This window comes from Sturnira hondurensis, unplaced genomic scaffold, assembly GCF_014824575.4.
Source record: "Sturnira hondurensis isolate 20B ecotype Veracruz unplaced genomic scaffold, ASM1482457v3 Scaffold0003693, whole genome shotgun sequence".
In the NCBI taxonomy this organism is placed as follows: Eukaryota; Metazoa; Chordata; class Mammalia; order Chiroptera; family Phyllostomidae; genus Sturnira; species Sturnira hondurensis.
The window spans coordinates 10,447,447-10,569,849 of NW_028076324.1; the positions used below are offsets into that span (position 1 = coordinate 10,447,447).

The 122,403-nt window shown below is 48.8% G+C and overlaps 6 protein-coding genes, 1 long non-coding RNA gene and 1 other non-coding gene across 17 annotated transcripts; 4 read left to right on the forward strand and 4 right to left on the reverse strand.

Annotated features, from left to right (window-relative positions):
• Positions 1 to 7,762: 7,762 nt before the first annotated feature.
• On the reverse strand, positions 7,763 to 14,902 carry LOC118984537 (uncharacterized). Its single transcript, XR_005065938.1, has 3 exons — positions 11,093 to 14,902; positions 9,132 to 9,221; positions 7,763 to 8,576 (listed from the first exon to the last, which is right to left on the reverse strand). It is a non-coding gene; the product is annotated as an uncharacterized LOC118984537 (long non-coding RNA).
• An 11,142-nt stretch (positions 14,903 to 26,044) lies between these two features.
• On the reverse strand, positions 26,045 to 57,886 carry SAFB2 (scaffold attachment factor B2). Of its 2 annotated transcripts, XM_037042645.1 has the most exons (21): positions 57,595 to 57,886; positions 56,426 to 56,513; positions 52,234 to 52,298; positions 51,945 to 52,148; positions 50,312 to 50,374; positions 49,410 to 49,437; positions 47,984 to 48,494; positions 47,518 to 47,567; positions 46,891 to 46,991; positions 42,398 to 42,547; positions 42,197 to 42,309; positions 38,785 to 38,915; positions 37,407 to 37,498; positions 34,158 to 34,294; positions 32,393 to 32,674; positions 31,219 to 31,359; positions 29,891 to 29,933; positions 28,692 to 28,822; positions 26,883 to 26,995; positions 26,665 to 26,731; positions 26,045 to 26,369 (listed from the first exon to the last, which is right to left on the reverse strand). In XM_037042645.1, exons 1-21 carry the CDS (start codon positions 57,778 to 57,780, stop codon positions 26,366 to 26,368), a joined length of 2,700 nt encoding a protein of 899 aa, XP_036898540.1. In that variant the 5' UTR covers positions 57,781 to 57,886; the 3' UTR covers positions 26,045 to 26,365. The 2 variants fall into 2 exon arrangements, 1 of the variants encoding a protein (XP_036898540.1); XR_005065939.1 differs by lacking the exon at positions 26,883 to 26,995.
• On the forward strand, positions 57,099 to 86,046 carry SAFB (scaffold attachment factor B). Of its 4 annotated transcripts, none has more exons than XM_037042643.1 (21): positions 57,099 to 57,190; positions 61,406 to 61,490; positions 68,195 to 68,259; positions 68,345 to 68,548; positions 69,702 to 69,764; positions 72,628 to 72,655; positions 73,597 to 74,107; positions 74,538 to 74,587; positions 75,333 to 75,427; positions 77,387 to 77,536; positions 77,617 to 77,699; positions 78,036 to 78,175; positions 78,366 to 78,454; positions 78,689 to 78,795; positions 79,585 to 79,875; positions 81,465 to 81,602; positions 81,852 to 81,894; positions 84,487 to 84,605; positions 84,927 to 85,033; positions 85,442 to 85,508; positions 85,735 to 86,046. In XM_037042643.1, exons 1-21 carry the CDS (start codon positions 57,188 to 57,190, stop codon positions 85,862 to 85,864), a joined length of 2,568 nt encoding a protein of 855 aa, XP_036898538.1. In that variant the 5' UTR covers positions 57,099 to 57,187; the 3' UTR covers positions 85,865 to 86,046. The 4 variants fall into 4 exon arrangements, with proteins under 4 accessions (XP_036898538.1, XP_036898536.1, XP_036898537.1 ...); XM_037042641.1 differs by lacking the exon at positions 57,099 to 57,190 and adding an exon at positions 58,041 to 58,417; XM_037042642.1 differs by lacking the exon at positions 57,099 to 57,190 and adding an exon at positions 58,042 to 58,417 and having other exon boundaries at positions 84,933 to 85,033.
• Positions 86,047 to 89,953: 3,907 nt separating this feature from the next.
• On the reverse strand, positions 89,954 to 91,758 carry MICOS13 (mitochondrial contact site and cristae organizing system subunit 13). The gene is made up of 4 exons (XM_037042654.1): positions 91,679 to 91,758; positions 90,843 to 91,020; positions 90,592 to 90,643; positions 89,954 to 90,183 (listed from the first exon to the last, which is right to left on the reverse strand). Exons 1-4 carry the CDS (start codon positions 91,705 to 91,707, stop codon positions 90,086 to 90,088), a joined length of 357 nt encoding a protein of 118 aa, XP_036898549.1. The 5' UTR covers positions 91,708 to 91,758; the 3' UTR covers positions 89,954 to 90,085.
• Positions 91,759 to 92,071: 313 nt separating this feature from the next.
• Positions 92,072 to 97,175, forward strand: HSD11B1L (hydroxysteroid 11-beta dehydrogenase 1 like). Of its 6 annotated transcripts, none has more exons than XM_037042651.1 (10): positions 92,072 to 92,146; positions 92,593 to 92,747; positions 94,189 to 94,373; positions 94,552 to 94,670; positions 94,754 to 94,884; positions 95,448 to 95,559; positions 95,927 to 96,018; positions 96,380 to 96,473; positions 96,606 to 96,771; positions 96,851 to 97,175. In XM_037042651.1, the coding sequence occupies exons 4-10, from the start codon at positions 94,598 to 94,600 to the stop codon at positions 97,044 to 97,046; spliced, it is 864 nt and encodes a 287-aa protein (XP_036898546.1). In that variant the 5' UTR covers positions 92,072 to 92,146; positions 92,593 to 92,747; positions 94,189 to 94,373; positions 94,552 to 94,597; the 3' UTR covers positions 97,047 to 97,175. The 6 variants fall into 6 exon arrangements, with proteins under 6 accessions (XP_036898546.1, XP_036898545.1, XP_036898543.1 ...); XM_037042650.1 differs by lacking the exon at positions 92,072 to 92,146 and adding an exon at positions 92,291 to 92,380; XM_037042648.1 differs by lacking the exon at positions 92,072 to 92,146 and adding an exon at positions 92,308 to 92,466.
• A 1,091-nt stretch (positions 97,176 to 98,266) lies between these two features.
• LOC118984649 (U2 spliceosomal RNA) lies at positions 98,267 to 98,457 on the forward strand. The gene has a single exon (XR_005065949.1). It is a non-coding gene; the product is annotated as a U2 spliceosomal RNA (small nuclear RNA).
• A 367-nt stretch (positions 98,458 to 98,824) lies between these two features.
• On the forward strand, positions 98,825 to 100,540 carry RPL36 (ribosomal protein L36). The gene is made up of 4 exons (XM_037042656.1): positions 98,825 to 98,907; positions 99,102 to 99,196; positions 100,165 to 100,299; positions 100,414 to 100,540. Exons 2-4 carry the CDS (start codon positions 99,104 to 99,106, stop codon positions 100,501 to 100,503), a joined length of 318 nt encoding a protein of 105 aa, XP_036898551.1. The 5' UTR covers positions 98,825 to 98,907; positions 99,102 to 99,103; the 3' UTR covers positions 100,504 to 100,540.
• Positions 100,541 to 100,639: 99 nt separating this feature from the next.
• On the reverse strand, positions 100,640 to 121,297 carry LONP1 (lon peptidase 1, mitochondrial). The gene is made up of 18 exons (XM_037042647.1): positions 120,823 to 121,297; positions 117,756 to 117,844; positions 117,009 to 117,128; positions 115,082 to 115,310; positions 113,391 to 113,452; positions 112,844 to 112,973; positions 111,888 to 111,971; positions 110,686 to 110,906; positions 109,313 to 109,451; positions 108,356 to 108,534; positions 105,946 to 106,033; positions 105,512 to 105,634; positions 105,315 to 105,431; positions 103,724 to 103,864; positions 103,188 to 103,353; positions 102,135 to 102,349; positions 101,883 to 102,047; positions 100,640 to 101,006 (listed from the first exon to the last, which is right to left on the reverse strand). The coding sequence occupies exons 1-18, from the start codon at positions 121,264 to 121,266 to the stop codon at positions 100,830 to 100,832; spliced, it is 2,889 nt and encodes a 962-aa protein (XP_036898542.1). The 5' UTR covers positions 121,267 to 121,297; the 3' UTR covers positions 100,640 to 100,829.
• Between the last annotated feature and the right edge of the window lie 1,106 nt (positions 121,298 to 122,403).

Here is a 122,403-nt window from a genome sequence, read left to right on the forward strand (position 1 = left end):
ACACGGTGGGGCCCGGGAGTCAGGCGAGCTCTGGGAAAACGAGTGTAACAATAGCTTGTCAATCCCCAGAGCTATTGTGAGGAGATGAGCTAAGAAGTGTGTGTAAACACTTGGCACATACTCAGCGCTCCCAGAGCAGCTGCTGCTACCACGGTTCCAGATAAGATCATGTGGATCATTTTTCAACAGTGACCCATTCAATCAATACATATCTCCTCAAATTTATACACACCGTGTATCCTTCATACATACGGGTTTTCGTGGTAGCATATAAAAGTGCATTTTAAATAAATATATTTTGTTGGAAAAGAACGGGGTAGGTTTAGAGAAAAAGACTTCTCTGCCTGTTCCTGAGCCAGTAAATTAATCATGAGGGGCTAATTAAGATTGGGTTTCCACTCCGGCCACTCACTGGCCTCCCTCCCGGCCTTCCTTCTCCCCCAGGATGGCCCAGCCTGGCCCACCCCTGCCAGGGCCTTTCTCCTTTGAGCCCACCAGATCCCTGGACTTATTACTCTGGAATTAAGGTTTAATCAGAGATCTTCAGGGATGGGGGGGGGGGGGAGGCTGGGTTGCAGGACGGGCCTCCCAGGCGCTGTAAGAGCCTAGAAGAGGGTGAGGCGAGTGGGCCGGGCGGAGCCAGCACAGGGCCAGGTCCTGCCAATATTTAACACTTCAACAGTTTGTCCATTGTAGATGTTTTTGCATTCAGTGTTTTTGTATTGGTGCATTAAAATAGTATTTATCCAGATGGCTGGATTTGGTGGAGCCTTAAATGTTGTTCCGGGCTCACTGTTGCTCTTCTCACCAGACCCCAGTCCCGACTGCGCCTGGAATCAGGAGCTCGAGCCTCTGAGATGGAAGCAACGTCCAAACCTGCAGAGAACTTTTATGAGTTTATTCGAGCCAAACTAATTACAATTGCCAGGAAGCAAAATCTCAAAGAACTGAGAAAAATGCTTCAGCGAATGACATTTTTGCAGCTTATTTTATACATTAGAATCAAAGGAGACATAAGGAGGGTTAACACACATCCACTGGAGGTAGATTAGGGAGGCAGGAGAAAGCAAAATGGGCAAACCTCTGTGACTGGATAAGAAGTAAAACGTGGAGACACGTACGTCCTGTACTTTGGTGGGCACGGGAGTCACTGACGAGCGCGTGCAGCACACGGAGGTGGTGTTCGGGAGGCAAGACGGCAGGGGGCTGTCCCGCAGTCTCCCGCTCTGGGCTGGCGGCTGTGCCCGGAGGGGTCTGGGAAAGATCGCTCTGACCTTCCAAAGGTTTGCTTTCTTAGAAGCGAAAGGACAAGAGACAGGCTCACTTAGGTAAAGACTGACCTTTGTCAAGGCAGCTACAGGCCTAAGACGTCACTACCAGCCATGACCTTCTTTTAGTTAGAAATGTTTGCTCCGAACCTCCCCTGTGGTTATTTTTGGTCTCTGAGATTGTAAGTTCTGCCATGGGGGCCTCCCCTGGGTTTGTTGGGGTTTGTATGTGGTCCCCTTTTCATCCACAGCCTCAATCCTCTCCAAGGATGGTCTACTATTGGACCCATTTTATGGATGGAAAACCGAGGCCCAGAAGGGCAGGTCACTGGCCTCAAGTCAGTGGGCTGAGGGGAGGCAGAGGCAGGTTTAGAACCCTGGCTTGTCCTGAATTCAGAGACAATGCAACCAGCCTCCCCCAGCCCCTCAGAACCTTTGTTCTGGCTAAACCCACCTCTTACCACCCATCTAGGAAGAAAAGCCCAAGTCCTCCTCCACACAGCCCTGCAGGACCTGCTGCCTGCCCCTCCCTGCCCTCCCTACCTTTGTCTCTCCCCCTCCCTCACTCTGCTCAGCCACATGAGGGGCCTCCTTGCTGTTCCTCTAACAGGTCAGACAGGGTCCCGCCTCAGGGTCTTTGCACTGGCTGTTCCCTCTACCTGGAACACTCTTTCCCATCATCTCTCACCTGAGCTCCCACCTCACTCAGGGTAGAAGCCCTAGTCCTCCTCACTGCCCTCAAAAGTGATCCACAGAGGGCTACGGACAGAAGAGGGATGGGACCTGACTCAGGTGCTCACGGATACCCTCTAGTGGTCTGATGGGAGGACCGACTGTGCGGGATGAGGGTGGGAGCTGGGGCTGGAGGCCAGGTCACTACTCTGGTCCAGGCAAGTGATAATCATACACCCTAATTCCACACTGTCCAACATGGGAGCCATTGGCATTTAAAATGTTACTAAATTAAGATGTTCTGTAAGTAAAAAATACCAGTTTCTAAAGACTTGGTATAAAAATGTAAAATAGCTCATTAACAATTTGTATATTGATTGCATGTTAAAATATTTTGAATGTATTGAATCAAATAAAACATTATTAAAATTAATTTTACCTGCTTACTCTTACCTTTTCTCCTAGTGGCTAGCAGAAAGTTTTAAATTACACACCAGACAGTGATAGGCTGGCTGACGGCGTTCGAGGTCTAAGATTCTGCCACCTTGGCACAGCCCACTGGGGAGTCCTGTGCCCCTGCGGAGGGGAGGGGTCAGGCAACCTGAAATCTGAAGGAAAAGGAAGTAGTTCGGACAAAGTGCCAGTTAGTCCTTTGTGGCCATTGTCTCAGATGAATCCTCACAAACAGACCTCTGTTTGCCAATGCCATCTCATCCCATCTAATGGAGAGAGACCTGCCCCTGGGTTTGGGTTCTGCCCCCAACCTCACTTTATTCTGCTGGTGGCGGTAGGAGAGGAGGAATGAAGCCTCCGAAGTCACCTCACCGTTTCTGCCACGCTCTGCTGGTGCGAGGTGGTTCCCCCAAGAAACGCATCCCTACAGATGAGGGGGTTCTCTCCTCCCACTTTCCAAAGGAGAAAACTGAGGCTCAGAGAGGGAAAGTGAGTTGCCCAAAGTGGCCCCACAGAGCTAGGCTTTGCACCCAGCCAGCTCCACGTGGTGCCAGTGCCTTCTGGGCCCCTCCCCGGAGCCAGCCGCCTCCCACCTTTAATTAACTCTGGAGAGCTGTCTGGGCAACACAGCAGCAAGGACGCTCTGCCTGCCCAGACCGGGCCAGTGGAGCAGTCAGTGATCAGTTCTGAGTTCTTCCCATTTATCACTGTGGCAGGAGCCAGTGTGCCTGGAATCTCAACCCTGAGCCTCTGGGCCCCTCGGCCACCTGGAGCTGGGCACAATGGTGACAGAAACTGGGACGGGAGGCCCTCATCCAGTCTGAGGAGGGAGGGTGTTCCTGGCACCCCTCTCCCCTGGGTTATTAAATGCTGTGTGATCCAGGGGTGACCACATGAGACCCCTGTCCAGCCTTCCCTGTGCCCATAGGCCAGCAGAGGGAAATACACACTGAATGAATACTCATCTAAAGGGAAAGAACAGGATGGCATGAGAATGGAAAACTGCAGACTTGTTTAGGGCCTCCCCAAGGAAGTGACCATGAACCTGCAAAGGGAAGAACGAAAGATGAGGGGTGAGAAGAGGTGCCCCACACTTAGAAACAGCACGCGCAAATCCTCTGTAGCTGGAAAGAGTACCCCATGAGGTCAGTGCCAAGTCAGGAACCCTCAGGGCTAGGCCTAGAGCCCTCACCGGCCAGGGGCAGACTTCGGTGGTCAGGGGCCACGAGTGGAAGAGGCAAGCACAGTTTCCCTGATGACCTAGGGGATGTCGGTGACGCCACTTCCTTGCCCAGTGAGTCAGAGGGCAGGCTGGGTGGTCAGCCCCATGATTCTTTTGTTTTGTTTTTTCTTACAACTACTTTCCCCTTGGAGGTTTTTTTCAAACCCACTTGGGCACGGGGATGAGTCAGGATTTCTCTGTCGACAAACAGCTGAGCGTGGGTGCTGGCCCATTCACCCTGAACACCTCCACTCCCTCCACTGGCAGGTGGGAAAACTGAGGCCCCTGAGCAACAGAGACCACCTGAGGTCCTTCAAAGGGGGACTGTGAACCTGGCCCAGAAGGCGGGTGGGTGTCCAGGATCCCAAAAGAGACAGAAGTCCTGCAGCAGCTGACTCTTCTGCTGGGCCTCAAGCCCCAGGAGGACCCACAGCTGGATGTCCTGGTCACCATGCTGTCCCCAAAGCCCTGTAAATTTGTGGTGCTTAATCATTGATTTCAAAATGGACGGCCCCAGCAGCTTTTGCGGACTCCCAGAAGTCATGCTCAGGGCATCAGGGAAACAGGGGTCCTTTCTGATGGGGGATACGAGAGACAGGTACAGGGCTGTAGGGAGACAGAGAGGCAGAGATAAATGACCAGAGGCATGGAGAAAAACGGAGACAGCGATGGAGGCAGGGACCTGGGTACAGGGCCTGGAGAGGCGGAGAGAGTGATAAGCCCGGAGAGGATTAGGGAAAAGAGACGGAGAGGAGGAGACAGGTGGGGGGGGGGGGCGGGCAGGGTGTGGGCCACCACCAACCAGCAGGGGAGCCTTCGAGTGAATTACGGAAAGGCGCCCCTTCCCCGGTCCTCTCGCAGCCGCAGGTGGGTGCTTTGTACAGTGAACAACCCGACCCACCGTCTGGGGCAGCCGGAGCCAGTGAGGGCCAGGCCCGTAGAAGACTCCCCACAGGTGCCCGCTGAACAGGCGGACAGAGAATGCCAGACCTAGCCTGCAGTCACGGAGCTGGAGGGAGGGAGGGGGAGAGGGAGAGGGAGAGAGCACAGGAGGAGGGAGGGAGGGACAGACAGACAGAGTGGGGCTGAGGGGGGATGTCTGTGTGCCTGCAGCTTCTGGTGGAGTCACAGGTTCCCCCTCAGGGCACTGCCTGGATTTACTTGCCACCCAGGAAAATGCTCCTTGACATTCTGGGTGCATAAACCCAGTGGGCAGCCAAGGCAGGAGGCGGCTCCTCCCAGGACGCCCTGGGCCCCAGTGAGAGACTTGGCTGCCAAGTCTCACCCGAAACTCCTCACAGCCCAGACTTGCTGCCGGGGTGGAGCCTGGAGCCTGAGAGGCCCTGGGGTGGGGGGTGGGATTCCCCCAGTTTCACAGCCAGGAGAGGGGAGGCAGCTGGCTTGAGGTCCCCCAGAACAGGATTCAAAGGAAAAGGCACTCCTGGCAGAGAGAACAGCTTACGCAAAGCTCTGGAGGCCAGCAAGAGGCAAGGGTGAGGGGAAGGGCTTAGTTATGGAGTTTGAGCTTCATTTTGCTTTCAGACACTTCAGCCTTGATTAAATACACATTCAAAGATGGCCCCTCCATACCTAGTCCCAACCCAGGTGATCCGGGGGCCCTAGAGGCAACTCCTCAGTCTGGGAGGACATACAGATCTCTCAGTTCTGAGGGTCAGGGGTGGGCAAGAAGGAAGGATGGAGGCTGTAGGACCTGGATGCCATCTGGGAGAGAGTGGCAGAGGCCACAGGGAGGTGGGGTATTAGCGGTGGGCTGTGAAGATGGAGGGGTGCCCTGGCTGGTGTAGCTCAGTGGATTGAGCACAGGCCTGCGAACCAAAGGATCAAGGTTCGATTCCCAGTCAGTGCACATGCCTGGGTTGCAGGCCAGTTCCCGACAGGGGACATACGAGAGGCAACTAAACATTGATGTTTCTCTCCCTCTCTCCTTTCCTTCTCCTCTAAAGATAAATAAATAAAATATTTTAAAAAAAGAAAATGTAAGGGTGTGACAGGCGGCAAAGACTGACAAGGGCATTCTGTGTAGAGGATGTGCACATGCAAAGGTCTGGAAGTTTCTGAGAACAAGACAAGTGTCGGGTGGGAGCCAGGGTGTGTAGTGGCACTGCCCACCCCGAGTGGGCATGGCCACACCAGAAAGAGGGACAGGGGCAACAGAAGCCCAGAGTGAAATGGAGGCTCTTCTTAGAGGATCAGGTATGTCTTCATGAAGGGGCATTGGAGCTGGGGTTTTGAAGGATGAATAGAAGCTCGCCAACTAGAGCTGGCAGGGCCTGCAAATGGAGCAGAAGGGCTATAGCCAGAATTCAACAAATATGCTGATGGAGTAGCAGGAAAAAGATGGTTCAGAGAAGTAGGGCAAGTCAAAGTGAGATTTCTCCAGATCCAAGCTTGGCAGCCTGCCATTCAAGGCCAAGAAACCCCAGAAAACCCCCTCGGTCTCATCCAGCCCCCTTAGGCCTGCTCCAGCTGCTGTCATCTCTCCTTCTTGGGTCCCGGCTACCATCCAGTTTGGCCCAGGACACTTTCTACAATGTGACTCAGGGATCTCAGGTCAGGCCTGTGACTCAGCCTTCCCATCTGAAAAATGGAGACTTTGCTGTTTATGTTCATCTCAGGACTGGGAGGACTTCAACAAATAAATGTGAAGGAAGAGAAAACAGGAACAAAGGAAGAAAGGGAGGAAAGGAAGGATGAAGAGGGAGGGGAAGAAGGGAAGGAAAGAAGAAAGGGAGGGGAGAAAAGAAAAGAAGGGAAGGAAAGGGGAAAGAAGGAAAATAGAAGGGAAAGACTTTGTATCCTGCTTCTAGGCCAAGGCCAAGGGTCAGGTCCAACATTATTACTTCAGAAGAAGCCAGCGCTGTCAAGGCTTAAGAAATGAGTGGTGGTTTGCATGTAATTTGCATTACATTTGCATAATGTTTGTTAAATGTGGAAACTCCCTGAAAATGCTTTCTCTCACACCCATCCCCAATTGAGAAGCAAGACACCCTCACTCATCCTCCACCAGGGACCCCCTGCTTGGGCTGGGGACCTCTCAAGTTCCAGGGCTGCTGGAGCAGCAGCCTAGAGGGAGGTGACCTTGGACACTCCATCTGTAAAGTGGGCCATGATTAGGCCACCACTGCTGCTAGGTAGCATGGTTGGCAGTCTAGAGTAAACTGAGGCCCCACAGGAATGTGGCATAGGCCCTGGCAGGTGGTAGGGACTGAGGAACAAACCTGAGGTGCTTATGAAGAGCCCCACTTTCCAACCCTGGCTGGTGTAGCTCAATGGATTGAGTGTGTGCTGTGAACCAGAGGGTCATCAGTTCAATTCCCAGTCAGGGCACATGCCTGGGTTGCAGACTAGGTCCCCAGTGGGGGGCACATAAGAGGCAACCACATGTTTATATTTCTCTCCCTCTCTTTCTCCTTCCCTAAAAATAAATAAATTTTTTTTAAAAAGAGCCCCACTTTTCTGCTGGACCCTGGGAGGATGGGCCCCCAGGTGCACATATGTGGGTGACCCAGTGCCGGGAGCCCAAACCTGGCAGGAGTAGGGGGTATAGGCTGCCTCCCTCACTGTGTGCCCCCAGGGTGTTTGGGAACCACCTCCAGCCCCAGTGTGCACCCCCTCTCCCTGTCTCCTCTCCCCACCCGCTCTTGACTGTCTGAGCTCACTATCCCCACAGCCATGAATTTTTATCTACCTGTCTCTTCTCTGGGCCTTACAGCCAATCGAACTCTTAATTGAAACATTATTTCTTCCGAGGCTCCAGTGCCTCTTCCCCACACCACACCAGCACCTGGAGAGTGAATACGTTCCTCCAGGCCTTGTGAAGGGTGCTGCATCCCCTTCCCTCCAGCCTCCCTGGGTCTGCGAAAAGGCCCCAAGGGCCCCAAGGCCATGAGGTAATGAGGCCACGTGACCGCAGGGGAGAGAGCCAACAGAGGCTCAGCTTGGGGGCGGTGAGGAGTGTTGCATTCCCAGAATTCCCACAATACACTGCCTGGCACGCCCCCAAGATTACCACCCATGATGCACGAGGCTCAGGGGCTGAAAGGCAGGGTGAGCGGCTGCAGCCATGATGGACTGACCCGAGTCACCAGTGGTATGGGGTCTGGGGGCTGCAGGCTTGTCTGTGGCATTTGGGACCAGACAAAAATACGCTTTATTGTCACAATAAAAACAAGAGTGGGGTGGGAAAGAAAACATTACCACCCACGCCTCAGCACTCTGTCAGGCACAGGGGGCCCCCAGATACCTGCTTACTGGACCAGAACACTTCAGACCCAACTGGGAGACCCCGTGCAGGGGACAGGGTGGCAAGGCATTACGAGGAGGCCACCTCCAAGGGTGTGGGCACAGACTGCAATGTGGGGAGGTATTTGGGGGTGAGGGTGGGGGACACAGGGTGATGCTGGAAGTTGGGGGAGGGTGGGGGTCCCCCAGTCTCCACCTTAGTCATTAAGATTTCCTGAGTGACTGGTTGTACCCCACAGTCAAAGCTGTTCACAGTAGAGGGATTTGTGGGGGTCCAAAAAAGGACAAGGTGCTCGCTGGCTGGGCAGGAGGGCATCCGAGAAGACTTCCTGGAGGAGGCTGGAATCCCAGGTGGGTTGGAGCCACAGAGAGGAGTGGGAAAGGTGCTTCAGGCAGGGGGCACGGCTTGGGCAAAGGTGTGGCCGGAGAGTGGACAAGGCGGGAGAGGCACTGCCTGAGCCCCTCTGCCCTCTCTGGGCTCCTCTCGGGCTGAGCGGAGGAGCCTCCAAGGTGGCACGGTGGTTCCCGTTGCAGACTGGGCACTTGAGGTCCCCAGGGGGAGCCTGGCCTCAGGTCACACGGCACAGCCTGACCGGCTGGGGTGGCAATGTCCTAGGTCAATGTCAGGGAGCGGGGCTCTGTCAGGAATGTCTGAGGCATCAGCTGGTCAGGCCAGTGTTTCACTGTCCACCCAGAGCCTGGAACAGCAGGAAGGGATAAGACAATCTCAATTCAGGCCCCTAGGAGGGTGAGACATCAGCTCTCTGGCTGGGTTTCCTTCTTCCCTCTTCCCTAATGTCCCCTCCCGATATGGACAGGAAACCCTCAGTCACCTCCTCCTTCCCCAGGAGCCTGGCGCTCACCCACAGAGATAAGGATGGCCCTGTAGCTACAGGTAGCCAGCCATTCTTAGAGGGAGCTTGGCTGTTTGAAGCCAGCTGGTAGAAGTCACAGGATTTCAGTCAAAGAGCACAATTGTAAGGAGTGGGTAACGGAGCCCAGAGGGGCAAAGAAATCCATCTAAGGTCACACAGCAAGCCAGGGAGCATCATTCATGTTACTTAGGAGCAACACATGTTAGTCTAAAGATAAGTGAGAAAGCAAGGGTGGTGTCCTTGCCCTAGGGATGAAAGGCACAGGGGGTTGGAGTGTGGGGGGTGACACTTAACAACCGTGAGTCCCTTCCCCTCCCTGGGCCTCATTTCCCCCTATCTGTGGTGCCCACAATATGGAAGGTCCCCGGAAAGACTTACCTCCCAAAGGTCTCCCCGCCCCAGCCTGCTCCTTTAGCCAGCACCTTCCGTCCCCTCAGTCATGGCTCCACCTCCTCCAACCCAGACTACCTGCAGGAGGGGGACAGAAGGACACCAATTGCAGGCCAACACAGCCCTCGCCTCAGCACTCAAAGCCTCTCCTATCTGCTCAGTGTCCAGGCGATGCATCTTCCCACATCCGCCAGATCTTGCCTCCAGGTTCCAGATCTTTCCCTGCACTTCCGGGCACCGCCAGGGCTCCAGGAAAATGTTCTGGGCAGCCCCTTTCTCACGGCCACACAGTACATTCCATGAATATTTACTGAACACCTACAATGTTCTGGGGACTGAACTGGGAACATAGCGGTGTATATAGAATGAGCAACAATGCCCTCCCAAAGTCTGCAGTCAGGTGGGGAAGATGGGGTGAAAGTTAGAAAGATATAGAGAAGTCAGGGGCTGCCGAGTATCAGGGAGAAAGATAACAACAGGGATAGGGTGGGGAGTGATCATTTCCGGGTCACCGGGGAAGACTGCACTGAGTTGGCGCCTGAACAAAGGCCTGACGGAGCTGAAGGGGACAGGGAGGAATGTGGACATTCCAACCTGACAGTAATCACGTGTTTGCTTTCATGTCTCTCTCCCCCACTGAACTGGCAGTGGACTCCATGAGGTCAGGCCTGGTCTGAGCCTCCACTGGGCCCCACTACGCGGCACACAGTAGACACGAAATAAATACTGATTGCATACTGAACGACAATTACAGTATTTGGACATCTGTGGGTTGTCCAGCTGCCAGACGTTGTAGGAGAGGATGCACTGCCAACAGCACCTGCTCCCAGCCCCAAGCCCCTATGGGTCACCACCCCCCACCATCTCCCCCTGCCCCCAAGATCTTCCCTCTGAGAGCCCGGGAAGGCAGGCTCTCCCCCCACCCCCACCTCACCTCTTCAGGAACAGCATCTGAGGCTCCTCCTCTCAAAATATCACAGCAGGTGTGGCAGACCAAGCCTCTGTGGCCTGGCAAGCATGGCCCCTCATAAACACCAGGGCTACACGTGTGGTTCTGGTACGTCCCTGCCCAACACCTCTGGGGAGGCAGCTGGTGCTCTGGGATCAGCCCTGGCCCAGCTCCCCCACCTCACGACCTGAGTCACCAAGCACCAGCCTCTGCCACCTCCTAGTGCTGCCCCGGGCCTTGGTGTGTGGTCTTTCCACGGTCCTTTGTGGGTCACCTTGGCCCAGACTCCAGATGGCCAGGTCAGAGTGTAGGCAGCCAGTGTCAGGATGGGACTGTGGCATGGGCAGACATGCAGGGAGAGATGGATGAAGAGAGAAGGACCAGAGACTCAGAAAGACAGAGACACAGAGCAAAATAGAGAAAGAAATGTACACAGAGAGACGCAGAGAGAGACACAGAGAGAAAACAGCAGAGACGGAAATGGACAGAGCCATAGAGAGACAGAAAGAGCGATAGAATGCGAAATAGGACAGCACCACTGAGAGGGAGAGCGGAGACAAAGAGGTCTAGAGAAAGGCAGGGGCGGCCAGAGAGAAGCTCAGGGGAGAGAAGGAAGCAGGCAGGAGACAGCCAGCCACTGTCCCAGTCTCTCTCAGTGCCAGCCCCTTCCATCCCTCTCCTTCCCGGGGCACACACAACAGTAGTGCTCAGGCCCTGGGAGGAGGCCTTCCAGGGAGCCAGAAGGACCCCTACCCTAGTCCAGTCTGCCGCCCACATCCCGCCCCCCGGACCCCAGTCAACCCCTCTTTGTGTCCGGCCATCCGCCCCCTCCCCCACCCCCAACTCACTCCCACCCACCACCCCAGCAGGCCCTCTCGTTCCCTGCCGTCCTCTCCTAGTCCTTACCCACTCTCCACCCAGGACGGCAGGCAGCCAGATCCTCCTACGCCCTGCCAGCCCGTCCTCCCAGGACCCTGTCCCAATCCCCGTCCCTGACCACCTGGAGTCACTGACGAGCAGCAGCACGGAGCCGTCCTGTAGGCACACGTCGCGCACCGTCTGGTGGTCGTCCAGTCTCCGCGCGTTGTAGTAGAAGGTACGCTTCCAGGAGCTCACACCCTGGCCCACCAGCTGGGCGCGCAAGTCGCTGAGCGTGTCGCGCGGCCGCACCGTGAGCGGCAGCAGTAGCGCCTCATCCGCCAGATGCACCTTGATGTGGTAGCGCTTCCAGCGCGACAGGCCCCGCCGCAGCCCCTCCATGGCGCCGGCCGGGAGCTCCACACCCGGCCCCGGCCACTAGTGCCCTGAGCACCCGCCCGACAGGCCGAGCCGCCCGCCCCCGCCGCGCCCCGCCCTGCCACGCCCAGTGTACTTGAGAGAGGCCCAGTGAGGGCGGGGCGCGGGGAGGGCAGACCGAGGGCCCCTTGCCCCCACCCGCAGACAGCCCTCCGTTTAAGCACAAATGTTAAAAGTGCCTACTGGAAGCGCCATAGCTGCAAACAAAACCTGCGAAAAGGAGACACATCGTAAAGATACTTGAATACCAACGCATCCTATCATGGGAAGTGCTAGGGAGAGAAAAAGGAGGAAAGAGATTGGTGGTTCTCTTGGACAGAGATCAAGGTCGAGAGAGATCTCTCTGAGGAGGTGACGTTTGAATTGAGTTCTGAGGTGAGAAGCAGTGAGCCAACCACAGAAAGGGTTGTGGATCACTAGTACTGCACATGAGGCAGGAACAGCCAGTGCAAAGGTCCTGGGGCAGGAGGATGCTCGGTGGCTGGGGGAACAGGGAGGAGGCCCTGGTGATAGGAGCAGAGTGAGCAAGGGAGAGAGAGGAAGGAAGTGAGGTCAGAAAGGTGAGGAGGGGCAGGTCCTACAGGGCTGTGTGGGCCTCATGGAGCACCTGGGCCTTTTAACCAGAGGAAGGTGGGAGCACTAGAGGGCTGTGGGCAGAAGGAGGTAAGTGACTGAGGTTTATATTCGTCACTTACTCATTTACTACCTTATTTCCTTCAAGACCCATTCAACAAGCATCTACTCTGTGTTGCCTGGGCCGGGCTGGGCAATGCTGGGCACCAGAGAAATCACAACCTAAGACCCTGCCATCAAGGGTTTCCTGGTTGAGGGTGGGGCACACAGAGCTGGGCACAGACACTCCCAGCCTGTGAGATCAGGGCCCGAGTAGGAGTGGAGATCCCAGGCTGGAAAAGGCCAGCATGTGGGGATGGCTTCCCAGATGGGTAGGCATTGGAGATAGGGCTTTGGCAGATGAATAGGAGTTCAACATTCTCACCAAGAAGACACCTGCCTATAGCCACCAACTGTATAGTTCAGTGGGTGCCTAGTGGGGAAAAGCAGGACTTAGAGCTCGTGGTCAGTGGCAGGTTTGTGAGCAGGGACTCAGCCACTCCCAGTTCCATGCCTCCCCCATGCTTGCAAACCCTTTCTCAGTCCCCTCTCGCCTTTCCAGTCACACTTACTAAAGTGCCCTATTCCCAAAAGCCTCCCCTGATTGCCACATGCCCCTGCCCACTGTCATAGCCGCCAGGACAGGACTGACCAGTTCTGGGTATCCAAGATGCGGGCTTGACCTTGATGATTCAGCCTATACTTAGAAGCCAGTTAAGATGGAGCCCACATCAGGGCAGTGGACAGCGTGTGGGCTCTAACCCTGACCTTGACCCTTGGAAGTCTCTCAGGAAGAAACTCCACGACCCTGGGCCTCCATGTGTCACACATCCAGTGGGGTGGTTGTGAGGTGAAATGACTGAGGGTAGAGCACCGTGAAATGCTCCTGAAGCACAGCTGCCTGCTAATTGGCTGGGCTCAGACGGTCTTCAGAAAGAAGTACAATTTGACCCTCAAAGAAAGCAAATAAAAAATAATAATTAGTAAGTATGAAAAGCACCCGCTAAGTGACAGATGGTCTTCTAGGTACTTGATTGAAAAAACAGAACATGTCCTTTAACTATCACATGATACTATTAACTCCCATTTTACAGATGAGCAAACTGAGGCAGAGAGGGGATAAATGACTTCCCTGCCAATCCACAGAGAAAAGTGGCAGGGCCAGGATTTGAACCCTAGGCACCCGGCTTCAGCACTCCTGCTATTATTGTCTGCTGACTATGCAGCTTCTTGTACAATCAGATTTCAGGTGGAGATTTTGAAGGTGGCTAAAAGCAAGTTACAGATGGATTTGCCCTCCCAGAATAAGAGGGAGAGAGAGAGAAACTATAAGAGTACTATAAGAAAACACGGGAGTCAAAAATAATAACCCTAGTTTCTTAAAGCCTGACATGAAACCCTGAAGCCTTTAATTAAAAGATTAATGACTGACTACATGCAAATAGAAAGTCCTCACACACACACATACAAACACTAAAAGGTCAACAGACAAAGTCAGGGAAACTCTTGCAAGACTGATAGACAAGAGGCCGATTCCTTTATATCTAAAAACCTTCCAAAAGTCAATAAGGACCAACAGGCCAATAAAAAGAGGCAAAAGACAAAATACAGGTGTCTTCTAAACACACGAAGCTCCTTTCCACTCATGGTCAGCTAGATAGAAAACAAAACTACCACGAAATGCCTCTTTAAAACTAAATCTGTCAGGTAGCTGAAGATGAAAAAGTTTGGTAATTTGCTGTGTGCCCGGGGTGTTGGGAAAACAGCCACCTCACACCTTGGGGTTTGGAGTGTGAAACGGCGTAATCTGAAAATAGCTATTGGCAGAGTAAACTAGCTCTGTCCCTTGGGAACCTACCTGTGGGCCCAAGGACAGATTATAGCACAATGCATGTACTGAGCAATTTACTTGTAACCCGCAGCGAACCAGGAGGCTAGCTCATTGAACAAAGGAGGAAAACTGAGGCCCACAGGCGGAAGCAGTAGAATGAGGGTGTGCACTCTCTCCAAAGAAGGTTGAGCGGGCTGGCTCCACCTGCACAACCAGGTCAGCACAGCCCCAGCTAGCGACCTCCCTCGTCAGGCTAAGCTCCAGGCCTCACGTGTCACACCTGTTGGTGTCTAGAACAGATCAGAGCAAGGCCCAGGGACACTTGGCTTTGACATATGGAGGCCAAGCCGGCCACACTGAGCCCTGTGAGTGTTGGGTGCCAGTTCCAATTAATTCTGACTTTCTCATTAAGCTGTTAGGAAGAGCCAGGTGGCTGTGGGCAGCAGGCCCTCTGCCTAGGTTGCTGGATTGAAGAAATCATGATTTCTGCCCAGAGACACTATTATCTGTCATGGGCAATTATGGAAGAGCCAGGCGGACAAAGACAAGCTAGAGAGTCCCTGAGTTCTGGAACCTGGGAGGTTCAGAACTGTGGGATCACTGAAATTGCTGACTCCCAGCACCTTGGAAGGCCTGGTGCTCTAGACCCTCAGAATATTTACCCCTTCTCATGAATATTCTAGAATCAAGGGCTCGCTATATGAGGGTCAGAGTAGTTCTGAGTGGCAATCAAAATGCATCACTTCTGGCTGTCTTAGGGGCAAAGGGATGTTGGGGAAGGCTCTGAGGGAGTTCATAGAACCCGTGGGAAGTGAGGAGAACAGGTTTTAAAAAGGGGCTAGAGAGCGTGGGTCCCCCGAGGCAGAAGGTATACTACAGGCAGATAGGAAGGGAGGGCAAGTGCTCTGCCAGTTTGCCTCTACATGTGACATAGCCATTGAACTTGGCCAAATTCTGGAATCATAGGTGTTTGGCTTCTTGTGATGCAAAGAAGATTTCCTATTGGACTTGTTCCCTTGGGCCAGAGGTCTCTCCAACTGCAAGCCAAGAGGCCCACATAATGGTTGGGGTTTTTAAAAATCTTTTAAAAAAGATTTTATTTATTTATCTTTAGAGGGGAAGGGAAGGGAGAGAGAGAGAAACATCAATGTGTGGTTGCCTCTCGTGCGTCCCCTGCTGGGAACTGGCCTGCAACCCAGGCATGTGCCCTGACTGGGAATAGAACTGCAGTTGTTTGGCTCGCAGGCCTGTGCTCAATCCACTGAGCCACACCAGCCAGGGTTGTTTTTTAAAGAGTTGGTAAATTCTTTGTGTCTCTAGCTTCTTATACGTTTACATATGTTTACTTATGTTTACATATAAGAAGCTAGAGCTCCAATGGGCTCCCAGTCCACGTGGTAACTGCTGTGGATGGCACATTAGTCCCCCACTGTCCCTACCAGGCCCAATGCTCTCCCTGGGCACCAAAGGGTTTGCCCTCTCTAGACTAGTAATAGCATATACTTTGTATTCTGATTTTTATGCAGAAAGTGAGTCCCTAGGCAGTGGTTTGCTGAGATCTACCCAGGGAAAGGCTGAAAAGTTTTTAGAAAAAGCACATGAGGACTTCCGCCAAGAAGGAGGCATAGGTGGAAATACTGTGCCTTCTCCCACAACCAAGTTTGAATACAACAAAGGTTTGGAGAACAAAGACACAGCCAAAGAACAGAAAATTGAATTATACGGAAGTCTGACAACAACTAACCGCTCAACCGGACGGTAAGAGGGGCCGAGCCAGCAGCGGAGCTGGGTTGAGCAGGAAGGATCCCCAGACCTAGGCGCGCAGGTAACCCGGACCCAGTCAGGGTGTGGGGCAGACTGACCGCAGTTGCACATTCACGCACAGTGAGACGGACCACGCAGGCCCCAGAGGGCAAACCCAGTGGTGGAGGGCTGACAGCGGTGGCACACTCGCGTGCAGTGGGATGAAACGCGTAGGCCTGGTGACAGTGGTGGCTGCGGCACCTGTGGCGGTGGCAGCGTGAGGCGGCAGACAAGACGCCATTGCTCCTCTTTGACCCCGCCCACACATACAGCATCACAACCCAGCGACTGAGTTGCCCTGCTCTGGTGAACACCTAGGGCTCCGATCCTGCTATGTAACAGGCACGAATAGCCCAAAAGATGGAGCAAGAAGAACTCAAAGTCCCAGAGCCGATAACTCTAAGCAACCAAGAAATAGCCAACCTATCAGATACACAGTTCAAGACACTGTTTATCAGGATGCTCTCAGAACTGGTTGATTATAGTCACAAATTAGAGGAACATATGAAGGCTAAACTAATTGAAATGAAGGGAGATGCACAGGCAACCAATAGTGATGGAAAGGAAACTGGGACTCAAATCAATGGAATGGACCAGAAGGAAGAACGAAGCAGCCAACCAGAAAGGAATGAAGAAATGAGAACTCAGAAAAATGAGGAGAGGCTTAGGAACCTCCAGGACATCTTTAAAAGTTCCAACATCCAAATTATAGGGGTACCAGAAGGGGGAATGAAACAGCCACGAGTGGAAAACTTATTTGAACAAATAATAAGGAGAACTTCCCCAGTCTGGCAAAGGAAATAGACTTCCAGAAAATCCAGGAAGCTCAGAGAGTGCCAAAGAAGTTGGACCCAAGAAGGAACACACCAAGGCACATCAGAATTACATTAGCCAAGACTAAAATGAAGGAGAGAATCCTAGAAGCAGCAAGGGATAAGGGGACAGTCACCTACAAAGGAGTACCCATCAGATTTCTCAAAAGAGACCTTACAGGCAAGGTCTGTAAGGATTTCTCAAAGGTCAGCAGATTTCTCAAAAGAGACCTTACAGGCAAGAAGGGGCTGGAAAGAAGTATTCCAAGTCATGAAATCCAAAGACCTGCAGCCAAGATTGCTTTATCCAGCAAAGCTTCCATTTAGAATGGAAGGACAGATAAAGTGCTTCTCAGATAAGGTCAAGTTCAAGGAATTCCTCATCACCAAGCCCTTATTATATGAAATGCTAAAGGGACTTATCTAAGAAAAAGAAGATGAAAAATATGAACAGTGAAAGGACAGCAAACTCACAGTTATTAACAACCACACCTAAAACAAAAGCAAACCAAGAGGACAGCTAGATCAGGAGTGGAACCATAGAAATGAAGAACACATGGAGGGTTAGCAACAGGGGAGTGGGAGGAAGAGAAGTGGGGAGAAGGTACAGAAAATAGCATAGACAGTAGGTAGAAAATAGATGGGGGGAGGGCAAGAATAGTAGGAGAAATATAGAATCTAAAGAACTTGAGACATGTGGTTATAAACTAAGGGGGAGAATGGTGGGGGAGGGGTGTGTAGGGTGGAGGGGAATGAAGGGGGGGAATAGAACAACTGTAATGGTATAATCAATAAAATATATTTTTTAAAAAGTGTAAGGCACTTTGCTAGCTCAACAAAAAAAAAAAACAAAAAACAAAGAAAGAAAAAGCACATGATATTCCTCCATGCTTTCCACCAACCCTATGAGGTCTGTACTTTTGTTCTCCCACTTCTCAGAAGAGAAAACAGGAGTGTCCCCAAAACCACACAGGAAGATGGAACACAGCCTCTCGAACATGGCAGGAATGAGTCAGCAGGAGTGCTGGGGTACCTCTACCTGGTTTGGTACCAAAAGGAGAATGTGGTGTGGAGAGGGTGGCTTTGAAAGGAACATGGGGAAGTTTAGATTTTCTCCTAAGGGGAGAATTTGAAACAAGGGAGCAGCGTGGTCTAAGTTATATGGTAGAAAGGTCCCTGGCAGCGTGCAGTCTATTTTAGAAGATGAATATAGTAATCCTTAGCTAAGAAAGGCCTTGTCTTGGGTCACAGCACTTTCTTCATAGCTACTACTTTTTGGGTCTATGTGTCCCACCCCAGGGAAACTTCCTAAGGAATTTATTGCTAGGACACCTGGCCAACGAGGAGTCATGGTGGTCCCTTTTGATAAATTATGTTATTGCATTCTAGCTCTATTAGAAACAGGCTATTTGCTAGCAACATGTTCAAAAGTGGCATCTTCATATATAAAGAGTTGTGAGAAATAAATAAGAACAGAGAGAAACATGCAAAGAAAATAAATGCCACTTTGAACACATAGAAGACATAGGTGGGCAATCAAAAAATATAGACTCACCTACACAGTGTTTAGCCCCTTAGGATTCTCCCCACTCTGATATTCAAGAGATCTGGTAATATTGATATTAAATTCTGTGAGGGTGCAAGGCAATGGCACTCACCTCTGTTGCTGGAATAGGTACCATCTCTCTGGAGGGTAGAACGGCAAATTGTTTTGGAAGCCTTTGATGGATAATAACTATAACAACTCACCTTTGTCGAATGACAAATCATCTTCATTTATTATGTTTTTTCCCACTAGAGCACAAGCTCCCTGAGGCAGGGTTTTGTCTGCTTTGTTCGCTGCTGAGTCCCTGATGCCTGGAACAGCATGTAGCTCTAATGTGTAGAGCCAGCATGATCCCATCTACTCATTCTGCCTCTGGAACCACGGAGCTAGACCAAGAGGGTAGTTTTGTGCAGACATCTGAGCAGCCGCCTCATTAGGTCTTTAAAGCAACCCTCATAATCTGAGCAGTGAGTGGAGAATTCTCAGGGGCTCCCACTGACCCATGGGTTAATAGATGTGCTTGTAGCTAGAAGGGTTAAATGAGATGATTTCTGACATGTACTGAGCCTTAGGCTGTGCTGGGCATGGTTCAAAGAGCTTTTCAAAACTCAGCTCAATCAACTTAACAGCAAAACTATGAGGTAGATACTAATATCAGGTCCATTTTACAGATAAGAAAACTGAGTTGACAGCATGAAAGTTAGCCCCCACCCCACCCCCGCAAGCTAGGGCCTGGCTCACAGCAAGTACTTAGGTTTAGTAGAACCTAAATCTTGCTCAGTCAGCTCCGTGAAACTCTGGTTCCTGTCTCCCTAGGGAATATTTTCTTGGGGACCCCATGACAAACTGGGCACCTCTAGGTGTTCCTTAAATGCTTCAGTTCTTGGATTCCTGGGGCAACTCAACGCATAGCTTCCAGGGAAGGTGAATAGAGAGGGTAGTGGCAGGTTCCTGTGGGTATGAAGACACATGCAAAGTCATCCCTCCTCCCCCCACACACACAAGGACACATGTAAACATACACTCTAAGGCACACACACTTCAAAACAGGCACACACAGACCAATGCAAACTCAGCCCAAAACAAGCACAGATATTTACACAAGACATGCACACACAGCCCGGGGCTTTGGCCTGGGATGTAAGGTTAGAGGCGCCCCCTGCTCCAGACTTCACCTCTGTCCTTCATCCCCGGGCCCAGGGCCTCCTGTTAAGGCTGTGTTGGACTTGGGCTCCAAAAGGGGCCGAACAGGGCTGGTTGTGACATGGTGTGTGGCTCTTTGGCGCCACCTGGAGGACACAGGGGCCAAGGGTATGGCAATTCAGGGGCTCAACATCTATGGGGGTGTCTGGGTCCTTCTGTCTGTTAACTGCTTTTGTCTCTAATTGCATCTGTCTCTGTCCCCCAGTGTTTGTCTCCTCTCTTCCATTTCTTTCTTTCTTTTTTTTTTCCTGTTTCTGTCTTTTTCTCCACCGCTCTGCCTCTTCTTGGGACCTCCATCTCTTTTTCTTTCTCCCCCTGAAGCCTCTCCCCACCTCTAGAGCCCAAGACCTCTTCCAAAACTGCCAGGAGCCCTCAATCACGCCTCCCTGTAGACCCCTCTTATTAGCTGCATCCTCTGTGCCCTGCCTCCAATGGCATCATCCTGGCACTTCCTGCCACCCATGGGCTGTGGCTATGATGCGCTATGACTCAGTCCAGGTAGGGAGGGCCTGATGACCAACCTCATCAGCTCTGCCTGCCAGTCACACTCCCCTCCTATGTTCTGGTCCTTGGGGAGGGGACCTCATGCCTGGAGGAACACGTGGTCTCCCTGCTCTGCCTTTGTCCAAATAGAAGCTGGCCCATGAGCCTAGCTCGGCTTACCCCTTTCCCAGGGCTGGCTGCTGCCAGTTCCCTGGGGGTGGCAAATGCTGGCTGCGTGCAGGAAGGGGGTGCCAGGACTGCAAGGATTTGGACCCATAAGCAAGAATGCCTCAGAGAGAGAGAGACAGACAGACAGACAGACAGAGATGGTCACCCTTGAACCTTACTAGGAGGGCAGAGATCTCTCAAATAAAAATGGACCATGCCTGGCTGGATAACTCAAGTTGGTTAGAGTATCTTGATCTACCAAGGTTGTGAGTTTGATCCCTAGTCAGGATACATACAAGAATCAACCAAATTGATGTTTCTCTTTCTCCCCCTTGCTATTAACACAAACAAACAAAAAAACCACTCCCATTGCCTACTAGCTGGTGGCCTGATCCCTGACCACCCAGACCTTGGAGGCCACTCTGCCTGACCCTGTAACTCCCCTGCCTCTGCTTGCTCTGTTCCTCTGGGGTGCCACACCATTTCCTTCCTGGGGGCTCCTGCGCATTCTGCCCCCTCTCCCAGAGCTCCCTTCCTCCGGAAGCCAGTTTTACTCCACCCCTCCTTGAAATCATCCGTTGAACTGTAGAGAGCAGGTCTGTCTCACTTATGGTCATGGCCGTGTCCCTGGCACAGAGCCTGGCACACAGAAAGTGCCCAAGGAAGTGTTTGCTAAATGAATGAGCCAGAGAAGTCTCAGAGGCATGCTCTTGAGCCCAGATCTTTGATCCTGCCTTGATGGGGTTGGAAGGGTGCTTGGCCTAATGGGCTTCTTCCCACTTTGTGCCCTGTTTTTCCAGAGACGGGGTAAAAAGACTTTTTCTGGGCTGCTTGTGAAATCTACCCTGCTGGGTCTCATTTCAGCCGAGTCTGTAAATATCTGGTCTGCCGAGGCCGGCAGCATCTACACAGGAGAAGCTTCAGTGCCTTTTATGAGCCTCCCTGTGGGGCCTAACGCAATGTTTCTGTGGCTGGGTAAGTGGGGCGCCCCAGCAATTTAACAGCGGGTTGGCATGGGGTGGCTAAGACTGTAAGACTGGAAGAAGTAGCGAGACACCATCAGCGGCTCCCAGCACTTAACCCCACAGCGTGAATCATCCAAGAGTCCGAACCTGGGCCTCTGGCTTTAAAAATTGCTAATGCAACATCATAGATTACAGTCATGATACACGTGGATGCCAAGCAGACTTCTTCCCCAGATCTGAAGGCCACAATGAATTCTTAGAGGGAGAGCTTTCTGGCCATGAGGCAGAAGGCCTAATTTAGACCTGGCTCGTCTAGAAGACCAACAGCAACTACAACCATCTGCTCAGCACCTACTACCTGCAGATACACTTTAAAGGCATCATCATTTCACATCTTTGGAATCACCCTACTCATTTTACAAAAAGATTCAGAGGGGTTCAGGGTCATCAGGTGGTGAAGGGCAGGGCTCAGATGGGAACTCTCCTGCCTAGCTTGGTCTCAAGTCACCCAACCATCACAGAGGCCTCCCCAACCGGGCTACCATCCCAATGCTTCTCAATCATCAGGATCCCAGGAGTGTTTGGAGGTAGGGCCTCAATCAAATCGGCAGGTCTGAGTCGGGGCTTGGGCACCCGTATGTTAAAGCAGCACCCCCTTCCCTCCACCCTCAGGTACCTCTTGCTAGCTGTATTCCTCCCCTTTCTCAGTAACGGGCCACTGCACGCATCCAAATGTGTTTGCAGTGCTCCTCCTGAGTCTCAGCAGCGATCGCCTGCCACCTGGTGTTTACTGAAGACACTGGAAGGTGCAGGTGGTTCCACCTCATTAAACTAGAGAAATTTTCCAACAGGCCTCAAAAGACCCAATAGGTCATACAAAGGGATGAAGCAATTGGAAAACTTTAAAATACAGTATTATGTATTTTCTTTCTCCTTGTCGTAAATTAGGCATGCATTTACTGTGTCTACTACATTCCACGTGTATTGGCCATGTCTTTATTTTCTGGGTTTTGATGCTTTGACATCTGGGCCTTATCCTGGTTCACCATCCTGGACAGTGTGACCAAGGTTGGGATGATCTTATTTACAGTGGAGACCCTGCCCCTCAACCTGCAAACCAGTTAAAAGGCACCCAACCCCACTAACCCAGACTTTGTGATTGTGTTTTTTTAAAAAATCAAAAGCCCTTTTAGTAATGTTGCATCTGAAATTTTTTGACTAAAAGTAACACATGTAATGTAAGCCTGGCAATCACCATGCAGGTGAGGGAATTCCTACAAAGTAAGAAAATTTAACCCAGGAGATGTTTTGAAATGTAAGGAAATCTTTATGAATACAAAAGTTAACAGATCATGAAGTTGACACATTTGATAAAGTATTAATTCTGATTTTACAGTGGTTTATTTGTGGAGCCAATAAATTCTCCCCTCCTCCTTGCTAAGCCTCACATTTTACTAATCTCCTGTAAAACATGAGCATCCTATAGGTCCTATTCTTACAAAGCCTCCCAGTGCCTGTCAACATTTATTAAGCACTTACTATTTGCCAGGATCAATTCTGAGCTTTATATTAGCTAATTTAATCACAGTAAAGGACCTCTATGGTAAATACTATTATTCTCTTCTTCCAATTAAGGAAGCCAAAGCAGAGAAAAACTAATAACCCTCAGTGGGCAAGCAGGTGGGCAAATTCTAGGCTACATCTGGTTCCTGAGCCTGCCCTCCCCACTTATACCCCAGTGGTTCTCATTCTTGATACTTAACAGACCCCCACATTTTTGTTGTTTGTTTTTTTAGACCTTCTACCTTTAAAATTATTATTTTTTTTAAGATTTTATTTATTTATCTTTAGAGGGGAAGGGAAGAAGAGAGGGAGAGAAACATCAATGTATGGTTGCCTCTGGTGTGTCCCCTGCCAGGAACTGGCCTTGCAACCCACGCATGTGCCATGACTGGGAATCGAACTGCGATCGTGTGGTTCACAGGCCAGCGCTCAATCCACTGAGCTACACCAGCCAGGGCTAAAATTATTTTTAAAAAAGATTTATTTATTTTACTTCTCTCCCACTCTTTCTCCTACCTGTCCCCTCTCTCTGAAAATAAATAAAATTAAAAAAGAGCCATTTAGAGAGGGGAAAGGAAGAAGAGAGAGAAACATCAAAGTGTGGTTGCCTCTTGCACGCTCCCCGCTGGAGACCCAGCCCACCACCCAGGCATGTGCCCCAGACCGGGAATCAAACCAGCTACCCTTTGGTTTGCAGGCTGGCACTCAATCCACTGAGCCACATCAGCCAGGGCTAAAATTATTTTAACACTGTGATCAAACACACATGAAACGTAACCACTTGTTAGTGCACACAGCTCAGCAGCATGAAGCACATTCACAGAAGGGCAGCCATCCCTACCATCCGTCACCAGAACTTTCTCACCTTCCCAAACTAAAACTCTGTCCCCACTGAACACTAACTCCCATCCTCCAGCTCCTTGGCTCGAACACCTACTTCCTGTCTCTATGGATCTGACTTCTCCAGGGACCTCATCTGAGTGGGATCATGCAGTGTTTGTCCCTTTGTAACTGGCTTATTTCACTGAGCATAATGTACTCAAGATTCATGTACGTTGTAGCAGAGATAAGAATGTCTTTTTTTTAAAGGTTGAATAATATTCCATTGGCTCGATGAATATATGTCCACTAGGATGGCTTTTATGAAATAACAAACAAAAACACATAATAACAAGTGTTGGCAAGGATGTAAAGGAACTAGAATGCTTGTGCATGGCTGGTGGGAATGGAAAATGGTGCAGCCGCTGTGGGAAACTGTCCAGTGCTTCCTCAAAAATTAAACTGATTCACCACCTGACCCAGTGGAGCAATTCCACTCCTAGGTATCCACCCAGGACAAAGACAAACGCATACACCTGTCCTCATGGCAGCATTACTCACAGGAGCCAGAAGGTGGAAAAAACTGGACTGTCCATTTACAGCCCCTTTTTATAACAAATATTGTTCCGCCTCTCTTTCCTCTCCTAAAATAATCAGAGCAGATATAACCTAACTACATGCAACTTAAAAAAAGAATGACTCAACCTACCAGGTACAGAAATGGAAAGAATGTCCGATACTGTCTAACCCACCCTGAGAGTGAACATGGTGGTGAGCACCTACCTACTGAGATGGAGCCAATCAGATGGGAGTCAGCAGGGAGGTGATGAGACCCCAGCAGCGCTGCTCATAGAAATGGTGACCAATTCTTGGTTAAGGTTCTGGACTGAATGATGAGTAACCCTCTAAATTTACCCAGAAATTGCATCCCTAGAAAAATCTGTATGTATGAAAACTGTAGAGTAGTATTGGGGGGGAAACTGTGCCCCCCCCAATTCATATGTTGAAGGACCTCAGAATGTGACTTGATTTGGAGATAAGGCCATTACATAGGTAACATATGCTCATTAAGGTGACCCTAATCCAGTATGACTATGTCGTTACGAAAGGGGTAAATTTGGACGCAAACAGGGAGGCTGGGGGAAGGAGGCAGAGAACAAGCCAAGACCATCAAAGTCGGCCAGCTACCCCCAGAAGCTAGGAGAGGACTATGACAGATTTTCCCTCATGGCCTCAGGAGGAACCAGCCCTTCCAACTCCTTGAACTTCTGGACTCCACAACTGGGAGAGAATAAATTTGTTTCAAATCACTTAGTTTGCAGAACTGTGTTATGGCAGCCCTAGCAAATGAAGGCATTTTGTGTCTCCATATTAAGACAAGAGCTGGGTTTTAGGCCCAGCTAACCAGGAACGGGCTGTTGTCACCCCTAGGGGTTGTCCAGGGGCCTACCCTACACGGTTTCCCAAGGGTGCCACTCCTGCCCACCAGACTGTAGTTGCTCCATTACAGCTATGTGACATGAAAACTGGTCTCATCCACTAACCCAGCAGAGCCTGGCCTTTCTCCCCCAAATGGGAAACCTAGACCCCAATTTCTAGACTCTATAGCTTGCAGAGAGGAGACATACCTCCATGAAGAAGGCAATATGCCACGCTGGCCCCCATGTGCAACATGGAGTCAATGTCCTGACAACCTGTCATTGGAAAACAACTCTACAAGCCCCTGTGGTGAAGGAAGCGCTCGAGGTGTTTATTTGCAGCAATTCAAACAGGCAGGACACAGAGGGCCAGAACTGACCTGCCTTTAATGCTGGGAAGGATTTTCAGATTGCTCTTTTAAAACTAAACAGCCCAGCAGGAACACAGGGTACTCAGGGAGAATTGGCAATTGTTTGGGGCCTGTGGGGTGGCTGTCCTAGTTACCAAGGGGAAGGAATTGAGGTTCCCAGCAAGCAGCATGGTGGATTAACTCTTACCACACCAGACCAGGGCCAGGAGTGGTGAGAAGTGAGCCCTCCCTCCTGCTGCCAGTCCCCTGCACAAACCCATCACCCAGCCTGTGGCCATCAGACGCCCCACTCAAGAGGTGAAAGACTTGGCCTCTTGCTGCCCCACTCCCTGCCAACAGCTCTGCTTGTGTAGCTGCTCTTCTCCCAGAGGAAGAGAAGCACCTCCCTGTGGTGTCACATTGGAGGGACCTGATTGGGGCCAGGGGCCTGGTTCGGCAGTGTTTAATGTAGAAAACTAGTCACTGCTGTCACAAACGAGACTCCACACAAGAACCTGCACTTCCAGAAAAATGGCTGGATCAGGCAAACTGAGCCCGTGCCAAGCAGGGACTGCCCTTTTAGTGGGGCCAGTGTGCTCTGGCGGGCCGAGGGCAGTTACTAAGTGGTGCAGGGCCTGCCACATGTGCCCACCCCTCAGCTAGGCCCCTAAAGCACACTCCATCGCTGGGCACTGCCCCAGGCACTGCAACACGAAGGGTGAAGTGACTGGTCAGGGGCTCCAGAACACAAACACACCCCTCCCTCAATGAAGAATTCCAAACCAGATCTGCCACCTGTAAGCTCCAAGACCTTGGGCACGTGATTTAACCCCAGCACCAGGCTCCTTATCTCTCAGATGGGGAGATAACACCCCACTCCAACAATGGCTGAGAGAATTCAATATGTGACAAGCCAGCAGCTGCACCCGAGTGCACAACAGTGTTGCTGCAGGTCAGTACTATTCTCTACTCTGTGGTCACGACCACACACACATACACAGACACACACACACGAGAGTGCGAACCATAAACTTTTATTAATGGAAAATGGAATGCCTTGTTACAGAAACCTTGTCTCAAAAATGGCAGAACAAGAACACGTTTATATTTTTTTAAAAAAGTGAGTTCACATGTTACCGAGCTACGACATGGTGGCAGGATTTGTTTTTGTTTCTTAAAAGATTCCGTAAGTTCAAGGTAACTGGCTAAGAGATTCAACAGTGCGTCTGCCTACCTGAACATGCGGAGGAAGAGGGGTTTAGTAGCGACGAGTGAAGTGGGATATGGGTGGGGGTGGGGGTGCGGGACTCTGCTGCCCCGGTCCTGGCCGGCCCGTCCTCCACCTGCCAGTCCTCCACCGGGCACCACGTAGTCCTGGGAATGCCCACCTTGTGCAAAGTCGCCTCACCTAGGAACAAAGGCACACGTTTGTCCCCTTGAAGTGCTTTACATTTCCACCATAACGTGGCACAGTACGAAGCTCTGCAGCCTTCTGAGCCCGTGTGGTTTTTTCTGGATGAGAAGCACCCTATGCACAGACCACCTTTCGGGTCACTGGAGGGTGTTACTTGCACAAATTGCCAAGAGTTGCTTTTGGGGTTTGTTTTCAAAACATTCAACCCAGCAAATTCATCAAACATGCAAAAAAGGGAAAGGAAGTGAGGAGCAGGAACAAATCAATTTTATCCGGGGACAAAACCTACCCTGACATTCCACCCCGATTGGCCATGTGCCCAGGCCCTGAAGGTCCAGACAGGCCCCTTTCACCACCTGGAAGAGAAGAAAGAGATTGCAAACACTGCTTTCTTGGGAAGCCTCTGGAAATGCCGGGGGAGGCTGACCTGTGAAGAGTTCTGGGAGGACTGGACACCCCTCCCAGAGGGCCCCCCACCCTCTCTCATGGGCAGGCATTAGCTCATACCTAGCCACCTGGCATGCTCCCGGCCTGCTGTGCCTGCGTCTACCATGCCCGGCCAGGCACGCTCCTGGTGCTCTTCTAGCCTCTGACTGTGCTCCGTCCAGTCACGTCCACCCCTTCACCAGGGGGAAAAAAAGAAAGAAAAAAAAAAGCACCTATACCACAGTCCCAGTATGTCTCTAGGGGAGACTGTGGCACAGCTCATCATGCCCAGTACCGACTGTTTCTGGGGGAAGTTGGTGAGGATCTACCTTTCTGCAAAGGTACACACATGGCCATTAAGCACATGAGGTATTTAGCACCAGTAACATCACAACCACTAAGTGAGACATTGTGAGATCCCTCCTGCCTCACAAGCATGGCTCTCATCTAAAAGAGAGGAGCAAGCTAGTAAGGATGCGGAGAAACTGGAATCCTCATCCACAACTAGTGTGAACTGAAAATGGAGCAGCCTCAGGAGGGAAAACAGAGCAGCGGTTCCTCAAAAGGTTATTAACTTATACAGTGACCACGGATGGAACCAGCAATGCCACTTCTGGGTGTCTAAAGAAGGGAGCACGTGTTCACACAAAAACCTGCACATAAATGCCCTAAGCAGCATGATTCATAAGGAACAATCCAAGTGTTTGTCCATCAACTCATGAATGGATACACAAGACGTGGTCCACCCGTACAGGGAACGTTACATGACCGTGAAAAGGAGAGGAGCACCATCATTTGCTACACAAATAAAACTTGAAATCGTGATGCTCAGCTGAGTGTAGCCAAACACAAAGACCACACTGTACGTGAGAGGTCCAGAAAGGCACCAGAGACCTAGGAATAGTTTAGTGGTTGCCAGGGACTGGAAGAGGAGGATGGGGATGGGGAATGACTGCTCACGGAGACAGGACTTCTTTTTGGAATGATGGAGGTGATCTAAAACTGACTGTGGTGAGGGCTGCACACCTGTTATAAACATACTGAAAGCCATTGAACTGTACACTTCAAAAATGGGTGAACTGTATGGCATGTGAACTATGTCTCAAAAAAGCTGTTTAAAAAGGAAAAATGTTTCAGACAAACTCTGGGAGATTAAAATCCAACAGTCCCAGCATGTGGGTACCAGTATCACCAGAGCTGTCTAGGAAAGCTCCCTGACCCAGGCTCAGCCTGGACTGAGTGCACTGGCCATGGGGATGACTGGTGCTCAAGAGGCAAAAACTAGGGACCTACCAGAGCCCTGACACCTGTCTGCAAGGGCAAATGCAATACTGCTCCCCAAAAGTGAAACTCAAAAGCTACTAACGTTTACCAGCAGGTGCCAGCCACCCAATCAAGCAATGAGGCTGCTCAGGGCCATCTCCTGTTTGAGGATGAGTTCTCCCATTTACATTTCCCACAGGTACTTAAGGAAAATGGTTTAAATGTTAAAGGACCAAGTGCGAAGTAGGTCGCTCGGGAAAGCACACTTTTCATTAATCTATCATACTGGAACTATAGTCTTTGCCAAACACCTAAAACCCCAGGAGCGATAACGTAGAACCTTCTGGTATCCACAATGCTGGCCTTCAAAATGCCTAAAGACAACTTTGTGCACGCACACACACGTGTGTAGTGGTGGGGTGGTAAGCTTCCCTACTGTCCCGGGAGACAAATCTAAAAAGGCTTCAGGGGTGCCTCCTTCATCAGACAAGGGCCCTGTGATGGAGATGCTCATACCTGGGGTGATGCAGGTGACCTGGCAAGGGGCACACAACCAGTTCCACTTTCAGAGGGGCAGGCCTCTGACCAGGGGAAGATACCCTCTCCTGTCATGGCCCACCCACTAACCTGGGTGGGGGTGGTGGCCCCCGGCCCTCGCTCATCCTCTTGTCTGAGCTGTAGCCCCCCCAGCCATCTCGAGAGTCCCGGCTGTGGCGCTCCGGTGGTCCCCCATGGCCATGGCGGTCATCTGAGTAGTGCTAGAAGGCAGAAGAGGGACAGGGTGACTCTAGTCATGTCAATCCCTACAGGCCTGTATATAAGCCTTCTGGAAGGCTTGTCAACCTGTACACAATCCTGAGGTGGGCCAGACTGTGGTGCAATACAGTGCCCTCTGGCCACTCCAAGAGGACTTGCTCAAGCCCCTTCTGAATGTCATGTTGCTGGATGCTCTTCTTGTGACCCTGACAATACCACAGAGGCTCCCGGCAGAGCCCTTTGCTTCCTTGGCAACTGAGTGCCCCTAAAGCGCCACCACTGGTGCCACACAAATTGCCAGCACAAGCTTCTCTTGCCCTGTGAGTGTAGAGGGCCAAGCTTTATGGTAATCAATGCCTCCTCTCAAGAGTCTAATGAGAAAAGTCACTTAAGAGTCTTCCCCGAAGAACTGGGATCACCCTCTCTGCTGGTGACAAGAGGGTGATCCCAGTGATCCTCCCCCTCTCCTTCCTCCTAGCCATCAATATGAAGGTAGCACAGCATGGCTCCTCAGAAGCTGACACTGGAGGCAAGTGCTGAAGAAAGGAACTTCAGTGTTCTGGCCAACCAGTTCGGCGCTCAGAAACCCAGCACATCTGGTAGTGACAGAGCTGTTCTCAGAAAACATATTCCTGTTTTTAAAAACCATGATTCTGATGCCTGTTTCCCACCTTTCTTAGGGCAGACCCCCCTTCTCTGAGTAGACACCTTATGTACCCTTCACCAGATTATCAGCAGATTAGAGACAGTGGGACCTTCCTACAGCACCTAAAACAAAGGGACTCCCCCCCCAACATGGTCCAAATAACCCCCTAAGAGGCCACCACGCCCTATTTTGGATACTGTGGGGCATTCCGCAGTCCTGAAACTCAAGAAGCATTCTAAGCAAGCAGATACTTGCAGTTTCAGCTGGATAAAATGAAGCAAGAACAAGCCCTACACATCTGAACAGACTGTACTCACCAGAGGGCAAGCAATTCTGTGCGCTTCTACTGGCTAGCCAGAATACCGTGTCCAAGCTCCCCCCGACCCAGACACAGAGCAGGCACCCAGTGTTGGGTGTTACTCACCTGTCCATCTCGTTCTCCCATCATTGACCTTGAGCCTTCCCTCCTGAAAAAGGAGGGAAATGTCTAATTCCAATGGCAGCTGATGGTACCATATGACATTTCTGCATGTCCCAACTAAGAGTTCCATAACTGAGGTACTCACTCTATTTCCCCATGTAAGAACTGCCTGACTGAAAACAAAACAAAACTGGCTCACATCTTTCCCTGCAGGTGAGAGTGAAGTCAGCCCATAAGGTGGGAATAAGAATTTTACTGAAATCCCTTGGAGGGAGGGATCTCAGAAGCAGAGACCCCTGAACGAAGCCAAGGCCTCATTTACCTGTGGCTGGTGACAACAGTCAGGATAACAGGGAAGCCAAACGCCTGGTTTGGCCTAGTGCATGTGTGACTCACACTAAATCTCAGACCGACTCCAGCCACAACAAATTAAATGAGTGGCTTCTGAGCCACCTTTTCCCTGTTCTCTCTTCCCATACAGAGAGCTAGTGGACAGTGAAATGCAGGATATGCAGCCCAGGGGAGCCCAATGAGATTTCTCCCAAAGAGAGAACTCTTCAACTGGAAAAGAGGGCTATCTCATTAATCAAGCAGATGCAGTCCCCATTAAACAAGGCATTAGCAAAGAAAAAAAGGACAGTAGCTTAAAAACCCACCCCGAACCTTGAAAACACAAAGAACACCCAAAAAGAACTGCTCCACATTCTCTGGTAAGTCCTCTTTGCAGTTTGCTGACATGGAAACCCATGCCAGTCAGTGAACCCCCTAAACATGGGCTCCTGCCCACTGCACCTTCGCCTGCTCAGGCAGGTCATACCCCTTCTAAAAATTGCTTCCTCATCTATCGGGTGGGATAAAAGCAGGCTTACAAGTTATGAGTACACAAAACACAGAGTTTATTCTTATTGTAATTTCTTATATTATTTTCCATACAAACCTACTGTTGCCCCAAAGCCCTGTGGTTCCAGTGGGGCTGGTGCTGAGGGGACAGAGAGGGAGGATGCCACATGAAGGAGAAAAACTCAGAGCCTGGGCCATCTCCAAGAGCGCTGAATGTTGGGGCCTGCCGAGAAGCAGGTCCTGCCCAGGGCCCCATCTGTCCTACTTGTGTAAACGGCAGTGTGTGAAGTGAGCTCTGGAGGGCCTTCCTGCAGTCATATCACAGATGCTGCAAGTGAGCATGGACTCCAACACCTTGCTCAAGGCTTATGTTTCTAAATCCCACGTGCAACTGGTCCAAGTCTACCCACTAGGACTCTCACAAGTAAATAAGACATTAAGAGAACACAAAGAGACCTGTCCCTGCTGCAGGGAGTGAGTGGGGTACTGACCTGTCGACCGCGTGGTCCTGGTACTGGCCTCGGTCTCGATGGTCAAAGTCATGGAAGCGGTGATCATACCGAGGGAAGTATGGGCGGTACCTATCCTCTAGGGCCACACGTTTTCCTTCTGGCCAATAGGCATCATCTCGCCTATTGTAAAAAGGATACAAATTTCATTTATGAAAAAGGAAGAGGGAAAAAGGGAGTGGAGTTGGGGAGTGGAGCTCTCTCTCCAGGCCCAGTATCATTTAAAATGTCCTGCAGGGCTCATCTCTAAACATTCAATCATTATCACTTTGACTTGATAAATTAATATCCCCCAAACTGCCAAGAGGCATATGAGTATCCTCATCTGACAGTCCTGAAAAACGGACTGCTGTGAGCTAATTGTGTCATGAGGCTGTTAATACCTTGATCCCCACCTGAGCTCAAATGCAAATGAAATAAAGTATTTGATTCTTCAGGACTGGTATTCCAAAGTGTCAGGTTTTCACCTTGCCATCTTCAATGATAACCTGAACTTCCCTCTGAGATTTTTTCAAAAAGCAAAGGGAATTAGATCAGGTGATAGTGAACTACATATAGCTCAGGACAGCATCCAATTATCTTCTTCCTGATTTTTACCAGAAAACTAGGTTCATGGGTGGTGGGGCGATGGGTGACTGTCAATTGAGCAGCTCAGAGAAGCTAGAGACCAATAAACCTACTTTGTAAATGGAAGGCAATGTCCTTTCCCACAGTGCTGACTCTGTGCCTCTCCGCCCACAAGGACATGAGATGGAGTGGCTGCCATGACCAATGCAGGTCTAATGCAGGCTTGGGCATCTCCTGTGACAGCACTCTAGAGGGTGCTGTCTAGATGGCGGTTATGCTCCACCAGGAATCACAGTGCAATTAATGGCACAGCCTAAGTGAAAGCATCATAAACCCTTCAGCAGTGTAACTATCCACACTCTCCAAATAATTCAGTTGGAGAAAAATACACAGCCATGAGATCATGACATTAAACTATACACACTTGAGGTGGTGGTGGCAGTGGCAGTGGCAGTGAATTCTGGAAAGGTGTCCAGAATCCATGTTAAATAGGCCTGATTCTCTACTCTGAGATGTTTGGGAGCAGAAGCAGCTACTGGAATGGGAGGAGAGGCACCACCTCTGGTGTACAGGTGGGCTGGATCCTTACCTCCCGTCGTCATGAGGCCTCCGGAGCCCCTGCCGCCGTTCTTGCTCATAGCGCAACTGCTCCTGCTGTCGTCGCAGCTCCTCACGCTCGCGGTGAATACGCTCCTGCTCCTTCCTGCGCTCACGTTCCACACGCATGCGCTCCCGCTCTAGCCGCTCCCGCTCCATGCGCTCCCGCTCCAAGAGGTGACGCTGGCACTCAAGCTCTAGGCGTTCCCGCTGCAGCCGTGCCTTCTCCTTCCAGGCCTCCAGGCGCTGCTCCCGCTCCCGCTGCTCCCGCTCTCTGGGGGACACAGCAAGGCCACTCTGACCTTCTGCTGTGGAGGTCTCTGGTCATCAAGGCACTGCCCTCCAAAGGGGCCGGGACACCTCCAGCTGGGCCAGTCTGAGATTCTCAAGTGCTCTCTGGCTTGGGCCCCAGACTACAAGGTGGCAGGTGCTCACCCACTCCCACTAAGCTGCTTTGATCAGCCAGAAGCCCCAATTTCCAAACTTTCCCTTTCTCAAAAAAGCAAAGCCAGAAGTGGGCTAACAGGAAGCAGGTGACAGCAAAGGGACACAGAGCTGCAGGTCCAGGACAGAAGGACTTGGCTCAAAGGCTCCCAAATGAAGCCACATGCCAGTAAGGGGGAAAAAAATAAGAAAGGCAAAGGGTAACTGCTGTACATAGAGAGAAAACACTTAAGCGTTACAGTAGCTTTCCCTGAGTGTGAAGGGTATTCTGTTGCAGGTTAATGCTGTAAAACAAGCCATCATTTTCACATCTTCCCTCTAAAAGACTGTAATTTTAAATGAGTGTTATTTTGAACAGAGGTGGGAAGGTGAGACAGGAGAAAGTTAGCAGGGTGATTGTATGCTGGCCTGGCTCCGGCAACTGGGGTCAAGGTCGCACATCCTCGACCACTGCACACCAGAGGCTGAGCAGAGACTGGGACGACCCTCCCCTGCATCTGAGGAAAGGACATACTGTCACTCTTCACACACTCCACTGGTGCCTGGAAAGGCTCCAAACCAAGTATGTGCCAATCGGAAGCAAATGACCTCCAATTGGGATCAAAAGTTTCTCAATGTACTTTTATTTTCTAAAGCAACACAGGCAAGGGCTGCAATCACACGACTTTAGAGAAAAGCAAATGCAGCATAACTGAAGTTTCCATGTGATCTACTTTAGCTCAAGAAAGTGCCCCAAACACCATCATGGTAAAGCCTCTGTTTCATGGAACTTTGGAGGAAGTGACAAGGGGGCTCTAGATATCCTGATGTGAAATGGCAGAACTCAAAAGTGGAAATAACAGGCTTCAATAAACTATCTTCTTAAGCAAAGGTGAGAGGGGCAAAGAACTTCGCCGTGTAACCACTGTTGCCTAAAAAGGCCACGAAATGCAAACTCCCAGAAGTGAAGAGGCTACTCCCATGATAATACCCCAAATAACTCCACCACATTCCTCGGTTGCCATTTTTTTATCCTATTTATGTAGAAGGTTTCCAGAGGGAAGACCGAGGCCTCAACACTTGGGACCTTTACATCAAGGCCACCCCTGGGTGAGCTTGCTCCATGGACCAGGTCCAACTTCAACCAGAGGAAACATTCAGCACAATGGGCTTTTGAAGAACATCGTGCCATCCATGATGGGTCTTTTGGCCCCGGGGGAAACACACAAGGTAGCCCATAAGCCCAGGCCACACAGGACTCTTGACTGGGAAGAAAAAAATGACAATACCCAGAGGAGACCAGCCGCCTGGCAGCCTGGCTCAGCCCCACTCACCTCCGCCTCTCCGACTCTCGGATTTCACGCTCCCACTGCCTCTGGCGCTCTCGCTCCCTTTGCTCTTTGATTTTGTCAAAGGACAAGATGTCTCTCTTCTCTTTGCTTTCCGATTTGCGATCCTGACTCTTGGAGCTCTGTTTACCAAAAGTGGTTTATTAATGTCAGAAAAATGATTACAACAAATGCACAATGAAAGTTAAATATGCAGGCCCTGGCTGAGTATCTCAGTCAGAGCATCATCCCGATACGCCAAGATTGTGGGTTTGATCTCTGGTCAGGGCACATACAAGCAACCAATGAACACATAAATAAGTGGAACAACAAGTTGATATTTCTCTCACTCTCTTTAAAATCAGTAAATAAAAATAAAAAAAGGTTAAATATGCATATTTGGATTAAATGAAGATTCTTCTGTCACACGTGGGTTACACGGAGGCCCCAGCATAGGACACTTTACAAACTGCTCACCCTATAGTCTGGCTTTTAAATGTTGTAAACAAAGGACATTAAAGGAAGAGAAAAGATGGAATGAAACCTCAGGAAAGTATAAGCAGTTTTTCTAGTGTAGTAAAGCCATGGGGCACATGTACAATGCCACATGGCCCCTTCATTCACTGGGGGCAGCTGTCAAGCCAGCTGTTTGGACAGTTGGATATGGGGCTGCACCTTTCATTTCTGAAGTGCTTGACCAGGGGTCAGGCAGGCAGCCTTGAAACAGAACAAGCCAATGTATTGTCCAGTAAGGTACACTCCCAAGAAAGGAGAAAGGATTAATGAGCGACTTCCTTGCTGTTCTATTTCTGGGATAAGGTAAGAAACACTGACAGCCAATTCCCACCTCTGAGGCTCTCAGAGGCTGGGACACTCAAAGTGGCCACGAATCAGTCTCCCAGGAAGCTTTCATACAGCCTAGGACTCACAACCTCCTAGAGAACCACAACCTGGCTCTTCAAAAAAGAAACCTGGGAGGCCACATTCTTCTTTTTTTTTTTTAAGATTTATTTATTTATTTTTAGACAGAGGAGAAGAGAGGGAGAGAAACACCAATATATGGTCGCTTCTCACATGCACCTACTATGGACCTGGCATGCAACCCAGGCATGTACCCTGGCTGAGAATCGAACAAGCAACCAACCCTTGGTTCGCAGGCCAGTGCTCAATCTACTGAGCCACACCAAGCCAGGGCTTGGGCGACCACATTTTTAAAAAGCTGCTAGCTTAATTTCTTAATTAACTCACATGGGGGATGGGTGGGTGGGAATCAATGAAAGACAAAGGAACCTGAAAGATGGGCAGTGGTCAGGACTAGATATTCTACTAAAAGAATGAGACCCTTTGTACCAGCATGGCACCCTAGTCCCCAAACTGGACTCCTGGGTTAACAACTTGGTCTGCCCACTTACTGGCAGCCCAGCACAAGCTCCAAACTCCATCAATGCCAGCATCCTCCATAATTTTCTGAAGGGCATACCATAACATCTACCACAAAGAATAACACACATGTACCTTTGGACACACAAACCCCACTGGTTAGTGGTTATAAGTCTGCCAGGAGGCAGGCACAGAAAGGCTGCACCACAGCAGTTTTCAACAGGGCATGTGTCCGTCTATACGAGGGATTAAATTTCTTAGCACTGAGCGCACACACACTGTACACCAAAGTCAACATCACCTTTCTGGCTTTGATACTGTGATACAGTTATAGGAAATAAAGCCACTGGGAAACCTGAGTGATAGACACATAAGACCTCTATCCTATCTTTTGTAACTTCCTGTGAATCTATAATTATTTCAAAATTTAAAATGTTTTAAAATTTAGCAGAACTGTGTACCTCAGTATATAAAGCTCTACAAGACATATTACATACAAAAGGTATCCAAGGGCAAGTTACAGAAACCCCGTTAGTGGTGGTGTTTCAGAGTACACAAGTGCGTGCTCCGTGTTATACCATGAGAGGAAGTATGAGTAACCCACATGGAAACAAAGAGGCTTCCATTTTGCTTGTGTTGTGCCTTCCTGTACTACCTGATGTCCTAATCACATGTAGATTACTTCTTTTTTTAAAACCTCAGTTATCTGGGTAGTAAGCTTATGGGTTTTATATTCTTCTCTACATTTTCCTGTAGTTTTGATTTTCATGTAGCCCATAGGAAAAACTGGCACTAACAATTGCTCTTTATAGAATCCAAATGTTAATTTAAATCTTAAGTATAGACAACACAAAGTTTTCTTGAACGAATCATAAAAATGTGGCCCTGGCTGCTGTGGCTCAGTGGATTGAGTGCAGGCCTGCGCAGGGAAAGGTCACCAGTTTGATTCCCAGTCAGGGCACATGCCTGGGTTGCAGACTGGGTGTGAGAGAGGCAACCGATCAATAGTATCTCTTGCATACTGATGTTTCTCTCCCTTTCTTCCTCCCTTCCTATCTCTCTAAAAATAAATACAATCTTTACTAAAAAACAGTGTATTTACTAAAAAAGCACTCCTCTCATTCCTGTATTAGCTGGAACCTTCATCAAGGACTCCCAGAGTGGAAAGAGCATATTAAGAAGCCCCTCACTTGTCCAGCTGTGTGCACAAGTTAACAGCAAGGTAGCTTGTTCTCTGATGGCATGACACTCAGTTTTAGGGGTGGACTCCACTTTTCTTTTTGGTTTATTTAATAGAAGACTAACAAATCAACTAAAGAAAATTAATAAACTGCTGTTAAATTAACCAAAGAATTGAAGCTGCCTTCTAACAAAGCCTGGGCCCTACGCATTCTGCTCTGTGGCGAGCTACCATTGGGAATCGGTTCTCCTAAAAGATGGTATATAGCCTGGCAAAGAATCAGAGATGGGCGAACACATTTCTGGAAAGCAAACATGGGAAAGTATTGATCTGAAATAAGTTCTAAAACCTAATGTCTGTATATATAATCTAAAGAGATAACAGTATGCCTCCTGAGAACTTCAAAGAACTCAATTTTTAAAAAAGATTTATTGATTTCAGAGAGAGACAAAGGAAATGAGAGAGACAAAAACATCTATTTATTGTTCCACTTACTTATGCATTCATTAGTTGATTCTTATGTGTGCCCTGACCAGGGATTGAACCCACCTTTGGCGTATCAGGACAATACTAACCAACTGTGCAACCCAGCCAGGGCTGACCTCTTAAAATGTTAAAGGCCAAACAATGTTTTCACAATGCAAACCAAAGTGGTCAAAAATGGCTGGATTTGAGGTGGCAGAAGCAGTACGTACTCTTTCTTTTGACCTGCTTGTGGTTTTCACACTAATGACAGGCTCTCCCTTTGACTTATCCATTATAACCGTCCGTTCCATTCCTCTGCTCCCTTTAGGAAAAAAACATAGCAGTCTGTGAAAATATGCTGACAACCTTATTTCCAGCGAGCAGCACAAAAGCCAGCTGGGGGCTTTCACCACTCCATCAAGTGACTGTTGCTAACGCTGGAGCCTCTGTACCTCCTCTCGTCTTCATGATGACATAAAAGCAGCACTACCAATACGGCCATACTGAGCAGGAAACAGCTGGCAGAGCCAGACAGGTCTTTGCTCACCTGGAATCGAGTAGCTCCCACTTGCTCACATCTTACAACTTAGACCCAAGTGAAAGTGTGTTCTGCAACATGTGCACAAACACATCCCGCCTGCAGGTTTCCTCTACCCCTCCCACCACTCAATCCTAATGGCTCCAGGATAAGCAATTTCAATTTTTCCTGCTCCCACACATTCTGGAATGCTCTGCAAAATCCAGGCTCTTGTGCTCTGAATCAGACATGGCTGGCTCTGAGGGAGTCCCTCCCCAATCCCGACAAGTGGGCTTCCCTTCAATGTCTTCAGCAATGAAGACTCCACACTGATTTTTCCTCTACACAACATGCTAAGCAGGCTCTAAGTGCAGACCAATCATTGATTTAGGGAAATTTGCAATATTTAAGGAACACTTAAAAGACACATTTCTCATGAGACTGCTAGCAAATTACCCCAATGATTCTGATCTAACTTGTAATGCACTGCACCAAATCCCAGTGCTCCAGATGGTCAGGTTTTGTTTCTGGTTTTCTTTTTTAGAAAGGGATGGGGATGTGCCTTTTTTGCTACAAAACATTCTGTGGTATCTCATGCAAATCTGAAGGTGCAGAGTGCAAGGAACTTTTATAAAATGACAACAGAGGTGGCAAGCTCCAAGTGCAACTGCTTCACAGGGTACAGCCATTATGAGGTCTTCCTTTTCTGCTTTTTAGGGGGTTTTCGGTTTGCTTTTAGATCTTGCTTTAACATACACGTAGGAAACATGGGATTAAAAACTTGCAGAACTTCACTTAATTAGAACTAGGACATCCTGCCCTCTGAAAAATCTATTTTCTGCTAAAGATTCAGGAAAAACAAAAACCCAGTAGACTTAAATCACTGAGCAGAATACCCCCAGATTTCCGCTGTCGTGTGCGCAGAAGCTCCTTTAGCCACGGCATCACCTGAGGCTCTGTTGCTTTAATGGCTTCCCATAAACAGCAAAACTCAACAGAGGCACCACCACAAAGCTCGCTGTACATACTTGGTCTAGGACACCCATCAGCCCACCCTGACTGTCTCTTCCTGGTAAACACTTAAGACTCACCTGATTTGGTGACTCTGGACCGATTTGTGGTTCCTGGTTTCAGCTCATCTTCATCTTTTTCTTCTTTTTTAATGTCTTCAGGCTTTTTCCCCTCCTTTTTCTCAATCTTCTCTTCCTTCTTAATTACAGTTCTATGTAAAAACATGGTAATTAAACTTGACTTCCTGAAGACTCTAACAGGAACAATATGCTCACTGAGAGTGCCACATAAAACAAACCAGCATGGCAGCAAGTGGTGGAGAGAATTATTTGAAAACTGCAGTAATAACGCCCTCTTCAGACACAGCCCCTATATTTCCACTAAAGTTAACTGCTACACCTCAAAACATGTAAGATAAAACTGCACGCTCAACAGGACGTTTTCCCAAAATACCAGATGCACTCATATATATGACTGGCATGCGAGTAGACATGATGGAAGAATGTGAAAAACTATTTTAAATGTCTCATTTTGAAACATTTTGTATGTGTGGAATATTTAGTTTTGTGGGACTTTTTTTTTCTTTAAACAAGTACAGTTCACGCAGCATGAAGCAGTGCGGCACCCTGCCCACTAACACTTGGTACCTGGTCATTTCTGCATATTTTAAAGCATTAATAAATAGTGTTACATGCCAGAAAATATGGCAATTTTATTCTAAGCAGTGAAATAAATCATCGTTGCCATTTGTCTTCCATATTTCCTAATACTGTTTATCTCAGGCAATTAAATTCTAGTCATTAAACGCCCACTGTGCACCAAGGTCCGGGAGAGGAAAGCCAGGTCCTGCTCGGTTCTCTAACTAGCACGTGTTGCCCTCTCTCCCAACTCCCTCCGAAATTTTCACAGCATGGAACTGTCATCTTTAATACTAATTCCAAGAAAAATTTTAACTAAAACAAAATTTTAAATGTAAGTACATACCATAATCATTGATGGTGTATATCAAAATTAACAATTTTAAACGTTTTTAACATATTGGTTTCCCTTTAAAAAAAATACAGCCCTGACTGGTGTGGCTCAGTGGGCTGGGTATTATCTTGCAAACCAAAAGGTTGCCAGTTCGATTTCTGGTCAGGGCACGTGCCTGGGCTCTAGGCCACATCCCCTGTCTCTCCCCTCTCTCTGCTTCCCTTCCCTCACTCTAAAAATAATAAATACATATATACATAAATAAACAAAATACTGTGCATGCAGCGAATGTCACAGATACACTTGTCCCATCCCCAAGACAACCACCACCCTTGTTGCCATAACTGTCAATCACTCCATTCAGCTCCACTTCTCAAACCTTCACAGGCACTTTCACATAATCCTGATGATCTTTAGGGATGTTTTACAACATTTCTGAAAACTGACATAACGGGATGGTTCTCAATATGTGGCCCTCTAGCACTTTTCATCTCATGTTTTAAAGGTTAATTGTGTGGACATATACACAGATCTGGTTCCTCTCAACTGCTACACAACCATCCACAGTTATTTACCATTTCCCTTCTGATAGGCTCGGGATCCCTCCCAGTGACTACATGACTGCAAACAGAGCCACCACGAATTATCTCAGCTGTACCTCTTCCACTATTCTGGAGCAGTGTCTTTTCCTTCCAAGGAGATCTGAAAAATGTTGTGACAAGAGACCCCTCCCTACTTGTTCTATACTCATCTGGCACCCCCTTGACACAAATAACTTGTTGATAACACTAAGTTAAAAAGTAGTTTCTAGCCCTGGCTGGTATAGCTCAGTGGATTCAACGCGGGCCTGAGAACCAAAGGGTCACCAGTTCGATTCCCAGTCAGGGCACATGCCTGGGTTGCAGGCCAGATCCCTAGTGGGGGCCACATGAGAGGTATGTAGATATTGATGTTTCTCAACTCCTTCTCTCCTTCCCTTCCCCTCTAAAAATAAATAAATAAAATATTTTTTAAAAAAAGCTCTTAAAACACAGGTCTCACTTCTAAATAAATACACGAAGCCCATTTCTCATAGACCTATAATTTCCAATTTGGCCACAATAAAGACTGGCAATCACATCATTAAAAACCTCATAGTCCAACATATGAGTGTTGATATCCATGGCCATGTTTACATAACTGAATTTTCTTACTTAAAAACAAAGGAATTACTGTGAGACTAATAAGAGTCTCAGCAAAGGGTTCAATTTTTAGAGTATGAGTAGACCTGGAAGTAGAAATAAATTGTGTTAATATAAAATTAATACAGACACACAGCCTTCTGAGAATAGACCTTTATTTTATCAAGCATATCACCAAGGTCTACCTTTCCCAAAAAATAAGGCTATGATTTTGATAACAGTATAAATAAGCAATGCCTGCTCTGAAATGCCTGTCCCTACTTTTATCTTTTTTTTTTTTTAAGATTTCATTTATTGCCCTGGTTGGTGCAGCTCATTGGACTGAGCGCTGGCCTGAGAACCAAAGGGTCACTGGTTCAATTACCAGTCAGGGCACGTTCCTGGGTTGTGGGCCAGGTCCCCAGTGGAGGGGCACATGAGAGGCAACCACACACTGATGTTTTTCTCCCTTTGGGAGAAAACAAATAAATAAAATCTTTTAAAAAATTATTTATTTTTAGACAGAGGGGAAGGGAGAAAGAGAGGGAGAGAAAGATCAGTGTGTGGTTGACTCTCGTGCGCCCTGTACTGGGGACCTGGCCTGCAACCCAGGAACGTGCCCTGACTGGAAAGCAAATTGGTGACCCTTTGGTTCTCAGTCTGTGGTCAATCCACTGAGCTACACCAGGCAGGCCTAGTTTCATCTTGATTAAAGCTATAGATTACCTCCTTTATAAAAACAGTATTTCAGAACTTTGGTTCTCAAATTACTGTGCCAAGGCACAACCGAGTTACCAGAGTGAACTCATAGTTACTCTGGGATATTTCAAGTTTTTGAGGGAAGTACAGCAATACTTCACAACTGTCAGGTGCTGCACAAACTTCTAGTTTGAAGATGTTCATTTCAATATCCAATCAGGCTACATTCCTTTGAATAATACTGTTATCTTTGCAAAGCTGATATGAAAAGCAAGATTCATGTGAAAATCAACCTGGACCATGCATGAAATGATTCTAAGGTGTGAGAGGCTGTACAAGGGCCCAGGATGTTAAGAACAAAAAGGAAGTATTGTTCATTCATTTTGTGTTATTTTTTTCAGCAGGCTACTACATTGGATGTAAATATTTATTGAGGATCACCTGGATCTATTTTTTTAGTGATAAGGTTACCCCAATGAATATCTACTGAAACCTGAATACTGAAGTGGCAGCAGACGAAAAGTCACCTGCAACACAAATGAAAGCTAGTGAGGCCGTCTACGCAAGGGACACGTGCTTGTTTTGTGAGTGACCCTGTGGCTACCACCCACCCTCCTCCTGGCCATCATCCCAAGAGAAAGCTTTAAAAAGATCACTTTACTTTTCAATTTTGATCTCCACAGAATGATGTCTGTCAATTCCAGAAACTTTTTCCTTCTTCACTTCACACTCCTTCCTGTCAGACAGCTTTTTCCCAGCAGGTTCGTTTTTGGCCTAAAATATAATGCAGGCAGAAAAGGCTCGCAGACAGGTCTTCTTACGCGTGAAATTCGTGAGTTACAACAGGCAAGGACTGTCTCACCTTCTCTACAGAGATCATTCTTCCGTGAAGCTCAGTTCTGTGGAGATGGCTGATACACTTTGTAGCCTCATCAGATGTTGACATGGTGACAAAGCCATAGCACCGAGCCCCAGGACTGCGGGCATTGGTCACCACTTTAGCCCCGACAACCTTCATGGGAAAGGGCACTCTTATTTTCTCATACTAATAACCACAAAACGTCAAAAAATTACTAGCAGGTAACAGATCATGAAAATCATTTCCACTAGTTTTTACTTCTCCAGAAATTGTCAGTTCTTCATAGCTACCAAAGCAGTCCTAACCAATCCTGACCTATCAAAATACAATTGCTTTTGATATAACATTAGCTCTCATAATGACATAAAGCGAATAGGAAAAGCTAAAATCAGTTAAATGCCACTAACCACAACTTATTAATTAATCAAAAGCCCATCCCACTTGGATCATTTTCTCCAATTCTACTGTATCCATGTATAGCTGAGGGACTATCTACTCAGAAATGCACCCCCTACCTATGTGGACCACAGCTGAGAAGACCTCTAACACAGATGTAAAGCAAACTTCCACTTCCAGCCAGAATGAAATACCAAGTGTTAACCCTGAAACAACTTAAAACAGGAAGTTCAGGCAACAAGAGTTTTCAGACCCCAGATATTAAGCTACACAGGATGGTGACACTTGCCAAGCACAGAAACACACAAGACGGATGTATGGTTGTCCTGCCTCACTGCCTAGAGGTTCCAGGCATGGGCAGGGAGGAGGAACTAAGGGGCTGGTCTCCCTGAAGTGAGATCAAAGCAGTGAGCAATCATAATACCACAAAGAGAGCCACGCGAAGGCAACTGCAGAAAGCTGCACAGTGTGTGTGCATGAGAAAACTGTCAAGGCTAGGGAGAGGACTGCCTGCTAAAGCAGAGGGAACAATCCCTGGGCTCACCCAGGGCTGCAAAAGGCTTTCACCCACAGTAAACCCAATGGCTGGTGGGAAAGTCTGTAACTCATGGGCATCAGGCTGACTGCTCAGAAGGGTGCTGCCTCAAGAACAAATGAAGAGAGCCCTGAGATCTGGCCTGATTAATGAAGCTCAACAGCAAGCCTCAGAAGGAGCCAGTAACTGAACTGTGCCCCAGCAAAAGCTCAAGGAAATGTGAGCAAGACGCAAGGGACGCAAGAATAACTAGCTGTCAAAAAGGTAAAAGTCACAATGTTTGATATACAATCAAAAATGACTGGGTTAGCCCTGGCTGGTGTAGCTCAGTGGACTGAGCACGGGCCTGCAAACCACACGATCGCGGTTCGATTCCCAGTCAGGGCACATGCCTGGGTTGCAGGCCAGTTTCCAGCAGGGGACTCACGAGAGGCAACCATACATTGATATTTCTCTTCTTCCCTTCCTCTCTAAAAAAAAAAAATGACCGGGATAGCCAAGAAGCAAAAAAGTCTGACTCTAATGAAGAAAACAAACTAACCAATAGAATCAGACTCAAGTGACACAGTGACAAAATTAGTAGTCATGGATACTAAGCAGTTGTTTTAGCTACATCCCAAATATTCAGGAAAGTGAAGAAATGACTCAGCATGTTAAGTAGACACATGAACGATATTTAAAAATACCCAAACCGAGCTTCTGAGATGAAAAGTACATTGGATAGGAATGACAACAAACATTATAGAAGATTAAGGAACTTGAAGACATGGTGAGAGAAGCTATTCAAAATAGAGAAAAAAGACCAACACCACCAAAGGAATCAAGAGCAATATATAGAGTCCTTGAAGGCAGGAAAAAAACATAGCAAATGAAATCAACACACATCATCAGCAAAGTGCTCCAAAGCACTGATAAACAGAAAATGTTAAAGGCAGCCAGAGGAAGAAAAGCCATGTGTGCTGATTAGAAGCACAGCCAACTGGTCGGAAACAATGTGAGCCAGGAGGTGGTGGAGCTGGCTTTGTTATCTGGAAGAAAATCAACCGACCTGGAATTCCACACCCAGTCAAAATAGCTTGCAAAATGAAGGCCAAAGGGTGACTTGCAGACACACAAATTCCTCATCAGCAACCCTGCCCTACAAGAAAGGTTCAAGAAGAACGATACCAGTGGTAACTTGGATAAAAACAAGAAGGACTAAAGACACCCAAAATCATGAACCTGTAAAATTAGAAACTCACATTTTTTATTTACAAATAAAGGTAAAGGTAATTGTTAAAAAAAAACCCACAAAAACGAGCCAATAATATACTGTGTGGTTTTCTTAATAGAAAATGTATGTTGATAACATCACAAAGGCTGGGATGGGGCAAAGGCAATGTACTGTTATGAGGGATTGGTGCAGTATCACTGGCAGCCATATTACGGTAATTTAAGACATGTACTATAATTCCTAAAAGTAACCCCTGAAAAAAAATTTGCACCTCAACCAAAAGGACAGAGAAAATAATCAAAAGAGAAATCAAAATATGTTGAGACAAATGAAAATGGACAGTCAATATATAAAAACCTATGGGATGAAACAAAAACCATTCTAAGAGGGACATTCGCAGCAACAGATGCCCACATCAAGAAACAAGAAAAATAAAAACAACAACAAAACAAACCCCCCCAACGTTACACTTCAAGAAACTAGAAGATAGTTATACTAGTTATATACAGTCATAGGTAATAAACCACAAATCATAAAAAATACCCAATACAAAAGTGATTCAAGAAGAAACAGGAGAGAAAATAGAGCCAGAGCGCAGATTCAAACCCAGCTGGAAGAATGTTTGCACTAAATGTCAATGTTCTGTAGGACATCTGAAGAAGGTAGGGCTAGCCCCTCTGGAAGTGCAAAGGGCCTCTGAGAAATAGGAGCCCTGGGTTCTGGCTCTGACCACCTCTGATCATGGGTCAACCTGAATAAGTCATCTCTTCTTTTTCGACCTGTGCTCCCAACTGGGACAAGGTCCAGGGAACAGTCCATGCTCTCTGGTTCCCTGAAGAGCGTGCTTTTGCATTTCTGCTCCCGCCCTGCCCCCAACCCAGGGATGGAAGAGTTCTGCTCTGTCTAAAGAAAGCCCCAGAGTACCCCATACAGGGCCAAGGTGACAGAAGCCTCTGCTGATGACAAAAGTGTCAGTTCTCAAAGTGGAGATGAAGCATCACATTTTTACATCTCCTTAAGGTCAGAGGGGTGAGTCAATTATGTTGTTCAACCTTTCCATCAATTATCCTTCCAGGGTATCACATCCAATGACAGTTAAATCCAAATGAGGGCAGAGACCGTGAGAAGCTCACATATCCCTGTCCACCCTGTTTCCCTTGCCCTCTGCCCTGAAGCTCTTCACAGCAGCCTCAGATGAGTTCACTCAAATTACAAAGCCCTGCCCCACCACAGGGCCTGCCTTTATCAGAGCTGAACTCCATAAGCACACCAAACTCCAATCACTCAGGCCTTGCCCTAAATATCTTTCTCAGGGAAGCTACCTCCCAAATCTAAATTAGATCTCCCTGCCATACACAACTGGCATGTGGTAATTCTCCTTAACATACTTACTGCACGTGTTATATTGAATATGTGTTTCTTTTGTAAATGATTTTCCCACCAGCGTGTAAGATCTATGATGACAGGAACTTTTTTGTTTGCTTAGGCTTTATAATCAGTGCCTGAATCCAAAAGGAGGTCAAAAAAATAAATGGGTAGATTACAGCTTAATAGTTTTCCAAGGCCTTCTGAATGCTTCTCCTGGATGCTGTCTGCTTAAGTCACTAAAGCATTCACCAATACCCAACTGTGACATGGATCTGAGCAAAGGTATGACCAGAGCAGGTCAGGATGAGCTAGCCACAGAAACTCTGTCCGGAATCCCTATAATTTCTTAACATCTCCAGGCACCAACCCCTACTTCTCCCTCAGAGGGCCACCTCCCATAGGCACTCAGGAGACCAGGGCTGTCCCTATGGCTTATAAGAAGACTGCTTTATCACCTAACTCTAAAATAACAGAATCATTTTCAAAAGTCCTTCAGGTTCCTTGGAAAGCTTCTAAACTGTATTATTTTCCTCCTGCCCCTAAAAGCAGCATATTAGGTGACTTATTTCTAAACCACTATCACATCCCAGTTTTCAAATGATATACTCAAGATGCTTTTAAGATATAAAAGTCAACACTTCACTTACTGTTAAGAAGAAAAAAAAGTCAGCACACCAGCTTTAAGTTCTGCATAAGCCAAAAGATAGTAGCTTCTTGAAGAGAAGTCAGAACCACATGAACGTTTCAGATAGCAGCTATTTATAAGTTTTCTACATAGTCCTCTATGCCATGATGCTGTTCTGCCTGCTATCGACTCTCAACCAGAAAAAAGGGCACCCAACCCCAAACCAGGTGGGTTTTCACCCTTTGAAGATCCCCCCCTTGCCTTCTGTTAAACCATGAATGACCACCAAATCAGCAAAAGCTCGTATATTTTTTAATGCCAAATTGAGATGAGGCAGCAAGACATAAGGGAGAGCATACCTTCCCATACTTGCTGAAAAGGTTCTTCAGATCTGTCGCTCGAGTTGTGGAGGACAGTCCGCTGACCCACAGATTCCTACCAGAACTGCTGCTGATCCGACCTGGAGCAGGAAGGAGAGGATTATGCTTTGCCCCCAGGCATAAAAGGAACCACTCCTAAGATGTGGTCCTCTCTCAAACACTAACTACATCCTATTTCAACTCTTCTGATTCAAGAATTTAATTACTGTCAACATCAAGGACAGAAGATGAAAAACGCCATCCACGGCAAAAACAGTTTTCTTACTTGAGGAATAACCACATCTAGGTCAGTTACAAACTGAAATGTCCTCCAATGAAGATCACAACCAAGATAGCAGTTTCTGTAACTCTTGTTGTATTATTCAATGGAGAATGGGATTGTAATAGGATTCAGTGTAAGAGAATTTTTACTATCCCATAAATGACAGCCATGAGAGACATAAAACACAGCATTTAAACTAATCTCTCAAGATACAATTATATGATTTATTCTAGCAATCCACAATGAAACAAACTAATGGATCCAGAACATAGCAACTTCCAGGCTCCTTCCTCCCAAGCTAAGGGATCCACAGGTGGCTCCCCACCATGTAAGTTAAATCATACCTTTTTCATCTTTAATGACTGGCTTTATATCTTTTTCTTCCTTAAAAGAACTAGAGATAAAAGTTAATGTTAATCACACAGGAAAAAAACAAAAGAAAACTAAATTAAAAGTAAAATGTGCTAAAACTGAATACCTACCAGAAAATTAGTCTGAAATAAAATTTTAACAGACGCCTTTGCAAGCTTATATTGGATATCTGCCCCCCAAATACAATGTCAGATTCTTAAGTCAATCAATTTAACTGAAGAGAACACTTAGCAATTAAAAGTACAACCATAGTAGGTTGGGAAAAAAAATCAAATCAGCCATTAAAAATACAAAGAGAAATCAAACATTCTTTAGAAATAAATTACAATTTCGTCAGTCTGGCTGGCCAATTGCAGAAAAAAAAAACAGCTTATGTGTGTCATTAAACGACCAATGAAAAGGAGATAGCGTCTGGTCTAAAACTGAGAAAAAACAAACCTCATTTTCTGATCAGCGCCCTCACTGGCTGAGGACTCTTTAGGAGCCGGAGGGACTTCATTACAAGCTTCAAAAGCAAACTTCTTCACGTCTTCTTTGCTATCTCTGAGGTCTGGGCTTGAGGCTTCCGGGGGCGCTTCCGCGACCTCCTCGCTAGAGGCTTCCGCGCGCTCTGAGGCTTTACTACTCTGCTCAACTGGCTCCTCTAGCCCTACAGGCTCACAGTCCGTCCTCTCGTCACCGCCTGTCTGCTCCACGGGCTCCCTTTTCACTACCGCTAACAGGGTGTCTGCCTTGCTCCACTGAGCTTGTGCTGTTGACTCGCTGGCCAAATCTAAATCACCCTCCTCCGGATGGCCGCTGCCAAAAAGGTCTTCTTCCTCCGCAAGCTTTCTGTCTGGCCCCACGCTACTTGTATCCTGTGCAAATGGCTGCTCCAGCTCGGAACCTTCTTCTTTTACTGGCTCAGATTTACAAGTTTCCCCCAAAATGTCGAGTATTTTCTCATTTTCTACGGATTTAACAGGAATAGAATGGCACAAGGTTTAATTACCAGGGAAATAAAGCAATCACAAATGCGGAACTGGCACGGCTGCCACACTAACACGAAGAGAACTGCTAGCTACACAGAGATTGGAAAACCCGCGGGTACACACGTTACACTGGTTACACTACCTGCGCTCCAACCGACTGACTGCTACTAGAGTAAGCCGCTAGGCTACATGGTAAAGGCCCCCACAGATTTAAACACCTACAACCACTTGGCTGCTTCTCAATAGTCTTCTTCATGTTTTGTTCAAGTCTGGGTCTTCTGACTTATTTTTCCAATGTCCAAGGTGCTGAACCGAATGCAGTCACCATTCAATGACAGCTCAATTTCCAAATTTCTTTGAATTTCTTTTAACAGAACAGTCCAAAATGAAAACCAGAAACTCTTCAGATGGCGAGAGATAAACGCAGTTCAGAAGGGGAATAATATGTTGGAAATTTTCATGAAGAAACTCTGTTTCCTCTTCTGGAATCCAGTCACTTCTCAGGTTATAAGTGCCCTGACAATCGCATTATCCTGCCTTAACTGAATTAGTCAAATTGACTGTAGAGAAATATCACAAGATCTGTTTCATGTGTAGAAGCACATGGAAGAATCATAAGGAGAAATTATGTAAATGCCATTCTATGTGGTTAGAGAGATGAACATAATTGCTACATCTCACCACATATATATGACCTCTAAAAATCGTAACGGTCGTTCCACAGATCTGGTGATATAAATGGGTTTCCAATCTCTGATCCTTGTACGATCTGGATTGTCCACCATAAAAATTATTTATAAGACCATAACACAGCATAAAATATACAGACAACTTGAAAAAATTATAGTGAGAAAACTTTCAAACCATAATTGTTGTGTTTCTCTTATCAGTACCTGGCTCCAATAGTGGTTCTTCAATATCCTATTTATAAAAAGAAAAGAGAAAGAAAGAACACAGGCATTTAAAAACTAGCTAGGTACATTTTCCAAGCAGATACAGCTTTCACTCAAGTATGAATAAATGCTGTTTCAAAGAACTTTCTCTACTCAAAACAATATACTTCAACCTACAATCATTTTGTCACTTTCTCCCCAGCAAAAGCAGAAAGGTAGTGGTACTATTTAGCTTATTTAATTCTCCTCTCAGAGCCTGGCTACCCTCTCCCAAGTCCAAGCTATTCTAATGGTCTCACACAGATGGCCAACTGCTTTATATATCACACCAGACTGGAAGAAAAAAATGTGTTTTGCTCAACATAAACTATTATTTGTAACTGGAGCCAGTTAACAAAACCATTTCTTTACCCCACTTAAAATCTCTCCCTGACCTCCCACTGTACATAAGACCATCTGCTAAATCCCTTCCCAGCCCACAGACTCTGGTAGTCAGGCCCACCCGCATCTGTAGCCCTGTCCCTGCTCTTCTGCCCTTACCCTGAGTACTCTATTCCATCCCTAAAGCAAGTCACACTCCCCTCTACCCCAATGTCACACCTTATTTTGATTAGGTCTTCCTCCAGAAAGCCTCTTAGGTGCTTTTGTTGGCCAATTACCTGAACTTCTCCCTCATCAAACTTCTCTTCCAGTTACATTCTTTTTGGTTATTTACCCTGCCCCCACTAGACTGCAAGCCCCAAAACTGACAGATTTGGCTCTCAACCTCTTAACCGCAGCACCAGGCTCACTATCAATGCTCAGGGAACCATTTTTACACACATGCACATATCCTTTCCTACTATGGAAAGTTAACCACTCACATAAAGTTTCCAGCCATGCAGAAACCAATGGTCACTTACCGAAGGTACTTTGAAGTCCAACGATGAAGTGTCCAAAGTGTTCTCAAAGCCTTCCCCATCTACCTGAAAGATGATGAAAGGTCACTTTGTGGGGACAGAGCTCTGAATGCCAAAGTCTGTGTCTCACTATGTTCCAGGCAGCTCACATGTCTATTTCCTTCACAGATCTACTTCCATCTGCAAATCAACTGTTAGATGATTTGGTTTATTACTTTCCTCCCTGCTCCCACTCGCTCCAGCACTGGGTAACACCAGCATGGCTGACAGAGGCTCACAGATGGTGGGCATTCTGTCAGCATTGTTCAAATGAATGAATGAATTCACTATATAGGCAGTTTCCACATACTGGTGGTCTACATATACCATTCTGCCACAGAATTTCCAAAGTAGAAAACCAGGCACTCCTCTGATTTCACCTGATGGCAACCCATTTAAAATAACAGTAACTGGCACTTTCTTCCAGAGTGCCTTATTTAACAAATACTTAATTTGACTGTTTTTATCATTTACCATACCAAAATAATAAAAATAATGAAATAAAAAAAAAGACAAGCCAAACTATTTTAAAGGTTATCAAATCTGACGGCTTTTTACTATTTTTAATTAAATACAAAAATATCCCTTTCCAGATACTTTTTTTCCATTTTCTAGGTTTGAACCTTAGAACCTGGATGCTTCCGTTAACTAGGAAGTTAGAAACCATGCACATGCTCTGAAAATAATTAACATGACACAGCAGAGGGCAAACCATGCCCACAGAGGGCAAATCAGTTGCTTAATACCACCCCAGGCTGAAGTGTGGTGATGTTTGGAGTTCATAACTTTTGACCTTGAAGGTTTAAAGTTCAGTCATACCAGGGCAAGTTTTTTTTTTCACTTTACAGTTGCAATGCCTTAAGTAAATAACACAACCAAACTAGAATGGCTGGACATGCCAAGCTGGTGAGATTAAGATGGCCACCATAGAGAGCTCTAGGCCAAAATACTGGAAGAACTTGGAAAGATGATGCTGGTAGCAATTAAAGTCCTACCTTACACACAAGGACATTAATAGTGGATCTCTTTTAACAGGAGAGGTTCTTCTGGGATGACAAATACTTTTCTTCACTGTATTTCATATCCTTTTTTTAAAAAAGAGTTTATTTATTTATTTTTGGAGAGGGGAAGGGAGGGAGAAAAAGAGGAAGAGAAACATCGATCAGGTGCCTCTTGTAGTTCCCCCAAAGGGGGCCAAACCTGAAACCTAGGCATGTGCCCTGACTGGGAATTGAACTGGTAATCTTTTAGTTCGCAGGCCAATACACAATCCACTAAGCACACCAGCCAGGACAGAAAACACTCTTTACCAACTGTGCCAACCTTTTAAAACTTATGCTTAGAAAATGTCTCCCACCCAATTATAAATATTCTCCACTACCACAAAAAAGTTATTAATTAACATCTGACCTATGTGGAATTTAAATGAACAGAAGTTACCAAGGTTCAGATTCTAAATTAAATGTTTATGCTGATTGGTGTTTTTGTTGCTAGTTATTTAATCAACCTCGAGTGCGTTCTCACTCATATAAACAGCACATAAGCACTGGGAGCCTCGGGGCTCCTGGCACATTCCACGTGTCTTGGTGTTACCTACAGCATGATCTGTGAGCTGAGCTGGGAGCTCTCTCAGCTGTGCCGCCACATATTCTTTGCTATCACAAAGGGAATCGAGGATGCTGTCCGTTCCATCTTCCCCGAAGTCAGGGGCACTGCTGTTCTCAACTTCAGCTTCTTCTAACACACTAACGTCCATCATGTCAATATTCTGCAAGCTCTCCAAACTTGCTTCCACGTCCTCCTATAAAGAGGAATGAGCGGTGTCAATGACCAAGTGGACCAAAACTCAGAGCTCCTGCCATCATCTCTGCTGTCACACCACATACCTGCCCGTCTCTGGAATCCTCTTCCAGGCCATTGTCTTCTGTGCCTTCTTCCTCTGTCTTCTGTCCTAATAAAAGGATAGGATAATCAGATAACACTGTTCAATCAGATAACACTTAGGACTGGCCTCATAATTAGTTTATACAGAACAACAAATTTCAATTTTGGAGAGAACATGTTACAAGGAAACTAGAAGTGCCTGTTCAATTGTGTATAATTTTGTCTCCATTGGGACATGACTATCTAGGATTTCTGTAATACTGTCAAACAAAGCATTTTGATTTTACACAAAATACCTAGGAGCTTCAAAAGATTTCAAAACCACCCTAAAGTAAAACAAATATCCCAAGAGTGAACCAAGGGTAACAGGCAATTTTCAACAAATGTAATTTTAACATGCACCTAGTAATCAAAGAACTGTGACCTCCAGTAGCATCCTGGATTATTAATTGGTAGTTTTCCCTATATTCCACCATTTCAAGCAGGTCACCTGCCTTTCATCAGTCTTCAGCTCAGGAACATTTTTCTGCAAAGCAAAAGCTACCATAAAGTACATGGTCATCCTGAGTCTTATAAATGCAAAAAACTATTTATAGTTAATGCTAGGCATTCTCAGGGCAGGGGCAAAGGGGTAATGAGGGAAAGCAGAGGCTCCACATGTATCATAAGCCTCAAAAATATACATGGAATACCTATACTCCAGGTATTCTCCTTAGGACATGCACTAAAATGTCTGACAAGAAATTTACAACATAGGTATTTATTTCATCTAGAAAGTATACACAACCTAAACATCTGAAAGGGAAACAATTTCAGCACATTTTGTCCATACGTGGGATATCAGCAAGAGAAGTCAATGAGGAGAGTAGAGTGTCATCTGGCAATATCTGGAGACACTCTGGGGACATCACACCTGAGATATATGCTACTGGCATCAATCTAGTAGATGAGTGATTGAGGATGGTGCTCACCCTCCCACAAATAGTTCACTCTGAATAGTCAACAGTGCCAAGGCTGTGAAACCTCATGGTACACCATATAACATCTTACAACTTAAAAAAAGTCTCAACCCTGGCTGGTATAACTCAGTGGATTGAGCGCGGGCCTATGAACAAAAGGATTGCTGTTCGAATCCCAGTCAGGGAACGTGCCTGGGTTGCAGGCCAGTTCCCAGCAGGGGACTCATGAGAGGCAACCATACATTGATATTTCTCTCCCTCTCTCCTTCCCTTCCCCTCTAAAAATAAATAAAGTTCTCATAAAGTTTAAAAAAAACCCAAACCACACAGATCTACTTTTATTAAAAAGCGTCTGTATGTTTATATACATGCAAGTGTGAAAATGCATACAGGTGGAGATGACTGAGGCAAACATCAAAAGTGGTATTAGAGATTACTTTATTTCTATGTGTATACTTTTTACATTTTCCAAATTATCAGAAAGTAGTATTTTAATATTTGTTAAAGCGAGGAAATTCTATACCTTAGGTATCTCATTCACATTCACCATTATATCAGTAATCACTCAAAAAATGTACTCATTACTTGTCAGATACTGTACTCCCTACATCTTATTGTGTAATACTCCCCACAACGCTAGCAGCGTTATTATCTACATTTGCTAGATAAGAATTTGGTTCAGCTCCAAAGATGGGACTTAAAAACTCAGCTGTACAACTTCCCACTATATGTAAACCTAGCTCATGCTTTTGAAATATACTGTCTAAAAATGTTTGGCAATTGCATCCAATTTCTAGGCCTCTAAGTAGTAGCCCACAGTGCCCATACAGGATGTAAACAGGAGAGAAGCACACCCTAAACCTTCAAAAAGAAGTGCCCTAAATAAGAGTGCGAACGACAAACACTGAGCAGATAGGATGTACCCCATTCCCAGTGGCCTGGTCTCTGTTGACTAACAGCTGAAATAGGGGCTGGGAGACAACAGGACAGAAACTAGAAAATCAGTTTCCCATATAAAACCTAATCTTTCAAAGATTTTAATCTTTCAAAACATATCCACAAGTCTTCCTCAATTTTGCCTGTTTAGATAAGTAAGGGAAGAGGTTTCTTGTTCTGAGTTTAATGAAGAAGTTTTCTCTAAGTTTAGCTACTCATTATTTTTAAAAGGCAACAGTCACTCGTGAATTTCCAGAAGTAGTCCCACTCTATGACAGGGACTGTGAGAAATGATTGGTGAATCCTCTTGATCACTTTTACATAATCTTAAGAACCTACTTTCAACCAGGGCACCATGAAGGTCTAACACTTCATATCACTAACCATGAGACCAGACACCTCCAAAAAAATGCTAGCTCAACAACCTGCAGGTGCTATCCTGTCCCTGGACTCCAGCCACCTGTTACTACTCTGGGTGTTGATGACTTCCTTGAAAAAAGAAGGGGAAGGAGCCAATGCTAGGGCTGTAGTGGTATAAATATTCTCGTTGTACCAATGAAAGTGACTATTCCCAAAGCTTTCTGACAAAACGCTAACTCCATGTATTATTGATTTGACAAGCTTTAATCCAGACATTCAGGCAGGTTTTCAAGGCACCCAGCTAAGGTTCAGTTTGTCTAATGATGTAAAAATCCCTATTAGAAGCCAAGAATATTTGGATTAGTAAACTTTGAATCTCCAGTTTTAAATGAGCATCTACATTAAAAAACTTCCAATAAAATTTTTTTAAAGATTTTATTTATTTATTTTTTGACAGAGAGGAAGGAAAGGAGAGAGAGAGAGAAGTATCAATGTATGGTTGCCTCTCATGTGTCCCCTGCTGGGAACTGGCCTGCAACTAAGGCATGTGCCCTGACTGGGAATCGAACCCCGATACTCTGGTTCGCAGGCCCGCGCTCAATCCACTGAGCTATACCAGCCAGGGCTGAATATTTTAAACTAATTTAAGTCACTTCATAAAACAGACTTTCAGGCCATGAATAATTTAACAGCAAAGCACAAAGAGGTAGTTCAATGCTTCCTGCTACAGGCCAGTCTCTCAGTCTATGTGCATTTAAACAGTATTCACAGCTTAAATACGGGTCAACATAAGAGCAGAAACAACATCAATGTCTTAAAATTAAATACTATGTAAATCTCTTTATGGTACTTAGCTAAAAAAATTTAACCTTTCAAAACACATACAGTACAAGTTTTAACAAGTTAGATGAGTTATAGAATAGTTGTCATTCTAGGAAAAGCTCTTTAAAAAGTAAACTGAAATTGTTAAAAATGCTACAAATTAATTTTTTTAATTTTCTAAACAATTGTTCTCCACTACCTCAATTATATTTTCCTTGTCACTTTAAAATCTACTAATGAAGACCAACAGCAATGAGGGTAGCAAAGTTTCAAAGTTTTAAAAAAGTAAATCCTTCCAAAAATAAATAGCACCAGACATAAAAAGGAACTGATAATATGGCATAACATAAATAAACTTTGAAAACATAATGCTCAGTGAAAGAAGGAAGACACAAAAGGCCACATATTGTATGGTTCTATTTACATGAAATGTCCAGAACAGGCAAATTTACAGAGACAAAGTCAATTAGATATTTCGAAGGGCTGGGGGGTGGGGGGCAGGGTGTAGTGGGGAGTGATTGCTAATGGGCATGGTGATTTCATTTTGGGGTGATGAAAATGTTCTAGATTTAGATACTAGTGACAATTGCATAGTCTTCTTCTAGCACTGCATCATACACTTTAGACAGGTGATTTTACTGTACTTAAAAATCACAGTGGTAAAAGACAGGCTGGATACAAACACTCTGACAATTTATTTTGGACCCTAGAGAAGCTAGGTTCTACTTGGTCTTAGGTTGTTATCCTTTTCCTTGATTTAAATCCTTTTTTTTTTTTAACCAGGAAAGAAGCAAAGCAGATGCATTTAGTTGCTCAGACCAGTTGGGGCAGCTATTAGAGGTGTCTTACTATAGTTCTTTTTTAAAACCAATGGCCAGAGCTGAAATGTTTTTATTATACATTTCAATTTTACTTGGCATCTTTCTCCAGCACCCTGACAGAGATACTTGTTAACTGGTGAAGAGCAGGTGTAATTATGAGATAGTGGAACAATGACAGCCAAAGACATTCTCCTCCTGGCCTGGAGGGCAGAAAGAGTGCTTAAAAAACCAGTTCTCTAACCCTGCTCTTCAAGCAAACACTCAAGCCCCAAGCAGCAGTAAGTAGAGACAGATACCTTTAACACATCTCTTTGCCATCTTCTTGTTTGTGGCTTCCAATGTGATGCCAATTTCATCAGGATCCTGCCCTTCTTCCTTAACTGCCTGTCAGGAAGAGATGAATTTTACATTATCCAGAGCTGCAGGGCATATTGTTGTGTTTTATGACAACTTCTAGGCAGAGAATGGCAAACCCTTCCTTGCAGAGAACAAGTCTGGTTCTGCCATCAGGGCTGCAAGCCCAAAAGGCCCAGAATGAACACAGCGCAACTCGGTTCTCTCTGCACCCCACTCAAAAGGCAAAGGGATGTGTAAGCTGGGTCTCCAGAATCAGGGTCAACGACCAGTTCCAAAATGGCTCCTGACCTCGAAACTGCCCAACTTTCTAGTTTTAAGTTTACAACAAAAGGCCTGTACTTGGTCTGCACAGGCAACTCAGCGGTGCTCCACAAGCCATGTTTGACCTCTGGGGGGAAAGAGCAAACACACCAGGTCAGAGGAGGTACCTCAGTGATCTCTGCGTGCCTGGTACAGGCCTGGGCACTCAACAGTAAACTGACCACTTCTCGACTCTTAAGCTTGTTCTAGTTGGGGAGAAGACCATAGCCCAAATTCAACCTTGTGTTCTGTGCTGCGAGGTGGAGCACAAACACAGGATGACGTGATAGAAAGAGGGAGGGGTGGAGCCTCACTTTAAAGGGTGACTGGGGAGGTAACATCTCAAACAGATCCAAACCACAAGGAAGAAGACCTACAAGAAGAACAGTCGAGGGCAGGGCATGGTGAGTGCAAAGGTCCTGGGGGCAAGTACAAGCACAACTCCCTTTCCTGGAAGATCTCAAAGGTCCTTCAGTCATAAGTTCTCCGGGGAGGGAAACTGAGACTCGGGGAGGGAAACTGGGACTCGGGGAGGGGAAGGCACTTGTCCAAGGTCACGGAGCCGAGTCTAAAACTCAAGCTCCGAGAGGAGTCCAGGGACCACCCTAGTGGCTACAGCGCACTTATGTCGAGAAGCAAAGCCCAGAAAGGGGCGGTGACGGACCAACATTCAGCCTGTCCCCCTAGTCCCCGACAGCTCCGGCCGGGGGTCGCCCATGCCCAGGAGTCGCGGTGACAGGTCTACACGGGGGCGTATCCCGGCCTCCTCCGCCACCTCCGGGCCCCCACAAGTCCCGAGCCACCTCACCTTCTTGAGTCGCTCCATCAGGACACTCTTGTTGCCGCCCGTGTCCAGATTCCGCTTCTTTAGCTCTGCCCGCAGGTCGATCACCCGCAGTTCGCTGAGCCGCCGGGTCCCGGCCTCCGAGACGCCCGGACTAACAGCGGCTGTGCCAGGACCAGAGTCGCCGGACCCTGCCAGAGTCTCCGCCATCCCGAGTTTCCTGTCTCTGCCACCTAGTCCTCACGCCGGTAGCGGCTGTAGCGGCTCTGGACACAAAATGGCGCCGCCTAAGAGGAAAACGCACTCACTTCCTCCCGCCCGGCTTTCCGGCCGCGCATGCGTTCTTAGCTACGAGCGGTGAGGCGCGTTGACCAACCGCACCTTCCCAGCGACAACGCGCAGTACGCAAGCGTCGCAGCCGTTCGCGGCGGGAGGCCGAGGGCTGCAAGGCGCCTGCGCACCGCCCCAGGGCTTTAATCAAGCGTACGCTAGAAGATACCGAAAGCGTCGGTCCAGCGCCGGGTGCGCTTGCGCAGAAGCTAGGCGAGCTCGGGCGGCTGGAGCAGTTCTCTGGCAGGCGGCGCCATTTTGTGCTAGTAGCTGAGAGAACACCGGACCGGTTCTGTGTGAAGTAGGTGACGGAGCCAGGGTCCCTGGAATGGCGGAGACTCTTTCAGGCCTAGGCGATTCGGGTGCGGCGGGCGCAGCGGCTCTGAGCTCCGCCTCGTCAGAGACCGGGACGCGGCGCCTCAGTGACCTGCGGGTGATCGATCTGCGGGCGGAGCTGAAGAAACGGAATCTAGACTCGAGCGGCAACAAGAGTGTTTTGATGGAGCGACTCAGAAAGGTGGAGTCGGGGCCCTCGGGGTGGGCAAGAGTTGGGTTAGGGGACCCACTGAGGCCGCGACAGAGCTCCCTGGCCTTGGGGCCCGCTTCTGGCCTCTTGCGGCCTGCGTCCGGCCTGGCTCTGCACGTTTCTACCGGCTCCTCCTAGGCCCCAGGCGGGAGCTTCGAGCTAGGCCTGGCTCGGGTCAAATCGCAGCGCCGCGCGTTAGGGCTAGAAAAATAAAACTAAAGCCTGGACGCGAACCGGAGAAGCCGCATTGGCCCCTCAGCTCTAGATGGCGGGTTACGTCGACCGAGGGCTTCTGTTTTGAGCTACAGCCATTTCGTGGACGGCCTTCCTCTCATTGTCTCTTCCCAGCCTCCAAAATGGATGGGAAACCCCGAAATCCTCATTTCATAGGTGAGGCAGGGGACTCGGCCAAGGTCACACGGTCGTTGCGAGGAGGCGACGGGTTTGGAACCCAAGCCGGCCGATTCCCGGTGCCCGCGGGAGTCTTTTCTGGAAAAATGGATGTTCGTTGTCCCCTTAGGTCAACGCTTGAGTAGGAGGTTAATTTATAAAACAAACATGTCAGTAAAATATTTAGAGGAGAAAAAAGCAACTTGAGGTTTGCCATCACTATTCCGTGGGTGAGGTACGGAAGGGAAAATGTTACTGGCAGCAGTGACTAGAAATGTGAAAGGCACAGCGAAGTGGGGAGACCACAGAGGTAGCTTCGGGCCTTCCCCAAGGGGCAGGCAGAGTGTGCGACTGAACTTGGGGCTCTGCCAGGTCTTCGGTGGCTTGATTTTCGGCGTGGAAGACGTTTAATCCATTCTGAGCCGGTTCCTTGTGTAAAAAGAAGGGGAAAATAGTGCTTTCATTTTAGGACTAAGCCAGGTTGCCTGAAACGGCCTTGGCTTGTTGCGTGGCGCGTGTAAACACTGAGGATACCATCACAATTCATTTTTTCCTCTTTCCCACCTTGAGAGGTACTGAAAGATGAGTGTGGAAAGCCTGAATCAGGTAAATGTATGCATTCATTAAGTTTGCCTTCCTCCTGATAGTTTCTTCACTTTTTCCCCACCTGCCTCCTCTTGTCTTGGGATGCTCTCAGCCTTGACATCAAATCTCCCATGCCCTGCAGGCAGTGGTTTGTGATTCATTCCACCCTGGCTCCCAAACAACCGAGGATTTGGGGGTTTTGTTTTTTTATTGAATGCTGTTGAGAGGAAGTAAGGATTATTTCCTATTTTCTGGATAAGGAAGCACAGGCTCAAGAGCAGTCAATTGATATGACCAGAGTCAGTCAGGGCCCTCCCTTCTGACTAGAGTTTGTATTTCTTTCACTATGGATACTTTTTTATTCAAGGCTGGCAGCTCATCAACCAAAATGTTTACCTGGTGAAAATGCACGGAGGGTGAGGATTAGCACTTTGGGAGATGTAGTCCAAGTTCCTAGCCACTAGGACTTCTTGTCAACAAAATCAAATTGTCTCCCTCTCACCACCCTGTCCCCACCAGTCTACAAGCCTGCAAAGGTGATAACATGGCATTGAACCCTCCTGTCAGGCTGTTGTGTGACTTCAGGAATCTCCCATCGTTGTCATCTTTGAGGGTACAAATCCACCCCACCTTCTCCTTTCTTTCAGTTCTTCAGGGATGTGGGCATTGCATGAATACCGTCAGCCTGCCTTATACCTGTCCTCTGCCTGCCCCAGCAAGTCTGGAATGATTGGTCTTCTCTTTCTCTGCTACTTGTGCCATCTACTTTGTGTTCTTTTCTTGGTTTATTTTTCCCGGAAGAGGAAAAGGTAGAGGGAATACATAAAGTGTTAATTACCAGGGCCTATAGGGGTGACTCAGGGTCCTCAGTCTCCATAGAGATGACCCTGTAAACACAGTATGACCCCAAAGAGCCATACTGGGGGTGAAATGTACCCCTCCTGTGTGGAGCAGTTCTGTTCTCTAGTGGTCCAGAGTTGTCTGTCCCAGCAGGAGGGTAATGGACTTTCTGGTTGTTTCTTCCTTGATCCCATGACAGAACTCCCAATTCCTGGCTTCAGAGAGAAGGAAAAGATTTTCTTTGCTCTTGATACTGATTAGGTAGGTGCAGAACCCTAAGCCCCATTCTAAACTCAGATAGCAAGCTGGAAACTCCTGAGGATCTGAAACTGTTAAACCATAGTATTTGAAGTATGTTTAAATGAAAATTATGCCCATAAGATAGTACAGTAAAAAGAGAAAATATTATTAGTAAAATCTGAATACAAAGGCCAGTATCCAGGGATGTCATCATTCAGACTCTCAGTACTGATTGGCTGAGAGCGAGTGGGGCTGTGAGGTGAATGACAATGGAGTTGGGCTTGCCAAGAGCTTTGTTTAATTTTGTGTCCTTTGAGGTGGGTCCCCTAGTGCCTGAGAGCAAGACCTTTGGAGTCTGTCATAGAAGAGGTAGTACGTGTCATGTCTTGTTCCATGCCATACACAGTAGGAACTCAGCCACTGAGTGTTAGTATTCTATACAGACAGTGCTCATTGCAGGCACAGCATGGAAGGGGGTTCCGAGGAAGTCAAATAGCACTTTGGTTGGTGAAGTCATAGGAAATTGGAGAGTGTGCCTTTCTCTTTCTGAGTTCCATTGAGCCCAGGAATAGGATGAACCAGATTGTAATGATAATATTAAAAATGAGCAGAATGTTTATTCAATGCTTGCTTTACATGGGTGGTGGAGTACTCATACAGTTTTCAAGGGTAAGAACTTTCATGTAGCCCCATGTTACAGAGTAGAAAACTTGAAGTGATTAGATAAATCTCTTTAAGACAGCATGGCTAAAAACTGGTAGACTCTGACTCCAGGGCCCTCGCTTCAATGTGTAAAGCCAAGAGAAAGAATGAATGGAGGGGGTGGGGGTGATGCATTTCCAGAGCAGCGGCCTGAAGCTTCTGTCAAAGTCAAGTCTGTGTGCTGACTTTTTTTGGTGAACTTTCCTTTTACCTTCCCTTTAGGCAATAGAAGATGAAGGAGGTAATCCTGATGAAATTGAAATTACCTCTGAAGGAAACAAGAAGACATCAAAGAGATCTAGCAAAGGTATCAAGGATTTTTTTATAAGCACTGCTAATGTTAGGAGCTTGCTAATGTTCCTCATTTACTTGGTTGTGTTTGGGGCCTGGAATGAAGCCTCACATTTTCCTTCAAGATCACTTCAGTTGATGAAAGGGGTATTTACACCTCTATTTGTTTTCCGCCATGGATTTCTCAGCAGCCTTTGGTTGTTCAGACCCTTAACCTTCTTTGTATAGAGTGTTTAGGAGGGATTGAGTCTCTTGTTGCTCTGACTTGTGGAAACTAACTTCCCTTTTAAATGCTACCTGGCTAAAACAGTTGTCACTTTTATAGACATTGCTTTCAAAACTGCCTGCTGTATAAAATCCACCTTCCATGTAGCATTAGTGACCCTCACCATCTCACTCACAGCTCCCTTTCCCACCTCCTCCCCTACTGCCTTCCTCTACTACATTCACACATGTGGTTCACTCTCTTGGCCTCTGTTCTGCCCACTCTTCTTCCCCATCTGTCTGCATTCATGTCCTAGACAGCTTCCAACCCCACTAATAGCAACTCATGTCTCCTTAGGTGTTCTCTGCATTGCCATCGTTTAGTTCTTGCTTGTGTTCTGTGACGTGTTATAACCAGATTGTTGAGGGCAGGGGTTGTATCTTGGTTTTTTCCCCCCTCAGTCTTACTCAGTACTTTAGTAACATTCAACTCCTGTTTTCAGATAGAATCATCTAAAATTGCACATTTGCACTATTCTGAAAGGTCCTTTGGGTGATTAGAGGCTTTGTTACTCAGGCTTCAAAACAAAATGAAATACTGATATTGCCGATGAAGGAGAAAGAACTAGGTTTTAAATGTCTAAGGGGTGGGCACAAATGTCAGCCACACTGTGGTGTAAGCTCTGGGAGAAGAGCAGTTGAAACCTCATCTTGGAAAGAAGTCATTTCTGTGGTCCATGATACATTGTGCATTTTTGCCTTTGCCCAAGTAAATAACTTGGCCAAGGCAAAGAGTACTGGAAAATCAACAGAGAAGGACAGTTGTAGTGGGAGGAAATGGAGACTGTAGAGTTTTTTGCGGTTTTGTTTGTTTGTTTTAATTTTAAAAAAGTACTTGTACTAATGTTTTTAGAAATACAGACATGCATTGAATGAACTGTAGAAGTTCCTTCCTAGTCTGAGGGAAACCTACTAGAAGGTTGGACATACTTTCCTAGACTTTTCTGTGTGTGCACATGTATTTTTCTTTTAAAAGTAGGTCCTATACAAAATATTTTATAATTTGCTTTTTTTTTGCTTAATGTGTAAAGGGCATTTTTTGATAGTTCTACAAGTGAAAGATCTCATATTTTTATAGCTTAATAGTAATCCTTCACATGTGATATTTTCCAATTTTCACTTGGCATTTCCAATTTTCAGTGCTCCCATGAACCACAGATGTTTCTGTGTGGTTAAAGGAATATATATTGTTGATAACTAGAAGTGGAATTCCATAGTCAAAGGATATGTGCATTTTATTTTATAATAGCTACTCCAATAATAGACTGTACTGGTGAATCTCTCACCCAACAATGGGAGGGGAGTGCCTTTTTCTTTAAACTCTTATTTAACATTACTTATCTTTTTAAATGTTGCCTCTTTCATAGAGGAAAGGGACTTTGTTGTATTTGTTTGCATTTCTTCACAGATTACACAGCTTCTAACACCTTACGTAACACCTTACATAATTGGCTGTCTGTATTTTCCAAAATGCTTTTTCATGCCCTTTGTCCATTTTTCTATTGGGTTGTCTTGTTGACCTTTCAGGGCTTTCTATAAAATGTCGTGGTTGGTTTTTCCCCCAGTCACTTGGCTTACCTTGTTTGTGGTGATTTGGTCATTGAAGTTTTAATCACTAATATAGGCAGTACTGTCAACCTATTCTATATGTTTCCTAGATTTTATGTCATTTAAAAAGGTCCTCCCTTCCTGAATAGAAAGTATTCTACATTGTAGAGTAATAGTCATGATTTTATTTTTACATTTGGATGTTTAATCTATTTGGGATTTATTTTCACATATGTTGTGAAGTAGGTGGGGATCAAAATAGAGAATATTTTTTGTCACATTCTTCTCTTCACACTCCCACACCCCCACACCCCCCAGCCCCGATTTGTGATTACTGTCACCATAGATTCATTTTGCCTGTTCTGGAACTTCATGTAAAACAGGACAATCACTTTGTGTCTGGTTTCTTTGCTCAGCATAATTAATTCTAGCTGGAGCTTTATAGTACATTTTTATGTTGGATATGGAAAGTCTATAAGTTCTACTGAATTATTTTTAACTACCTTATTAGACTGTATCAAGATTTTAACTGAAAATAGCGTTTTAACCATTTTGAGTTTGCACTTGCCTAGTTACAATTGTTTATCACTTGATTCTCTCGCATTTTCGAGGTATCCATATCATCTGCCAGTCAAAGACTTACTAAGTGTAAGCTGTTGCCAGATGGACATAAAACTACAGTAATCTAAAATAATAAATGAAGCTAAAAGGAACTATTTAAGACCCGTGACATGATTAATTTTGAGGAAGTTTTCCTAGATGTGATGACTTCATGTCAAAAAGTTGTCAAATTCCCCCTAAAGTAACCTAAAAAGAAATTTGGAGTTTATTCTGAAAATCTGAAAAGAAAATGCAGAAGAATATTTAAAATATTGAACAAGTGTTGCAAACTTGCTCTTTGTTAGTAGTAGGCTATTGGAAGAAGTGGAAAGTTGGAGAATTTGTTCACTTAAAGGTACCACTAGGAATTTTTCAATAAATGATGGAACAGTTGGCTGTCTGATGATGGGGAAAGCTCTATTCTTACCTCCTTCCTTACTAAATAGAAATTCCAGCTAGGGTAGTACTTCTATAATATAGTAGTAAGGAAGGCTTGAAATGAGACTAAAACTGAGAGACTGTAAAGAAAACTAAATTTGACTGCATAAAAGTTTTAAAGATACCACCCAAAAAGATACTGTAAATAATTAAGACACAGCAGACTAAGAGAAAATATTGCAGCATATAAATATCCAGAAAGCATTAAATATCCTACAAATCGGTGAGGAAAATAGAGCAATCCAGTTGACAAAGAGCAGGGACCGTGAATGGGCAGTTCACAAATAAAAGAAACCAACGTGACCTCTAAACAAAAAAGATTCCCTTGCTAGCAATTGAAGGAAAACATAAAAATAATGGCATATTATTTTTGCCTGTTACACTGATAAAAATTTACACCACTCCTAATGTCCCACATTAGCAAAATGTAGGGAAATGGGCAGTTGTTGGAGATCGTAAACTAGTAAAGCCTCTTGGCAGGGGACATCTTCATTATGGAAAAAAGATAGCTGGCAGATCAATATATAGTGCAAGAAATATTCAAAGACCTGTTACTGGGTAACAAAAGCAAGTTGCAGCAAGCATATATAATATGTTCCTATTACATAACAAGTTTTTGTTTATGTAATATATGTATGTAAATACCCGAGAAAATGTTTTGAAGAGACTAAACCATTGTTACCAAGCTTATAACAATGGTTACTTCTTAGAACTATAGTGGGGAGAAGGGAGACTAGCCTTTTTCATATCTTGAGAAGGGTGAATCTTTTAGTGAAGTAAAATTTACAGTGAAATGAGTGTGGATCTTTTAATGAATGTATTTTCATAGTTGTATAACTGTGTAGTCAAATAAGAATAAGCTATGGGTAGGCCCATATAGGTGCTATGGGGAAGTCCTAGTGGAAGTGGAAGGAGGTGGTCTACCTGGTGACTGCACATAATCAGAATTTGAATCAGAAGAGGAGATAGAATCCCAAGCAAGTGGGAGCAGGAGCAGGAGCAGGTTACAGAGGCAAGAACAGCGGTGCCTGTGGTTTGGAGACTGCAAACAAGGGTGCTGGGTTTTTTGTGGTTTGTTTGTTTTTTTTTGTTTTTGTTTTTTTTTTGAGGAGGAAGGATTTGCTTAAAGATAGGCAGTGCTGCCCTGACTAGTGTGGCTCAGTTGGTTGGGCTTCATTCCTCAAAGCAAAGAGTTGCTGGTTGATTTCCTAGTCAGGGCACATGCCTGAGTTGCGAGGTTTGATCTGGGCAGGTAGTTTTTGCCAGAGAGAAATGTACTTCATTTACATTGATTTCAGATTGGTTTAAATACATTGTTTTTCATCTTTGGAAAGTAAGGTGTCTTTTCCCAAATAATGATTGTTGAGAAGCATCCTAGTATAGGGAGGTATATTCTGTGTTGAAAATGAAAACATTCCTAACACTCATGTTCTCTTGGCATTTCCAATCATGTCTTACCTTGAGAGTTCTCTCCTGGGAAAGACTTGGTTTGCAGTGAGTTCATGTGCTGTTCAAGGGAAAAGCTGGTATCAGAGTGGAAACCCCTGATTCTGCTTATGAAAATCTTCCTTTCTTATGAAAGGGAGAAATGTGGTATAAAGGATGGCAAGCTTGTGGTAATCTAGTTAGATTTTTATTAGCAACTAGAATAGAACTAGACAACAACTGGTATGCATATTCTACAGTAATAGTAGCTTTATTAATTCCAGTAAAGCTAGGGAATGATCCGTCTTCCTAGGGCATGTGCAAAGACAACTCTGGGTTGAGTTCCAAATGTCCTTTGAAGGCCAGAGCATGTTTTGCTTATAAGAATATCATAAAATGGAAGGGGACTTGATTTGGGGTGATGAATACACAATATGATATAAAAATGATGTATTATAGAATAGTACACCTGAGACTTACATACTTTTATTAACCAACGTTGCCCTAATACAATTTTTAAAAAAAATACCACACAATCGTGGTTCAATTCCTAGTCAGGGCACATGCTTGGGTTGCAGACCAGTTCCCAGCAGGGGACTCATGACAGGCAACCATACATTGATACTTCCCTTCCCCTCTAAAGACAAATAAAATATATTTTTTTAAAGGATGTCATAAAGTGATAGTCGGTTCCGAGCCAGCCACCAAGGTTATTTGTACATAATGTCTTGAATTCTAGTATTAGTGTGATGGTCCCCTATGTTCCTAAATACAAATCAGGTAACATGCTACAAGAAATTCTTATCCTGGAGAGAGGGATGTTTTTAAAGCCTCCATTGTGGTGTAAATGATTAGATTTGGGGTTTTTGTCTTTTGTAGGATTTTTCTTGTTTGTTTTACTTTGAATGTTGCACATTTATTACAACTTAAACTTATTCATTAAATATAGGCAAATTAATATCTAGTTCCCTTAAATTACTTGAAACAGCATTTAGTAGGCTCAAGAAATTGATCTGGAGAAAAATTAGAAAATGGTGTAGGAAAATCAGTTACCAAATGGAACAGCCTTTTGGAAAATAGTCTTACTGCACAAAACTGAAAGAGTCAAATGTTAAATTGAAAACCACTAAAGAACTAAATATAGGTGAATATTTATATAGTCTTAGTTTGGGGAAGAACTTTTAAACATGAAGGTAAAAAAAATCATAAAAGCTGTTTAATGGCTTGGCTTGTAACATGACAGTGACATTAACCCAAAACCCATACATAAAATTTTAAAATTGCTGAAGAACTGGGAGAAAATTTGTGTGTGTGTATGATGTGCAAATATAAAATGAGAAATGGAACAGAAGTTTTTAAGTGGAAAAAGGATATAATGAGTTTTACAAAACTACAAATGATCAACAACAAAATTTCAACCCAAGCAGTAATCAGGTAAATTCAGGTTGAAGCAAATATTCCTTTTTTGCCTAGCAAATTGTCATGGGTAAATATAAAAAGTTGAATTTAACAAAGATTCAGAAAGATTAGTAGCACTTTTATTCACTGTTGATAGAGCTGTTAGGAATTAAAATAAGCTCATTCTGAGATACTGTAATAATGTGGAAGGGTTTTTTTGTTGTGTGTGGTTTTTGGGGGGGGATCCCCCCTTTTTTAATAAAAGCTTTCAAAATATACCTATTCCTTGTCCTGGAGATGCCATTTCTGGAACCACGTTTTAAGAGGATAATTGCCTGAATGCGGAAGAAAAAAAAAACGCATCAGAATGTTCGTCTTCAAGTGTTTTCTTAAATTTCCAAACATAGATATTTGTTAGACCAACAGTGGTATCTCTGTGCAGTGCTATTAAAGAGTAAGGAAATATATTCACAACATACTGAAAAGATTATAGAAGGACAGTACAGTGTCGTTTTTCTAAGCATAGTATGTGTGTATATATATAGAAAAATATGGAAGATATTATGTCACTATGTGATAACATGAGAGCTAACTAGGTAGTAGTTAGAAATGGCTTTTCCCCCCCTCTTTGCTTACTTATGTTTTGCTTTATGTCATTGTCTCTTTGGGAAAACATGCTCCATGTTCCTTATGTAAAAAGCAACACATTTGTGTGAGATACTGTTATCCCTATAAGCAAAGCCACTTAATGAGAGGCCATGCCTGAGAAAGGTCTGATTTGCCTTCACCTTACTAAGTACCCATTTCCAGTTCTTCATAGTTCCACAGCCACTGATAAGAATAGAACCTCTTCTGCTTGGGTGGCTGGGGGCCTACCTTGTCTAGAATGGCCTTACCATTCCTGGATTACACAGTGTTCCTCAGTTGGGAAGTGCCATGAGCGTTTCAGGTGCCACTTCTGTAGACCTAAGGGCCTATAAAAGTAAAATTACTGCTTCTGAAAAATGCATGTTATTGATCTTGAGCTGTTGACAATTATCCCTCCAGGACGTAAACCAGAAGAAGAAGGTGTAGAAGACAATGGACTGGAGGAAAATTCTGGGGATGGACAGGTATGTGCATCCTTGCCAATAAATCTACTCAGTGATGGACCAGTGGCAGTTCATCCATTGATGGTTGTATTTTCTTCTGTCACAGGAGGATGTTGAAACCAGTTTGGAGAACTTGCAGGATATTGACATGATGGATATCAGCGTGTTAGATGAAGCAGAAATCGATAATGGAAGCGTTGCAGATTGTGTGGAAGACGATGATGCTGATAATCTCCCAGAGTCCCTATCTGATAGTAGAGAGCTAGAGGGAGAAATGAAAGAGCTTCCTGAGCAGCTTCAAGAACATGCTGTAGGTACTCAGCAGTCTCTAGAATGTACTCTGAATGCATCAGTTCCTCAAATATCATAATAAATGAGAATTTTTATACTAGGAATAAGTTCTTTCAGTGCCAGTTCAGTAAGATAATGGCTAACTTGTTTGCATAAAAATTCAAATGATTCTGAAGACATACTTTTATTTCTCGGGAAAGTGGTGTCATGTGGTACAGGAATATATACTCTCTGTTTATTTAATGCAGGATTGAACATTTTAGGGACACTATTCAAGACTTGTCTGCTAGGCATTAGGCATTATGTTCTTTAACCTGTTTAACAGTGTAACATATAGATGTTCTTATGCCTATTTTCCAGTTGAGGAAATTGGTGGGTGAGGAGGTACAGAAATACTTTTAGGCGCACAGGAGAATCAGAATGAAGGCCAGGATAATCCCAGAGTTCATGTGCTTAACTCATACAACAGGTTGTCTTGGTGCCATTAATTTATTAGATTATTTTACTTTTATGAGGATGAATTTACTGAGTATACAGAAAAGGCAATGGATCACCTGGGCTTTGCCAGTTCCGGAGCTCCTGCCCCCATAGTCACCTTTGGAAGTTGATAATGCTAGGAGGCACGGTTCTCCGAGATGCCATTCCATTCAGAGCAGTAGCTGCCTCTGGGGTGGTAGTCCCAACATCATTGATATCCAGGCTTGGGGAAGTGGTGATGGCAACCAAAGTGCAAGAATCCGCTCCAAAGTGTGATTTTGGACATTGTTCCTGGAAGAGTAGCCCTCAAACCTTGTGTTTTGATCTACTTGGAGAGTCTATTTACTACAATAGTTCCCCTCTTCTCTATCCGCGGGGATATTTTCCATCACCCTCCAGTGGAATCCTACTCTTGCTGCCGTGATTCCTGCACTGTTTAGAATTTGGTCTTAAGTGCTTTTCATGCTGGTTTTGTTTTTTGTTTTTTTTTTAAGATTTCATTTATTTATTTTTAGACAGAGGGGAAGGGAGGGAGAAAGAGGAAGAGAAATCTATCTGTGGTTGCCTCTCATGTGCCTCCCAGGCTGGTACTCAATCCACTGACCCACACCAGCCAGAGCTTACTTTTCGTTGTACAGATGTACCATTATGTTACCTTATTGATGTAATAAGTTGTCTTCTGTTTTATTTTACAGTTAGAGGACAGAGAAACTATAAACAATTTAGATACGTCATCATCTGACTTCACTATATTACAGGTAAATTGTGTGTCTCAATTTTAGCATCAAAGGTTAGACCACAGTTTTTTGGAAACCATTGCAAACATTGTGTAGCACTCCTAAGTAAAAATCATTGCTAGGTCTGTCAGCATTGCCTATTTTCTTAGCATCTTTAAATATTTTATTTATTTTCAGAGGGGAAGGGAGGGAGAAAGAGCGAGACAAACATCAATCATTGCTTCTCCCAAACTCCCAAGTGGGGACCTAGTATGCAACCCAGGCATATGCCCTGATCGGGAATCAAATGAGCATGCTTTTGGTCTGCAGGCCACTGCTAAATTCATTGAGCCACTACATCCAGGGCTGTCAGCATCTTTAGAAGGGGCTTGGCTTTACTTTCCCTAAATACAGTGTACCTGTTGCCAAGGACTCATCATCTTGACCCTCCGTGCCCCCCCCCCCCCCCTTNACCCTCCGCCCCCCCCCCCCCCCCCCCTTAATCACTGTGGCTTTCCTACAGCTGAGAGGGCATATTTGGGGAAGTTCTTGTTAATTTAATCTCTGAGGGAAAGGAACAGCCTGGGATCCATTCTGGAAAGCATCCTCTGCAGAAAGACTGTCAGATGAGCCAACAAGGTAGATGTCACCCCTTTCCTAGGAGACCAGGCACGTTCCCCGACCTGGAATCAAACCAGAGACCTTTCACATTGCCGGACAACGCCCAACCAACTGAGCCAGGCCAGCCCAGACATTGAGTTTCCGTTCCATTTTTCTGCCACACTACATAATGAAAACTGTTGGAATAAACTTGGGTAGCTGTCTAGTTTTTAATGGAAAGTTTTATGAGGAAGTTAAAATACAGTCAGCTTATGCCAGTCCTTATTTTGGTGTTTTGGGTTTATTTTGTTGTTGTTGTTTAATGTCATTTATGCTGGTAAACAAGATCTCCATTTGCTTCTGCTAGGCAGGGCAAGAATGGTTGTTATTGGCAAGTCAGAACCCAAGCCTCAAGAAGGGTGCAAACCTCAGACTTGGTGGAGCCCAGCTTCCTTTAGGGCTGAAGTCTCCCTCCAGTTGTGAAGAAACAGTTCATTTCTCCTTCTGAAAAGAAATGAGCATGTTCTGGTCAGGTGACTGAGTTCTAGGTCAAAGACTCCCAAGTTAAATCGAAAGTATATAACCTCCCCCAGAGACAAATACAAATATATTTGTTTTTCTCAGGAAAAACTTAAGGAGAGAATTGTTGTTCCTGGAGTGATTCTTTGTTTCAGTCATAGAATTTAGCATCCCAGAGTGGGAGTCATTATAATAAAGTAATTTGATTATAATTAAATGATACTATGGGGAAAGGGCACGATTTCCTAGGGTTTCCTAGAATGGCAGGTCAATTTCCAGTAGAAAGTATAGACCACCATATCCATTTAAGGGGTGTACGTTAGTACCTGAGACATGTTGGTGTGGTACAGATGTGAAAAGACAAAATGGTCTCCATCCTCACAGGGCCTGTCCTCTGTATGTGAAGCACACATAAACGGAGCATTGGGAGGAGACCCTGACTGATAGGCAGACTCCCTGTTATGCAGCCTTTGCTTAGATCTTGGTTCTGCTTAGTGTTCTTGAGCAAGTTTGTAAACAACTCTGTGCCTGATTTATAACCCAAAAAGAAGATAATAGCTCCAACCCGCTAGGACTGTCTGATGATTAATATATGTGTATATAAGGGGTTTAAATTTGCACCTGGAACTTAGTCAGTGTTCATCAGTATTGGCTGGAATTCCAGAATGAAGTTCCTTGTACAGAGTTAGGTGCTGGGGACTATGTAATGAGAGAAAGGCCCTTCATTAGTGGGGCAGCTTCTGGAGCCATTCAGGGAAGCCTTTCTATGAACAGATGGCCCTGACCTAAAGATGTAGGATGTGGCTAGGTATAGGTAGGCCTGTTGGGGAGGCAGGTAGAGTAAGGATCCATTGCTAAAGCCTTTAGGACACAGAGTGACATGTGCTCACCCAGGTGGCAAAGTACAGACAGGTGGAGATGGAATTAGTGAACCAGAGGCTACTCCAGGTGAGGGATAGCAGTGGTCTGAATTGACAGGGCTTTCTGGGAAGCGTTGGAGGGATAGGGGCGATCTTGATTGTAGGACGAGTGTGTAATTCGGAGAGCTCTCACATGACTGGGGGGCAGGGGTGGTACAGTCATGAGAAATAAGAGCAGGTTCATCCAACTGCCTGTAATACGTCAATCTTGTAAATGTTTGAAACTAATGCTATACTAATTAAGTGAAAATCTGGTTGTTTGGTATGTGTCAGGCAATCTGTTAGACACTCAAAGTAGATGAATGAAAACACTGTCTCCTTGCATTTTACGAGTTCAGTTTAGATGGACAGATAAGCATGTTACTAGTTCATCACCATGCAAAGTGAAATATAGCCAGGCACTGGGAAAATGCAGCAAAAAAAAAATAAGGAAACTAGCTATCAGGCCCCTTGACAGTAGCCTGAAATGTGGGACTTAGGCCCAAGAAGAAGGACCTGGAATGCCAGCTCTGTGGACTCTACTCCTTCATGAGCAAGGTCTCCACCTGTTACATTTGTCTGTTTTTATTTGTTTGTTTTTTAAGATTTTACCTAGTTTTAGAGGGAGAGAAACATCAATGTGTGGTTGCCTCTCATATGTCCCCCACTGGGGATCTGGCCTGCAACTCAGGCATGTGCCCTGACTGGGAATCCAGCTGGCCCTTTGCTTCACAGGTCTGCACTCAGTCCACCGAGCTACACCAGCCAGGGCACATTTGTATGTTTTTAAAATTTCCCACTTATTGTAGTTTTTGGTATAAATAAACTTGATTTTATCCATCAAGCATAAACTTATGTTTTTTCTTTTTCATATTTCTTTTCTCCAGGAAATTGAAGAGCCATCCTTGGAGCCAGGTACTGTTCAGTGAAAAATTTACCAGTGGGGGTTTGGTACCATTCTAGTTTTCCACCTTCTCTAATTTGAATTCTTAAATTTTAAAAAGTTGCCTTACTCTAGTATACATTGTTCTAAAGGTTTACAATCCAGAACATACAAGGATCATAGAGATTGGAAACCCAGCCATATCACCAGATCTGTGAAAGTGGCTAACTTCTCATTTTGTAAAATATCAGTGAGATGAACCGATCTCATGTCTTTTTAAATGTAAATGACACTGAAAAGTATATAGAAAGAGTTAACATGCGTCTCAAGCTAATACTGCTGCACCCCACAAAACAGATCTTGTGATATTGGGCAGTACCTTAACTTTGTGGTTTTTAATTCAGGCAGTGCAGGTAGAGGTAGGGAGATAAATTTTAAAACATTAAGACATTACTGGATTCCAGAAGAGGAAAGAGTTTCTTCATGAGAATTCCAAACAAATACTATTCACTTTCTGGACTTCAAATATCTCAGAGCAACGATGGAAGAGATTCTGGTTTTCATGTTGGACTGTTCTGTTAAAAGAAATTCAAAGAAATTTGGAAATTGAGCTGTTCAGTGAATGGTGATACATTCAGTTAAGCAACTTGGACTTTGGAAGCTAAATTTGGAAGAGTCATATATAAACGACGACAGAATGAAGACTGTCAAGAATCAGCCAGAAGGTTTTGGGGGTTAAATCTCTGGGATGCTTTTCTCTTCCATGTAGTGTAGCGGCTTACTCTAGCAGTCAGTCGGTTGGAGCGCAGGTAGTGTAACCAGTGTAACGTGTGTACCCGCGGGTTTTCCAATCTCTGTGTAGCTAGCAGTTCTCTTCGTGTTAGTGTGGCAGCCGTGCCAGTTCCGCATTTGTGATTGCTTTATTTCCCTGGTAATTAAACCTTGTGCCATTCTATTCCTGTTAAATCCGTAGAAAATGAGAAAATACTCGACATTTTGGGGGAAACTTGTAAATCTGAGCCAGTAAAAGAAGAAGGTTCCGAGCTGGAGCAGCCATTTGCACAGGATACAAGTAGCGTGGGGCCAGACAGAAAGCTTGCGGAGGAAGAAGACCTTTTTGGCAGCGGCCATCCGGAGGAGGGTGATTTAGATTTGGCCAGCGAGTCAACAGCACAAGCTCAGTGGAGCAAGGCAGACACCCTGTTAGCGGTAGTGAAAAGGGAGCCCGTGGAGCAGACAGGCGGTGACGAGAGGACGGACTGTGAGCCTGTAGGGCTAGAGGAGCCAGTTGAGCAGAGTAGTAAAGCCTCAGAGCGCGCGGAAGCCTCTAGCGAGGAGGTCGCGGAAGCGCCCCCGGAAGCCTCAAGCCCAGACCTCAGAGATAGCAAAGAAGACGTGAAGAAGTTTGCTTTTGAAGCTTGTAATGAAGTCCCTCCGGCTCCTAAAGAGTCCTCAGCCAGTGAGGGCGCTGATCAGAAAATGAGGTTTGTTTTTTCTCAGTTTTAGACCAGACGCTATCTCCTTTTCATTGGTCGTTTAATGACACACATAAGCTGTTTTTTTTTTTTCTGCAATTGGCCAGCCAGACTGACGAAATTGTAGATTACCTCTAAATAATGTTTTATTTCTCTTTGTTTATTTTAAACTGATTACACAATCTTTTTTTCTTTTCTCAACCTGTCATGGTTGTTTTCTTTAATTCTTCCTAATTATCTTTAGCCCAGCAGAATTAATTAACTCCTGTGGGTCTGAAATCTTATGGTTAGGTCAGATTTTCAATACAAGTTTGTCGGGGTATCATTTTTTCAGAACTAAATTTCGGGTAGGTATGCAACCTCAGCACATATTTTATAATTTTGAGTTTGTCTCCTCTCTGCTTCTTCCTCCTGGAGTGACATTATTTTTTCTCTCTAGTTCTGTCGAAGATGACTCGGATACAAAACGGCTTTCCAAGGAGGACAAGGGTAGGTCCCCACAGCAGTCCCTCTCAGTTTGTGTGGCCTCAGCCATGGCGAGGGATCCAGTCCTTATTTATCATGTAGTGCATTTCTCACCCTGATGTGACTGTGGCTCTTCCATGGGGCCTTTCTCCACTCTTGCTCTTGACTCTGCAGATTTTGGGTTTGGGGAACAAGCCAGTTCTTTGGGGTTGATGTATCATGTGGTGCACTTACTTTTGCTACATTTAATAGGCAGTCAATGAATGCATTGGTGGGTAGAACAACAAGTGAATATTTCTCTCTGCCTCTGTGTATGTCCTTCTTCCCTTCTCCAAAATAAATAAAATTTAAAAAATCAACCAATGAATGCATAAATAAGTGGAACAACAAATTGATGTTTCTGTCTTTCCCCCTTTCTCCCTTTAAAATCAATTTTTGAAAAAGACCTCGAAGTGGTTTGACACGGATATCAGCACTTTGTGTTTAAAAGCTGCCTCACTGGGTTGCGTGGTACTGTTTGGGAACTTCCTGTGGTCCTAAAGCAGCCCCTGGCTCGCCATTGTGAGTGGCACTGCTGCTGGTCCTGTTGGCCCTTCCTGGTGGGCCACTCTGGCAGTTATGTGAGGATAGTGGGCTTTAGGACACTGGGTTTTGGAGGCTGCTGGCGTTTGGGACAAGTAGGGAACATGCATGGTTTGGAAAGACTTTAATTTTTAAAATCAGGATATTAAATGAATTACATTTTTGACCAAAACTTTTTTTTTAATAGGTCGTAGCAGTTGTGGTAGAAATTTCTGGGTTAGTGGACTTTCTTCTACCACCAGAGCTACAGATTTGAAGAATCTTTTCAGCAAATATGGAAAGGTAAGTCCAAGGGTTTTCTGGAGAAGATGTCTTTGAGCCCATGTGCTGTGGTCTTTATGTGCAGATTACTGTCCCTCCAGTGACTACTTCGACACCTCGCTGTTCTTTGAGCTCACAGCTCATGACCCTGTGCAGGACCATCTACTCTCCCACAGGTAGAGGTGACTGATCTGTGGCAGCTCCCAGACCCTAGTCTACTTTATTTTCTTTCCCCCTTTCCTTGGCCCCCCAGGCCACTACTGAAACTCCAAAGAATTTCTGGAATCCTTTTTTAAGCCAGGTAGGGCTACAGGGCTCATAGCAAAGGGTGGGGCCGGGAGCTGTTGTCAGCACTTGGGTGAGACAGTGGTGACTGCAGGAGAACACATGTACACATACAGTGTCTTTGCATTTTGACCAGCAGTAGGTTTCAGATCTACTACTCACAGTTGTGTGGCTGGGACGTGTTGTTTCTCGTACGGGAACATGATCTCTGTTTGGGGGCCCTCAGTTGCTCTCTCCTAAAGATAGATGGTGTGTGCAGCTGTGGCAGAGATACACATGCCCTGTCCTCAGCCCTAACCCACAGCCTGCTTTTACTTACTTCCAGGGCAGTTCTGGCCGCCTCCACTCAGTAGCACCTGTCCCTCTGTCCTCACCTTCCTCCTTGGACTCAAGGGTGGCAGTCCTGGGTAGATGCACATGCACCAGGCTCTCACTACAGTTGTTTGTTTGTTAGGGCACATGTGTTGGCTTTCTTCCCTTCTCTCTCTCATTCTCTTCCCCCTTTACCCTGTGCCTCCTGGACTCACCTCCTAAATACACTACATCCAGGGCTACATGTCTCAGCATCAGCCTATGGGGCAAACCAAAGTGAGACTAGACAGAGGCCCTTGTTGGTTATAAGGCCTCAACCAAGTATGAGAGAAAACTAACAGTATTTACCTTGTTATTAATATCCACGAGCTAACAATAGGAAAAGTAAACATGCCATGGTGATAGAAATAACTAATAACTCCCCAGGGCCATACAAAGTGGGCTATTTCCTGATACCCCTGTGGGCCCTCAAGAGTGGTGGTGTGCTTTCAGCAGGGAAATGTCACCCTGAAGCCTATGGAGTCTTGGGTGCATTGTGTGTTTCATGTGACTTAAGCAATGGACCAGACCACTTTGAAACCTTCCTTTTGGGCTACGGCTCCATGTGGCACAAAAAGGATGAATATTGGCTCCTCTGGGGCTTCTGAGCCTGGTGACTGACAACGTCAGCTTGCTTGAATCATTGGGGGAACATCTTAGTGAATTTGTTATTACTCCTAGTAAGATTGATTCTGCCTTTTTAAAAAAGATTTTGTTTATTTATTAGGGGGTGGGGGGAAGGAAAGGAGAAAGAGAGGGAGAGAAACATCACTATGTGGTTGTTGCCTACCTGGCCTGCAACTCAGGCATGTGCCCTGACTGGGAATCAAACCAGTGACCCTTTGGTTCACAGGCCCATGCTCACTCCACTGAGCCACACCACCCAGAGCTGATTCTGCCTTTCAGAGTGCTGTTTACAAGTTTGTTCTTATGTTGATAGCCATCTGTAGATATGTCTTAAGTGTACTTAATTACTTATAGCCATGACTATGTTTAGAGTGACTTCTTTACTACAAGTTTGAGATAATATTAAAGGAACGCTGCCAGAATTCTGCTTTCATTTCACTTTTCTCTCTTCTCCATGCTGCCATCCTGGTTCCCTGGAGGAATCATCCAGAAATGGAGGTGGCCCTTGGAATAGTAGCTTTAAGACAATAGCATTATCCTCCTCAGTCATCTTCTTTTCAGGCACCTCGTGACAGGGTTTCCCAAGGGTCCTCATTCCAGGGAGGGAGCCAGGACTTGGGGAGGATCAGAAGGTAGCCGCATGAACTGTCATAACCTGTTTTGAATGGTGGGTGTTGGGGACTTCGTGTCTGAGACATTTCTCTGCTTTCCTTTGAGGTGGTGGGGGCTAAGGTTGTGACAAATGCTCGGAGTCCTGGAGCTCGTTGCTATGGCTTTGTGACAATGTCCACAGCAGAAGAGGCCACAAAATGCATTAACCACCTGCACAAGACAGAGCTCCACGGGAAGATGATCTCAGTGGAAAAGGTAAGGGGCCATTTTCCCCCAGAGCTGTGACCATGTGAGGAAACGATAAGGTAATATTTCCCCTTGATTTTATTCTTCAGGCGAAAAATGAACCTGCTGGGAAGAAAACCTCTGACAAAAGAGAGGGGGAAGGGAAAAAAGAGAAGTCCAGCACCAGTGACAGGTATTCCTCTTCCCTGAGGGAACCGTGGCCAAGACAATCTTTTCCTTTATTTCATATCCTTCAAGTTCCTTGCGGATAGGGAAGAGCACAAAGCCTGTGGCCTTTTTTATTTTTCCCATTTGTTGGAAGGAAGTTCCAAAACCAGTCATTGGAGAGGATTTCCGTAATCAAAGGGCTGTTGGAGAGAACGGGATGGGCTCCTTGTTCTTTGTTGTCCTGTCAGTACCAACTGAGGCATCCTTCTCTGTGGCACTTGATGCTCATTGCAAGAATCCGGCAACGGGTTTATCTAAATACCTGAACTAATGTACTTCTGTGTTCTGGGGTCTTACTTAGATCCGCAAACCTTAAAAGGGAAGATAAAGCTGACAGAAAAGATGATGTTAAAAGGGGCGAAGATGGAAGTGGAGAAAAGAGTAAAGATCAAGATGATCAGAAACCGGGTCCCTCAGAGAGATCTCGAACCACAAAATCAGGTAACCTGCTGACTGGTGTGGGAGAGCCCTTGTGCTATCTATGCTCCTGATGGGTGTGGTTTGTTGGTTTGCTGTGATCAGTTGGCAACACAAACTACATTTATTTTCCATAGAGTTGAGTATTTTTTTCCTTATTTGGATGTTTTCTTGGTTCTTACGTTACTTACACTGACTTCTTTTTTTCTTGTAGGAAGTCGAGGAACCGAGCGGACTGTAGTAATGGATAAATCTAAAGGTGTGCCTGTTATTAGTGTCAAAACATCAGGATCCAAAGAGAGAGTGAGTATTTTTTCTCTTAACTAGGGTATTTAGTAGTTTTACCATTTGAAATTTTTTCCATTTATATTTCTCAGTATGTTTTAGGGCATTCTTGAGCTTAATTTGCAGAAGGTTATCTACCTTTTCAAAGTGTAGGTATCTTGAACTTAAAACTGAGAAAGCTTAAAAGCTTTCCTTTAGGAGCACTTGAGATTTTGCTCCATGGCATAAATAAATGAGTGCTTTTCGAACCAGGTTTCTAAGAGCCAGGATCGCAAATCGGCCAGCAGAGAGAAGCGGTCCGTTGTGTCCTTTGATAAAGTCAGAGAGCCTCGGAAGTCAAGAGACTCGGAGTCCCGCAGGTGAGTCAGGGTTTAGGAACTGGTTGTTTAATAGCTGTATACAGGGAGGCCGGGTAGGGCTGTATTTAAACCTGCTTTAAGCTTGTTTGCCCCTTTGGCTTTCATTTCATAGACTTGCTGTGCTGTAACTTTCAACCCAAGGCTTTTACAAATGATTCTCTCATTCAGATAGGCTTATCTCTTCCTGAAGATGATGGAAGGGAACGGTGGCAGTAGATGGTATGCTTCCTGGTGCAGTAGTGCTAGTTAACAAAACACACCAGTTTGTTCCAGAAGCCATGGCGGGGTGGGGGGGGATAAAAAAGATTTTGATTCTAGTGTGCTACCTCAATTTTACTGTGACTAATTAAAGTTCATGATTTAGAGAGCAGTGGTTCTAATTCAGACTTACTATGAAACGTGTTCTGTTTCTTACTTTTTTAATGGGTATTTTACAGAATCAGATTTTGAATGCCAGAAAGATCTCAATTCATATTATAGCTGACCACACACACACCACTTTGCTGTTAGCTAGCTGGTCTCAGACTTAGCTGGAAGCAGAGGCTATGCTGGCGTTTCTGTGCTCTTGCTGCTATTTCAGAAGCACTAGGCCCTCCTTCATTCTCCCCACTAGAAAAGCAGTTCTGTAGGTTGAGGCCCAGCACTGCAGGCTGCATTTCTGCAGTGCCCCATGCTTGGTTTGCACTTCCTGTGGGAGCTACTGCTCTGCATTTGTAAAGCTTTTCTTACTGGGTGACGCTGCCAGCACTGTGGCCAGTGACCCCCGCAGCTGCTGCTCTACACCCACAGGTTACGTGAACGCAGTGAGCGGGAGCAGCGCATGCAGGCACTGTGGGAGCAGGAGGAATGGGAGCAACTGGAATTCGCTCGTAAGAGGCTGGCCTTCCATCGGCACCGCCTGGAGCGGGAGCGCATGGAAAGGGAGAGGCTGGAGCGAGAGCGCATGCACGTGGAACACGAGCGCAGGAAGGAGCAAGAGCGCATCCACCGTGAGCGTGAGGAGCTGCGACGCCAGCAAGAGTTGCGCTATGAACAGGAGCGGCGGCCTGCTGTGCGGAGACCCTATGACGTGGATGGCCGGTAAGTCCAGCTACTCCCACTGACCACCCTTAAGTAGCCCGTGGGTTTTAGAATTTTATTATGGTTTCCAAAATTATGTTAACTTAGAGATTATTTAAAAGGAAGCACAAGACCTGGCTGGTGTGGCTCAGTGGATTGAGCACTGGTCTGTGAACAACAGTGTTACTGGTTCAATTCCCAGGCAGGGCACATGCCTGGGTTACAGGGCCAGGTCCCCAGTAGGGAGCGCACACAAGGCAACCACACATTGATGTTTCTTTCTCTTTTTCCCTCCATTTTCCTCTGTCTAAAGTAAAAATCTTTTTAAAAATTAAATGAAATAAAAGCAAGCACGAGTACTTGCTGCAGCCCAGTTCTATGTCCTGTACTTGGCTGGGGAATCTTTAGTGCTCTGATGTCAGTGGGGAAATGTGGGTAAAGTGCTAATGAAGTCACTACATTCTAGTTCTACCATAGATTCCCTGAGGTAGAGTTTGGGCAGCCATACCAAAAACAACTCCTCTGGGCCTCTTCCAGGCTTTGTAATCACTATAGTGATTTGTTTTTGCTTATTCCAGTAATAAAATTTAAACCTGTTACTGCAGATTTTCTTTTAAGATTTTATTTTATTAGAAGGGAAGGGAGAGACAAAGAGAAGAGAAATACCAGTGTTCGATAGAAACATCACGTGGTTGCCTCTTACACGCCACCAACCAGGGACCTAGCCCACAACCCAGGCATGTGTCCTGACCACCCTTAACCAGGAATTGAACTGGCGACCTTTCACTTTGTGGGATGATGCCCAAACCACTGAGCCACAACTGGTCAGGGTTCCCTAGATATAGTGATGTGGCATGTGAACACTAATTGCAAACCACTAATGGAAAGAAGTCTGAATTTGATTGCTGCTGTTAGGAGTCTGGGTACTAATCCCAGTAGTGATCCTATCCAGGTGTTTCCAAGTGCATTGCAATTTGGGAAAACTGTTTTGTTTTTACTGTTTTTCTACAGCATGGGCTGAGAGAGGTCTGTATACAACATAAAACGTGAATTCTGTAAGAGGCGTTTAGGCTGTCTCAGGACTTTTTATGCTTTTGTGCTAAGTACTGATGCTGCGGTCTGTTCTGCTCATAAATGTTTTAAAACAGTACATTTCAAGTGTTTCTAAAAGTTCTCCCCACTGGATGTCTTTGCTGGGTCAAGTCATTGTCGGGGTGGAAGAGACAGAAGTGCACTACAGAGCTGTGATAACACCTCTTGCTGTCTTCCTAGATTGAGGCCAACTCTCGTGGCTGCTCTGCAGACACGTATGTGCGCCCACCTGCCCACTTCACTAATCACCTCTTGGTTCTTAGAGAACCAAAGCACCTGTGTGAGGGGCTAGCGGGTGTATTGGGCAGACTAGAATGGAGTCATTTAGTCAGATCTTTAGTCACCTCTCCAGCCTCTCTCAGCTTGTACAGCAAAGAACACACTGCTGATAAAGTTAACTTTTGTTTGCTGAAGAGGACGTGCTAGGGACAGTCTCAGGATGCAGTTCATCAGCACCCACAAGGTGATTTATTGGGAGAGAGAGAATACACTCAGCTCTTGCTTGCTTTTCCATCCAGACGAGATGATGCTTATTGGCCAGAAGCCAAGCGAGCCGCCCTGGATGAGCGCTACCATTCTGACTTCAGTCGCCAGGACCGCTTCCATGACTTTGACCACAGGGACCGGGGCCGCTACCCCGACCACTCAGTAGACAGGTCAGCCAATTTCCCATGACCCTTCCTGTGTAATACAAATGGTATTTGTCATGGGTCATTGTCAATAACAAGATGAGGTTGGCCATTTTAGGTTCTGTGAATCCACTTGAATCACTTTGTGTGTGTGTGTGTGTGTGTGTGTGTGTGTGTGTGTGTAGTACTGGGTTTAAGTTAGGAGGTGTTTTCCATTTGTGGGTTTAACCACTCTATTCTCTGTCCTTATGGTTTCTTTCCAATTATCTCTTTCAGGAGAGAAGGTTCAAGGTCAATGATGGGAGAAAGAGAAGGACAGGTAAGTCAGAAGCTAAGATTGTAGGCAGTTTTCCCATTGAATTGATTGCTCTTCCCTTCTATCCACCACCTTTTTCCTTCCATTTGCATTAGTAGAAGAATAATTAAAGAAGGGCAGCCTTTCAGTCCTTGTGGAATGACAGTTTCAATGATTTGTGCTTGATCTTGGCTAGATATCTAGGTGGGTTTTCTGAAACCCTTTTTGGCCTTCATCCGATTGATGTTCTGTTTGCCTTAGTAACTAAATGCACTGGTAGTGAAGTGCTAGAGAGCCTTGGGTGAATCTTACGGGCTCTGTTGGAATGTGCTTCACGGTGGCCACACAGCTGATAGATACCACTGTTCCGTGTTGTGGAGTCTGAGTGCACCTGTGGTCAATGGGCAGCCCACCCAGCTGAGCCTCAGACATCAGCTCGTTCTCTTTGCAGAATTAACACACAGAAAATAAGCTCGATGTTCTTCTTTTACCTGTCTTACATAAGGAGTGAGAACTTCCTCAAGGAGTCTCCACTCAAGTGGGTTTACATGGAAAATTGAGGGGATTGCGGGAAGGTTGTGGTCAGGGTATTGTTTGGCAGAGTTAGTGCCCTGTGGGTTTGTCTTTTCCCTGTCTACAGCAGAGATCATTTGGTTCCGACCTCCTCACTCAGTTCTTAAGAATACCGCATATTGAGGAGTGTCCTCTGCCACCTCAGGAGTAATTCTGTGATCCTCATGAGTCCTTTCTCTCCACTTTTGGAGATAAATCTCATGTGCATTTAAATCTAGACCCAGTCTTTTGTTTTTTCTTCTGTGGAGCAGTTGGGTACAATGATTAAACTGCCCAGTCTCCAGAATCAGAACCAGGGTCCATTCTGGTGCCACTGCTTCTGCCAAACCTGTTTCTCCAGCCATGAAATGAGGGCAGTTATTTTAAGACATAGGTGCCGGAGTAAATGAGACAACATACATGTCCACAGAAAGTATTTCCATGTAGCTCCTATCATTGCTAGTAGCTTTTCATCTGATGATCAGACAGTACAAAACAACAAAGGTTTGTTGTTGGTGTTTTCATAAATACAATCATGTAAAGTGCCCCTTTGCTGCCCCAGACAGCCACATGGTGATATTTGACAAAAAGAAAAAAAAAGGCCCTGGCTGGTGTAGCTCAGTGGATTGAGCGTGGACCTGCGAACCAGACGAGGGCGGTTCGATTCCCAGTCAGGGCACATGCCTGGGTTGCAGGCCAGTTCTCTGCAGGCCAACTCCCAGCAGGGGACACACGAAAGGCAACCATACATTGATGTTTCTCTCCCTCTCTCCTTCCCTTCCCCTCAAAAGATAAATAAAGGAAATATTTTTTAAAAAAAGCACAGACCTTCAGGGTCTTGTTACATGGGCTGGTTGGTTCGACAGAAGACTGTATTGGTTATACTTTAAAATACCAAGGAGAGGTGGAAATAGGCTTTAGTTGAAGAATCAGGTCTTGCTAAATTGAATTTCCATGTTTCTCTGTATTAAATGCCAGAGTTTCATGTAAGGGCATAACCACCTGGCTCTGGGGGGCTCCCAGCTTAAGGGGTAGATTAACATGGCTGCAGATACTCACTGGGCTGCTGGAGCAGGCATCCAAGGGGCTTCATGACCAGTGGGGCTCCCTTCCAGGTCTTCCCACTTCAAATATGGTCCTAGGGTAAAAGTCCCCAAGGTCACAGATTGGGTTTGTAAAACAGCAAACCCTAGGACAAAAGCCACCTACCCTAGATCCCTATAAGTCAGCCTTGGACATTTTTTTCAGGAGACAGGGGCCTCTTCTGTCATCTCTCCCTCACAGAGCCCATAGAACAGGGCCAGGCACTTTGGGGACTAGGCCAGCCCAGCACTTGACATACAGTGGTGGTGCATAGTCAGTGGCATGGGTGGCATCAGCCAATGGGTGGCAACTCCTAGCTCAGTCAGCCAAGTGTCCCGCATCCCCAGCAAAGCAGAGGCACGATGCCAGGCCCAGTAATGAGTTATGTTAAAAGATCCCACATGGCCCTTCTCTGGCGGCTCGGGGGTGGGGTGGGGGGGTGTTTATTATATTGAGAACAGACCCATTCTTTTTTTTTTAAGATTTTATAGGGGAAGGGAAGGAGAGAAATACCAGTGTATGGTTGCTTCTCGTGGGTCCCCTGCTGGGAACTGGCCTGCAACCCAGGCATGTGCCCTGACTGGGAATTGAACTTTGAACCTTTGGTTCACGGGCCCGAGCTCAATCCACTGAGCTACACCAGCCAGGGCAGAGACCCATTCTTGATGTGGAGCATTTGCTAGGTTTCCAGCAGACTTTAGTCCCTCAGTTTCCTGCCTTCTGATTAGGGTGATTCTCAGTCCTAAATTCTCTTCTTTTCTTGCCTTTTGGGCACCTTTTCCTCACCAAGCAGACTTTAGGGATGTAGTTGTGTCATGGGAGCTGAAATGGTGGGTGTGGCGTAAGATGGCACACAGAGTGCCCTGGCAGCACCATCTTGGGACTGCAGTGCTTCTGAGTTGTCTTGATTACCTTGTTGCCCCAAGATGTTGGATGCAGGGTTAATCTAAGGCCATCTTATTTTGGCTCTTTAATACCCAGCATTACCCTGAACGCCATGGAGGACCAGAGCGCCATGGGCGGGACTCCCGTGACGGCTGGGGTGGATACGGCTCTGACAAGAGGATGAGCGAGGGCCGGGGGCTGCCGCCTCCACCCAGGTTTGTGTCTTACATTCCATGGTGCCCTTACATTCCAATGGCCCTTGAGGCCATTCCAGGGCCTCATACATAGCTGACAGTCTAAGAACCCACAGCCTCAGGGATACAATGAGCATTGGCCCTGTGGCTCAGTGCACTGACCATGGCTCTGACCACGTTCAGCATGGGGCCAGTCAGTCCTGTTTCGTGAAATCCCCACTGCCTGAACTGAATGAGGGCTGGGAACACAGAACGCTAAACCCACCCTCCAGAACCTGCTCCTCTTGCAATTCTGAGAGGCAGAGACGGGGGCAATCCAAATCAGAGATGTCTTTTTCTAAGGGGCAGACGTGACTGGGGGGACCATGGCCGAAGAATAGAGGATGATCGTGCATGGCAGGGCGCTGCTGATGGAGGCATGATAGACAGGGACCACAAGAGATGGCAAGGTAAGGGCTGGCTCTTGGGGACACATCTATGTGGAGAAGCATCTGGAAAGCTCAAGCTGCACATGCTCTTTGTTAGTCACTGCTTGTTTCCTACTCTGAAGGCAGGAGCAGCTTTCTGCTCTCCTCCCCAGGGTGAGGTATAGGAGATGCCCCTTAATGATTTTCAATTGGGTAGTCTTAAGGGTTGGCACAGGAGAATGGTATGGTTGTCGGTAACTTGTCCCCGCTGTGACTTAGGACAGCCTGTGTGGTTCTTGTGCTTATTTATTCACTGAAGACCTGTAGGTTCTGGGTTGACTGGATGGCTTGAGAAAGGGACTGGGCTTGCCTCAACCCTGTGTCGTTGTCCTCTAAACTACATCCTGTGCTTGGAGACACCATGTAAAAAAAAGTCTCTCTGTTTTCTAGGTGGTGAGAGAAGCATGTCTGGTCACTCTGGGCCAGGTCACATGATGAACCGAGGAGGGATGTCAGGGTAAGGTGTTCTGTCTCTCCTTACCAGTCTCTTTGCACATTGGCTTGCCTTGGGGAAGGTTTAGAAACAACCAAGTCTCCCAACTTACACTGCTCCTAAAAGTGTGGGTCTGTGTCCTGGTGCTGCTACTCAAGAGGGAAGAGTTCCAAAGAACATGTGTCTCAGTGGCACCCAGGAGACCCCACTGAATAGGGTTAGCGAACATGAGCATCTGCATTTGTTCCAGGCGCGGCAGCTTTACCCCAGGGGGGGCCTCACGGGGCCATGTGATCCCACGTGGTGGAATGCAAGGCGGATTTGGCGGCCAGAACCGAGGCAGCCGACCCAACGATGCCCGCTTTACTCGCCGCTACTAAGTGCTTGGAATCCTGTGTTCCGTCACATGGCAACCAGAGTATGTTCTGTTAGCAAGTTATCTTAAACCGTGTACAATAAATTTTTTTTTATCTGCTGCCATATTGTAGCTCGATACAATGTGAATGTTTTTTGTTTTGTTTTGTTTTTTGTAATAAATGTGTTTCTGTTCACATATCCTTTATTTAAAGCATCATCTCTTTACTTCCACCTCTTTTGAAATTATACTCAGCATTGCTGAGCCACAGCTTTTCCTTTCAGGGAAGGAAGGCTGAAAGGGGCAGCTTCAAGGGACTGTTGGGGCTTCCAGCAATCTTGTAGCCCTTACTGAACAGGCTACTATTTTGTGTATGTAAAACATACATACCTGAAGCTTGCTATGTTAATTGTCATGTTTACATGCACAGTTCAGTGGCATTTAATTTACACTGCCATACAACCATCATCAGTATCCAGAATTATTTTCCCAGATGGGATCATTAATTACTAACACCTCATACCACTCCCCCAGTTCCTGAAACCCACTGTCAACCTTTTTTTTTTTTTTTAAGATTTTATTTTTAAAGAGGGAAAGGGTGGGGGAGAGGGAGAGAAACATCACTGTGTGGTTACCTTTTGCGTACCCTCTACTGGGGACCTGGCCCACAACTTAGGCATGTTCCCTGACTGGGAATCAGACTGGTGACTCTGACCTACACCAGCCAGAGCCCACCATATAGTTTTGTCTCTGTATCTAGGTCCAGGGACCTCACATGAGTGGAGTGAGGACAAGTTAACAACAAAGTGGAGAGCTGAGGGAAGCCAAGCTGTTGAACACCAGGAAGTAATGAACTGGGGGAGGAGCAGGGACCTGAGTGTGAAAGCTGAGTCTCCAGGACAGTGTGTGGCAGGTGTATTCAGTGACCAAGTGCCTGGAATCCAGAAATTTGTATCCTGGCAGTTCTCTCCCAGCCTCAGCCAACTGGGACCAGCTGTGTTCCTTCTGCCAGAGGCCAACCCACTGATCCAGGAAAGTGAATCAAGAGTCCGGGGGCCAAGTTCTGCCTTCACATCCTCCCCTGGGGCAAGTTCCTGCAGTTCTATGAGCCTTCATTTGCTCACCTGTAAAATGGGGCTACTGGGTTACTTCAAGAGGTGCCATTGTAGGTTGTGTCCCCCATCTCCTCCCTGCCCCACCCACCCCAGCTATACAAATATCCTAATTCTCTGAAAGCCACAGAACAGCTCCCAAGTTCTGGTCCACCAGGATCCCTGTTGATCATAACTGTTAACAGGGCCACAAAGGGGAACCATACAGCTTGTCTATTTGGGTGAATCACCTTGTACTTTTAGATTTAATGAAAGCTGGCTTGGCCCTGAGCCACCTATGGGAAGAGTCCAGGCTGCTGCAGCCCATGTAACCCTGAGGTGGACAGCACAAATGACCAGTGTTCGGCAATCCTCGGGGCTCTTGTGTCTCTCAGGCAGCTCTGGTTCAGCAGCACTCCCCACCCCTCCTTGCCAATTTAGCAGTGCCACCAGGCCAGGGGCAAGCAACATGAACTCTAGTGGCAGATGGGACTGGTTGTGATGGAGGAAGGGCCCATGGGCTGAGGAATGCAGCAGCCTCCAGAAGCTGGACAAGACCAGGTAATGTTCTCCCCTGGAGCTTCTGCCACCTGGACTTCAGCCCAGTGAGACCTGTGTTGGGCTCCTGACCACCAGAACTGTGAGGAGCAATTTATGTTTCAACAGGGCACTGACCCTGTAGTCATCTGTGCTGCAGCCATAGCATTCCTACGGATACCCAAGGCAGTTCTTGGCTAGGATGATTCTGTCCCCAGATTTCTGGCAGCACTTGGGATACGTGTGGTAGTTGTGTCTGGGGAATAAGGGGGTGGTACTGGCCTTTGGGATGGAGGCAGGATGCTGCCTAATGTCTACAGGGGCCAGGATGCTCCCCGCCAAAGATTTGCATGGTCTTGAATGCCAGCAATGCTGAGGTGAGGAAACCCTGCCTTGAGGCAGTGGGTGCCAAGGAGGCCCAGGGTGGACATGTAATTCCTGGGGGTAGTAGGAAAGGGGCAGGGGAAGCAGTGCCTATGCTGTGGGCAGGAGTCAGCCAGGAGGAAGAGTAGGGGCCTGCTGAGGAACCCACGAGTTTGTAGGCAAAGGCTGGTGGTGAAAACCAGCTGTTTCAGGAACTGAGGTCCAACCACATCTTTGATGGACCTAGGGGAGTAAGAGGAGGGCCCCTCTGAGGACTCTGGGCTCAGAGGGAAAGCAGTGGGAATCCAGTTTCTGAGCAGGGTGGTGATATAATCAGACTTGGACTTTGGAAAACAGATTGGTGTGAGCCAGCCTGGAGGTGGGGAGATTAGGGAGGTACTCTTGGCACTGGCAATACCAGTAGGGGCTTGACCAGGTGAGGCGATGGAGGGGTTGAGTGGTATTCTCATCTCTGGGCTGGTGGCTGGGTCCAGTCAAGTTTGGAGAGCAGTCACAGGGGAGTCAGGAATAGAGGCTGACCCTGGGCCCAACCTGTGGGCAGTGACTCAATCCCAGGGACCAGAGACCAGGGCTTGGGTTGTTTTAGGGAATCCCCACACAGGAGGCCAAGTTCAGGGGGTTGGAGGGCTAAGCAGGTCCCCAGACAGCCCCTTGAAGACCTACAAAGGCTGGTTTCCTTTCCTGCAGGTTTGCTAGACAGATAATGGGCCTGGTGGGGTGGCCTTGACAAGTGTCTCCCCACTCCATAAAATGATAACAGGAGGGTCATGAGCGCTTAGGGAGCCTGGTGGAGCACATGACCCAGCCAGACTGCAAATCCCTCCAATATGTAAAGGTCTAAGATCAGGCCCACGGGGGCGAGGCAAATGAAAATCCTGTGTCCCAGGCAGGGTTTAAGGTTAATCATCTGAGCTCCTGGTGGACAGCGGGCTTTAAACCTGGCCATGCAAGTGTCTCCATCTGTAAAATGGGCACATGGGACTGCTGGAAGGGGCTCAGTGGATAGAGAGCCAGGTTGAGCGGGGCCTGAACCTGGGCCACACTCCTGGCCTAAGAGATAGCTGGCAGCAGCACTAGCTCCAGCTCCTTGGGCAGCACCAAGGATCAGGGACACTCCCTGGCCTTGCTCACCCTGGAGACCATGATAGCACGGGTCACGTGGGCTCTTCCTCCCCAATTACCCTAGGCCAGGCCACCTATCCTCAGCTACACCCTTCCCTATTTGTCACCAGGTGGAGAGATGCTTGCTAGCTTCTCTGGGAAATACCCTAGGTCTCTGCTTACCTTACATATGAACACCTATTATCATGGGCCTGTGTGAGCTCTATCCCCTAACCTGAGGGACACACAGCTCAGAACTCTTGGGAACAGAGGATCCCATGCTGGCCTGGAGCACCATGCTGGGGTCTGCTCCTTGCTCCCAGGGCAGCCTCCTGGGCCAGGCTCTAGCTCTGACCTACGCCAACCTCCCACCCTGGCTGACTGGGGCGCAGGTTTCCTTCTAGCACCACAACAGTGGGACTCCCTCAACAATGGGGAGGCCTGGAGCACCTAGAGTCAGCCCACCCTCCCAGAGCTCCATCCCAATGGGACAGCACACACATTCAGGTCACTAGGCAGCTGATCCAGTATGGGATGGGGATCTCAGGGAAGAGATCTTCTGAAGAGAGCAGAGAACCTCCTGAAGATGAAGTTGGGAGCACAGGACACTTGTGGGCTGGACAGATCCCCACATGGCAACGACCTCCAGTCCTGTGCTTCCCAGATTACCAGATTTGGGGGACAGGTAGAATGAGAATGGAGACCAGGTAAGGCTGGGTGTGTAGAAGGAACAGGAGAAATATTTCCCATCTCACTAAACCCTGGCTCCCAACTGTCCTGTCCTAGGGTCGGCCCTCCAAGCCCCACAAACCCCCACCCAGGTTGGCCTTCAGCACTTTCTCCACCCTTTCCCAGGGCCCAGAGCACTGCAAACTGTCTGCTCCCACTTCCCATACAGAGTGAGGGCCCTAGGGAACCCCCAGGAGCCAGAAGCCCAGGACCACATGATCTGAGAGCCAGCCAGGCCACCCATGTCCCTGGGGCCAGCACACGGGTCGGAGAACACTTCCAAAGTCCTTTATTGGGCCAGTTAGGCCAGGAGCTGCCTTGGAATAGGGTCCCACTCTGGAGGCTTGAGGTCCAGGGCACCCCTACCCCTGTTCCTGACAGGGGAGGCAGCCTCCTCTGACAGGCTACTTGATTCGCTCCTTCAGATATTCCCAGCCATCCTTGGTGTATTCACAGGCCTTGGAAGGGGCCACCGACAAGGCTGACATCATGGTAATAATGCCTGTGGGGAGGGAGGGAGGGAGGGAGGGCCCAGTACCTGGTGAGGGTCCCCACCTAGAGCTAAGGGGTTTAGTCCAACCCCCAGGGACACCCAAACTGGCCATGCTTTAGGAGGTGCCACTTCCAGCTGTCAACTCCACACAGGGAAACTGAGGCAGAAGGGGCAGGGCCTCACCTTGTCTGAGGCCACCTGACTCGGATGTGTTCAGATGTGACCCAAACTCTCAAAATGAGAGCTTTCATCTTGCTCCCACTTCCCTGGAACCTCCACCCCTTCTCTTTTAGATGGGGCAGAGGCACACAGGGCAGCAAGAGGAGAGAAGGACAGGCGGAGCCAGGAGGCAGGATTGAGGATGCTAGACTGGGGGACCTGCAGCCACCACCCTCCAAGTCGAGGGACCAGGCCTACCTGAATTCCAGGACTCACGGATGTGAAAGTTAAACTTTGGAGGGGCTGGGAGCTGGGAAGACACAGGGAAGAAGGGGGTGCTGGTGAAAGGAGAACACCCTGGCAGCTCCAATCACCTCCAGAGGCAGGGAGAGCAGCACATGCCCCAGTGTGGAGGACAACCAGCAGGGCTGGGGGGACCAGGGACTGAAAGCCACCCCAAAGTTGGCTCCCACCAAGCCGCAGCCTCACTTCCAGCATGGGGTGGGTACCTGCGGTATCTTCAGGCCCGTCTGCTCACTCACGTACTGGCTGAACTGGTATACGGCAGGGGGGACCACCTCCTCCGCCTTCTGAAGGACGGCCTGGCTCTTGCTGCCCGGTCCCAGCAGCTCCTGGTCATACACCAGATAGACCACTCCCCCAGCCACACTCCCCTTGATGAGAAACCTGTATGCAGGGAAGGGAATAACAGCAGCTCAGGAGACTGTTGGCCACTCTCAGGGCCCTAGGCTCATGGGAGGAGTTAGACCGCTCCCCCTCGAGGGAGCCCCACAATTCAAAGACACAGCTGAAGACAGGCGGCTAGCGGGAATGGAAGAGCACCTTGCCAGCCCGGAGGCATGCCTGATCCCTACTAGGCAAAACATTCTGTTTACAGTACGCAAAGCAGGAGTACTCCGCCCCAAGGGAACGACAGTGGACGGTCACTAGTGTGATTCCTCACAAAGCAGAGAACAGCATAGAGCCGGGGACGGACCCTCTGGAAGCAAACCGCGAGGGTTTTCTAAGTGCGTCGGATGGCTTCCTAAATGTCCTACGCTGCTCTAGGCGCGCATTCGCCAATCCCAACAAATGGCCTGCGGCACTTCCACTTTACTGAGAATGCAACTGAGGCTCGGAGAGATTTCGTATTCCGACTGTCGGAAGGCAAAAAGCTCGCACGACCTCGAGGATCACCTCTCCGCTTGAAACTGTTTCCCCTTGTGGACCATAGGACACCTGACACTACGGGAAACGAAGAGCAGGTCGTGAGCAAACTAAAAGACGGTGTTCGCAGGAGAGAGACTTTCTGGGGGCTCCGGACACGCCCGCCGGCCACACGTACCTCATCACAGGCCACACTCCTGAACCCATAGTCTCTCGACTCGGCGCGCAAGGACACTCGCCTCGGCTGCCGCTTCCGGTCGCAGCACCGCAGAGGCCCTTGGGAAGTGTACTTCTCCACGTCAGCCGCAAAGGCTTCCGGGAGTCCGAGTCTTGTCTCCGCTTAAAAATACCAGCGACTGCGGTCCCACCACGGCGAAATTGGCCATTTGTGCCAGGCCGCCGCAAAGGTATCAGAGAAATGTCGGCACCGCCCGGTGAGGCGGAGACAGCTCGCCTCGCCGCCAGGGAAATGTAGTCCCTCCTTGGTGGTGTGAAAGAAAAGAAGTCGGGTGTCTAAAGTGAGTCCTGAGAGTGACCCAAGAAGTCGAAGCCCAGGGAATCCACCCGCGCGCTCACTGCATGGGCCTAAAAAGACTGTGCCTAGAAGCTAATTGTCACGTCAACGTGAGGGCGGACTTGGAGGGAGGTGGGTCTAAGTCACGTGATCAGGTTTCGGAGGGTGGGTGGTTTTTCCTTCAGGGAGCGGAGCCAGGACTTCCGCGGCGAGCAGAAGAGCCAGGCTGGAGGCCGTTGCCTGGCAACGTGCGCTCCCAGTCCCTGCGGCTGAGTCCTCTGGGCTGGGAGGCGGGCTCTTAGTCATGTGACTTAGGCCCTAAGGAAGGGGGCGCGGTCGGGGTCCCTGCCCCGTTAGGCGGCGAAGGTACGCCAGACTGTTGAGCCCGTCGCCCCCAGACAGGGACCCCAACCCCGGTGAACGGCGGGAAAAAACTGAGGCCCGAGTAGGAGGTGAGTGAGCGGTTGGGGAGCGCGGGGTGGGTCACACTCCCCCTTTGTCCAGCTGTAAAACTGAGTCCGGGCGAGGTCAGTGGATTCTTCGAGGATCTGCTTTTACCTGTTTCTTCCCCTTCACAGCCCGGCTGCTCCATCCATCCATTCTTCCTCCTGCCTACTGAGCCATCTATCCATTCATCCAACTCCGCTTTCCCTTGGGGGGCTGCTGTGTTCAAGGCCAGAGGTGGAAAGGGTTGAGCTGGGAGCTTCACGGGATCTCTCTGGAAATGAAAGAGGTGGGGTTGCGTTCCCTGCTAAGAGAATGGCTGGTGTGACTGGGAAGAGGACGAGAAGTTAACTTTTCTGGTAACTGATGCATAGACAGGAGTTGGAGAAGATGGGAATGGGCAGGTGGGCAGAGGCCAAACCCTATGGGCCTTGTGGGCTGTGAGCAGCTTGGTCTCCATCCGCGGCCGTGGCGAGCCCTTGGAAATGGGCAGGAAAGGGCATGCCAGATTTCTTTCGACAAAGATCACTTTGGCTGTATAGATAGGACAGAGTGGGAGGAAGGGAGTGGGAAGGTGGGGGAGCTTAGGAGAAGGCAACTGGAACCTTATTGTGGGAGCAAAGGACATAGGGCTGGATCTAGAGATTGGTGATACGGGGACTCCCCAGTCGTATCACGTCTCGGCCTCCTGGGTCCCCTTCTCCTCTTTGTCCCACTGAGAGGATAGAAAGATGTGATAGGCCTCTGCCCTTTTCAAGGGAGACCCGTGACTCTTCAGACGTTAAGCACTCAGCCTGTATCTCTCTTTTGCCTTCTCCCTAGAACAAGTGAATCCCTCCCACAGCTGAAGTCATATCTTAACCCTCATGACATGGGACTTTCTGATTACTCTTGGGTCTCTCCAGACAGAGTGGTCTTTCTGGGCTCCCCCAGCTCTTGCCTGCCACATTCCGGTGTCAATCTATTATCTACGGAGCACCTGGCACAGTTTGGGGAGCTGAAGACCTAATGGGGGAAAAAACTGGGCCCTGGCTGGTGTAGCTCAGTGGATTGAGCACAGGCCTGCGAACTAAGGTGTTGCTGGTTCAATTCCCAGTCAGGGCACATGCCTGGGTTGCAGGCCAGGTCCCCGGGGGTGGGGGTGGGGGTGCACAAGAGGCAACCACACATTGATGTTTCATTCCTCCTCTTTCTCCTTCTCTTCCCCTCTCTCTAAAAATAAATAAATAAAATACTAAAAAAAGAAGAGCCCTGGCTGGTGTAGCTCAGTGGATTAAGCACAGGCCTGCGAACCATAGTATCACAGTTCGATTCCCAGTCAGGACACATGCCTGGGTTGCAGGCCAGTTCCCAGCAGGGAACTCACGAGAGGCAACCATACATTGATATTTCTCTCCTCCTCTCCTTCCCTTCCTCTCTAAAGATAAATAAATAAAATCTTTAAAAAAATGAAATAAAATAAAAAAAGAAAACAACCCAGAAGTTTTTGTTTTCTTCCTGCCAGTCTGGGGGAAGTGAGAGACAGTGAACATGAAACATCATCAAGGTGATTCAGGTGATGTTAAGTGCTGAGAAAGAGAGAAAAATTCTAGAGGTAAGGGAGAGGGAGGGACTAGGAAGGGAGGAGGGAAGTGCTTTAGAAAAAGAGGCTGGGGAAGCACTCCAGAAGGAAGGGATTTTTGTACTGAGACTGGAAGAAGTGAAAGCAAACCATTGGATTTTATTTGCAGAGAGCATTTTGGGCAGAGGGAACAGCCAGTGCAAAGGCCCCAAGGCAGATGGTGACTGGCTGGTTCTGAGGAACAGCATAGAGGCTGGTGTGGCAAATATCAGAGTGAGCAAGAGGACCATTTTGGCCATCAAGGAGTGTGGCTTTTGTCCTAAATAAATCTAGGAGGATTTTCATCAGGGGGAGGTAAGATGTGATTCTGGTGTTTCCTGGAGGGAGAAAACTCCCAAGATTGGTACAGTGGTTCAGGTGACCTGGACCAGGTGGTGGCTGTGGAGGTGGAGGAGAGGGGCCTATCCAGGGGCCAAGAGGATCCGCTTTGAACAAAGGTGCAGTTGGGTAAACAGGTGTGGCTGTGGGCCAGGCCTGTGCCGGCCACCCCCTCTCTCACCACAGACTCAAGAAGGGCCATGAAGGTGCTGCTCCTCACTGGGCTGGGAGCCCTGTTCTTCACCTACTACTGGGCTGACAACTTCGATCCAGGTGAGTGCCTGGAGCGGAACAGGGAGGAACCAGGCCAGCTGTCCTGTGCATCCCCTAGGCTGATCACCCCTGCTCACCGCCAGCTAGCCTCCAGGGAGCCCGGGTGCTGCTGACGGGGGCCAGTGCAGGTGTTGGGGAGGAGCTGGCATATCACTATGCCCGTCTGGGCTCCCACCTGGTGCTCACTGCCCACACCGAGGCTCTTCTGCAAAAGGTGAGACACGTGTTTCAAGTTTAATATTGGGGGCAGGAGTCGGGCGGAAAATGAGGCCTGAGTTTGAATCCCCGGAAAGATCCAGGCTTCCTCTGTGAATTTGGGCAAGTCACTTAACCTCCCTGAGCCCTAATTTCCTCATTTACAAAATGGAGACAATAAAAGCACGTCCTTGTGAGTTACAGTATTGGGTAAATGCGGTAAGACAAAGTGTAAAGCAAGGAGTATTTCTCAATAAATGGAAGTGTTGGTAATGTCCAGAGCCTCTGATCATAGTCAAGGTTCTCAAACTCAAAAGGCTGGTGGGTGGACAGACACTTCTTAGCAAGAGAATGTTCCAAGGAAATGTACGGCTCTTCCAGAATTTCAAGAGGGGCCAGAAACCTTGAGGTTTATTTGAAATCCGAAGTTTCAAATGTTGATAATTGAGCAAATTATACTCTGGTCCACGGGCTGCCAGTTTGCAACCTTAGAGGTAAAGCTTTGGGAATAGAACAAGAGGCTCAGAGTAGGGAGGAAGCCACCTGGGGTGGAGGGGCCCACGGGCAGCTCTGGCCCCCTAGGTGGTAGGGAACTGCCGGAAGCTGGGCGCTCCCAAGGTCTTCTACATCGCTGCGGACATGGCCTCCCCTGAGGTGCCGGAGCGCGTGGTGCAGTTTGCGCTGGACAAGCTGGGTGAGGGGCGGGGCCTGGAGTCTGGGGCCGTGGCTTAGGCCTTAGGGGCAGGACCGAAGTAGGTGTGGGTGTGGTAGTAACAGTAACGGGTGTCGTGGGAGGAGATTTATAAGGTTCTGAGGCATAACTAGGGGTAAACCCTCATCGCATCCAAGGGGGCCCTTTTGGATTAGGGACAAGCCTAGCAGGATCCAGGGAGCAGGGCGGGATCTCTTTAACTTGGGGGGTAGGGGGCACTACCTGGGGTGGAGCTGCTTGGGTCAATGCTCTGGGGAGAGTTTGCCGGTTTAAGGAGTGGGGCTAGGGAGGGGCTCACGAGGAAGAGCCTCAAGGACTACCTCCTAGCTGATGAACCTCTCGTGGACAGGCGGGCTGGACTACCTCGTGCTGAACCACCTCGGTGCTGCCCCAGCAGGCACACGGGCCCTCAGTACCCGGGGGACAAGCTGGCTCATGCAGGTCCTCTGCCCCTTCTATCCCCAGGTCCCACTTATAAAGTTGCTAGATTTCACCGTCTCTCGACTTTGGCGCCTCACACCAGCCTGTACTCCAGCCCTCTCTTGCCAGCAACCACCCTCTCCCCATTCCTCTTCGGTCCCTTGGCCCAGACCCCGCCCCTCCTGGTTCTAGGCTCCACCCTCTCTATGCCTTGGTTCCGCCCCTGGGCTTGTGCTCCAGCACCCCCATCCAAGACCCTGCCCCAGTCCTCTGGCCTGCCCATCCCCAACCAGACCTGCCCCCAGGTTTGCAGGTTCCGCTCCTTGTCCCCACCTTCTTGGCTTGCGTTGTCTGCTGCTTCACTCGCAGTTACCACCTCCAGGTGAACTTCCTGAGTTACGTGCAACTGACTTCACTGGCGCTGCCCAGTCTGACGGACAGCAAGGGCTCCCTGGTGGTAGTGTCCTCACTGCTCGGTGCGTGCATCTGGGGCAGGGAGCGGGGAGGCCACAGGCCTGATGCAGGAGAGCCTGCATGGGGTAGGAAGGTTTCCTCGAGATAAGGAAAGAGGGTGAGGCAGCCCGGCCGCTGCTTTCCTGCACCCCCAGGCCGCGTGCCCACGTCCTTCTCTAGCCCCTATTCAGCGGCTAAGTTCGCACTGGACAGTTTCTTCGGCTCCCTGCGGCGGGAGCTGGACGTGCAGGATGTGAACGTGGCCATCACCATGTGCGTCCTGGGCCTCCAGGATCGCGCCTCAGCTGCCGAGGGAGTCAGGTAAGGCGGAGGACATGAACTGGGGGTTGTGGAGAGCTACCCAACAACTGCAGTCCTCACCCCGTCCTCCTGTCCGCAGGGGTGTCACAAGGGCCAAGTCGGCCCTGGGACCCAAGGCAGCCCTAGCTGTGATTCGCGGCAGTGCCACACGCACCTCCTGCGTCTTCTACCCCTGGCGCTTCCACGTGCTCTGCCTGCTCCGGGCATGGCTGCCTCGCCCAAAAGCCTGGTTCATCCGCCAGGAGCTCAATGTCACTGTCACTGCTGCTGCCTGAGCTGGAAGTGGAGCCGGTTCATCTTCTCAGAGGGGGACCCTTCATCCAGCTATCCTGAAGGGGGGACACAAATATCACACCTCTGGGAGGGTGGCAACGGCTGAAGATAGTGTCATCCAGACAAAAAGGGAAAACCAAAAAAAACTACCAGCACCTGCAGACAATGAAATCTGTCAGTGTGAGAGCAGCTACTGTGTGCCAGTACCTTGTCAGGGACTGGGAAGGCACTACCTCAGTCCTGGTTGTCATCGTAGATGTGATCACTGCTTCCGTTTCGCAGATGGGGAAGCTAAGGCTCAGAGAGGTGATGTGGCGAATCAGCCCTAGGCCCTGTCCACTTCAAACAGGGCACACCAACTGCTGAGCCACCCTTGGAACCTTCGCTGCCTCCCTGGACCTACCTGATTTGTCCTTCCGTTCACTCAATCTGGGAGCGTCACCCAACCCTTGTGTCCCCAGGCAAGGGAGAGCCACAAAGCTATCTACTCAGTGGTGTGGTCGGAGGAGGGGAAGGAGGAAAAGAATGTGTTCTTCGCGGGATCGAGTCTCCCTTTTCATAATAAAAATCCTTTTTCTTTTGCACATCCATTGTTCAAATTTCTTGGTCCTTCCAATTTGCTGGCAGCGTGCAGGGAAGAGGGGGTGTGTGTGCTAGAACTCTCACCTCACTTCACAGTTGGGGAAACAGGCTGGGAGAGGTGGACTCACCTCGGAAGTCAGAGACAAAAGAGTACTGAGTGGAGACCAAAGGCTTTATGAGCTACACAAGTTACATGGTTTGTGCACCAATAATGATAACATACATCAGGCACTACACACTTAACATTAGGGTTGAAAGATAAAGAACAAGCCCTGGCTGGTGTAGCTCATTGGATTGAGCGCGGGCCTGTGAACCAGACAATCGCAGTTCGATTCCCAGTCAGGGCACATTCCTGGGTTGCAGGCCAGTTCCCAGTGGGGGACTCACGAGATGCAACCATACATTGACATTTCTCTCCCTCTCTCCTTCCCTTCCCCTCTAAAGATAAATAAATAAAATCTTAAAAAAAAACTCAACTGTTTGTTTAAAAAAAACACTTCTTTGTTTTCATCATGCCTCTTATCTCTGTACCACCTAAAATTAAACCAAATTATATTAGATGCCACCTGCATCACTTTCCTCAGCCCTAACTCAGAACTTGGCCTCACATAAAATACCTTTGTTTAAAAAAATTAAGTTTATCACCTCTTGGCCTTTTGTCTAAAATCAAGTGTAGTGTCTGTTCTTATCAGTTTAATATATGGTACGCGTCCTCTATTTCAGGACATTATATTAAATGGGTTTTTGGAGCTGGCAGATAGAAAAGGAGCTTGCTCTGTCCACTGCGCATCGACTCGGTATTGGAGTACTTATGGGAATGGTGCACATGCACACAAAAAATAATTTAAAAATAAAAAGTAAAGTACTTATGGAAATTTTATTTTGTGCCAGGTACCATTACATCTTGTTCAAACGGTTTGGCATTTGTCCTGTTACTGTCCTCACTTTATAAATGGAGAAATTCAGGTATTGGGAGGTGAAGTCTCTGGCGTCAGCTGGTGGCTGAGGTGGGATTTTACCCAGCAGAGATGAAATTCGAACTTTCCACACATCAGAATAGGAAGGCACCTCAACCACAGGCACGCCCACAATCCTGACTCCTCCCCAAGGTCCGAGGAGGTAAACGTGCATGCTCAGGGTGACCGCAGAGAATCCTCCAACCGACAGAGGGAGCTCGCAAGCACTAATGCCTCTCTGGCCCTCACAACCCGTGAGGAATAGGTATCCCAGAGTTCCGTGCGGCGTCTGCCCTTCCGCTGAGGCCCCATTGAGGAGTAGCAGGTTAGTTGGAGTCGGAGTGGGCTGGATCTGCCGCCATCCGGACCCTGGGAGCCTTGGTGCTGCTAGGGGAGATGGCTGGGTGTAGCAAGCCAGTGCTGGGGAGCCGGGACCCGGGGTGCCGGGACCCGGGGTGCCGGGCGGCGATGGCTGAGCCGGGGCTGATCTCTACCTCCTTTCCCCACCCCTGTCCGCAGCCATGGCTCTCCGCTACCCCATGGCCGTGGGCCTCAACAAGGGCCACAAAGTAACAAAGAACGTGAGCAAGCCGAGGCACAGCCGACGCCGCGGGGTGAGTTCCGGGGGCACGCGCGTGGGGGGCTTCTGGGAGGGAGGTGGAAAGGACATTCCAGGAGGAGGGCACTGTCAGGGCCAAGGCTCCAGGCTACCGAGGACAGTGGGGAACTCTGTGGTAGGCAGAGCGGAAGAAAGGGGGTGTCAGGCTGGACAGAGCAGTGAGTGAAATGTCGTAATTCGTCCCAGCGGCGAACGCCCATCTGGATTGTGCACCTGGACAGTCCCGCCTGCGGGGTGGAAGCTAGCGCAGGTGGGGCGAGTTTGGGTTACGTGCGTAGGAGTATGCCCAATAGAACAGGAGTTGGGTCGAGGTTGGAATGTAGAGGAAAGTGGGTATTTTTGACTTGTAGGCGGTCGGGATTTCTATGTAAAATATCCAGACTTGAGAATTTTCACGTTTATTCGAGCCAACCTGATAATTGCCTGGAAACAAGATCTAAAAATGTTTCCGGGAGGTGAACACGTTGCCATTTCTTTTACGCGTTTCAAAATGAGGAAATTTAAGGGAGAAAGCAAGGCTAGTTAAGATTACCTGTGCTCTCGAGGATGGTCGCACCTTCTAAGCATTTCAAAGATTTATTAACTTACAGGCATAAGATCAGTGGACGGGGTTGGCTCAAAAACCTTTATCAAAGGAGTTACAAGCCTGGATCGTGACTACCCACAATGACTTGCTCAGTGCAGAATTTATGGTTACGGCACCTTCATTAAATAACCTTCATTAAATTCCACCCTGGAAGGGTGGAAGCCTGTGTCGGATGGGAGAGAACTACAGGGCCAGGGAATAACCAATGCAAGGGGCCAGGCATTACGTGCCCTGTTGTTGGCACTGGGGGCAGGGGGAGGAGTCTTGCTCCCATTGTACCGGACACAGTCAGACCGCTTCAGCTGGAGGTCCAGGTGGGACCCTAAGCGGTCTGGCCTTGGGGCTTTTCTTCCTGATGGCCTCCCTTCACCTCCCAGCGCCTCACCAAGCACACCAAGTTCGTGCGGGACATGATCCGAGAGGTGTGTGGCTTCGCCCCCTACGAGCGGCGCGCTATGGAGTTGCTCAAGGTCTCTAAGGACAAGAGGGCTCTGAAGTTCATCAAGAAGAGGGTAGGTGGGCAGTTGGTGGGTGGGAACATACATCTGTGCCCAGAGGGTGAGAAGAGGGTGCTAGGGGCACGGGTGAAATGGGGGCCCTGCCTGACGGACCTCCTTGCTCGGCAGGTGGGGACACACATCCGTGCCAAGAGGAAGAGAGAGGAGCTAAGCAACGTCCTTGCAGCCATGAGGAAGGCCGCTGCCAAGAAGGACTGAACCCCATGCCCTCTGAGTAATAAAACCTGTTCAGAAATTTGGGGCTCCTGTGGTAGCATTTTGCATCTGGTCTATTGTCCCAGACTTCCTCTGGGACCATGGTATTGGGGCGTGAAGGGAAGCAACAGACAGGCAGTACTGGAAATAGTCTTTAATCACTATTAAATACTTCATATGCATCAGATTCCATGATTAAATCATAATTGAGGTCCTTGGGTTCCACGCCATTGCCGAGCCTCCAGATGGCTTGACTGTCCGTACCCTTCCCCCCAGTGCAGTTTCAGCTCAGGGTGGGCCTGTAAGCAGCAGCAGTGCCTGGGCCACCATCACCGCTCCACAGCCAGGGCCTCTGCCTGCTCCTCGGGGAAGGCGATGTCGAAGATCTGGCGGTAGTGGTCCACAAAGTGGACCTCCAGGCCTTCCGTGATGAAAGCTGCGAGGTCATAGAAGTCCTTCTTGTTTTCTGCTGGCAGGATGATGCATGTCACTCCAGCACGCTTGGCCTGGGGTATAGGGGACCATAGGTCAGTTAAGGAAAGCGCAGTGGCCACTGTGCTCCAGCAGGGGGCAGGTTTGGCGAGGACCCTTTTCACAGCAGCTTGGAGCCAGGCTGCCCACAGGCAGATGAGGGCATTGAGGCCCAAGGAAACTACACTGGCGGCGGCGGCTGCTGCTGCAGAGTTCCGCTCCCTCAGCCCACCATCCATGGCTCTGCTCTGCCCCCTTGTCCGACTCAATCACAGCACCTATTGCTTTGCCGTTTTGAGGTTCTGCACCAGTGCAATGAGAACTAAAATAAGACATTAATTTGAAAATTTGAACATTTAAAATTTTTCTAGTTTCCTAACGATCCTGCCCAAGCCGTACACTACTAGTTAGAGGGCTGTGGAGGCTCAGGAGACAGTGGGGCTCCGTAGGAGCTGGACATGTAGGGGATGAAGGGCCTGCTGGGGCAGACGGGCTTCCCACGTCCACCAGAGCCCCCCAACCTACACAGCACCTGTAAGGCCAGCCTCCGGTATTTTCTGTCCCCACGGATCTCGGTGTCAGGCTAAGTGGGTGATGAGGACGCTGGAGACCCCACTTTTGTCTTCCAGGAACCTGCAGAGCCCCACTGAGGAGCTCAGATGGGGGCTCTTTCTACGGAATGACCTAGAACATTCTCCCAAATCTTGAAAGGCCTGAGAACCATTGTGGAGGGAGCATCTGGAAGAGTTCCACATGGGCTCAAGCCCCCAGCTCTGGGTCCAAATCCCATGCCTGCTCTGAAGTTGGCCATCACCCTTGTTTGTGGTGTGAATGGTGCCTTATCTGTCATATGACTGCATGGCGTGTGCAACTGTGTGCAAGAGCATGTTTGGGGGGTGCACAGCACTCACAGCAATGGTCTTCTCCTTGATGCCTCCCACTGGCAGGATCTTGCCTGTGAGGGAGACCTCACCTGTCATGGCCAGGTTCTGCCGCACCGGCCTGTCCATGGCCAGTGAGAGCAGGGCTGTGACGATGGTGCAGCCAGCACTGGGGCCGTCCTTGGGGGTGGCGCCCTGGTGGGGAGATTAGGTAGGTGGTGAGCAGGTCTGATGCAAGGCTGCCCTTGCACAACAGGGTGCACTCGCTGGGGGGTGACTCACCTCAGGCACATGCAGGTGGATGTGTGAAGTCACCAGGTACTCGTTGGTGGGGTCCTGCTGCATCAGGAAGGCCCTGGCGAAGGTGTAGGCGATGCGGGCACTCTCCTTCATCACCTCCCCCAGCTGGCCTGTCACCTCCAGGCTCCCATCCTTGTCTGCTTTACTGTCCTCCCGCGGCCGCCTTGGGGACGTCTCAACAAACAGCGTGGAGCCTCCTGGAAAACACCATCGTGTAGGGCCCATGAGCCCCAGGACAGCTCGGACTCCCAAGAGAGCCCCTCCCCTCAATGCTGGGCCACCTCAGGGAGTGCCCTTCCACTCTGTCTGCAACTCTTAATGATTTTAGAGTGAGGAAACATCAGTTTGGTGTAGTCATTGGTCGATTCTCATACATGCCCTCACCAAGTTTCAAACCCTCAACCTTGGTGTCATCGAGGTGATGCTCTAACGAACTGAACTATGCGGCCAGGACTCTGTAGGCCTCCTTGCCCAACCCTCAGCTTAGCACCTTCTCATTCTTAACACATCAGTGCCCATCCCACCTAAGGGAACTAGAGACAGCCACTGTGCACTGGCCCTGTGTTGTGTACCTCCACACAGCCTACCAGCACCAGACACAAATTCTGACAATGGCTTTAAACGCAGCCCAAGTAAGCAAACTTTCTGCCATCCACAGCCCACTTCCTTTACACACCATGTAAAACTGCACCCGATGCTTGCCAGCCACTGACAACCACCTCTGGGCCCTAATACCCTGAACCCTCAGGCTGAGCAATGTCACCTATACACAGAAGTTCCCCCAAGCCCTACCCTGCTGGCTGGCGTCCTCAGGTCTCATGCTGTGAAGGGCTCCCACACCAAGCCTGTCAAAGCACCACCTAAATAAAGCTCATAGAGTACACCTGCTACCTTGTGGTCCTGCCTCTTTAGCAGCCCCAATTCCCTTGGCCTCAGTGTGTCACCAGCCAGCCAGAAGGCTGTTCAGAGCAACGAGCTGAAGGCTTAGGTACAGACTCCTCCCAGGGGGCCAAGGCGGGGACATGCTGCACTCACCCATGGCAGTCCAGGCCAGCCCCATGACCACGCCGGGTGGCGTCACGTCATACATGCGCTCCACAGTGAACACTGGCTTCCCCACAAAGTCCTGCAGGTTCTCGGGTGTCACCTCCACCGACTCGGCCTCACCACTGACGATCTTGTAGGCGGACTTCCTTAAGACCTGCCTCAGGTGCAGGGGTAATGGGCAGCCTGGCCGCAGGGCCCCCCACTCATCCCACCACCACCTCCATCTGCTCTAATTTTTAAATTGTGTAAAATGCACATGACATAAAAAATGTACCATCATAACCACTTCGAAGCATGTGGCTCATACTCTTGGGCAGCCACCCCCACGGTCCATCTCTAGAACTTCCTCAGCTTCCGAAACTGAAACGTGGTTCCCATCACACACTAACTCCCCAGCCACTGGCACCCACCATTCTGCTTGTGTGTCTGCGAGCCTGACTCCTGGGGACCTCACATTACTGGGACCCAACAGCATCTGTCCTGTGTCTGGCTCACTTTAGTCACATCACGTTGTCCGGGCTCACCTTCTCCACCTGCTTCTGCAGGTTGCGCACACCACTCTCCCGGCAGTACTGCTTGATGAGGAGGGTCAGCACTTCGGAAGACAGCTTGGCCTTGCTCTCATCCAGGCCACACAGGGCACGGGCTTGAGGCACCAGGTACCGCTGGCAGGGAGGAGAGCTCTGTCAGGAACCTCCCAGGACACACCCCACCTGGGGCTCCAGGGCCCACAACCCAGCCATAGATCCCTGGCTGGTAAAGACAGCGCCGAGGTGAGCCCAGGGCCTGCCTTCACAGAGTTCTGGTCCCTGGGGAAGTCGGTATCATCCAATATACACAGGGTATCAGGGCAGGCTGAAGGATGTCACCTGATGGGTGAGGAGCCAGCAAGGCTTGGAGGGATGGATGGTAGCAGAGTATCTGGGCAGAGCCCAGTGGGTGCCAGGACCCTGAACAACCTACAGACACTCAGCCAGGCAACCCTGCTCCTGCTGCATCCTCTGCCCAGGTCCAATTCCTATGCTCCCTTCAGATGTGATCTTAGATGCTGCTTCCTCCAGGAAGACCTCCCCTGATCCCTGGGCTCGCCCCACATACAGACCAAGGGCATGCATGTCAGGTTATGCGGCTGCTGCCCTGAGCAAACATGGAGCAGTCAGAGGCCTGCAGTCACCCACAGCCCAACACAACTGCTGATGGACAGCAGTCACTGGACAGACAGCCCTGAGCTCTAAATGGGGGGCAGACCTGAATGACACTGGGGTTGGCCCTAGAGGCTCCAGGAGTCCTCATACCTGTCCTGTCATCCCTTCAGGGGTTTGAAGGAAGGCCCCGCCCAGACCTGAGTGGGTCTGTCCTTCACCCAGGTGAGTTGTCATGACTGGAAGACAGGCGTGGTAGGGAGTCCCAGCATGCCTGCCATGGCCTCAGCTATGAGTCCCTTGTCCCCTCCTGCCCCCCAGGGCCCAAAGGCTGGGGCTCCATGCCCATCTCAAGGCTACAAAGGCAACGAGGGGGAGAAACCCCTTTGCAGAAGGAAAACTCCGTGATGGAAAGACTCTCCTTGGTGCCTCACCCTGTGGCTGTGTTTGGGTTGTCTGCAAGGTGTATCCTTCCAACTAAACCAGTAAATAGCAACTGAACTGCAGGCCTGAGCTCTGTGAGCTGTTTCAGCAAACTACCAAACCTGAGGAGGGGGTGGAAGAACCTTGGTTTATAGCCAGAGAGAGAGACCGGGACTTGCGGGTGGCTCCTGCAGCTGGGGCGCTTCTATGGCACGAGCCCTGAACCTGTAAGGCGTGCTGCTCTCGCTGGGTATGCCACTGTCTCACTGGAATGGAGGGCCCCCGGCCAGAGAACTGGCTGGTGTGGGGAAGCACCCGGCACTGGTGTCAGAAGTGTGACATTATAGTTTACAACAGGCTTCACGTTCCTTTTGGCCACACCTCACAGTGCCTACACCAGAGGGTCACGTATCCATCCTCCGTCTCCTCCTGGAGTGGGGGCTCCAAGGGTAGAGATGCAGTGGACTGTACCCCCAGTTATGACTAAGTGCCCAGCACTCAGTGCCCCCTTCTTAGGGCTTGAATGGCCGGGGGCCTGGCCTGGCCTCACCTCTGCAATGGCGAGCTTCTCCTGGGCCACGTAGCCCGACACGTTGATCATCTCCATCCGGTCCCTCAAAGGCTCCGGGATGGTCTCCGTGATGTTGGCTGTGCAGATGAACAGCACCTGGAGGGTGCTGTGGTGAGTGCTGAAGGACTGGCCCCCTGCCTCTCCCGACCCGGTCAGCCCCCAGGCAGGTCATGCACCTTAGATAAGTCCACGGGCACGTCCAGGTAGTGGTCTAGGAAGTTGGCATTCTGCTCAGGGTCCAACAACTCAAGTAGCGCTGACGAGGGGTCCCCCTGGTAACCCCGGCCAATCTTATCCACCTGCAAGAGCATCAGAAGGTGAGTGATGTTGCACCTTGTCTGCTCCTTGCACATGTTCACCAGACACTGGGTGGGGGGTCCAGGTGGGCCTAGACCCTGCCAGCATGGGGAGCCAGAACTGGGCAAGCCCTGAGCAAGGACAGGAGGGGTGCCAGTGTCATGAGATGGCCTTGTTGCAGTGAGGCCACCCACAGTGACTCAGGGAGGGACCATGGGTTTTGTTCTAAACTGAGTCTCCCTGGTCGGGGCTGCCAGGAGCTCTGGGTGAGGAAGGCCCAGCCACAGCTCAGCCCTCCTGCGCCCACACAAACCTCGTCTATCAGGATCAGGGGGTTCTCCGTCTTGGTCTTCTTCAGGCACTGGATGATCTTTCCTGGCATGGCGCCCACATACGTCCGCCTGGGGAAGAGGGCACAGCTGGGCGGTCAGCACCTCATCCACCAGGGGCTGAGCACAGGAGCCCTCCCAGGCACAGCGCCCGCACAGATCCAGGACCTCAGTGTGCCATACACCCTCTGAGGAAGAATGATGGCCACTTCCTGCCACACTGATCTGCAGAGCATTTGGTCACCCAGACCTCCCACACCAGCTCAGATTCAGGGGAAGGGACAGATTCACAGCCAGGTCTAACTGAGACCCATCCCGAGTTGGCAACTGACATCCAGCAAAACCCAACAGAAGGAGAAGGGCAAGAGTAGCCAGACATTGGCAGCAGGAACATCCCTGACGCCTGAGTTCTGAGGGACAGCAGGTAAGGCCCCTCAGGTCTTAGGGCCACTGGGCAGGGCCTGCGCCAACTGGCACTTTCTTTCAATCCACTTGCTCTGCCCAAGCTCAGCTGCAGATACTTGGCATTTGCAGGGAGCAAACCAGACATGAGTCCTGTGCTTCTGAGCCAAAGCCCTGCAGGGAAGACCACACACCAGGTGGAGGAGGAATCATGAGGTTCAAAAACCGATGTACGTGCTATGAAGAAAACAGCAGGGATGAGAAACTACAATGACACTTGCTGGGGGGGTGGGGGGGTGGTCAGTATTGCAAAGTGAGGACCAGGAATGTCCTAGGGAAAGGCCTTGAGCAAGAAGGCAAGTTGTGTGGATATTTGGAGAAAGCAAATTTTCTAAGTAGGGGGAATGACCCATACAAAGGTCCTGGGGCAGGACCAGGCCTGGAGTGTTGAAGAAACAGCGAGGAGGCCTGTGTGGCTGGAACAGAGTGAGGGTTGAGAGGAGGTGGGGGCAACAAGGGTACAGGGACAAGTTGTTCAGGGACCTGTGAGCAGAGGGGAGAACATGCGCTTTTACCCCGAGGGAGGCAGGGGCCCTAGAGGGCTGTGGGCTAAGGAGAGCCTGGCAGTTTTCAATGATAACAGTGGTCAGTTGGTTCCCCATCTTGGTCCTTAGTTTGGAGTCCCCCAGACCAGTGCCAGCATAGAGCACCTGCCTGCCCTTCCCTCCGGGCCCTCTCCCCAACAACGCCCCCAACGTCGCAGGGTGCCTGCACTTGTTCGGAGACTCAGGGCCTCTTCTCACCCTGGGGCCTGGTCCTTGCTTGCAGCTCCTGGGCAATCCCTGAACAGGGCTCAGGGTCTCTGTCTTCCTCATACCCACCAACCTTCATCCTCCTGCTCACCCAGCTCAGGGGCCAGCACTGATCCAAGAACCTGTACCCCTGCCTGTACCCCTCCACCCTGAAAGCAAGGCCTTTGGGGACACCTGCACCAGCCCAGTCGGAGGACTCCCACAACCCTATACCCAATGCTGTGTGGGCCCTGTCCCTCCCTGACCCCTCCTGGAGCTCACACCAGGCTCTAGGCCAAGGGTCTGTCCACCTCCCTGGGGGCTGGACACAGTGAGGAGCAGCAAGGGCCACACCCAAGTGGGTGATCCCATCCTACCCATCAGGCAGCCAAAAGTAACCGTTTGTAGAGACAACAGAAATACAACTTTCAACATGGACTCAGATCTTCCTTGAACACTGGTTTGCCAGAGCTTTGGGGGCAGGTGGAAGGCTGTGCGCCCAGGGACCAGCGAGGCTGGGAAGTGCTATGGGTGGTCCATGGAGCTCACACGTCTTTCAGTCACGAGGCAGAAGCACCAAGCGCAGCGTAAGACAGCACCACCTCCCCGCCCCACTTCGACACTGTGGGAAACTGAGGACAGACCCTTGTGTCTCAAGGAGTTTGCACTTCTTAAGAACCTCTATGGAGGCCAGTGTGGCAGGAAGCCCCAGGAGAACACAACATCCCGAATGTCCCACTGAATGGTGCCCGGTGGCTTTAAGATCTTGGACACAGAAGATACTGGTCCCTGCTCCAGCTGTGATGAGGGAGGAAAGGATCAAGACAGGTGCTTGGGCGTCACAATGTAGGCTGTCCCATTCTCACCGGGGTAGCCACCTTGCCCCTCAGTCTAGTTCACGGTCACTAGTCAGACAACCCAGGCAAATGACAAGCGCCAGCCCTGGCCTCTGGCAGGAGTGCAGGCAGTCAACGGTGGGACACACTGAAACTGATGACAGGCCTTCCCCGAGAGACGGGGATTCTGATCTGCTGTTGTTGGAGCGCCTGGGTTCAGCTGGGCCTGAAGGCAGATCGATGCCTGAATTTTCCAGTCACTCCAGTGGGAGTAGATTCACTACTTACTCCCAAAACCACCCTAACAAAGGTAGGAGCAAACCAAGGAGGCTGGGATGAGCCAGGTGTGGAGGGGCCAGGCCTACCTGTGCCCCTTGATCTCAGCCACGTCGGTCATGCCCCCGACACTGAAGCGGAAGTACTCGCGGTTCAGGGCTCGGGCGATAGAACGGGCGATGCTGGTCTTGCCCACACCAGGGGGGCCGTAGAAACAGAGGATCTTGCCCTGGGTTGAGCCTCGGAGCTGGCTGACGGCGATGAACTCCTACAGGCAGAGGCTCCCATGAGACTAGTCACTGGCCGCCTTTCTGCAGAGCAAGGGCTGTGCCTGCCGTGAGACTGGCCACCTTCTCACACCTTTTAGGTTTTGCAGGGCTGGGAGAAGGGACAGCCCTATCCTAGAGGAGCCAAGAAGACTGCAGGTGTCATCTGTCACAGGGAGTGACAGCCTACTGCACCAACAGGGCAGGCAGGTGCCAGGAAAACATGGGCGCTTCACGATCTACAGGTGACCACTGCACAAGCCCATTGGCCAGCACCCCTACTCAGCAGGCCCTTTTCTTCCACACCCCGATTACCATGGCCTCTTCTCTCTCGCTGGGGAGTCTGGCCACTCCCCACTGCCCTCAGCCAGGACAGTTTTCACTCCTTTGTAAATCTTGGAGCCCCTGAAGCAGGGCAGGGCAACTCATGCAGCCCCTGACACCTGAGCCAATCCAAGACCTCTGGCTGGGGTTCTCTGCCCCTCCCTTCAAGGCCCTCCATGCCCCCAGACCCACATACTCACCAAGGCTCCCCTCTGGGGCTCCCCCACAGCCCAAGGCATGGGGAATCCTGGGCCCCAGACCCTGAGGAGTTTGTCTACCACCCACTAACAGGCAAATCCAGACCAAGGCAGACCAATGCAGACCACGCCTCTCAGCACCTGCCCTGGGAGCAATGACCAAGTGCCTGGGATGTGGAGTGTGGTGCCCAGCACAGGGTAGGGCTGGCCTATGCCCAGGACACCCGGGGCCCACGAGAGGGGGTACAGGCAGCCTCACCAAGATGCGCTTCTTGACGTCCTCCATCCCATAGTGGTCCTCCTCCAGCACTGCCTGGGCCCGGGCCAGGTCCAGGTTCTCATCGCTGTACTTGCCCCACGGGATAGATGTCAGCCAGTCCAGGTAGTTACGGGTGACGCTGCCACAGGACAGACCAGAGTGGTGAGTGGGGCCCAACGAGCCGCCTGACTCTGGCTATGGTGCCCTGTAAGCCCAAAGCATGAACTACACAAGGACACCTTGGCTGGCAGTCTGTTACCATGCTGGAAAGCCGTCTTGGCATGGGCCACACCTGGGAAGAGGCCTGGGTCCTGGCACAGATGGGGACTGGTCAGGGTGTAACACTACAGGAGAAGCCACTGTTCAAACAGGGGAGCCAGCCTGACTTAGGGCAAGTGGGAAGAATGAAGCCTGGATGGTGGCAGGTGGGCACTACGAAGACAGTGACCCCTGGGCTGGAAGCTGGGTGCAGGGTCAGCAGCCTCCTGGGCCCAGCAGAGGCCCTCACAAGGCCCTTGTGAGAGAGACTGTGAGATTAGTCCATGCTGTTTTAGGCTCTCCTTTACAACACTGGGGACAGCAGCACAAAAAGCTCGTCTGCTGAGGAAAAAAACCTGGGCGTCTCCAGATGGAGGCACCTGGGTCTCCCAGGGTCCTGTGCAGGAAGAGCCCAGCCCTCTCCAGCCAGTCTGAGCCGGGACAGGGGCTGGCCCGGCAGGAACTCAGGGCCCAGTGCCCAGGTTCTCCCTCCAGAGGGGCTGTTCTCCCTTCCAGGACCTGGGTAGCCCATTAACAGCCCAGGGGCAACACCCAGTCCCTGTGGTCTGATGCCACAGGCAGGGCCAGGAGAGTCCCACAGGCCCTGAGCTCCTCAGCCCAAACACCGGGCAGTCATCCTGACTCACAGCCCCCGTGTAAGGGACAAGGACCACCAACTGCCAAGCAAGGCTGAGACCCCAGCAAGACACACTCACTTCCTGGCTGCCTCTCAACGCAGCATGAGGGCGGCTGAGGCACAGAAGCCAGGGGATGAGGACGGCCTCAGGGCAACGGCTCGGAGACTGCTGGTACTGGCTGGAAGCAGTGGCTTAGAGCCATACATCCCTGGGTTCAAATCCCTGCCCCCACCTACCACTTCCCCTGTCACTGACTTAACTTCCCTTGGCCCTGATATTTTCATCTGTGAAACAGGGATGACAAAGGCAGGTCTGCACAGGGTGAGAAAAGGGCTGGCGCGCACCACGTGCTATTTAATACAGGAAGCACCTGCACCCTTTTGGCCTTCAGAGTTGGTACCTGGGCCCTGCCAGGTCACAAGCTTTCCTGATGGCCAGACATGACAGAGACTGGCACCACTGCCCGCAGGTATTTACTTGAACTCCGAGGAATGGTTATCTAACAGGCCCAGCTTGCTCAGCTCCTCGTCCACAACATCCATGACATGCTTGGGGACCACGAGCTCTTTCAGCCGCTCACGAAACTTCTCCTCAATGGCGTCCTTGTCCTCCTTCTCCAGGCCCAGCTCCTTCTTGATGATCTTCAGCTGCTCTTGCAGGAGGTACTTGCGATGTGTCTGCTTGATCTTCTCCTCCACCTGCAGGGCCAAGAAGCTGCCGTCAGACCAGAGAACACACAGGGTGTCCACTGGCTAACCAGGGCTGGCAGGGCTGCTGCTCCCTTAGGACTCAGAAAAAGAAACGCAGTGCATGCAGCCTTCAATTCCTTCCATCTTTAACCAAACTATCCCTCAGTGTGGACTTTGAAATAAGTAACAATAATAAAAGAATTTGCTTTTCCATCCTGAGTGACGAGGGACGCTCCACCCAAGGCCAGCACGTCTCCTGCATGTCTGGTAACAGCACAGGAGGACACAGCCCCGAGCCCTGCATTGGCACCAGCACTGGCCTAGGGATCTGCTGTGCTTACCTGCAAGTTGTCACAGATTAGTAATGTGTCACAGGCTTTCCAATTAAAGATGCAATGTGAAATGTTTCTGGTGGGAAACCTAACTGAGGCCTGGCTGGTGTGGCTCAGTGGACTGAGCGCCAGCCAGTGAACCAAAGGATCTCCAGTTCGATTCCCAGTCAGGGCACACACGCCTGGGTTGCAGGCCAGGCCCCCAGTGGGGAGCACACGAGAGGCAACCACACATTGATGTTTCTCTCCCTCTTTCTCCTGCCCTTCCCATCTCTAAAGATAAATAAAATCTTTTAAACAATCTAACTGAAAAATCAAGGCACACCTGGAAAACGACATGACTTTTAAGTGACTGATGATCCAGGTAGTCCATGGGTTTGCCCAAAATTGGGAAGGTGAGCTTCCAACAGTTGAGTCTTGGCAAACAGCTTTGCAACCTTTCCCAGGCTGGTTCCTAATGTCGAGCGTCTTCCCCAGGACTCTAAAGCAGAGGACTGCTCCCCCTCGAAGGAGGATGGTCAGATGGAGACCCACCTCTCTGGGCTCAGGTGCTGGGATCACTTTTAAGTTTTAACCTAATGACTTTCACAGCCCAAGTGCATGCAGCCTTTGGAGCACAGGTGCCTTCCCGGCCCAGGGCCGCCTCTGCCCCACTTACCTCCCGCCCCAGGCGCTGCTGCAACTTGCTCAGCTCAAACTCCTTCTTAAGGAGGGACAGGGCCTTATACAGCCGCTTGGGAATCTGCCAAAAAAGGGAAGACATGAGAGGACCATCAGAAGCCAGTGTCCAGCCCTGGCCAGGGAACTCCTCAGTTGACGAGAGCATCCTTGCAATATGCCAAGGCTGCAGGTTCAGTCCCAGTCAGGGCACACAGAATCAACCCATGAACCCTGACCAGTGCAGCTAAGTCGGTTAGGCATCACCCCACAAAGTGAAAGGTTGCCGGTCTGGGGCGCGTACGAGAGGCAACTGATTGATGTTTCTCACGTTGATGTTTCTCTCTCTTTCTTTCTCCCTCCCTTCCCATTTCTCTAAAATAAATAAAATCTTAAAAAACAAAAAGAATCAACCAACAAATACATTAGTTAAGTGGAAAAACAAACTGACTGTTGTTCTCTCTCCCTGTCCTTGTATTTTTCTAAAATTTAAAAAAAGATGACGAAGTCGGCGTCCACCTGTGCTTGGATGGAGGTTGGGAGGGAGATGGGCACTCTGCAAGCTGTTGCTGGGGGAAGTCCACACTGGGACAGACCGCTGCCACACCTTACTAGAAAGAGGCACGCACCCTGTTCCAACAAGCCCGTTCTGGGAACACCGCCTACAGGTCAACTCCAGCAGCTCTACAAGCTGTGTGGACCAGGAGGTTCATACAGGCATCGTCGCAATAGCAAAAGAAGGGCAAAACCCAAACATGCCACCCATGACACAACGGGCACCACCTGATGGAGCACTGCGCAGACGATGGAAAGAACGAGGAGCCGAATGTGGACTGAGGGACAAGTGTTCACGCGGCATCACCTCACAGCGGAGCTGAGGACTCTAGCCAGGCTGGGAACCAGCCCAGCGTGCAGCACAGAGCCAGCACCATGCACTCGTGGACAGGCCGCACTCACATTGGTCTCCTCCAGGACGTCCTGCAGCTCATGGGACTCAGCTCCAGTCAGTGCAGCACCCATGTCACTCAGGTAGATGGGGTTGTCCACCACCCTCTGGCCTGCCTGCATCATCTGCAGCACCGACTCTCTGGAAGGGACAGAGAGGTGTTTTCATGAGGTACGAGGTCCATGGCGCAGCTGCAACTTTACTCCTCCTGGCAGCGCCGAGAGCCAGCACGGCTCTGGACCTCACCAGCTCCAGTGCCGCTGGGGCCCCCTGTCCAAGAGCCATGGCACTGAGAGCCCTGGCCCAGATGCAAGCCCCCTCCAGCAGCTACGTGTTAACCCCTCCTGAGATCTCCCCCTGCACTCCAGCTGGTAACAGAGCCTTCATACCAAATCCAGGCCCTTGTCAGCAGGAAGGGAGCAAAGAACCTGGGCCCTGCCCTCAAATTCCTGCCTCCCCAAGGTTTTCTACCAGGATACCCTTGGGAAAAATCCTTGCCAACCAAATACCACAGAGAGCCCACCCTGGCCTAGGAAGGACTGGCCATGGGACACCAACCTGTAGAGTGGGTTCAAGGCAATGATGTCCCGGATGGTCTTCACAATCTCCGCCGTCAGGGCCTGGCAAGTGAGAAGGCTGCCATTGGTCACTGGGTCTGCTGCAGCGCCAGGGAGCCCCTCCCAACCGGCCCTGGCCAGGGACAGCCTCAGAGCCTGAATTCACCAGTCATGGCAACACAAGACCAAGTAGGCAAAAACTAAAACCAACCGTGTCTCTTTATAGGGCTCTGACCTTAGAATGAGTTGTTGGGGAGAAAAAAGAGGGGAAGGAGCTTCTTTATTTCTTTATGTCAAGCACTATCCTCACAACTGACACTCCTCAGCCTCAGCCCCAAAACACCCAGGTTGTGACTTCTCTTGTCTGGGACCTGCCTGTGAATTACCAGGGCTCTGACCAAGGGCTCTCTTTCCCTCCCGGATCCTTGCCTCAGGCCCCTTTAGAGGTGGGGGTGCCCTCTGCTAGGACACCATGGGTACTGCTTCCCTTCTTGCCTTCGTTCCCTGCTACAGGGAGGCTGGTCTCGCTCCCAGCAGCACCACAAGGCAGTTTATGACATACACACCCACACTCGTTTGTTTCCAGAAGGCCACGGGTCCCAGCATACTGTATTCCAATGAGAGCACCAGTGGCACGACACCAGCAGACACAACTGCCAGGGTTTTCCGGCACAGTCACCTGGTCTCCAGTTACTGGGTTTGTCCCTGAATTACTCAATTGATCTTTGCAGGAGGAACCAACAGAGCCAGCTGGCAGTCCATGGCACTCTCATGAACAAGGATGAGCACGCTGTCTCTCCAAGGCCTTCTATTCTCTTTTCCATACCACCTATGTGTTTGGCTTACCTCCACTACAAGATCCTCTTAGGAAACCCTGACGTTGTATTGCCCAGTTTGGAAGCTACTAGCCACTGGCAGCGATGCACATTTAAATAAAATCACAAGTTCTGGTCCTCAGTCACACCAGCCACAGGTCAAGTGCTTCACAGCCACAGCTGGCTAACAGTGCAGAATTACAGACTTCCTCACCACCATGGCAAGTTCCCCAAAACAGCACTGTTCGGGAGGGCCCCAAATAGCCCTGTGGATGGCTCGTTCAGGCTAGTGGCAAATGCGACCAAGCCCCTCTGGCACCCAAAGGCCAACATCACCCAGTACGGCACTCCTTCCCACAGAGCTCAGCAGCTGCCCTACAATCCCTCTCAATACAGAGCCTCAGGATTGGACCAAAGCTACTAGCTATGTTCCTACCCACTGGAGGCGGTCACCTTGTCTAGAATCTGCACTAGAAGAACGGGTGGAAAGACACTCCTGCCACCACCTCGATAGCCGGCTCACCATGAGGAAGGCAGGTTAGCCTAGGTCTGGGGCCAAGAGGGTCAGAGTGCATTCTTTCCTGCCTCAGAGCCCAGAGTCCTGGTGAATGCGCCCTGCTTCCTCTCCTACATGCCCTAGGCTTGTGGGGAAGGCTGGAGGCACCCGTCCACAGGCCACAGGCTAGAGCTGGACCCAGGTTCAAACTCTACCTCCTTTGAGAGCAGCCAATAGCCAAAGTGGATTTCCTGTACCTTTCCCACTCTGTTCTTCCCAGAAACTTCTGGGAGGAAAAATATTCTGCACTCTAAAACAATGTGAGTGATGCGACAGGCTAGACCCTTACTGAGCGGCATCTGCTCAGGAGCACTGACTTACCTTCACTTCTTCTGTGACCTGAAAGTCCTCATGGATGACGTTTTCCACTTCCACCATGAGCACCTCACTGGGGGAACCTGAGTTGGGCTCCACCACCTCCACCTGGCGCTTGGCACCCAGATCCTCCTCTGCCTCCTTTTTGTTCCGCTTGGGCTTCCGGCGTGGCTTCTGCTTGTTCTCAGCCTCAGGCTCCTCCAGCTCCACCTCCAGCTGTCTGCTGATGTGAATCCTAAAGGTGGGAATGAGGCAGTGGTGAAGCCGCTGAGGCTGGGAAGGCCCTGCCCTGGCAAGGCCCTGCAGTGCTGACAACTAAGGGTGCAGGCTGGGCCCAGGCCACTTTCCCAGAACCCCAAGACCAGTGTCCCCTCGGCCCTTGGACTCCATTCCCACACCAATGCCCTGCTGTCCCCTACAAACTGGATAAGGCACTGGTAACCAGTTCTGGGGACCAACATGAGCTGGCATCTCGGCAGAGGCCATCTCTGGGACTCTGCCTGCCCCCCTCACCACGGGGCTACTCCTTCATGTTGTTCAGACCTTGACGCAAGGGCACCCCTCGGAGAGGCCAGAGCCACACTGTGCACACACCTGTCACCCTGTCCGTCTTCATTTCCTCCCCACAGGCACCCATGACAGTGTGAATTCAGCCTGAGACCTGTCTTCATTCCTGTGTCCTCCCCACTCCAGGGGTGTCGCCCAAGGTGGTCCCTGGTGTTGAGGGACATGTTCCACCTGCTGGCTCTCCTCTGTCACACAGATAACTAACAACGCTGCCTTCCTCAGAGGGAGCACATGACTACAAATTTGGCCCTGGCACCCAGCTGTCATCAGCAAGGTGTACAGAGAAAAGCAGCTTGGGCCTTGGTAGGTCCCACATAGGCCTGGCCTCAGGAGTCAGCAGAAGCCATTCTATCTGGTACCTCATAGGACAGCAGGGTAGTCAGTAGCCACCACTGCTTTCATCAGCTCTGGATGCACCTTAATCTGTTCCTTGGGCTCATGAGTCCTTCCAGGACACAGAGGCATAGCCTCTTCCCTACAACAGACTCTCTCGGGACAGACAAAGGGCTGTGGGGCTCCATACAGGCACCACCACCAGCACCACCCACAGAAATCAGGGCCCAGTGCGCGCCCTTTCCCCGCGAGCTCCAGGGGTGCCAACCGGCCGACACAAGGAAAAGGCACTGTGAGAAAGAAGGATGGAAGACTCTGGACTCGACAAACACTGTCATGTGTCTCCAATGAGGGGCCTTCCAGAACATTCACTACATCTTCACCCCATGCACAGCTTCTACTGAGATGTTTTTCATGTACATCTGGTCACAGGACTCTGGCAAAGCATCTTACAGGACCAGTGTTCCTCGGAACACATTCGGAAAGCCATTTAGTTTCTCTGTTGAGAACTTCAACCCTGAGCTGATCTTGCAGGTTTCTCTTTATCAATCGTGACAGTACGAGGGCTTAAACTGGGCTTACAAACGCACAGCCCTTTGACAGATTCCTATCAGAGACTGAGAGGAAACGCATCTGAGTGAAAAACGACAAACTGCTAAGAATGACCACGCAGCCTGACCTTCAGGCAAACGCAGACGCAGGCACTTGGAGGAAACGCAAGCCCAAATGAAGGGCCGACACCCAGACGAGAGACAGGAGTGTCTCCCTCACTTCGTTTTTGTGAGGTTTTTTTGAACATCGTGCACTAAAGAGACGACTCCCCACTGACCACCACACTGCCACTTTAATAGGAGGACTCTGAGAAGGGGGTTCCGGGGGTGATGTGTCTCAGCCCCCAGTGCCAGCTCTGGCCTCGTGAGCTTACTGCAGTGCCCAGGCCACCAGGCTGACAGGGAACTTGAGTCAGTGTGGGGACCTGGGTGCGCTCGGAACCGCCACCCCGCCACCATCCCACCTGCGCAGGCCCCCGAACCTTCTGTGTCCCATGACGATCATGCGTAACTTGTCCCCAAGGTCCTGCATCTCATGGATCTGAACAAATGTCCCCGTGTGGTAGACCTCGTCCAAGCTCTCAATCACGTCAGACTCGTTCCTGAGGGAGAAAGACACCAAGGAACATAGGAGGCACAGGCGCTCTGATTCCCACAGGGCAGCTCAGGCCAGGGCGAAGACAACAAACTCCCCTCCAGTCCGGACAGAAAACTGACAGTGACCCCCTCACTCCCATGGGGGCTGTGGAGCCAGCTAAGGGACACCAGCGGGGACTCTGCACAGGTGAGTAGCTCCTGACCGAGTTGGCCGTGAGGTAGCCCAGATGGAATTTTGATTTCATTCCATGACAGACCCTGCGCAGGACGCTTCCGCTCCTTCTAACTAGGAAGTGGAACAAATTTCTAACTGGCGTCGAGGGGGATATACCCAAAGGTGTGGTATCTGCCATTTAGCTCTGTGCTGAGGCAGCCTTGCAAGTGTGCATGTTTTAACACCAAGGGTCCTTGAGATTAACATACCCTGACCATGAATGAAGCCCAGCATGCAAGCCACGCCTTCACTCCAGACTAGAAAGTGACGCTCGGTGCTTGGCCCAGTCCCCTATTGGCTTTGCTTGATTTCTTTCGAGTCAAGGGTCAGATGCCCAGGCTAGTCTAGGGAGCAGGAATGGTGGTGAGCTACACTGAGGGCAACTTCGGCAAAGGAGCAAAGGAAAAACTGCACTTACGAGTCATCTCTCTTTAGAAAGACACCGGCGTATGGCTGGGCAAGACGGACTTTCCTTCTCAGCAGCTCAACCAACTTCTTATTTTTAACCTGGCACAACAATGACCCCAAAGTGAAATGCAGGGTAGACTTCCTAGATGCCTTTTTGACAGCAGCTCTAACACTTTTCTATATTATTCTCTGGGAACATGCTAATCTGACCCAGGACACTAACCAACATTGTCCAGGAACTCCTGAACCAAAAACAAACAAAAAAGGGGGACTGGAAGGATTGAGAAAAAAAGAGAGAAAGAACTCATGGACATGAACAACAGTGTGATGGCTGCGGAGGTGGTGGTGAAAGAGGGTACGGGGAGGATAAATGGTAATGAAAAAATAACAATAAACAAACGAAAGACAGGTATATGGAGAATACAGTGGTATAGGGTTAACCAGCTCCACTCCTCAGTAGTTCCCCCACTTCCTAAAGAAAAATCAAAGTAGACAAATGGCCAGAACCAAGAAATTAATTCAAGGTTCAATTTCAAGAGCTGTTTCATTGGCAATATATCTGGGCTTAAAAAACTTGAAACATTCTGATTTCATCAATATAAGAAAGAAACTAAATGTGTGTAATTCAACTGTGGCCCACCCTACAGGCTGGTAAGATCCTCTAATTCTCACTGAGAGTATTTCCCAAGCGCATCTCTATCCTATTTGTTGATCACTGAAACCCAAAGGATCACAGAAGTGTCTTGGGTGTCATTTCCGTGGCAGGTGGGGAGCTAATGATGTCTCCAAGGAAGCAGCTGATGAGGGGGCTGGTACACAGATCTTTCAAGCCTGTATTAATACCCAGACCAGACTGTGATTAAACTAATGGCTCTCAAACTCTAACAGGCAATGAAATTACCGGGAGGACCTGAAACATGGCCAGACCCCACCCCTGCAGTTTCTGAAGCAGGGCTAAAGAGTGCAGAGAATTCAAATTCCAAACAAGCCCCCAGGGGATGCTGCCGGTCCAAGCACCAAGTTGGAGAACCGGTGTTTTAACTCACCCCTAACAACGATTATTAACTTATGGTCCGGGAATTCCTGACATCATATATGCATTTTTCCTAGGGGAAAGGTCCACGACAGCCATCGGGGGGCACATGGCTCAAAGAAAACTAAAAACCATGAATCTGTACTCAGAGGCCACTGATAAGAAGAGAACCTATTGGGGCAAGTTAGTCCCATGTAGTCAACTACAAAATCAAGAGTAAACAGAGCTTAGTTACCAAGTTCAGAAACATTTATTGGGTCCACAGAAGTTTTCTTTGCTTCTCCTCTGCTAACAGCTGACTGTCACATCTCAGCACCTCTCCTTCCTTTGGCAGGACCCCTTTTCATTATTCACAAGGTAAGAGCAATAGAACTAGTATCACATGCCAGTCTCGAGCTATCCACAGCGACACATTTAACCCTCCTGGCTAGCTCCAGGAGGGCATTCGGCATCTCTTACAAGAATCATTACCTCTCCTTGGCACTAGGGATAGGGACATGCTGCTTACTGTTGAGGCATACTAAGCACCAGGCACTATTCTAAATCCTTTAGGTGGGACCTCTTTTAGCTCCCACAACAGCTCTAAGAAAGAAAGTACTATTAGTATGTCCATTTCACAGGTAAGAAAATGGAGGCCCAAGCAACAGCCTGCCCAAGCTCACAGAGCTAGGCATAGTAGAGCCAGTCACTGCTGGGCCTCCTAGTAACCACCACTCAACATCAAGGCAGGCCCTTGAAAGAGCAGCTCAAACAAACATACTCAGCAGTGTGTGGAAGAGGAGGTGGAGGGGGACCCTTCTGACACCTCCCCATTGGCTGGCTGCTATCCCTCTGTATTGCCCTGCCCCTTTCCAAGGCATCCATGCACTTAGCAGAAACTGGAAGGGGATGAGGCAGGCTGGAGGGTGAGTGGAGAGTTTGACTCACTGTATGACCTTGCTTAGTTACAAGATAAACTTTCTCCTCATGGACTCCAATTTCCACATCACTAAAAAAAGGCAGGGCGGGGGGAGGCATTTGGGTCCTTCCTCTCTAAAAACTAAAGTTCCTTGTACTCATGATGCTTTCTCTCTATTACATCACCCTAATTCCCCACCCACCCCTCTCTTTAGGGCTCTTAGTATGAAAGGATCTTGTTTCCTGCCCCATTCCAGAGGTTCCTTAGGCACAGGGACTACGTTTGACACATTTGCTGCTGTATCCTCAGTGTCCACCACGTGAAAGAAGGTTAAGAACACTCTGCTGAAGGAAGACAACCACAGCTGCATCCCTCTGAGAACACTCTCCTCCCACCTTCCTCCTCAGTCTCTGGTCCCAACCTTCTCTTGCTCTATCGCTGCCCTCTGGCACATATTTTACTTACTGACCGTGTTTATCACTTCTCAAATCCCGCTAAAACGTGAACCCTGAAGGCAGGAATTTTTGTCTGTTTTACTGTTGTACCCCTAACAGCTAGAACCGAACTTGGCACATAGAAAGTGGTCAAGAAATATTTAAGGAATGAATCCTCGTCCCAAAGGGGCTCTTAACTGGGATGGAGACCACCCTGGGGAGAGAGTGTTACAAAACATTTACCAATATCTGCGGTAAAGTAACTGGGCCTCAAAACAGTTCCGTTTCTTGCCCTGGCTGGTGTGGCTCAGTGGACGGAACATCCACCTGCGAACCAAAGGGTCGTCAGCACAGGCTTGGGTTGTGGGCCAGGTCTCTGGTCGGGGGCATGCGAGAGAAAGCCAGTCTATGTATCTCTCGCACATCGATGTTTCTCTTCCTCTCTTTCTCCCTCCCTTCCATTTCTCTAAAAGTAAATAGTCTTTAAAAAACTGGCCTGTTTCTTTATAGAGCCAGATTTCTATGGTTAGGACTCTAAGTAGGTTCAACTCCCCTTAAGGAGGAGGAATTTGGCTCCAGTTCACCAACCCAGTGATGATCAGAAAATAATTCCAACTCCTGCCTTGGAGAAACTTCGCGTCTGAAAAACTTTCGAGAAATAAGGGTCCTTGCAGAGGTGGGGAAACGAAGGCAACGTGGGAGGTCTCATTACCTCGATGATCTTGATAAAGCGCGGGAATACGGGGTTGCGGGTGACAGCGATGAGTGGCAGGTGCGGGAACACGTCCGGGATGGTCATAGGCGTCAGCGCCGTTATGATGGGGCCTTCCCCGCTGCCCGAACTGCCCCCCGCGCCCGCCGCGCCATCCTCCGCTCCGCCCTCAGGGGGATCCTCTCCGCCCGAGAACGCGCCGCCGCTGCCGTCGCTGCTGCTGCCGCGGCTGTTCCCCTCCCAAAGACCCCGCCATTGGCCCGCAGCCGTGGGACTACGACCCCACAACGCCCAAAGAGAAGTATCGCAAGCCCGCCAGCCTCTAGGCAACCACCCTCCGGCAGCAGCTGAAGCCCGCCTCCCAGCAAAGGCCAGCAGCGGCCGTCGCACTGCCCAACACCGCGCAGCTCTCCACAGCCGCACGTAGCCTGTGCCCGCCGCCATAGCCCGGCCATCCTCCGGGCGCGCAGAGCTCGCGTCATTTCCGCTCACCGGCCTGGTGTGCACGTGATGTCAGGAGCTGGTCTGGGTGCCTGCGGGGGCGTGGCTCGGAAAGAACTGCGGAGGCGGGGCCTATGAGAGCACAGGTGCACGTGGTTCGAGCTCCTTCATGGCATCCACCTATTCTAGCAGACCAGCTAGAGCGCTTGCGACCCCTTCGAGTCATGTGGAGGGCTGCTATGGCCAGAGAACAATGACCTGCTGTTGTTGAGAGTGAGGAGTTGGGAACGTGCATACACAGGCTTTAAGGACGTGCTAAGCGCATGGTTAGGCTCTAGGGTGCGAGTGATGGCGGATTCATCCTTCCCGGGAGATGGCGTGCACATGCTCAAGTTGTATAAGACGCACCGGGCAGCCAATATCTGCTCTTACCCAGCCCCTACGGGATAGATGGGGAAACGAGGAGCGCATGCTCAGGTTTCAGGGAAAGCACGCGCATGTGTATGCAAGCGAATGCCAAGTCACTGACAGGGGGCGTGTCCAGGTGGATGAATTCGGGATTCGCGGGAGATGAGGTGCGCATGCTGAGGCTCTATAGCCTACACCCTGAAGCTCAGGGCTCTAGTCTGCGCATGCCCAGACTTCGAAGTACCTCCCGCGGCGGTTGAGTGTCAGTGGTGGCGGCGACGCTTCCGAGCAGATGCTGTTGATTCCAGTGGCGGTTGCGATGTTGTGGCTCTTCCCGTTGGCCAGAGCTCAGCCCCTGTGCCGGTGGGGCCTCTCTCCCGGGCTTGGGGTGCTGCTGGGGTTGGGGAGGGGGCGCTAGTTCGTCTGAGTGGAGGCCAAGATGGAATCCAGGAAAGATGCTCTTCGCTCCCCAACCTCTTTGAGACTTCCTAGCTTCCTCTTCTAGGAATCAAACTTGATACCTCCCTTTCTCTCACCCCACCCAACTTCTCCAGTGTCATTGCCACTTCAAAACTTTGGCACCATTCTGAACCCTTCACTTCCACTGCCACCCCCACCCCCCACCCCAGGCTTTGCCTTCCCTCCCTACTCTGGCAGTCAGAGGAATTATTGATAAATGAATCTGATCTCGGCATTCCCCTTCCCCAGTTCTCTGTGGAACTCAGAATGAAA

What these genes read in the sequence shown, in the direction of transcription:
- SAFB2 (XM_037042645.1), bottom strand. Translation starts at nt 57,780, where the DNA reads ATGGCGGAGACTCTGGCAGGGTCCGGCGACTCTGGTCCTGGCACAGCC. An exon ending in CTCAGCTCACAGATCATGCT is followed by an intron (nt 50,375 to 51,944) that starts GTAGGTAACACC and finishes ATCATCTTTCAG; the next exon opens with GTAGATGGGGAAGGCTTTGA. An exon ending in GAATGATCTCTGTAGAGAAG is followed by an intron (nt 42,310 to 42,397) that starts GTGAGACAGTCC and finishes ATTATATTTTAG; the next exon opens with GCCAAAAACGAACCTGCTGG.
- SAFB (XM_037042641.1), top strand. Translation starts at nt 58,229, where the DNA reads ATGGCGGAGACTCTTTCAGGCCTAGGCGATTCGGGTGCGGCGGGCGCA. An exon ending in GGCGCTGATCAGAAAATGAG is followed by an intron (nt 74,108 to 74,537) that starts GTTTGTTTTTTC and finishes TTTTCTCTCTAG; the next exon opens with TTCTGTCGAAGATGACTCGG. An exon ending in TTTTCAGCAAATATGGAAAG is followed by an intron (nt 75,428 to 77,386) that starts GTAAGTCCAAGG and finishes CTTTCCTTTGAG; the next exon opens with GTGGTGGGGGCTAAGGTTGT.
- MICOS13 (XM_037042654.1), bottom strand. Translation starts at nt 91,707, where the DNA reads ATGGGTTCAGGAGTGTGGCCTGTGATGAG. An exon ending in GGAGTGTGGCCTGTGATGAG is followed by an intron (nt 91,021 to 91,678) that starts GTACGTGTGGCC and finishes CCCTGCATACAG; the next exon opens with GTTTCTCATCAAGGGGAGTG. An exon ending in CCGTGAGTCCTGGAATTCAG is followed by an intron (nt 90,184 to 90,591) that starts GTAGGCCTGGTC and finishes CCCTCCCCACAG; the next exon opens with GCATTATTACCATGATGTCA.
- HSD11B1L (XM_037042651.1), top strand. Translation starts at nt 94,598, where the DNA reads ATGAAGGTGCTGCTCCTCACTGGGCTGGGAGCCCTGTTCTTCACCTAC. An exon ending in GTTTGCGCTGGACAAGCTGG is followed by an intron (nt 95,560 to 95,926) that starts GTGAGGGGCGGG and finishes TCTCGTGGACAG; the next exon opens with GCGGGCTGGACTACCTCGTG. An exon ending in GGTAGTGTCCTCACTGCTCG is followed by an intron (nt 96,474 to 96,605) that starts GTGCGTGCATCT and finishes CTGCACCCCCAG; the next exon opens with GCCGCGTGCCCACGTCCTTC.
- RPL36 (XM_037042656.1), top strand. Translation starts at nt 99,104, where the DNA reads ATGGCTCTCCGCTACCCCATGGCCGTGGGCCTCAACAAGGGCCACAAA. An exon ending in GGCACAGCCGACGCCGCGGG is followed by an intron (nt 99,197 to 100,164) that starts GTGAGTTCCGGG and finishes TTCACCTCCCAG; the next exon opens with CGCCTCACCAAGCACACCAA. An exon ending in TGAAGTTCATCAAGAAGAGG is followed by an intron (nt 100,300 to 100,413) that starts GTAGGTGGGCAG and finishes CTTGCTCGGCAG; the next exon opens with GTGGGGACACACATCCGTGC.
- LONP1 (XM_037042647.1), bottom strand. Translation starts at nt 121,266, where the DNA reads ATGGCGGCGGGCACAGGCTACGTGCGGCTGTGGAGAGCTGCGCGGTGT. An exon ending in AGGTCACAGAAGAAGTGAAG is followed by an intron (nt 113,453 to 115,081) that starts GTAAGTCAGTGC and finishes CTCACTTGCCAG; the next exon opens with GCCCTGACGGCGGAGATTGT. An exon ending in CCCTGATCCTGATAGACGAG is followed by an intron (nt 105,635 to 105,945) that starts GTTTGTGTGGGC and finishes ATGCTCTTGCAG; the next exon opens with GTGGATAAGATTGGCCGGGG.